The sequence below is a fragment of the Pecten maximus genome, chromosome 18, assembly GCF_902652985.1.
Source record: "Pecten maximus chromosome 18, xPecMax1.1, whole genome shotgun sequence".
NCBI lineage: Eukaryota > Metazoa > Mollusca > Bivalvia > Pectinida > Pectinidae > Pecten > Pecten maximus.
Window position 1 is genome coordinate 25,844,329 of NC_047032.1, and position 144,179 is coordinate 25,988,507.

At 38.3% G+C, this 144,179-nt stretch overlaps 3 protein-coding genes and 1 long non-coding RNA gene across 5 annotated transcripts; 2 read left to right on the top strand and 2 right to left on the bottom strand.

The window, feature by feature from the left end:
- Positions 1-11,294: 11,294 nt before the first annotated feature.
- Positions 11,295-17,036, bottom strand: LOC117316330 (proton channel OtopLc-like). The gene is made up of 5 exons (XM_033870871.1): positions 16,728-17,036; positions 16,281-16,444; positions 15,404-15,596; positions 14,734-14,874; positions 11,295-13,952 (listed from the first exon to the last, which is right to left on the bottom strand). The coding sequence occupies exons 1-5, from the start codon at positions 16,945-16,947 to the stop codon at positions 13,123-13,125; spliced, it is 1,548 nt and encodes a 515-aa protein (XP_033726762.1). The 5' UTR covers positions 16,948-17,036; the 3' UTR covers positions 11,295-13,122.
- Positions 17,037-36,481: 19,445 nt separating this feature from the next.
- Positions 36,482-91,982, top strand: LOC117316546 (solute carrier organic anion transporter family member 4A1-like). Of its 2 annotated transcripts, none has more exons than XM_033871185.1 (12): positions 36,482-36,608; positions 43,089-43,424; positions 77,351-77,813; positions 81,162-81,258; positions 81,674-81,795; positions 82,684-82,884; positions 85,433-85,522; positions 86,258-86,465; positions 88,411-88,570; positions 90,368-90,537; positions 90,891-90,955; positions 91,189-91,982. In XM_033871185.1, exons 2-12 carry the CDS (start codon positions 43,272-43,274, stop codon positions 91,647-91,649), a joined length of 2,190 nt encoding a protein of 729 aa, XP_033727076.1. In that variant the 5' UTR covers positions 36,482-36,608; positions 43,089-43,271; the 3' UTR covers positions 91,650-91,982. The 2 variants fall into 2 exon arrangements, with proteins under 2 accessions (XP_033727076.1, XP_033727075.1); XM_033871184.1 differs by lacking the exon at positions 36,482-36,608 and adding an exon at positions 36,744-36,823.
- Positions 91,983-92,505: 523 nt separating this feature from the next.
- On the bottom strand, positions 92,506-92,937 carry LOC117316547. The gene is made up of 2 exons (XR_004529873.1): positions 92,638-92,937; positions 92,506-92,600 (listed from the first exon to the last, which is right to left on the bottom strand). It is a non-coding gene; the product is annotated as an uncharacterized LOC117316547 (long non-coding RNA).
- A 42,303-nt stretch (positions 92,938-135,240) lies between these two features.
- Positions 135,241-136,266, top strand: LOC117316331. Its single transcript, XM_033870872.1, has one exon. It carries the CDS (start codon positions 135,241-135,243, stop codon positions 136,264-136,266), a length of 1,026 nt encoding a protein of 341 aa, XP_033726763.1.
- The last annotated feature ends 7,913 nt before the right edge of the window (positions 136,267-144,179 follow it).

Sequence of the window (144,179 nt, forward strand, 5' to 3'; positions counted from 1 at the left end):
TACTTTGAGTGATGTTCTACAATATACCCACCCCTTACTTTGAGTCATTGTTCTACAATATACCCTCCCCATACTTTGAGTCATTGTCCTACAATATACCCTCCCCATACTTTGAGTCATTGTCCTGCAATATACCCACCCCCTACTTTGAGTCATTGCCCTACAATATACCCACCCCATACTTTGAGTCATTGTTCTACAATATACCCTCCCCATACTTTGAGTCATTGTCCTACAATATAACCACCCCCTACTTTGAGTCATTGTCCTACAATATACCCACCACCATACTTTGAGTCATTGTTCTACAATATACCCTCCCCAGACTTTGAGCCATTGTCCTACAATATACCCACCCCATACTTTGAGCCATTGTTCTACAATATACCCACTCCATACTTTGAGTCATTGTCCTACAATATACCCACCACCATACTTTGAGTCATTGTCCTACAATATACCCCCCCCCCTACTTTGAGTCATTGTCCTACAATATACCCAACTCATACTTTGAGTCATTGTCCTACAATATACCAACCCCATACTTTGAGTCATTGTTCTACAATATACCCACCCCATACTTTGAGTCTTTGTTCTTCAATATACCCACCCTATACTTTGAGTGATGTTCTACAATATACCCACCCCTTACTTTGAGTCATTGTTCTACAATATACCCTCCCCATACTTTGAGTCATTGTCCTACAATATACCCTCCCCATACTTTGAGTCATTGTCCTGCAATATACCCACCCCCTACTTTGAGTCATTGTCCTACAATATACCCACCCCATACTTTGAGTCATTGTTCTACAATATACCCTCCCCATACTTTGAGTCATTGTCCTACAATATAACCACCCCCTACTTTGAGTCATTGTCCTACAATATACCCACCACCATACTTTGAGTCATTGTTCTACAATATACCCTCCCCAGACTTTGAGCCATTGTCCTACAATATACCCACCCCATACTTTGAGCCATTGTTCTACAATATACCCACTCCATACTTTGAGTCATTGTCCTACAATATACCCACCACCATACTTTGAGTCATTGTCCTACAATATACCCCCCCCCCCCCTACTTTGAGTCATTGCCCTACAATATATACCCACCCCATACTTTGAGTCATTGCCCTACAATATACCCACCACCATACTTTGAGTCATTGTCCTACAATATACCCACCACCATACTTTGAGTCATTGTTCTACAATATACCCGACCCTTAATTAAAACCAATCTGATTACATTGTTCATGTGATAGCATGGTCATGGTGTAGCTGCTCAAAATAACAAAAACTGCTTATTTTTTGGATGATAGGAACAGCCCAGGTGTGCGTGGCATGTAATTTGTGCATCAATAAGCTAAACATAGTATAGTTATGAACAATGACTTGATTGTGTTCACCTCGCTGAAACGTCTGAGAAGTGATACTTTTCCACCACCTAGACCTGTCTTAATTGATAGAAAGATACCTCTGTCAGATAAATGGGTATCAATGATATTCTGCTGAAATTGCATAAACCTGTTGATATTAAATTTCTGAAACATGTTTTCAAAATCACATGAGACCACTGTTGTTGATATGCAGCTTCTGTAAGGCATTTTATTTTCATTCTGATTGGCTGAAATTTTGATAGGAAAAGATGACATAGCCAATCAAATATCCTCTAATGAAATGAAGATTTTACTTCACGTTAACCCACAGGTGATAAGGATGTAGCGTAGCACATTCAACCATGGGTATCCGATGATGTTGATAGGGAGACATAACCAAGAGATCCAAGAGGGATCGTGCCACTTTTTAAATAACCAGGATCTAGCCAACCCATCTCTACACCGGTGTTGGCTCTATGAACCGCTTACTTTTTTAAATCACCTGTACATACGACTGCTGTTTTTTCCGGATATAGGAATATGTACTTACCTGATAGATGATATCAGTTGTCTTTACAAGTAGACAGGCGTAAATCTATCTAGGCCTCTGATTAACATTGCAGTTTTGTGTACATTCTGAAAAACAAAAGAGAATAATACATTCTGTGAATGCATTAAATTCATTAAATTCTTGCTTCAAAACACTATTGGGACAGCTTAAACACAAACTCTGACGTAACATTCTATAAATTGTAATAGGAAGGTGTAATGAAAAATATGCTGGGGCTTGAACTAGTGACCGCTCACTCTCTCATTTTACCACTAGTCTAAAGACCAATTCCCACTGAGATAACTGAGGTGGACCCACTCCCTACTACATTTACCACTCTAACCCAACTCAAAGTTATCAACATGACTATCAAAAAATTCAAACTGCTAGATGAATATACAGAGGATATTGAATGGTTGCCTGTTAAATATAACATATATTTCACGAGTATGACAGAATATTGATAGATTCACGAGTGTGTAGCACGAATGAAAAATATCGAAAAATTCTCTCATACGAGTGAAATATATGTTATATTAAGCGGGAAACCATTCAATTTCTTTTTATTGCATTTCATAAGCTTAAAAACAAAATCAAAAACATCGAAAAATTAAGTGTCAAAAGGTGCAGGAATCAGTTACATAATTCATGACGTCATCTCTTTATGACGTTACTTCATGTCAACTTGACAGCGCCATTTTGGAAGGACTGAGTAACGCAATTTAAGAGTTTTCTGCTGTTATCGGAGAATCTGTGCATGAATAGCTAACGTCAAGTGAGTATTTTGTCAAAAACTAGTCAGAATATTTCAGAAAAACAGCAAAATAACCAATTTATCTATCTTCGCTTTGATTAGAAAAATCAGCAAGCCTCAATGAGGTGAAGTTGGCTTTAATGACTGGTCAAAAACGAAAAAATCTTACATTTTCACTGCTCATCGCTGCAGTGAAAATATAAGTTTTATTAGTGTATTAAATTTCTTTATTTCATTTTTGCTAGTGAAATATAGAAATTTATCAAACTAATAACTGCAGCGATGAGCAGTGAAAATATAAGATTTTGCAATGAAAATATAAGATTTTGCAGTGAAAATATAAGTTTTGCAGTGAAAATATAAGTTTTCCGTTTTTGACCAATCAGAACGGACCTTTGTATTCACCTCGTTGAAACTTGCCAATTTTTCCAATCGAAGCGGAGATAGATAAATTGGTTATTTTGTTGTATTTCTGAAATTTTCAGACTAGTTTTTGACAAAATATTCACTTGACGTAAGCTATTCATGCACAGATTCTCCTATAATAGCAAAAAACGCTTAAATTGCGTTGATCAGGCCTTTCAAAATGGCGTCGTCAAGTTGACGTGGAGTAACGTCACAAAGAGATGACGTCATAACTGATTCCCGCACTTTTTGACACTATTAATATTCGATGTTTTTAATTTTATTTTTAAGTTTATGAAATGCAATAAAAAGAAAATTGAATGGTTTCCCGTTAAATATAACATATATTTCACTCGTATGACAGAATATTTCGATATTTTTCACTCGTGCTTCGCAATCGTGAAAATATTGATATTCTGTCATACTCGTGAAATATGTTATATTAAACGGGAAACCATTCAATATCCTCTATATATTTCACTGGCAAAAATGCAATAAATAATTGTTTTATTTATATCAATAGTGTTTCTATCCCTAAAGTACATTGAACAGTCAACACAAAAATATATTTACCATTTTGAAGTTGAGGATACAGTGATTACCAGGTAAACATACCGTATACACAAGTAGCTCAGGAGTAAATGACACAATCTATGTTTAACAGTGTTTAGTATACTGGTCAGTAAATCTCGAGAGATTTTTCTCTTGCATCAGCTGATTTACCATCCTTTTTCAGTGTAAACAGGGGCAATGACATCCTCAATACTCGAGAGCTTACTTTCATTCTCTCCACCACTGCTCCTGATTCTGATGTTAAGTGACCCATATATCTGGGCCGTTTTCATTTTTGCGGTCCAATCACTTTGAACAGTTGGACCGGTGCTGTTCGTTAATGAAATAAATACGGATCTGGTGATTTTATATTGTTTTCAGACAAGTCTTCACAAAGACTTCCAAGACTTGTATTAACATTTGCAGGTCTGTCAAGACATACGTCTGAAATATTACATTCAAAAACTGACGAACCGGTTTGTCCGCATAAACGAACAGGCCCCAGATATTTAAACGCTGATAAAACATCAAAAACCTTTGGATTAGGGGGCCACAGAATCCCAGTTAGATCTAATTGTGGCCACCTTCCTATACAATACACAAAAGCTTAAGTTTCGTGTAATAGAAATCAGAAAATTTAAAGAAAAATAAATTGTTGATGGTGGAACTTGAAATTTTAAACAATGTCTGGCTATCTAAAGGTCCTATCACATCATTCCAGCAGGCTACAAGGGCTTGGTGCAGCTTGTAGAGACTTTGAAACAAACTTCAGAAGTCGGGAAGAGATTTGGAGAATTTCTATTGCCTGTTGGACACATGATACGTGGAGATACTTGAATGTTATTTTCGTGTGCTCCATGTGACCTGCATGCCAGTGAACACGAGAGCTTTCAGACAGCTAGTCAATGCTAGCTCCGGACTACAAAGCCAGCGCACTGTGAACTACCTGCAAAAATTATAGTGCATGACACCCGCATGACAGAGGCTCTCGTAGAATGCCAGCAACTTGGCTGCGACCGGCCCTCAGATTACCAGCAGGAAGGCAGTAACTGCATGGCATGGCCCTCAATTTAGTGTCCTCATAATCGCTTTCCTCGTATACCTCAATCACTCCATGCTGACAGAAATAAGAGCTAAGCACATGCACGCATATTCAGAGTACTAACAGCATTACTATATGCTGTCAAATGCCAAATTAAAGCCCACTGGCTACATTTTGTACCCGACATGCTGGAACAATGTATGGCCATAACACACATGTCCATGGCCAACATACTCCCTTCAAGTGGGTTACCTGTTTGTGACTATAGGGCCTATTTGCGGCCATGGCTCTGGGCTGGTGTTTTGCTTGGATCTCTGCAGGCAAACTCACACAACTTACCCGGAATAAGTTTTGAGCATGTTTAAATCTTAGCTGTGGGCACCTCAGACTTCCGTGCACCCAAGCTGCGGTCAAGTCTCTCAGAAGATCCTTGCGAGATACTGCCAGGTCTGGCCATCTATGGGCTGATCTAGAGGTTAGGGAAAATTGCACATGCTATATTAGCATGTACACGGCCTGCCTGGAATAGTGTGACAGGGCTTTGGCATTCTCGAATTTTATAATTAAACATTGGGCATCTGGACAAGCTATCAATTACCCAAATACAACTGGTGCCTCCCAATGCAAGCTAATTACTATTAGTCTTGCATTTACTTTGTATACTGAGATTTACAATACAAACAAACTGGATTAGATTTAATACTTCCCATTCTGGAATAAACATAATGACAATTACTGCATTAGGAAGTTATCTTAATAGATGTCATCATAATTACACATGCTACATCATCATTTGTCACATAATCAGATTAATCACATTACAATATTTAGATTCTGAATAAAATTATAAAACTACTATTTTCAGAAACTTGAAGTTACCATTGTGATAGGTAGGCATGTATAGGTAGCCTATCAAGACTTCATTCCAAATTTTACATGGCATGAAATATGACGCTCTTCACCTGGCTTCTGTCCAAAACATGTGCACACAGCTTCCGGCCGCTTCGCCATTTGCAGTAGGCCTAGCTTTAAACTAGGACACAGATTCTACATCGTGGTGCTAAATCGAGTAAGAACTGTTTATAAACGTCATTGTAAAATGTCATTTGAATTGATATTTATTAGGGGAAACTGATAAAACTCAATCTAATTAAAGACTGTTTTAATAGACTTAATTAAAAAGTTGATTTTTACGTAGTAGGGGAGCTAACTCCTTTGATAAAATTAAGGCATGGGCCAGTGGTTATCAATAAAACGTCTTTAATATTCATAATTTAAACAAATCTAGTTCTAGACCAGACGAATGAACAGCTTGAACTATCTTTATATAGTTTATCTATGTATTTTTGTCAAAAGGGGTCAACATTTGAATAGACATCCGGGCTATGAAAACTTAATCAGACCTATAGATCTATACTGTATATTTAGCCCGACAGTTTCCACCCTACATGTACGTTACAGAATATATCTTTGTTAATATAAGTTGAATACAGCTAGATATCGATGTTTCTGTTTAGACGGACCACACCTTCCATCAAAACCTGTTTATAACGACCACACCTTCAGTCAGAATAAAACTTTTATAGAGAGACTACGATTTTGTCAGCTCGAAACCTGTGTAAATAGACCACACCTTCTATCGATATAAAACCTGTCTAGAAAGACCACAAATATAACTTTTAAGGATAGAAACTGTCTAGAGGGTCATGTATTCAGTCGATATAAAGTAGACAGTCCACAAAAAGTAAGTATAGCACCTGTCAAGAGAGACCACGACTTATGTCAGTATAGCTCGGCTGTCAAGAGAGACAACAAATTAAATTACAAAACCTGTCTAGAGAGACCCCACCTTCGGTCAGTATATAACCTGTCTAGAAAAACCACAAAAAGTATAAAACCTTTATAAAGAGATCATGAATGCTAGAACAAAACCCTCCTAGAGAGTCCACGAATGTGAGTTTTAAAAAAAAACTGTCTAGAAAGACCACAAATGTAAGGAAACATCCTGTCTAGAGAGACCACGCCTTCTGTCAGTATATATAACATGTCTAAAGACACCACAAATGTAAGTTAAAAACCTGTCTAAAACGACCACAAATGTATGGAAACATCCTGTCTGGAGATACCACAGACTTCTGTCAGTACAAAACCTGTCTAGAGAGACCACATGCTTTCTGTCAGTATATTACCTGTCCAGAGAGACCACACGCCTTCTGACAGTATATTACCTGTCGAGAGAGACCACACGCCTTCTGTCAGTATAAAACTGTCCAGAGAGACCACATGCATTCTGTCAGTATATACCATGTCTAGAGATAACACAACCTTCTGTCAGTATATGACCTGTCCATAGAGACCATACGCCTTCTGTTAGTATATTACCTGTCCAGAGAGACTACGCCTTCTGTCAGCATATAACCTGTCGAGAGAGACCACACGCCTTTGTCAGTATAAAACTTGTCTAGAGAGACCACACGCCTTCTGTCAGTATTTTAACTGTCTAAAGAGACCACACGACTTCTGTCAGTATAAAACTTGTCTAGAGAGACCACACGACTTCTGTCAGTATAAAACTTGTCTGGAGATACCACAACCTTCTGTCAGTATATAATATGTCTAGAGAGACCACATGCCTTCTGTCAGTATAAAACTTGTCTAGAGAGACCACATGCCTTCTGTCAGTTTATAACATGTCTGGAGATACCACAACCTTCTGTCAGTATAAAACTTGTCTAGAGAGACCACACGCCTTCTGTCAGTATATATGTCTAGAGAGACCACACGCCTTCTGTCAGTATAAAACCTGTCTAGAGAGACCACACACCTTCTGTCAGTGTATTACCTTGTTAGAGATACTACACGCCTTCTGTCAGTATAAAACTTGTCTAGAGAGACCACACGCCTTCTGTCAGTATAAAACCTGTCTAGAGAGACCACACGCCTTCTGTCAGTATAAAACCTGTCTAGAGAGACCACACGCCTTCTGTCAGTGTAACAATTGTTTATGCTAGGATATATTTCAATATTTTCATCTAATTATACAGTGACTAACCCAGATTTTATCATGGTCAATTCATTATATCCAACATATAACAAGACTTCAATGAACAATTTTCTGTACTAATAAATTGATCCAGTATCTATAAATCCTTTAAGTTCACGAATTTTGGACACAGTATCTTCCATGTCGAAATAAATCATTTGATTTATAGATTTAAGAATGGTGTCCAGAAATAATTTGGCACTGGCGGACGTTTTTTATAGTGCTGTCAGACTGAAATGTCACACCTGCAGACACGTGACATATCATACTCGGTTCAGCAGCCAAAAATTTCACTTGAACACAGACGATCCAAATTAAAATAAGGTCTTTCATTCTACTTCGTTTTGTATCTGTGCAGAAATGAAATGTGACATATCGGCGTAAAGCTTGGCTCACGATCAATGTTAAGTTTTAAAACATTCCAAATAAAACATTAAAACCATTAAACATTTTGCCTGGACTGGTCCTTACGATTAAAATACATGACAAATTGTTCACTTTATTTTTGAATTGTTTTTAGTATAAAACTATATAATTTTTCAATTATCAAGTTATTTACTGATTATATAACACTCAGTCTATTTATATTTTGCTGATACCTCACCTGAGTAAAAAACATGATTAACTTTGAAAAGACAGAATTATATTTTAAATGCATTTATAAGCTGAAACAAGTCGGACAGATTTTTGAATTTTGAAAAGTATACGTAGTTTCTTGATATATTAACCCCGCTAACTCGAACTGCTAGGGACCATGTTAATAGTTCGAGTAATACGTTTATTCGAGTTATCAGAGGTTAGTCCTAGATCATTATATAGGTATTAGAGGTTAGTCCTAGATCATTATAGGTATTGATCGTACATATGTAACATTATACTGAATGTCTACATAGTAACATCGCCGTGATTAATTACACGTTTTTAATTACTGTATTGCAAAAAGGAAGATACGGAAAAAAAAATTAAAACAAACATTTCATTATATAAGTATTGAACTGTTGTTGTATGATATTTATGATCTATTTGAATGCCAGAGCTTTGCAAGCAAACAAATCATAATGTGCGTTACAAACACAGTTCAACGCTTACATTTACATTCCTTTTACTTTTTTTTTTTTTACTTTTTTTTTTAAATGCTATAATTCATATTTAAAATTCATAATTCCCGCCTTACCGACAGTCAGCAGAATTTTTGTCCGTCGTTGGAACAGCCGGAACATGGTCGCGTGCTTTTTGGCAAACAAAATAGTACAAGGAAATTAAAAAAAGAAAAAAAAAACCTCAATTTTGTTAATCATTTATTATCAATGTAAACCGCAAATGGCATATTTTTTAAAACAAATAATGTAGACAAAATAATTAGTCGTTAAACTTAATTATCCTGGATATTGTAGTTCCGGTTTGTGATGTATTAATACGCTGATAAGTGTAGCGCGTGATGGATGGCATTTAAACGCACATCAATGCCAGAGCTCTCAAACAGACTATATAGTGACAATGACAGACAAATGTAAATATTTGAAAATAAAAATCATCAATCATGGCGTATAAACCAAAAAGAAGCCGCGAACCTTCGTAAAAAAGTGTCTAAACCGACACGTCTTTTACTTACATGGATAAGATCATCATTGTAGAGTTTGGGGTTTTAATTCTGTTAAAAATTACCATAAAGTATATTTCGATACTCATTGTGAGCCATTAATTCCAGAGCCTCCTATTCTACAGTAGACATCAGATAACATTTCCGACTATTGCTTAAAACACTAAATAGGAGTTATATTTTCACCGTTCATAGCTTATTTCAAATTTCGTTAGATGTCTCACCCGGATTTGATCAGCCAATATTAATTCAGTTACGCCCAGTTTTCATACGCAAGTTTTAGAACTAATTCATTTGAGAATGGCCTTTTGAAGTCAGAGAATATGTTTGTAAGACTTCTATACATGATATATATTGATAACAAATATCAGTCGAATCGTCAAAATGTCTTGTTACCTGAGACCCTATCAATTTAATAGTGTAGTCACCGAAGTCACGATCAAATCCTACACTGGTTGTGATATACCAAAGTATATTACGGATCATTTGTCTGGAAAAGGTGACAGTGTAGTCACCAAAACGTCATACTCTAATCAACTACTGGTCATTTGTCTGGTAAAGGGACAGTGTAGTCACGGAGACGTCATACTCAAATCCCACACTGGTTGTGATATAACCATACCAATGCCCAGTATCTTCTTATGTAAATTACTTTCTCATAATGATTAAGATTTGTTGTCCTTGCTAATTAAGGAAATGACCAAATAAGGGAATTACCAAATAAGGAAATGACCAAATAAGGAAATGACCTCTCCAGAATATTACAATGCATTCACATTGTTTCTTCACACCCTCTGTCGATGCACTCTATTATAATGACATGTATGATCAGGAAAGCCTCTTATTCTGGATTTCTGATGCTGCTTAGGTCCCACCACCGTTCTCGGGTGGAAGTTTCCAGATGTCGAGATTGTTGGATACGATCCTAATTCAATGCAATAGAGAAGACCATGATCTCCGACGTCTTACGCCTGCCACAGGGATGGGACACGTTACTATAACTGAATAAAGAAATAACCCCAGTGGTTGACCCTGGAATCATTTATTATCGATATCGATAAGTGATCAAAGGGTAGAATCATGGGGATATTTCTTCATTCAACGTGTCAAGCCCCCGTGCTTTCTCCGACAACAAAAGTACATTCAAGTTAGGGCATTGTCACGTGCTTCGGACATCAATATGAAACATCATGTAGGGTTTATAAAATTAATCGAGAAGGTGCTATAATTCGATGGAAATGCCATCAATCAATGCAGAACTCATGGTGAAAGAGGATAGGAATAAAAACAGTTTGAATCCGCTAACTGAGGCTAAGATCGTTAGAGACGACTAAATTTTGGATCTGATTTGTCTGCCATTTCTGAACAACTTTCCTCTTCCTAATGTCTCCCTTGACACTGCCCCACCTTTGGCCTTTAGCTGAGCGTGCTAAACATGGGGTATCCTCGGCTCTTTTCTGCATAATGTATCAATTTGTTCAGTTAACGTAATATTATATCAATGCCCTAAAATCTTGAAAATTAGACGGTTTCAGAAACACGCCTTAGGTATTTTTTTATTTTGTCTTGTGAATAAGACGATTTTGAAAATAGGCCGTGGAAATTTACCGAGTCGTAGGTCTCGTTTGTACAATACATACTACCAGGCTGTATGTTTAACGTATTTTTTTTCCATTTTACAATAACTCTGAAACAAATTATATCAAATTATATTCAATCACGTGATCATATGTGGGTCAAGTGAACCGTGTACCATGTTTGGTCTACAAAACGTTATCCGGGTATATGTCTACATTCACAAAATTATACTTTTTAATTTATTTTGATCAATGTACATACACATATACAACAACCACGAGTTTGTGTGACCTGTTTCTACCACAATAAAAAAGCTATTCTGAGAATGAAGTAACCTGTTTTGTGTCAACGTGTGATCTTTTCTCAAAATCAGGTGTTGACCTTATTTGAAATGCCGCTAATTAATATGCAAAACTGACAAATCCGGAATGTATGGAAATATTACAATTTATTACAAATCATAAAAAATAATAAGTAGGCTTATTCTTTCAAAACCATAAATTGATATAAATCTATATATATTTTCAAGAATATAACAAACAACTGGGAACTAGTTCTTATGCGTTATCATTTCCAGGACATCGTGAAGCGACCTTCATGCGTTAACCAATCAAATTACATTGAACCACGTGAGTAAAAATAGTCCCGGCCAAAGGTCACCGTGTCAACCATCAAAACATATAGAGTTTATTTCACATAAAATAATCACTTGACATTTACTTTTCAAGCACAGATTCTCCGATAACAGCAGAAAACGCTTAAATTGCATTGATCAGTCCTTTCAAAATGGCGTCGTTAAGTTGAGATGAATTGTGTTACTGATTCCTGCACTTTTTGACAGTATCAAGTTTTCGATGTTTTTGATTTTGTTTTTAAGTATATCAAATGCAATAAAAAGAAAATTGAATGGTTTCCCGTTTAAGTTAACCGATAATATTTCACTCGTATGACAGAATATTTCGATATTTATCGATATGCTGTCATACTTGTGAAATATGTGTTATATTAAACGGAAAACCATTCAAATCCTGGCAGTAAACATGAAAATAAAAATAAAAACGACCTTATTCGGGGCAGACGAGAAATAGGAATTTCGTTGTCTTTTATCTTTAGTAACACGTACAGGCTTTTTTAATCATAAACATGATGACACTGACGTTATTACGCCAGAGGCTATTATCATCGATCCATTTCGTGACGTCACAAGATAAACTGTACCTCAAAAGTTAGTGTGAAATGTCCCACTAGACGAGATGGAAGCAGTGACGACCATAATTTCATAACTTTCTTTTAAATTCTTTATCACTGAATTCATAGTCACTTATCAACTTCATATTTGATATTAGATATGGAGATAAATTGTGAAACTCGTCAAAAATTGTTAAGTTATTCAACTTATTTCACGAGGAATTTGTCCAGGTTGTATACGGACAATAAATCAGTAAGATGTAAAATTAAACTTACGACGTGTCCTGCCTAAAGGATTAAATCAATTCCTGTTTGTAACCAGTGAATCGCGCGACTGAAAAGCTGTTGAGAGCGTCCGAGTAAATCTGGTATATAGATCTTATAATGATTATTTGGATATTTCCTTAAATTCTTTAGCAAATATTATAATGAAGTAAATATTCACAGTTAAGTAGTAACAACGGTTCAGCATGAGATAATCATATATTAAAAGATGGACATGATCAAATTATCGGGTTAATCTGCCCTCCTTTTATCGTATCATGTATTTATTTACATTTTGATTTTTCTGACTTCTGTTCTAGATTTCTATACTTTTGACCCTTGTCATCAATGACGAGTCTTAAAAGGACGAAACAGCTGTATGATGTTCCTAACATCACTGACGAGTCTTAGAAGGACGAAACAGCTGTATGATGTTCCTTACATCACTGATGAATCTTAGAAGAACGAAACAGCTGTCTGATGTCCCAAGCATCAATGACGAATCCTAGAACGACGAAACAGCTGTATGTGGCAACTGTCTAATAGTAAAACCATTAAAGGTGCCATCTCCATGGGTGTCGTTTTATAAACTATAATAACTCTTATATTTTCTAAATAATATCATGGTTTGTATAAAGGCGCACGCTTAATTTCACTTTCATCGTTGACCACCATAGGATACATTTCTTATAAAACACAAGAGCGAATATCTCATTTGCTAATAAGTTAGTCAATATACAAACATTCCTATACATTGTGTCAGTCTTTCTCTGATTCTGTCTTTATTTTCCACGCACTTTTCCAAATACTTAATAGATAAACGAATGAATGAAAGCGGAAGAATATCGCAAGTGGCACCACTATGTGAGAGAAGAGCGTCCATGCTTCTATGCCATACAAATCGACTTGAATGTAATTATGTTCGGGTTCTCGTGATTGGAATGTTTCCAGTGTCCACATTGCAAAATTGCAAAGGATGAGAAATGTTACGAACTGTCGGCCATATTTTCCTTTTTCTTGTCCCTTGTTACAAGCTCGAAGCTTCCTCGTGGCGAGAAGGAGGACAGTTTGAATAGACGCTTGTAAAATCATGAGAATGTTTGTCATCACGTTCAGTACCCCAAGCGCTTTCTCTGTGTAATACACATCCGGTACAATGTTGAACACTCCGAAAAGAAGAAGTCCGGTGAATGATGCCAGGAGCAAGCTCTCTTCAAGTCCAAATCTGAGAGCAGAATAGTGCCGTAGTTTATGCATTCTTTCAGCTGCAAGGAAACTAGCAATACTTGTAAGAATATACATACTCATTTCGGATAGTAACATCAATACAACGGCGGACTCTTGGAATGCTTCTAGGTTTATCATGACGTAGAATGCCACGGTTGTAATGATAGCACAAACAGACACAAGAATACCAATAAACAGCCCCCGACTGGAGTTTGTACAGTCTATGCTAATTTTGTGAGATGTCCTGTTTGATGAAATGCTGTCGTCATCATTTTGATCGTTTGCATCATTTTCGGTTGCCGTTGTTTGACATTTCGTACTTTGATCTGTGCCAATGTTCATCCACATTACGTACAGGATACCTAAAAAAGGAAGGATAAGGTAACAAAAATACAAGAACGATTTCTCGATTAGGACACTTAATGTTCTCTATATCATTTCAAGTGCAAATAATACTGTATTTATGTTATTATAAATAAGACTGTATTTATATCAGTATGAATATTATTGTATTTATATCAGTATGAATATTACTGTATTTATGTTATTATAAATAAGACCGTATTTATATCAGTATGAATATTACTGTATTTATATCATTATGGATATTTTTGTACTGATATCAGTATGAACATTATTGTATTTATATCAGTATAGATATTATAATATTGATATCAGTATGAATATTATTGCATTTATTTAAGCATTGATGTCATTTTTTTTTAGTTGCATCGGGGTATGAAACAAATTTTGTTTGCAAACTGTATGAATCCGCGTAGCGGATTCTTACAGAAGTTTGCAAACAAAATTTGTTTCATACCCCGATGAAACTAAACAAAAATTGACATCAACGCTTATAATTAATTTTTGAAAATGATTTTCTAATTTAAAACATGTTTTATGTACAATTTTACTGGTTTTAAATGGGATTCTTTTTCTCAAATCAATACGCAACGTCAATTGTCGTATTGTGACGTCACATTTTTGCGCCATTCTCGGAATTTCTTTCATAGAAGAAGGAAAAGAATTTTTCGACCAATCACATTTGAGTATTTACCATGAAAACAAAGAAAAAATAATTATATCACTATGAAGAATATTATTGTATTTATATCACTATGCATATTGTAATTGTATCCTTACCAGTACATATAATGCTGTATTCAATAGTACATGAATACAGGTATGGTCCCGTGGACCGCACAACACGTGACATCATGTCGTCCCAATAACACGTCACTTCCGGAACTGAGCTGTGTTCAGTAAAGTTCGAACCGCTCAAGCCTGCAGAAAAAAAATCACAACTTAAAGGGACAATCATCTTATATGATATATCCTATTATATGTTGTGGTCTACATGCCGAGTTTTAATTCATTGCATGCACTTCACGGTGGTATTACACAGGTACCTGTACAGGCCGTAGCTGTTTTAACAGATAGGTACATTTTATTTTGAATAAATCCACATCAAGTACACAAAGAGAAAACGATATGTCCTTTATAGATCGGGATTACAATACCAGGTTAGGAAGTACTAACTAACATTAGAAAGTCTCGTGGCGATAAAACAAAATTATACTTTGATCGGGTAGTCGGGACGCGCAGTGATAACACTTAGACGATCGGGGTTCGATTTCCCGATCCGAAGTGAAAGGGTATGGATCACCTGCCCTGGGTTTCTCAGGGTGCTCTGGTTTCCACCCACAATAAGACCACTCACGCGCTTCCATCTGGGTCAAGAGGGTTTACCGCCAAATGATATTACCTGTTTGGTATGTTTACTATATAAAACGTCAGTAGTTTAAATACATACTTGTTGACTCGTAGTTGTCTGTCTGGTTTGAAGCTAGGTCTACTTCAGTTGGTATGACCTTGTTCTCTTGATTCCAGTTGTGTAAGACAGACATTGTTTCCACAACGAGGCTTTGGATCCAGACACAAATGTTAGTACAGCATAGGTGTATCATACCAAACCTAGTGACCGTCTTGGTGTTGTGGATACATAACTGCGAAACAGAATATATATACTAGTAGTCAGTTCAACAAAGTCATATAATTCCTGTGACGTTACAATAGGATACATATATACTAGTGATCAGTTCAACAATTCATGTGACGTTACAATAGGATACATATATACTAGTAGTCAGTTCAACAAAGCCATCTTATTCCTGTGACGTTACAATAGGGTACATATATACTAGTAGTCAGTTCAACAAAGTCATCTAATTCATGTGACGTTACAATAGGGTACATATATACTAGTAGTCAGTTCAACAAAGCCATCTAATTCCTGTGACGTTACAATAGGGTACATATATACGTTACAATAGGATACATATATACTAGTAGTCAGTTCAACGAAGTCATCTAATTCCTGTGACGTTACAATAGGGTACATATATACTAGTAGTCAGTTCAACAAAGCCATCTTATTCCTGTGACGTTACAATAGGATACATATATACGCCTCATTTCAACAGAGTCATTCAGCTCGAACGTGTTTACCCACGAACTAGTAACAACCAGGACAACAGTTGATTCTGTAAAATTAAACAACTAAACAGTATACCAGATAAAATATTGTTTTAAATCCTGTTGTACCTTGTATCACATGTATGGACGGGGCCTTCATTTAACAACATTGATATATTAGCTATTTGATAAGTATGTTAAGTAGTCTTTATTACTTTTGCGCTCAAGAAGACGAAATAGAGCTGGACAAACGTGAAGACGAGTTGTCCGAACGGCTTGGCAGCCTCAATAGGTTTGTTGCACATCGACTTGCCATCAAAGGCTTGGAAGTGCTGTCCAAAATGCAGACCGCTGTCGACCATGCTTCCAACTCCAAACACTGTCAAAAAGGAGGTATATACTCAAAAGTATATAAAACATTGTCAAATAGGATGTGTAAAGTCACTAATATATACAGTCTTATTAAAATTCATCTGGTCATGTATGTTCTTATTTGATAAAGCACATAGGTCAATTCATTGACACAATATAAATTTACACGTAGGTTCCGGGAAAATGTACAAGGACATGACCAGGTGCTCCGGAAGGTTAAGCCCAATCATTTCAAAGTCTCACGCGTGTATTAGTTATCTCGGTATGCACTTCAGATGTATTTTACTTACAGACCGCGCCAAGTCGTAGGTAGAAACTTCCTGTGAAGTTCGGGTGGCTAATTGACTGGTGCGTGATGAATCGTCTTTCCTTCGAATGATCTGAGACGGAAGTAGGGGGAGCTTTGGACGATGATAGCCTGCGCGATACTGCTTTTGCAATATCTCGCATGCCCATTTGCTTCTTCCGCATCATGAACGCGTATATGTAGACAATGAAGAGGACTCCCATCACATACAGATAGAGGTAGAACGCCTGCAAAATAGTTTCTAATCACGTCGAGAGAGATAGAACGCGAACACAAAGACCATGTCACAAAGATTGATATATCATGAGGATAAATAATATAGATTCTACCTGGTATTTAGTATAAATATGCCATGCGCAAGGGGATTTTGGAGTATAAAATGTCATGTTCAATGAGATTTTGAGTATGAAATGTCATGTTCAATGATATTTTGAGTATGAAATGTCATGTTCAATGATATTTTGAGTATGAAATGTCATGTTCAAGGACATTTATGTATTCCTACATACAACTTTTTTAGCTTCAGTCCCACTGAATTCAATATTTGAAGTATAACCTTCGATTTCCCTCGACATGTACCATTCTCTTGTCATGCCCAATCTCCTTACCAATCATAGGCCAATATTTCAGCAGTATCTCTTATTCACCTAAATATAAAATTTAGTTGAAATATAGCAGTATCTTAATTTTTGATAACAGGTCCCTATTTTCTCAGCATGATTTCATAGCAACAACGCATAAAAAGTGATGTTTTACATCCCTAACACCCCTGTTAACCAAATCTGGTCCGAATCAACAAATAATTAAAGTTGAAGCAATCAAAGCTACTTTGTGGTTCAGCTTAGTTGTAAAGTCTACAAACCCACACAGACACAGTGATGCCCAGCATCCCCTGATATCTCTGTATAAAACACCTGGTCGAAATCGGCCAATATCTACATTGTGACCGATCAGAGTTCAGGATTGCCATGGTAACAGTTTTGGAAACACCCATGTCAAATTATAGGCTTTGTTTAGTTGCAACATTTGACAAGGACAGAATAAAATTGGTCAAATGACTGATGAGTTATGGCCCTTTATCGGAAAACCTGTTTATAGTTACCAGCTACCATGGCAACCAATATGTCGAAGACAAAAAATAACATACACTGTATCTGCATACGGTCCTTTATATTTGTGTGAAGTTGCATTGAAGTCGGTTTACAAGTTTAGACGGCACTCAGTGTCTCTTTGTCTTTGTGAACAAATTTAAATATTCTTCTCGAATATTTTATATATATGATAAATAGTACAATAATGTGTTTGATGTAATTTGACTTCTTAAACTTGGCTGTTTGTTTCGTTTGTCCAAACGCCAATATCTCATGAAAACAATACTGCATGAAGAACGAACCAAGAAGAAGGGTTATTGTTTTATACTGTAGTTGTTTAGCGACTTCTGCGGTAGGTGGATATTCCCATATATATAATACATGTACTGTACAATTATAGCCTTTTGATAAGGTCGATACATGATTTTATCAACCTGTGAAAGCATTACCCGAGAGCAAAGTCCTAAGATAATATTTTTCAGGTTATACCATGTACTGACCAAAATCAAAAAGCTATAATAGGTTTATTTAAAAAAAATTAAAATTATTTGATATTGAGACTAAAATGTGAACCAGTGTTAAATAATTAACTACATTTTTTAAATATCACACAATTTAACAGTTGTATGCATGAAAATACAGTCAGTTCACTAATTCATGAATAATTCATGTGTAATCATTTCCATTTTTTGCGCTGTTGCTTGTCTATGCTGTAACTGCTTTGGAGGTATTAGACATTGTTAGATAATTCCAAGGGAAAGGTAATTCAGAATGCATTTTCAGAAATACCAACGCAACTTATTACTTTCGAAAATCAGTGTAAATCTTTTCTATGAATATAAACAAAATAGCCTCCTCTGACGTTAATATATTATAATTATTTTACAAACCTCGAACACGAACGGCAGTTTAGGATCAGCAAACGTTTCGGCCATCGGGATGACAATTCCTATAGCCACCAGAAATATGCCATATATGCCACTCATACAGACAGAAAGGTATTCCCTGCAAAACACCAATATCAATATCCATCAATCACATATATTCTTTAAATACTTGTGGGATGTATACCAGACGTTCTAAACGGATATAGAAAGTTCAATTATATGCTTTTAACTTGAACTACATAGTTGTTTAAAACGAATCTGCAGTCTGACATACTCTATAGTTGGTAATATTTGTGAGGAATGAAATATTTCGCCATTTCTCGCGGTCAGAAAACTGTAACACGAAAACCAATACTCTGCGACAATCTGTTACATGGAAAGATATCACATGCCTGGGTAAACTCACGCTAATGTATCTGTTCATTTTGGTGAAGCGATGATGCGCGAAATTTAATGCCAACAAACAAGTTCTGACCGTGATAGCCGCAAAGTATGAACCCCAGGAAAATAAGCAACCATACTTTACAGTACTAAATATAGAATAAGTTTACTTACTGAAGGCTTTCCTCGTACATCCGGGCATCTTCTTGCGCGTTTGATTGGCTGATAAAGACATCATCTGCTTCATCGCCCATCCCTATACTGTCTCCTTAAAACATGAAATATAAAGAGGTCACGTCATCATGAGTTATAAAACATTCAATATACATTCGTGGGGTGTTTTACGAGACATTTCATGCCAGGAAAATAGTGATAACATCATTTTATCGTGAAATTTGTCGTATCTGTACACAAAACGCCCCACTAGGGGGAATAACTCTACTTTACCAAGCATCACTAGGTGGCGCTATATCACCACCTATTCAATTATATTCTGCTATATAAATATAATGTAGTCTAAATGTCATCTAAACAAATGATTGTTTACATGAAGATACAAGACATGGCGAGTGTATGATTGCATTGAGATATCAGATTGAGAGTAGTATATATTAACGATATTGCTGGGATCAGTTAAAGAAACTATTTATATGCTACTTATATGAACCTTAACTAGATACAAAAAAACTAACTGTTTAATGTCGGCTCACCATTCTTTATTGAGAGATATACTCGTGATAGAACTAGATTTTTCTTGAAATGTGGTAAATCTTCTTTATTATATATTATACATTACGAGAGACCATCACGAAGGTTTTTGAAAGTTTCCATCACAACGCCATATCGAACAGTGTAGACCCCCCACAGAGTCGACAACAAGTAATAACACACATTAATAGGGTACGATGATGAAAGAAATAAAATGAAAACAGAAAAAAATTATTGCAGTAAATAAGAAACGAAAGTAGATGGAACAGGTTAAGGTAATCAACAATGTTGCAACATGACAATCAATGATATCTAAGACTTGCTATTACAGACACACATCGTGAAGGAATTTGTCGCTAGCTCGAATTTTCACTAATATACCGAGTATCTTAAGCTAAAATGTGAAATGTTGTTAAGGACTGTAGATATTTTTCTCAATATTTTTTATTTTCAAACAATACTACATGTAGTAAGAATGCACACACAAGTAGGTTTATTGTTTTGTATTGTGGTTGTCTAGCTATTTATCCGGCCATTTCTATTAGCCTTTTTGATCAGGTCGATATTGTATTACTTTCTCTAAAACAACGATCAATAAAACCCGTTAAAACAAAAATTACATAAATCGAATCAGAGCGAAGAGCGAAGCCTACCTGTGTTTCCAGGAACCACCTTGGAGAATGATGAGATTCCCCTTTTGCTGGTCTGGAAATAGCGTTCTCCAGAACTGTCACTTGAGTAGTTGTACGCGTTGTCCAACTCGTTAAGTACCTTCAATGACTCCCTCTGTTTACTAGCGTATTTTCCTCCCCAAGTTGTCCTTTTTGTTTTGTCAAATTCGTTGCCAAATTTCTTTTTATAGCTATGTCCTATTGTCAGCCATCCAGACAGTCGTCTCTCGTCGACAGGAGTTGTACCGCTGTCATGTTGTAGATGGATGTTTCGCTCTAAAGACGTTGTTTCAGAGAGAGCTTTAAATTGATTTCCAATCATGTAAGCTTCTTTGTTTATTCCATCCATTTCTGAATGTCTTCTTTGTAGTTTATGGATATTATTTTGTTTCGGAAGTGTGTCCATCTTAACTTGTTCGATTTTTGTTTGCAGATCGCCGTTCAATGATCCTTTGTCCATTTCATTGTCACTGGGACCATTTGAGCCATTTAAAGACCCGTTGGTCTTAATGTGGTATGGTCTGCCAAAGGATGGCGATTTGGGGACAATAGGTGACTTAGGATCCTCACAGTCGATGGATTTGATATCCCGAAACATATCTTCTGATGACACGCTTGCTGGTGTTGCAGGGGTCTCGTTTTCTTTTGTGTCCGATTTGGATATGATGTTCGGAATCGGAATATTTTTATCCTTTTCTTTACTCTTGGTACTCGACATCGTTTTCATTTTCGGAACACCTTTGTCATTTTTCTTTATCGGAGCACCTTTACCATTTACAATTTTAAACGCACCTGTTGCATTTTCCATCTTTAGGACACATTTGTCGCTTTGACTATCCGTACTAGTTTCAACTTTTAATTCCTCGGTATTAATACTACCCATATCAAAGTCGGAGTTAATGATTTTTTGTAGATAGGAGCTGGACTGAGCGTCTACAGTCGGTTCAGTCATCGATATTGGCAGTTGTAGAATTCAGTCTGTAACAAATAAAGAAGCAATGCTTGTATTGTATTTGAAACAAAAGTATTTGAACGCAATATCAACAGAACGAACGTCTTCGCATTACAAGTACTAACGATTTTAACATGCATACTGTCGATATTTTGTGGCTATCTCATTGAACTACGTACGAAATGCCACTCGTATGCATGCCATCCAGAGCCGTTACGGTAAGGAGTGCTGCAGGTTAACGAAGACAACGTAAAAGATAAACGATTTTCATTACGTGATATCGACACCATTAACATATATACAATGAAGCAAGAGACGCTTAACCTCCCGAAATACCTGGTCTTATACGTCTTGTACGTTTTAAGGGTCTTCAATTTATACTTTGTTAATACTTTAAAGAAGTATTTGTTTTGCGATATCGTAAAAAGCATTGTCTCATTTTTGACACTGGTTATACACTGTTTAAGGCAGGCCGGCGCCTCCAATGGTCGCTTGAAAATTAGCTATTACAGAATTAAAATAATCTCAGAACACGTGTCAACTCACTCAGAATATCTTGTGTGTTTTTTTCAAAAGGTCTATTGAAATCCCAATCAGACTTTGTCTTTATACAAATATTTATCATTAAGTATTTCCGAAGTAATTTTTAAACATGAATTGTGAAACGGGACTCGTCTGTGATGCTTTGTACAACATAAACAGCTGTTTATTTTTTCTAGGGCTTGTCAGTGATGTAAGGACCATCATACAAGTATTTAGACCTTCTAGAATGTAACAGTGATGTTAGGGAAATCATACAACTATTCCGTCCTTCTAGGATTCGACAGTGATGTTAGGGACGTCACAGAGCTGTTTCGTCCTTCTAGGACTCGACACTGATGTTAGGGACATCACAAAGTGTCGTCATTCTATGACTCGAAAGTGATGTTAGGGACGTCAAAGAGCTGACTCGTCCTTCTAGGACTCGACAGTGATGTAAGTAGACATCACAGAGGGTCGTCATTCTAGGACTCGACAGTGATGTTAGGGACATCATATAGCTGGTCCGTGCTTCTAAGTCTGGACAGTGATGTTAGGGACGTCACATATATATAATGTCGTCACAGTAAGACAGCCTGGTCATGGGCAATTTATTTGTTAAGCAAATAACTCCTGTATTATGATATGCATAAAAAAATGAAAAAATAACTGTACACTATAATTGGTATATTCAGTATGAATTAGTACATACAGGCTTCACATTTGTTAAAACAAAAATCAATAAATTGGTTCCGGATTTTAAATATCCGGATTTTCCGAACGTGTGTTTACACAGGAAATTTAGTTTTGCCTACAGCGCAAAATGGAAACCCACAGAAAAGGTAAGATAGCGGAAAAACTTAATTTACAACATATGTCCAAACAAGATTAATTCTGTCTTTGGGATAGAGATATTTAATTTTAAATAGGTTTCAGAAAAAAAAATGTGTAGAGAATTGTGCCATTTAGGGTCAAATATCATAATATTTTGCAATTTTTGAGAATTTTTTAAGCTGTTACCACGGTATTCACAGCTCTAAAAATCACAGAAAATATCAGTTTACTTATCCTTCAGAGCTCTATTAAAATTGCAAATGTTGTACAGATTTCAAATATATATACTTTATTAGAGGTTATATGTAAGGTTAACTGGCAATGTTTACATATCTAAAACATGTGCCATATTTTTCAGAATTTGGCATTTTTACTGTACACTGCTACCTATGACTCGACAGTGATATAAGGAACGTCACAGAGCTGTTTCGTCCTTCTAGGACTCGACACTGATGTTAGGGACATCACAAAGTGTCGTCATTCTATGACTCGAAAGTGATGTTAGGGACGTCAAAGAGCTGATTCGTCCTTCTAGGACTCGACAGTGATGTAAGTAGACATCACAGAGGGTCGTCATTCTAGGACTCGACAGTGATGTTAGGGACACCACAGAGCTGTTTCGTCCTTCTAAGTCTGGACAGTGATGTTAGGGACGTCACATATATAGTGTCGTCATTCTATGACTCGACAGTGATGTTAGGGACGTCACAGAGCTGTTTCGTCCTTTTAGGACTCGACAGTGATGTTAGGGACATCGCACAGTGTCGTCATTCTGGTACTCCCCAATGAAGCAACATTCTGAATCGCTCTTGCTATATTCAACCAAGCAAATCACATTAAACTCACAAAGAAATACAAATAAGTAAATAAGTAAATAAATAAAACAAATAGTATTACATTATATGTATTATTGTTATATCGGTACAATAAATAATTTGAAGTCTCCAAATCATGAAAGAAATTGAGCAGAAATATTTAAAGTTATCAAGTGCATATCGAGGCTATGATGTCGGTTTTGATACTAGATTTAAAACAACAACAGCAACAACAGAATACACAAGTAAATCAACATAATACAATTATCTGCCGACACCAGTTATAACGTAAATCTAAACAACGACATCAATAGAAATTATCTCTCGACACCAGTTATAACGTAAATCTAAAACAAAAACAACAACAGAATACAATTATCTATCGATACCAGTCATAATGTAAATTAAAATAACAACATCGACAAAATACTATTATCTGTCGACACCATTTATAACGTAAATCTAAAACAACAACAACAAAATATAATTATCTGTCAACACCATTTATAACGTAAATCTAAAACAACAACAACAAAATATAATTATCTGTCAACACCATTTATAACGTAAATCTAAAACAGCAACATAAACAAAATACAATTATCTGTCAACACCATTTATAACGTAAATCTAAAACATCTTCAACAGAATACTATTATCTGTCGACATCGGTATTACGTAAATCTAAAACAACAACATAAACAAAATACAATTATCTGTCGACACCAATTATAACGCAAATCTAAAACAACGTCAACAAAAGAATACAAATATCTGTCAACACCAGTTATAATGTAAATCTACAACAACATCATCAACAGAATACAATTATCTGCCGACACCATTTATAACGTAAATCTAAAATAACAATATCGCCAAAATACAATTATCTGTCGACACCAGTTTTAACGTAAATCTAAAACATCATCAACAGAATACAATTATCTGTCGACACCAATTATAACGTAAATCTAAAACAACAACATCAACAGAATACAATTATCTGTCGACACCAGTTATAACGTAAATCTAAAACAGCATCATCAACAGAATACAATTATCTGTCGACACCAGTTATAACGTAAATCTAAAACAAATCAACAGAATACCATTATATCTCGACACCAGTTATAATGTAAATCTAAAATAACAACATCAACAGAATACAATTATCTGTCGACACCAGTTATAACGTAAATCTCAAATAACATCAACAGAATACAATTATCTGTCGACACCAGTTATAACGTAAATCTCAAATAACATCAACAGAATACAATTATCTGTCGACACCAGTTATAACGTAAATCTAAACAACAATATCAATAGAAGACAATTATCTGTCGACACCAGTTATAACGTAAATCTAAACAACAATATCAATAGAAGACAACTATCTATCGATACCAGTCATAATGTAAATTTAAAATAACAACATCGACAAAATACAATTATCTGTCGACTCTAGTTATAACGTAAATCTAAAAGAACAACAACAACAACAACAACAACAACAACAACAACAACAGAATACAATTATCTGTCGACACCAGTTATAACGTAAATCTAAAAGAACAACAACAACAACAACAACAGAATATAATTATCTGTCGACACCAGTTATAATGTAAATCTAAAATAACAGCATCAACAGAATACAATTATCTGTCGATACCAGTTATAACGTAAATCTCAAATAACATCAGCAGAATACAATTATCTGTCGACACCAGTTATAACGTAAATCTAAAACAAATCAACAGAATACAATTATCTGTCGACACCAGTTATAATGTAAATCTAAAATAACAACATCATCCGAATGCAAGTATCTGTCGACACCAGTTATAACGTAAATCTAAACAACAATATCAATAGAAGACAATTATCTCTCGACACCAGTTATAACGTAAATCTAAAACAACAACATCAACATAAAGTGCATATCGAGGCTATGATGTCGGTTTTGCTACTAGATTTAAAACAACAATAGCAACAACAGAATACACCAGTTATAGCATAAATCTGAAACAACATCAACAGAATACAATTATCTATCGATACCAGTTATAACGTGAATCTAAACAACAATTTGCAATAGAAGACAATTATCTGTCGACACCAGTTATAATGTAAAATCAACAGAATACAACTATCTATCGATACCAGTCATAATGTAAATTTAAAATAACAATATCGCCAAAATACAATTATCTGTCGACTCTAGTTATAACGTAAATCTAAAACAACAACAACAGAATACAATTATCTTTCGACAACAGTTATAATGTAAATCTAAAACAACATCATCAACAGAATACAATTATTTGTCGAAAAAAGTTGTAATGTAAATCTAAAACAACAACATCAACAGAATACAATTATCTGTCGACACCAGTTATCACGAAAATCTAAAACAACAGCATCAATAGAAGACAATTATCTCTCGACACCAGTTATAATGTAAATCTAAAACAACAACATCATCCGAATGCAAGTATCTGTCGACACCAGTTATAACGTAAATCTAAACAACATCATCAATAGAAGACAATTATCTCTCGACACCAGTTATAATGTAAATCTAAAACAACAACATCAACATAAAGTACATATCGAGGCTATGATGTCGGTTTTACTACTAGATTTAAAACAACAACAGCAACAACAGAATACACCAGTTATAGCGTAAACCTGAAACAACATCTACAAAATACAATTGTCTGTCGACACCAGTTATAACGTAAATCTAAAACAACAACATCAACAGAATACAACTATCTATCGATACCAGTCATAATGTAAATTTAAAATAACATCGACAAAATACAATTATCTCTCGACTCTAGTTATAACGTAAATCTAAAACAACAACAACAACAACAACAACAACAACAACAACAACAACAACAACAACAACAACACCACCACAACAACAACAACAACAACAACAACAACACCACCACCACCAACAACAACAACAACAACAACAACAACAACAACAGAATACAATTATCTTTCGACAACAGTTATAATGTAAATCTAAAACAACAACATAGACAGAATACAATTATCTGTCGACACCAGTTATAACGTAAATCTAAAACAACAACATCAACAGAATACAATTATTTGTCGACACCAGTTATAATGTAAATCTCAAACATCATCAACAGAATACCATTATCTGTCGACACCAGTTATAACGTAAATCTAAAACAAATCAACAGAATACCATTATCTCTCGACACCAGTTATAATGTAAATCTAAAACAACAACATCAACAGAATACAATTATCTGTCGACACCAGTTATAACGTAAATCTCCATTAAATGCTAAGGATGGTGGCACAAAAGATACGATCACCTTTCAAAACAAACTGAGAGTTTGATTAATTAGAGCGAACTAATATTAAAAATACACCATGCTAAGTAATGTGTTGGTACATAAGAGACGACCTAAAATATCAAAGTAGGTATAAAGAAATGTCCAAACCTGGATGGAGAGAGTACAACATACCCATACTTTAATGAATTATATATTTTTTTCAATACACTGTATTTTATTATCACCTATAAAGAATAGTGGGAACGGATATTGGTTCATTAATACCACCAGGACACGGCAAACATGGGGGTCTACCTGCCGAGTCTACCACCAGGACACGGCAAACATGGGGGTCTACCTGCCGAGTCTACCACCAGGACACGGCAAACATTGGGGTCTACCTACCGAGTCTACCACCAGGACACGGCAAACATTGGGGTCTACCCGCAGAGCCTACCTCCAGGACACGGCAAACATTGGGGTCTACTTACCGAGTCTACCACCAGGACACGGCAAACATCGGGGTCTACCCGCAGAGCCTACCTCCAGGACACGGCAAACATTGGGGTCTACTTACCGAGTCTACCACCAGGACACGGCAAACATCGGGGTCTACCCGCAGAGCCTACCACCAGGACACGGCAAACATCGGGGTCTACCCGCAGAGCCTACCACCAGGACACGGCAAACATGGGGGTCTACCTGCCGAGTCTACCACCAGGACACGGCAAACATTGGGGTTTACCTGCAGAGCCTACCACCAGGACACGGCAAACATTGGGGTCTACCTGCCGAGTCTACCACCAGGACACGGCAAACATGGGGGTCTACCTGCCGAGTCTACCACCAGGACACGGCAAACATGGGGGTCTACCTGCCGAGTCTACCACCAGGACACGGCAAACATGGGGGTCTACCTGCCGAGTCTACCACCAGGACACGGCAAACATGGGGGTCTACCTGCCGAGTCTACCACCAGGACATGGCAAACATCGGGGTCTGCCTACCGAGTCTACCACCAGGACATGGCAAACATTGGGGTCTACCTGCAGAGCCTACCTCCAGGACACGGCAATCATTGGGGTTTACCTGCCGAGTCTACCACCAAGACACGGCAAACATTGGGGTCTACCCGCAGAGCCTAACACCAGGACACGGCAAACATTGGGGTTTACCTGCAGAGCCTACCACCAGGACATGGCAAACATTGGGGTTTACCTGCAGAGCCTGCCTCCAGGACACGGCAAACATTGGGGTCTACCTGCAGAGCTTACCACCAGGAAACGGGAGCCTACCACCAGGACACGGCAAACATCGGGGTCTACCTGCAGAGCCTACCACCAGGACACGGCAAACATTGGGGTTTACCTGCAGAGCCTACCTCCAGGACACGGCAATCATTGGGGTTTACCTGCCGAGTCTACCACCAAGACACGGCAAACATTGGGGTCTACCCGCAGAGCCTAACACCAGGACACGGCAAACATTGGGGTTTACCTGCAGAGCCTACCACCAGGACATGGCAAACATTGGGGTTTACCTGCAGAGCCTGCCTCCAGGACACGGCAAACATTGGGGTCTACCTGCAGAGCTTACCACCAGGAAACGGGAGCCTACCACCAGGACACGGCAAACATCGGGGTCTACCTGCAGAGCCTACCACCAGGACACGGCAAACATTGGGGTTTACCTGCAGAGCCTACCAGCAGGACACGACAAACATTGGGGTTTACCTGCAGAGCCTACCTCCAGGACACGGCAAACATTGGGGTTTACCTGCAGAGCCTACCACCAGGACACGGCAAACATTGGGGTCTACCTGCAGAGCTTACCACCAGGAAACGGGAGCCTACCACCAGGACACGGCAAACATCGGGGTCTACCTGCATAGCCTACCACCAGGACACGGCAAACATTGGGGTTTACCTGCAGAGCCTACCACCAGGACACGGCAAACATTGGGGTTTACCTGCAGAGCCTACCACCAGGACACGGCAAACATTGGGGTTTACCTGCAGAGCCTACCACCAGGACACGGCAAAACTTGGGGTTTACCTGCAGAGCCTACCAGCAGGACACGACAAACATTGGGGTTTACCTGCAGAGCCTACCACCAGGACACGGCAAAACTTGGGGTTTACCTGCAGAGCCTACCACCAGCCATCACAGGGGATAGTATGACACATAATCGAATTTCCTCGTTAGGTGTGCATTTTGTGGTAGATACAGTGAATGGCGGGTGGGTGGCCGGATGGCACAGTGGTAACACACTTGTCTTTCACATTAGCGGCCCGGGTTCGATTCACCGATCGGACGTGAAAGGGTATGGGGTCACCTGTCCGACGACGTGGGTTTTTCCCCCGGAACACCGATTTCCTCCCACAGTAACGTCCCTCGCGCGCTTCCACCAGGCCAACAAGCATGATTAATATAAGTTGATTTAACTTGTATCGCAATTGTTGTAAAATAAATAGTTTACAAATAGCGAATAATGAAAATAAAATTGCATCATCCTGCTGTTTCCTCTTTCTATGATTTGTCGGTGAAACTATGGAGTAAAGATCTCGAGGGAGGCTCGGAACATTCCAGTGATTAAAAACAATAGTTAAAATACAGAAATGTGTTATTGAACCTGACATGAGATGCATGTGGGGTTAATTCATAAAACGGATCATTTTAAAAGGACAAGAAATATGCGAAAAAGCGAGTAGGGCACATGTTCATAGAGTTAATTTCACTAAATGTAATATAATAAGTTATTGCTTCAATTGTAAATTTCAATAACTTACCTTTTTGAAGTTTTATACAGCAACAATTCCCATAACACTTGTTTGATATAATCCAGAAATATATGTTTATCCCTGTTTAAAATATGACTTTTAATTTACAACCCCTATCGGGAAATGATTTCAAACTCTCATGTTTGACTTTCTTCTGAAGGGCGTTTAGAGGACATTAAAGAGGAGCGGACACTATGGCTGGAGTCAAATTATCCGTCGTCATGGTTAGCTAGGTCCCTGATATATCCAGATAGTGTACCCGACTCATCCTATACTGACTGTGTGTGTATGGTGTAATGGGATCCCAGTATTTGTCGATATATGTCATCCTGTATTACTTAAACGTTAACCTATATATTTTTTTATGCTTTGGGAAATAACTCTTATATATAAAATGTGTTGTTTTAGAGATGCTTCATCTCCCACACAATGGGGCCGCGGTGGCCGAGTGGTTAATGTGTCCCGACACTTTAACACTAGCCCTCCACCTCTGGGTTGCGAGTTCGAAACCTACGTGGGGCAGTTGCCAGGTACTGACCGTAGGTCGGTGGTTTTTCTCCGGGTACTCCGGCTTTCCTCCACCTCCAAAACCTGGCACGTCCTTAAATGACCATGGCTGTTAATAGGACGTTAAACAAAAACAAACCAAACATCTCCCACAACTAGTAATAATGATCGACTGTAGACAAGAGTGGCTTGCTGCATGTTTTATACCAACAGCTACATATACACAGCCCTCCACAAGTTAGAGATTCTCTTTTTATCTGTCGAGTATAAAGTAAAATCAACAATCGCGACCCGAAGAAAGTCTGTCTGTCGTACTCTCCACGTGAAAGTATGTCTGTCGTACTCTCCACGTGAAAGTCTGTCTGTCGTACTCTCCACGTGAAGGTCTGTCTGTCGTACTCTCCACGTGAAAGTCTGTCTGTCGTACTCTCCACGTGAAAGTCTGTCTGTCGTACTCTCCACGTGAAAGTCTGTCTGTGTCTGTCTGTCGTACTCTCCACGTGAAAGTCTGTCTGTGTCTGTCTGTCGTACTCTCCACGTGAAAGTCTGTCTGTGTCTGTCTGTCGTACTCTCCACGTGAAAGTCTGTCTGTCGTACTCTCCACGTGAAAGTATGTCTGTCGTACTCTCCACGTGAAAGTATGTCTGTCGTACTCTCCACGTGAAAGTCTGTCTGTCGTACTCTCCACGTGAACGTCTGTCTGTCGTACTCTCCACGTTTATAGCAAGGGCGATGTTGTTATTTTTCATTCTATTGTGTTTTAATTACATATTTAGCACAATGAGTGTCATTTTATGCATCTTTGTAGATAAGCAGTGTACAGTAGTTACACTTGTAGCGGAACTGGACTTGACTGAATGCCGGTTGCCAGGTACCTGGTAACCTCTCCTTGACAATTGTAAATCAGTTCTGAATAACAATTTCTCTCGTGGTATTTATACTATATCGCCAAATCTTTCAAGTACATTCTCCAACCATCTCTTTTCTGGAATTCTCTGACACACATCTTGTAACCAACCACTTGTAAATAAAATATTATGATACATCTCTCTTCCAGAACAGTCTAGATAAGACTATTTCAGTCTGCCTTGGCCTGGCCTGTAACTGTCGAACAGCTTGACTTACCTTCCACTTCATAATATTTACTTTTGCATATGAAACTTGTTCATCTGCTCTTTCTTCGAACGTCGTCAGTTTGACGTTTTAATATTGAACTCTTCTAATCTGCAACTGATTTTGTTTGGAGCCTCTTCCATATAGTCCAATAATGCTGAAGTAGGAAAGTTCTCCATCATCTACAGAGATGCCGTGTTAATATGGACTCCACATCTTCAAAAGCTGACAGTGGGAACTCGTAAATCAGCAATGATCAAAATAATGTCGTGAATACCACCTATTGTTATTTCTATTGTTTACTTGTATCTACTGTTGTCACCCATTCCTCAGCTTCATGTTTTCTTACATTACCATGGTAGTATTCCAATGTCCTATCATACCACTCAGCCAAACATTTAACTGGTTTCTGGTAAGAGGCTGCCAATACTCTTCACCTTGAATCTTGTATTTACCTCGCTGGACCTTTATTTAAGTTGTTAGATATTTCCTTTATTAAGAAACAACACTTTGTTGTTTTCCTGGTTAAACTTCATTCTTGACCGGTGGACCATACTTTCAAGTAACCACTTCTCGTTTACTGTAGCTTCAGAAGGCCTGCGTTGGTTGCTGTCTCATACCTGATGTAATGTTTTTGTTTCAAAGAAATGACATTTTATAATATTCATTTTGGCAGAAACATTCCCGGATAATGAAAATTATGAAAAAACAAAAACATGTTACTCATAAAATAAGGGATCTTTTAATGTTTGTTAGCAAAGGATCTGGAATTGCTTGAACGACATATTTCTATTTGATTGAAAATAAACTTTGAGAAAGTAAGTTGGTCTGAATACCTTACCTCTATATTCTGCATGAGTTAAAACCTGAATCAGCCTTATTGGTTTAGATTTAACATACCCTATGGAAGTACATGTATATTCTGACCGTGAAAGGACGGCAAACAAAAGTCAAATAACGAAGAAACAAAATAAACCAATCAAAAATAAATAAATAAAAAACGGAAAGTGTTAGGCCGTATTACAAAGACATCGTTTTAATTCCACGAGTTGGCGTCGATGTCTTCATCACCGAAACCCGAGGTATGAATTCTGGATTATTTCGTTTCGGCAAGTTAAGTGTTTAATATTCATTTCATTGTGTGGCTAGTTTTTTTTCATATTTGCAATATAGATGCAGTGTCAGTGTTAGTTTTCTGTATTTTGTATGTATCATTGTATCTTTATTACATTGTCTGATATCTACAATGTATTTAGTTTTCTGTATTTTGTATGTATCATTGTATCTTTATTACATTGTCTGATATCTACAATGTATTTAATTTTCTGTATTTTGTATGTATCATTGTATGTATCATTGTATCTTTGTTACCCTGTCTGAAATCTACAATGTATTTAGTTTTCTGTATTTTGTATGTATCATTGTATCTTTATTACATTGTCTGACATCTACAATGTATTTAATTTTCTGTATTTTGTATGTATCATTATATGTATCATTGTATCTTTGTTACCCTGTCTGATATCTACAATGTATTTAGTTTTCTGTATTTTGTATGTCATTTTATCTTTATTACATTGTCCGATATCTACAATGTATTCAATTTCTGTATTTTGTATGTATCATAGTATCTTTATTAACCAGTCTGATATCTACAATGTATTTAGTTTTCTGTATTTTGTATGTATCATTGTATCTTTATTAACCAGTCTGATATCTACAATGTATTTAGTTTTCTGTATTTTGTATGAATCATTGTATCTTTGTTACCCTGTCTGATATCTACAATGTATTTAGTTTTCTGTATTTTGTATGAATCATTGTATCTTTATCTCCGATATCTGCTATGTATACTGTTTTCTAGTGACCTCATGTTCAAAAGTATCAAAGAATCGAGGTAAGCTCAATGCGCGGTCGATGGGTGCACCCACGGGGACTAACAAATCAACAATGGACTTTTCTTTTGCCGTGACAATACTTACTACATAAATACCTTATTGGTGTCCGTTGACGTCTACAATCGAGTATTGATACAGTTACCGTCGGTCACTGATGGTAATATGGCTGCATTCAAAGTTACAACATAACATAGGTGTTTAGCATGCACATTAGTCAAAGATCGATTATGACATAACATCTCAATATCATGATCGATCTTTGTTTCTATGGTTACATTTTTCTGGTGGGTGTGTCGCCATGGTAACAACGATTGTTGTTCGAGATGTTAAATGGCATCATACTCGTCCCGATGTTAAAGGCCTGAGCTGAATAGCTTGATGCCGTATTGAATGTATGTTTTCATGAACACGAGTGAAAGATTCTGATCTTTCTAGATCCGGAAAAATGTAGCGTGGCGTCACTATTAAGTCACAATATTTCCACGTTAATTTTACACACAGGCACCTGTATCTGGTCTGTATATTATACATATTTAATATTGCAAATACCTTGTAGATACTTTTGTAAAGGTAATCTATATACAGGCTTTATTTAATAATGCACCGGGAATGTTACATATTAAAGATATGTTCACCAGTAATTTATCAAATTACAAATGTATTAGAAATGTCTATTTGCTTGTCTGATTCTCGTCCGATATTTATTTGATGGTGACGTTAAACATAAGTTAAATAGAGGTTCCTCAAACTTGTTGGCTATTCCCAAAATTTGTTCTCTATTGTCCTCCTCTTCCTCTCGTGCTTCTCATGTAATTGCAATTTCTTTATTTTATTTCTGTTTTAAAAGTAACGCATCGCAAATCCAACAAGTTGTCGATTGAAGGGAGATAAATCTTATAGTTCAACTAAGCTACTTTATGTTTGTTGCTTGGTCTTATTTGGTTTTGGAGGGAGACTATCGATGTCTAAATCAATTTTCAGTTAAAAAAAAAAAAATACCCAACAACTTCTCATGGTTTTAGAAATAAAAATTGTTCACAACAAGGAGAAACTTAAAATATGTAGTTGATAAACATACGTTTGTTAAAAGGATATATAGATAAGGATAAAGGATATCTAGATAAGGATAAAGGATATCTAGATAAGGATAAAGGATATCTAGATAAGGATAAAGGATACACTAGAAGTGTATGTTTCTTATGTTTGAAAAATTGCAAACGTATAACCTACAATGTCGGCATCAGTTCCACACTATCGCATACGGAGACAAACACGAACTACCGCAGCCTCCCAAACCACACACACTCACACACTCACCCCCCCCCCCCCCCCCCCCACACACACACACATACTCTACACATATACATCTCCCACATAGGGGCCGTCCTCAAACGGTGCTAAACCTACTTAACTGTAATAAAACTAAAAAATGTCATCATCTATGTTACTATAAAGTGGATGAAAAATTACTTTGCCTTGACAATTAAGCGAGAAGTGTGATTTGTGTATGTTGGAAATCGTTCGCTAATTATTTTCGGTGCAATAGTAAAAAGTTTGCGGAAACTAATCGTGAATATCGATATCTCCTTAAATTAACTTATGACAGTGAAAACGAAACAACGTACGGAAATTTGTATCCGTTTATTCACATTAACAGTCGTTTCCCTGAAAACTGGACAAATATGTTTCCACGTGAATATCGTAGATACTATATCTATAATCAAAGATTTGACTAATGAAAGCAATTCCATTGCCATTATGTAAAACGACGTCTAATTCATTGCCACTTAAAGTCAAATTGAATGTCAAAGAATGAAGAACTGTATGCACCGTTTTTCATTTTGGCATACTGTGTTATAAAATATGACGTTGATTCTAGCCTTAGGTTTCTATACAAGCATCGTGATCATTGAGTAATCCATGATGTTGTCAATACCAGGCTGACCTGAAAAATTAGGCGAATTGGCGACACTGCAACACGGGAATCACATAGCATTCTTAATTTAGGCAAACTGTGCAAAATAACAAACAAAAATGCACCAAAATCTATTTATGAATATAAAATCGAAAGGGAAGTTTTCAATACAATCTGCGTCTCACAACTGGCCAATACCGTATGTTCCCACCAGGCCCAGAGCGGTCAGTATAATGTTCATTTATAATTTAATATTGATATTAATGAGATAATTCACAATACTGATGTCCATCATGTGTTTACCAGGCATTATTGTTATCCATTTGTTTGTCACTCTGTACTGTTAACGAAAATAAACATGATCATTTGTCTCTCTTTTCCCAGAAATGTCTCAAATGTAACATGATTATTTTAATCATATGATCTACCGAGAATTCACGTGAGAAAAAAAATCTTCAAATCTGTCAAAATTAACCACAACTCAGCTCTAATTAGTTTGAATATAAACAAATTAACGTTGTAAGCGCATTATATGTTAAACATCTAGAGCGACAGGACCCAGAAACAGTGACAATTAGCGAACAAAAAAAAGTTTCCATATTTCCGTATGCCCTCCAACAGGACAACAGAATAACATTTATCTTGAAGCGTGTTTAAAATTAGCACAGCATGTTTAAATTAGCACAGGAATTAATTAGTTGTCGACGTCGCTAATGAACATGCCTAGTTTCCTACTCAACACAATGCCATTTTACATGCGTTACCAAAAATGTTTAATTTGTATAGCAGGATGTTATATAAGACTTCACGGCATATTCATTGCAGTATTTTTATCTATTATTTTGAAACTACGGCACTCGTTTAACCATTCTAAACTTGAAAAATATTGCTGTAGGCAAGAACTGCAAACATTCTTATTTAAGGCGTTATGGCATGTAGGGAAAATGATGACGTCACGTACACGTGTCTCATCCTTTAGGCGTAATGGTCCATCCATCCATCCATCCATCCACCCATCCATCCGTCCGTCCATCCATCCATCCATCCATCCATCCATATCCATATCCATACCATCCACACCATACCATCCATCCATCCATCCATCCATCACATGCTTGTGCGTGTATACCGGTATATGTAGCTAGCGTAGTACGCGTGTGAAAGGCGATGTACATGTAGAGATTATTAATTAGATACATGCTGTATTGCATCCCATCCAGTGCCGATAAGTACCAATTCTTTCCGGGAAATCGCCCAATTAAGCATAAATACATCACTATAATACTGACTGATCTACCGACACCTGTTACACAAACTCCCACACAGTGGCATGGGGCTAGGGCTAACAACGTGGGCAAGCTAAATATAGCTACAGTATAGTGTGTTATGCGCAAACTAAAGCTCGACGACGGAGAAAAACCTCGGATCAGATTCACACGAAGTGGTAGTGCCGTTCTCAGCAAGGTATGGATTGAGATTGGGTGTGTTTGTGGGTGTATTTACATGTGTATGTGTTTTGCTGTTTACGATTTGGGCCCTGTGATTTGGGTAAGTCTATTGACGTTCACTTCCTGTGAGTCCGATATATATAAGGGCTTACATACTGTCGTCGGGTGTCGGCAAACCATTCGATTGATTTTGTGTAAATTCTAGACTGGACTAAACAGGATTGTTTACTGGTAAGTACACAAAAGTTAGTAAAGTCACACTTGTACACAACTGAATACACACAAGTCTACATGTATTTATAGATAATACACCTATTTGTCGTTATAATAGCGCTTTTAGTGTAAATCTATTGGGGACTCTAGTAGGCACACTGTGTTTATTTACATACATTCAGATGCGTACCACGTGCATGTGTTGAAGTAGCCCGAGTTTCCTCTGGCCCTGACACCATGGCTGGTGGAGCTGACTCCATTTCTGGCGTAGGCTACACCAGCCATGGTGTTAGGGCCAGAGGAAACTCGGGCTAGTGTTGATGGCATGTTTTTAGGCACAGGGACCGGACAATAGCTACAGCATTCAGTCCAGGTACATCTTTGGCACACGACCCATGTATATATCATGTAGGAACTAATTTTATAGCCATACAACCTGTTAGTAACCCACAGGGCTGAGAATTTTGTACGCTATACACAGATAAATAGAATATCTAAATGTATATTTTGGGCATCATCCTGCCCATGCTGGACCTCTCCTCTGGCTCCTGTGAATCTCACTAACCCCAACTTTGATAAGTCATCTTACACCCCACACTTCTACACACGATGTATCACAGATGTGTACAACACTACATTTTGTATATCAGATGTACATGTAAGGGACATTCACCCGGCCATTAATAACACTTATACACTGTACTCTAGATCTGAGTATACTGTGATACATACAATTCTGGATATAGGTCTATCGTAGTACAATTGTGAAAGGGGTCCCCTAGTGCTTGACCACATGGGTTTTGATCTGATGTGAAAATGTATAAAGGGGTCACCGGGGTTGTCTAATTAAGTGACCACATGGGTTTTGATCTAATGTGAAAAGGTATAAAGGGGTCGCCTAATTAAGTGACCACATGGGTTTTGATCTAATGTGAAAAGGTATAGGGGTCACCTTTAAGTGACCACATGAGTTTTGAGGTTTTGATCCAATGTGAAAAGGTTTAGGTGTCTCCTTTAAGTGACCACATGATTTTTGATCAGGGTGTGAAAAGGTTTATAGGGGTCGCCTGTGTGACACAATTGTTTTAAAATAGATAAAAGTCATATTTCAGTTATTTATTTATAACTTCACGATTTGGTTGCGCTGTGGAAAGCATTCATGTCTTTTATCAAGGTAGCTGGAGTTTGATTGCCCAAACTAAAAATAAATGATCTACATTTTCCTGATCACCTGGGTTTTTCTGGAGTAATTCCAGTTTCCACCTCCCACACCAAGATTGTGACTGACACGGTATATCTGTAACATCTCTAACATCTCCTTTGATTATTTGATGGGGCTGAATGTTTGTGTTCCGGTTATCATCACAGTCTAGGGCACCTTGTTACAACAGTGATTCATAAAAGTACTGATGTATGATGATGTAATTTAAAAATAAAAAATGTTTAACCTCTTAAAGTATTATTGATTTAGCTGTCTTGATTAAGAGATAAGCAATGTCTCCTAGATGGTAAAATGTTGATGAATTATTATGAAATACATGTAGTTGAATGGGAGTAGGTCTGAAAAAGTATATAAAAAAATGTTTCACATACATGTATTTGCATACCAGTTAGCTAGATAATGGCCTTTTCTTTCCCAGGAGTAAATCATTCAAAACCAGACACCTGAAATTAGTGCTTTTAATTATTACCATATTTAATTGCAAATAAGTCCATACCCACTGATTAAGACCTCTTCTTCATTTTTTAAGAATCAATGAAAATATGTTTTTTTTTTAAAATCTATTTTTTTATTCATTTTAATTATACTACAAGACATACATGAATACATGAAAACAACATACAAGTTGTAACATCATAAGATATATATATATATTACTACATCCTCATCATACTTAATTTCATTTTTCTAAAATGGTTATATATCATGATGGTAAATTATTTATAAATAATATTATTGTTGATAATTTGTTACACTACAGCTGGCAATTGTAAGAAAAGAAAACATGTATTTGAACCGTATAATCAGCTATGATAAGGTAAAATTGATAGCTGACGTAGACAAACAAACAAATAAACAAAAATGACACAATAAACAATAAAAACAAATGACCAGAACGTATAAATGCACATGGACTTTAAACAGGACAAATGTAGACTGGTCAGTTACCTATCAGTCAAAAGATTAAAAAAATGTTAAAAATCACTAACTCCACTGACTTCAGCGAAAAGTAACCCATAATGAAGAAATTTCAAGATTTATTTTGTTTTATTTCGTTTAACGTCCTATTAACAGCCAGGGTTATTTAAGGACGTGCCAGGTTTGGAGGTGGAGGAAAGCCAGAGTACCCGGAGAAAAACCACTGGCTTAAGGTCAGTACCTGGCAACTGCCCCTCGCAACCCAGAGGTGGAGGGCTGGTGATATAGTGTCAGGACACCTTAAACACTCGGCCACCGCCCCCCTTCCCCCCTTGAAATTTCAAGAAAAAGATTGGTACAATATTTATTGATATTTCAGAAAACATGTTTTCAGCTAGAAATTTAAAATATATAAGCTTAGAGTGGCTGAGACAAGGAAGCCCTACCCAAACTTTCATACACGTCATACTAAACAATTTTACACTAGGGGAGGGGGGCTTATTTGAGGATAAAAACGGTATTTGATTTTATATTGACCTTGACATGATCAGGTCCCTGGAAATCTCTATATAATGACCTTGACATGATCAAGTCCCTGGAAATCTCAGTATAATGACCTTGACATGATCAAATCCCTGGAAATCTCTATATAATGACCTTGACATGATCAAGTCCCTGGAAATCTCAGTATAATGACCTTGACATGATCAAATCCCTGGAAATCTCTATATAATGACCTTGACATGATCAGGTCCCTGGAAATCTCTATATAATGACCTTGACATGATCAAGTCCCTGGAAATCTCAGTATTATGACCTTGACATGATCAGGTCCCTGGAAATCTCAGTATAATGACCTTGACATGATCAAATCCCTGGAAATCTCTATATAATGACCTTGACATGATCAGGTCCCTGGAAATCTCTATATAATGACCTTGACATGATCAAATCCCTGGAAATCTCTATATAATGACCTTGACATGATGGGTCCCTCAAATACTTCAAAGAATGACACTGTATGACCTGATAAAATCCATTAACGGTTTTACAATGAATGACCTTGACCTGATCAAATACATGGAAGATTACATTGAATGATGTTGACCTGATCAGACACAGGGAAGACTACATGTATAGCACTAAGCATGGTGTTGACCTCGTCAGGTTATATAACTGAAGAATATCATGACTTAGACAGATCTTCACTTCACTAAAGCAGAACTTATTTCTGTAACAGCTTAATATTGAATTAGCTGATTGACCTTCAGTGTTATTTACAGGCATGGGATAACCTTAACACTACATGATCAGGCATTTAGAGGCCATATGGTGACGATGAGACAGCTTTGTATCCCAATGTACTAATTAAGTACATATTGGTTATTACGGGATCAATTAGTGTCGATGAGGTTCAGACACTTTCAACACCCCAGGGTAAGGTCTGGCCAATGGTCCTGTACCTATATTCACCTATCAATCCATTTCTTCACTCTACAGAATTAAACTGTACAGGGGTGTTTATAGGTCAAAGAATTGAATACAAGATAACTAAGAGATGTTTCCTAATCATATGATTCAGACTGACTTTGGTCCAATGCCAGTAGATATGTATTTGATGGGGGCAGGTCAAGGTTTTGTAGTTTGGATGCTTTTGGGGGTGGGTGAGGGCTGTGTGTGTACTTTTTCAGCCTAGAACAGAAACATGTCTTGGTCATATAGGTATCACTGCTCTTCTGTCCATCATTCTGCATCCATAAGCCATTGCCATTTTGACAATTTAAAGAACCCTGAAAAATGTAGCTATTAAACTATGTTTTTCAGCCTGAAACCGTTTGTTTTGCAACAATTATGCACATGCAGTGAATATAATGGCGAATGAAATGCCTGTATTTGAATATTAATAGAGTGATTTTATTGCAGCTCATGTGGTCTGATTGATTTTCTGTAGCTGTCATATGGAACATATAGCTGTGTGTTTACCATACTGTATTATTGTCAAAAGGTCAGAACATCAGTGAATATTTTTGTGAGCTATGAACATGCGTAGACTAATTAAGTGATATAATTATGTTTGTAACCTGAAATTACTTCCTGTTCCATTAAAAATAATAAATTCAGCATCATATCCTTCATTCTATTCCATTGCAACATCTCATCGGAATAATACATACAATAGGTCCTACAACCTGTTCAATCACACCTCATACAAGTAATGCATACAGTATCAAGGCCTACTTCCTGTTCCATGACACCTCATACAAGTAATGCATACAGTATCAGGGCATACTTCCTGTTCCATCACTCCTCATAGAAATAATGCATACAGCATCAGGGCCTACTTCCTGTTCCATCATAGAAATAATGCATACAGTATCAGGGCCTACTTCCTGTTCCATCATAGAAATAATGCATACAGCATCAGGGCCTACTTCCTGTTCCATCACAACTCATAGAAATAATGCATACAGTATCAGGGCCTACTTCCTGTTCCATCACACCTCATAGAAATAATGCATACAGTATCAGGGCCTACTTCCTGTTCCATCATAGAAATAATGCATACAGCATCAGGGCCTACTTCCTGTTCCATCATAGAAATAATGTATACAGTATCAGGGCCTACTTCCTGTTCCATCACAACTCATAGAAATAATACATACAGTATCAGGGCCTACTTCCTGTTCCATCACACCTCATAGAAATAATGCATACAGCATCAGGGCCTACTTCCTGTTCCATCATAGAAATAATGCATACAGCATCATGGCCTACTTCCTGTTCTATCACAACTCATAGAAATAATACATACAGTATCAGGGCCTACTTCCTGTTCCATCACACCTCATAGAAATAATGCATACAGTATCAGGGCCTACTTCCTGTTCCATCACAGATCATAGAAATAATGCATACAGTATCAGGGCCTACTTCCTGTTCCATCACACCTCATAGAAATAATGCATACAGCATCAGGGCCTACTTCCTGTTCCATCATAGAAATAATGCATACAGCATCAGGGCCTACTTCCTGTTCCATCACAGATCATAGAAATAATACATACAGTATCAGGGCCTACTTCCTGTTCCATCATAGAAATAATGCATACAGTATCAGGGCCTACTTCCTGTTCCATCATAGAAATAATGCATACAGCATCAGGGCCTACTTCCTGTTCCATCATAGAAATAATGCATACAGCATCAGGGCCTACTTCCTGTTCCATCACAACTCATAGAAACAATACATACAGTATCAGGGCCTACTTCCTGTTCCATCACACCTCATAGAAATAATGTATACAGTATCAGGGCCTACTTCCTGTTCCATCACAGATCATAGAAATAATGCATATAGTATCAGGGCCTACTTCCTGTTCCATCACACCTCATAGAAATAATGCATACTGCATACAGCATCAGGGCCTACTTTCTGTTCCATCACATCAATCACATGATTATTGATCAGAGAGTTTTGGTTTTGTCAACCTTATTGTGGATATGCACATATTTACTTTCAAGATTTTTTACTGCAATCTTAATAGTAGGTTTAAATTGTATCTATATTATAATCTGCCCTATGTAATATGAAGTCAGGTATATTTTTGCAGCTGAAACAAATCCTGGACAACAAAATCAAAATAAAACTTTTTTTTTTTTGGTTAATTCTACAATAATTTGGATGAAAACCTATGAAGCTTATATAAAGTATTCTTGATTTCCATGAAGGAAGCCTATTCATAGGGTTTACTTTTAGAAGAAACTGGAGTACTCAGTTTAGATCATGAAGCTAATCCACTTGGTGAACCTAAAACCCTTTCAACATGTATCCATTGAATGGCATTGTGATATCCAATATAAAACACCAATACCACAGTAACTAGTTGTCATGTTATGTGAGTTGTCTGTGAATAATGTATAACAAAGTATATGCTGCTAAACATTTACGCAAAGATAAATAATTAAAGAATTTTTTCATTATTGGAAGTATATAATGATTGGCAATTAGTCTGTTGATGGATGCCAGTGGAAATAGGGCGAGAGGTTGATGGACACAGATGTGATTTCTGAGATACAGAGAAACATTATCAGTCAGTTTTATAGCAGCTAACAATACTAACATTGATATATGTCTATCTTCAGATAAAACCTAAAACCGGAGAAAGGCTCGAGTGGAAAATGGATTTTTCTGAAGTGACTTGGTATCGACAGTGGCATCAATTTCATTCATGATTGCTGTTCACTGCTGCATCTGATTATTGGAATGGTTTGGACGCTGTGTCTATAGTCAGCCAAACGCTTTAAAAGTCAATACAGAGAAACAACATGGATGCTTCCATGAATGCCAAACATGGCGAGGATGTGGATTCGCTAAATCATGAAACCTGTGGCTGGGGTCCAGTTCGGCCAAAATTTTGTCAACGATTCCGTAGTCCTCGTTATTTACTTGTGTGCCTTTGTGGAGCGTCATTTATCCAGGTAAGATGTCATAGTGTGACAGATGTCAATCATACTGAGGTCATAGGTTAATCATACTGAGGTCATAGGTTAATCATACTGGTGCCATATGTCAATCATACTGATGTCAAATGTCAATCATACTGGTGCCATAGGTCAATCATACTGATGTCATATGTCAATCATACTGATGTCATATGTCGATCATACTGATGTCATATGTCGATCATACTGATGTCATATATCAATCATACTGAGTGTCATAGTGTCAATCATATATACTGGTGCCATATGTCAATCATACTGAGGTCATAGGTTAATCATACTGATGTCATATATCAAACATACTGATGTCAAATGCCAATCATACTGGTGCCATAGGTCAATCATACTGATGTCATATGTCGATCATACTGAGGTCATAGGTTAATCATACTGGTGCCATATGTCAATCATACTGATGTCAAATGTCAATCATACTGAGGTCATAGGTTAATCATACTGGTGCCATATGTCAATCATACTGATGTCATATGTCGATCATACTGGTGCCATATGTCAATCATACTGAGGTCATAGGTTAATCATACTGGTGCCATATGTCAATCATACTGATGTCATATGTCGATCATACTGGTGCCATATGTCAATCATACTGGTGCCATATGTCAATCATACTGATGTCATATGTCAATCATACTGATGTCATATGTCGATCATACTGATGTCATATGTCAATCATACTGATGTCATATGTCAATCATACTGATGTAAAATGTCAATCATACTGATGTCATATGTCGATCATACTGATGTCATATGTCGACCATACTGATGTCATATGTCAATCATACTGATGTCATATGTCGATCATAATTATGTCATATGTCGATCATACTGATGTCATATGTCGATCATACTGATGTGATATGTCAATCATACTGATGTGATATGTCAATCATACTGAGGTCATAGGTTAATCATACTGATGTCATATATCAATCATACTGGTGTCATGTGTCAATCATACTGGTGTCATGTGTCAATCATACTGATGTCATATGTCAATCATACTGGTGTCATGTGTCGATCATACTGAGGTCATAGGTTAATCATACTGTGCCATATGTCAACCATACTGATGTCAAATGTCAATCATACTGAGGTCATAGGTTAATCATACTGGTGCCATATGTCAATCATACTGAGGTCATATGTCGATCATACTGATGTCATATGTCGATCATACTGATGTCATATGTCAATCATACTGGTGTCATGTGTCAGTCATACTGATGTCGTATGTCGATCATACTGATGTCAATCATACTGATGTCATATGTCGATCATACTAGTGTCATGTTATGATCATACTGGTATGATCGATGGACACATGGTAGTTGAAATAAGTATGATTAAAAATTCCCTGTTATGTAAAATGAAAGTTTTGGTATCATTGCTGTTCTCCATCCTGTTTTCCTCTGTTGTGAGAGCTACTTCAATAGTCCATGAATCCCATTCTATCATTGCTGTTCTCCATCATGTTTTCCTCTGTCGTGAGATCTACTTCAATAGTCCATGTTTTCCTCTGTCGTGAGAGCTACTTCAATAGTCCATATTTTCCTCTGTTGTGAGAGCTACTTCAATAGTCCATGAATCCCATTCTATCATTGCTGTTCTCCATCATGTTTTCCTCTGTCGTGAGATCTACTTCAATAGTCCATGTTTTCCTCTGTCGTGAGATCTACTTCAATAGTCCATGTTTTCCTCTACTACTACTTCAATAGTCCATGTTTTCCTCTGTCGTGAGAGCTACTTCAATAGTCCATGTTTTCCTCTGTTGTGAGAGCTACTTCAATAGTCCATGTTTTCCTCTGTCGTGAGAGCTACTTCAATAGTCCATGTTTTCCTCTGTTGTGAGAGCTACTTCAATAGTCCATGTTTTCCTCTGTCGTGAGAGCTACTTCAATAGTCCATGTTTTCCTCTGTCGTGAGATCTACTTCAATAGTCCATGTTTTCCTCTGTCGTGAGATCTACTTCAATAGTCCATGTTTTCCTCTGTCGTGAGAGCTACTTCAATAGTCCATGTTTTCCTCTGTCGTGAGATCTACTTCAATAGTCCATGTTTTCCTCTGTTGTGAGAGCTACTTCAATAGTCCATGTTTTCCTCTGTTGTGAGAGCTACTTCAATAGTCCATGTTTTCCTCTGTCGTGAGAGCTACTTCAATAGTCCATGTTTTCCTCTGTCGTGAGATCTACTTCAATAGTCCATGTTTTCCTCTGTTGTGAGATCTACTTCAATAGTCCATGTTTTCCTCTGTCGTGAGAGCTACTTCAATAGTTCTCCATCATGTTTTCCTCTGTCGTGAGAGCTACTTCAATAGTCCATGTTTTCCTCTGTTGTGAGAGCTACTTCAATAGTCCATGTTTTCCTCTGTTGTGAGAGCTACTTCAATAGTCCATGTTTTCCTCTGTTGTGAGATCTACTTCAATAGTCCATGTTTTCCTCTGTTGTGAGATCTACTTCAATAGTCCATGTTTTTCTCTGTCATGAGAGCTACTTCAATAGTCCATGTTTTCCTCTGTCGTGAGAGCTACTTCAATAGTCCATGTTTTCCTCTGTTGTGAGAGCTACTTCAATAGTCCATGTTTTCCTCTGTCGTGAGAGCTACTTCAATAGTCCATGTTTTCCTCTGTCGTGAGATCTACTTCAATAGTCCATGTTTTCCTCTGCTGTGAGAGCTACTTCAATAGTCCATGAATCTCATTCTATCATTGTACTGAAAATATTTTAAATAAGTATATGTCACCACAAGAAACTATATAAGCTCCTTCAAAGATAGTTATAATAAGTTATGTACAAAGCCAAAATCACAAACTTTTACTTCATGGAAACAGTAGAAAAGGACGTCACTTTGCGAGTCCAAAAAATTGACTAAAGTGTACAAAGTTCCCATGATTGAGGCGACTGACTTTGATTTTATAGAATCCTGAGATTTAACTGGATTTGCATATATATGCTTCATATCACATATATAATTGTATGAGACCTGTGCCTGGCTTATACTAAAATCTACACAGAGCTAACTCCACAGTACAGAAAATATGGAAAGTAAGAAAAAGCCCTGTCAAATGTACAAATATTTTAACAATCAAGTTAAGAGAACTGACTGTAGGCAAAATGTATAATATATATCATTTGATAAGAGTAATAATTTACCAACATTCACTTCGACTGTATGTACAATGTATGATAATATATATATGTACATGTCAGCACTCTAACAATTTAGTCCTGTTACATAATGGGCACATTGGTGTCATTGAAGGACGAAAGGACTTATATAATTAATTCACTTCTATTGTAATGTCTGATACCAGCTTGATTCTACACCGAAACTTATCAGTAGGCCGTGATGATGAGCTATTCAAATTGTCCTGCATCCGTGGTCCGTCCATCCATCCATCCATCCATCCATCCATCCTTTGTCTGTCCATCACTAAATAATCAATTGTTAAATTATCACTATTTCTTTAGAAAGGCTGAAAGGATTCTTCTCAAACCTCATATGTAGGTTTCTCTTGGTTCCTAGTTATGCCCATTTGATTTTTAGTCTGATGCAGAGAAAAAATGGCCACCATGCAATTAAACAGCCATATTTTTATTTTGACAGTTGAAATTTTTCATCAGTAATTCATCAGAAGCATACAGGAAGCTTAAGGATCTTTATCAAACTTCTTATGTTGGTTTACCTTTAATTTGTTCTTAGTTTTTCCCGATTTATTTTGAGTTTAACCATAAAAACAAAATGACCACCAGGTGGCAGTGTTTGAAGTTTGTAATAACTATTTCCGTTCCTATAACTACTTCTAAGTACAGGAGGGATTTTTCTCAAACTTCAATACAGGTTCCTAAGTTGGTCCCTTAAATTTGTGCTCATTTGATTTTGAATCTGATCCAGAAAACAAATCAAAATAGCTAACAGTTGAAAGTTAGTATTACTATTTCTAATTAACAGTTCTTAGATTTCTCTTAGATTTCATTTTTACTGTGTGATCCCCATATGTTGGTTCCAATTCCCCAGGGTCCCAAGTTAGGCCCATTGGATTTTTGAGTCTGATCCAAAAAACTAAATGGTTGACAGTTGAAGTTAAGTATTACTATAACCGTTCTGTGTTTGTCTTTGAAAATTAATTTTTGCCTGTCTTTGGGTTCTGTGGTTGTCTGCCAGGTGGTCAATTTGTTCTAAAAACAATTTTTGTTTGCCAATTCATTTGTTTGTCAGACAGTCTGTCAGTCTATCTATCCATTTGTTAGGCTATAAATTTGTTTGTGCATCAGAGAATTTGTTCTTCCATCATTTTTTTTGTCTGCCCACCATTTGGTTTTTCTCTCGATCAATATGTCAGTCCATCAATTTGTTTCTTGTATCCATGAGTTTATGTTTGTGTGCCCTTCAGTTAATTTCTTGCCCATGAATTTTTTAGGTCCATTTATTTGTTTGTCTGTCTACGAATTTATTTTGTCTGTCCATCAATTTGTCAGTCAATCCATGTTTTTCTGTCGATCAGTTTGATTTTCTGTTACTGTTGATAAATTGTGACCTGTCCATTTGTTTGTCTCTCTACCTGTCACTCCATTTGTTTGTCTCCTTCTGTGACTCCATTTGTTTGTCTCCTTCTGTGACTCCATTTGTTTGTCTCCTTCTGTGACTCCATTTGTTTGTCTTTCCTTCTGTGACTCCATTTGTTTGTCTCCTTCTGTGACTCCATTTGTTTGTCTTTCCTTCTGTCTCTCCATTTGTTTGTCTCTCCTTCTTTCTCTCCATTTGTTTGTCTTTCCTTCTGTGACTCCATTTGTTTGTCGTTCCTTCTGTGACTCCATTTGTTTGTCTCTCCTTTTGTCTCTCCATTTGTTTGTCTTTCCTTCTGTGACTCCATTTGTTTGTCTCCTTCTGTGACTCCATTTGTTTGTCTTTCCTTCTGTGACTCCATTTGTTTGTCGTTCCTTCTGTGACTCCATTTGTTTGTCTCTCCTTCTGTCTCTCCATTTGTTTGTCTTTCCTTCTGTGACTCCATTTGTTTGTCTCCTTCTGTGACTCCATTTGTTTGTCTTTCCTTCTGTGACTCCATTTGTTTTTCTTTCCTTCTGTGACTCCATTTGTTTGTCTTTCCTTCTGTGACGCCATTTGTTTGTCGTTCCTTCTGTGACTCCATTTGTTTGACGTTCCTTCTGTGACTCCATTTGTTTGTCTCTCCTTCTGTGACTCCATTTGTTTGTCTTTCCTTCTGTGACTCCATTTGTTTGTCGTTCCTTCTGTCATTCCATTTGTTGTCTCTCCATCTGTCTATCCATTTGTTTGTCTCTCCTTCTGTCTATCCATTTGTTTGTCTCTCCTTCTGTCTATCCATTTGTTTGTCGTTCCTTTTGTCACTCCAGGATCCCTTTGTTTAACAATTGTTTAAAATTTGTGCTTATCTCCTGATCAAATGTCCCATCATGAAAAAGATAGTTTGTTTTGGCTGTAGTCAGCAATAAAAACATTTTTAATGGGCTGTCTTAATGTACAGAGGTTTGTTCGTTCCTGGCTTGGCCTGACAGTATTCCCAGACAAGAGATATGTCCAGCTCATGTTTCACTGGATCAAATCTGTTGGGAAAGCAAACATATGCTGATAACCTTCTAGAATAATTTCTGGTTTTTTGTTTACATGTATGAATGACAGACTATGCTGCAAATATGTATATAATACACATACATTTGCATGTCTACATGTTCATAATGAATACAGTATGAAACATACCAGGTGTATCCATGTTCTTTATGGATGTTTTGATATATGAAATTTTATGTTGTATCAGAAAAAGGATTGTAACAAACTTAATTAACACATGTTTTACTTTCATGTTCATTATATTCCGTCTGACCAGCCGGAATAATGTCAGTGTTCAACTGTAAGACAAGATCTATATACCATTTGTGTGCTCAAATTAGCCCCATCCTATATATAGTGTTAAGGTTTTGTACCATATTTATCCTCTAATCAGCCCCATCCTATAATGTAAAAGTTTTGTACCATATTTATCCTCAAATAAGCCCCATCCTATAGTGTTAAGGTTTTGTACCATATTTATCCTCAAATGAGCCCCATCCTATAGTGTTAAGTTTTGTACCATATTTATCCTCAAATAAGCCCGGCCATCCTATAGTGTAAAGGTTTTGTACCGTATTTATCCTCAAATAAGCCCCCTCCTTTAGTGTAAAAGTTTTGTACCGTATTTATCCTCAAATAAGCCCCATCCTATAGTGTTAAGGTTTTGTACCATATTTATCCTCAAATAAGCCCCCTCCTTTAGTGTAAAAGTTTTGTACCGTATTTATCCTCAAATAAGCCCCATCCTATAGTGTTAAGGTTTTGTACCGTATTATTGAATAAGTCTTCCAAGGAATTGCACAATACCGGCAGGTGTCCTTGTACAAGTACGTATTACATGTACGTCTTGTTGTAAAGTCACCACGAACAGGAGATGTCTTAGAAGCTATCCGTTGTAAAGTCACCACGAACAGGAGATGTCTTAGAAGCAGGATAGCTACCTTGCATGGCCTTACCAGGATGAAGACAATGGGGCAGATTCTTTGCTTGCAGACTATTATTATATTAAGCAGTTATAGGAATAATTCATCTGCTTTGATCTGCTATATTAAGGAACAATGCAAACACTATAGGAACAGTTGATCGGTTTTAGGAACAGTTGATCGCATATAGGAAGAATGATTCTACCATAGGAAGAATTCATCTACTATAGGAAGAATTCATCTACCATAGGAAGAATTCATCTACCATAGGAAGAATTCATCTGCTATAGGAAGAATTCATCTGCTATAGGAAGAATTCATCTACTATAGGAAGAATTCATCTGCAATAGGAAGAATTCATCTGCTATAGGAAGAATTCATCTGCTATAGGAAGAATTCATCTGCTATAGGAAGAATTCATCTGCAATAGGAATAATTCATCTACTATAGGAAGAATTCATCTACCATAGGAAGAATTCATCTGCAATAGGAAGAATTCATCTACCATAGGAAGAATTCATCTACCATAGGAAGAATTCATCTGCTATAGGAAGAATTCATCTGCTATAGGAAGAATTCATCTACTATAGGAAGAATTCATCTACCATAGGAAGAATTCATCTGCAATAGGAAGAATTCATCTACCATAGGAAGAATTCATCTACCATAGGAAGAATTCATCTACCATAGGAAGAATTCATCTGCTATAGGAAGAATTCATCTACCATAGGAAGAATTCATCTACCATAGGAAGAATTCATCTGCTATAGGAAGAATTCATCTGCAATAGGAAGAATTCATCTGCAAAAGGAAGAATTCATCTACATAAGGAAGAATTCATCCTATGGAAGAATTCATCTACAAATATCATGATAGAAGAATTATCCACAATATCTCTATAGGAAGAATTCATCGGCTATAGGAAAATTCATAAAGGAAGAATCATCTGAATAAATCTACATAGGGGGAAGAATTCATCTACTATAGGAAGAATTCATCTACCATAGGAAGAATGTAAGAATTCATCTGCTATAGGAAGAATTCATCCATACTGCCTTTCAAACAGCAAGAAAGGGTTACATTGTATGTAGTACTAATTCCTTAAGAATCTCTCATTGCTCTAATTCCCAGTTTGAAAAGGTTTGTTTGGCAGTTTATCAATTAAGAAAACAGGATACAAATCTGGGGATGTTGCTGTAAAGTCTGGACTGGCTGATACCTACACTTTGTCTGGTCTAAGTGATCTGATGCCCTAGACCTGGTTTGGACTGGGTGATCTGAGGCCCTAGACCTTGTTTGGACTGGGTGACCTGAGGCCCTAGACCTTGTTTGGACTGGGTGATCTGAGGCCCTAGACCTTGTTTGGACTGGGTTATGGGGACCTAGACCTTGTTTGGACTGGGTTATGGGGACCTAGACCTTGTTTGGACTGGGTGACCTGAGGCCCTAGACCTTGTTTGGACTGGGTGATCTGAGGCCCTAGACCTTGTTTGGACTGGGTTATGGGGACCTAGACCTTGTTTGGACTGGGTTATGGGGACCTAGACCTTGTTTGGACTGGGTGACCTGAGGCCCTAGACCTTGTTTGGACTGGGTGACCTGAGGCCTTAGACCTTGTTTGGACTGGGTGGTCTGAGGGCCTAGACCTTGTTAGGACTGGGTGATCTGAGGGCCTAGACCTTGTTTGGACTGGGTGACCTGAGGCCCTAGACCTTGTTTGGACTGGGTTATGGGGACCTATACCTTGTTTGGACTGGGTGATCTGAGGCCCTAGACCTTGTTTGGACTGGGTTATGGTGACCTAGACCTTGTTTGGACTGGGTGACCTGAGGACCTAGACCTTGTTAGGACTGGGTGGTCAGAGACCAGAGACCTTGTTTGGACTGGGTGATCTGAGGCCCTAGACCTTGTTTGGACTAGGTGGTCTGAGGCCCTAGACCTTGTTTGGACTAGGTGGTCTGAGGCCCTAGACCTTGTTTGGACTGGGTTGTCTGAGGGCCTAGACCTTGTTTGGACTGGGTGACCTGAGGCCCTAGACCTTGTTTGGACTGGGTTATGGGGACCTAGACCTTGTTTGGACTGGGTGGTCTGAGGCCCTAGACTTTGTTTGGACTGGGTGATCTGAGGCCCTAGACCTTGTTTGGACTGGTTGTCTGAGGGCCTAGACCTTGTTTGGACTGGGTGACCTGAGGCCCTAGACCTTGTTTGGACTGGGTGGTCTGAGGCCCTAGACCTTGTTTGGACTGGGTGGTCTGAGGCCCTAGACCTTGTTTGGACTGGGTGATCTGAGGCCCTAGACCTTGTTTGGACTGGGTGATCTGAGGCCCTAGACCTTGTTAGGACTGGGTGATCTGAGGCCCTAGACCTTGTTTGGACTGGGTGATCTGAGGCCCTAGACCTTGTTTGGACTGGGTTGTCTGAGGGCCTAGACCTTGTTTGGACTGGGTGACCTGAGGCCCTAGACCTTGTTTGGACTGGGTTATGGGGACCTAGACCTTGTTTGGACTGGGTGGTCTGAGGCCCTAGACCTTGTTTGAACTGGGTGACCTGAGGCCCTAGACCTTGTTTGGACTGGGTTATTGGGACCTAGACCTTGTTTGGACTAGGTGGTCTGAGGCCCTAGACCTTGTTTGGACTGAGTGGTCTGAGGACCTAGACCTTGTTTGGACTGGGTGACCTGAGGCCCTAGACTTTGTTTGGACTGAGTGTTCTGAGGACCTAGACCTTGTGTGGACTGGGTGATCTGAGGCCCTAGACCTTGTTTGGACTGGGTTATGGTGACCTAGACCTTGTTTGGACTGGGTGGTCTGAGGCCCTAGACCTTGTTTGGACTAGGTGGTCTGAGGCCCTAGACCTTGTTTGGACTGGGTTATGGTGACCTAGACCTTGTTTGGACTAGGTGGTCTGAGGCCCTAGACCTTGTTTGGACTGGGTGGTCTAAGGCCCTAGACCTTGTTTGGACTAGGTGGTCTGAGGCCCTAGACCTTGTTTGGACTGGGTTATGGTGACCTAGACCTTGTTTGGACTGGGTGGTCTGAGGCCCTAGACCTTGTTTGGACTAGGTGGTCTGAGGCCCTAGACCTTGTTTGGACTAGGTGGTCTGATGCCCTAGACCTTGTTTGGACTGGGTTATGGGGACCTAGACCTTGTTTGGACTGGGTGACCTGAGGACCTAGACCTTGTGTGGACTGGGTGGTCTGAGGCCCTAGACCTTGTTTGGACTGGGTGGTCTGAGGCCCTAGACCTTGTTTGGACTGGGTGATCTGAGGACCTTGTTTGGACTGGGTGGTCTGAGGCCCTTGACCTTGTTTGGACTGGGTTATGGTGACCTAGACCTTGTTTGGACTGGGTGATCTGAGGCCCTAGACCTTGTTTGGACTGGGTGACGAGCACTTTGAAAGGACTTTGAAAATAAAACATGGAGAGCACGACCAGGTAAATGGTGTTATACCACCACTGCAGGTGTTCAGGAAGGAAATGGTGCCTTCTAATTCATTGTCAACTTCAGCCATACAAATGTAGATAAATCTGTGGTGAATCAGAAAAGCGGATGTATATGAATTATATATGTATTTGGGGGATCGGACTGTGAGATAACAAAGTGAGAAACAGCGTAGTTTAAATAGACAGGGGAGATATTACAAGGGTGACAAAATATAAAGTAGAAAGGGGAAAAGGCAAAAATGGAATATGATAAGAAAAGATATGGAAGAAAAGAAAGAAGAAATAAATGGAATTGAGAAGATAGAAGAAAACATAACAAAGCAAATGAGCACAGGGGTTAGTCTGGTTCCTATCTAGAATATTGAAATTATAAAAATAAAAGTTATAATTTCCATCTATTAGAGATTTGTCTAATTCTAGGGATTGGTCATCAGTTTGATAAGGTGAAGATACAGTAAGTATTTGAATATGGCTGGTCATTTCAATACAAAGACTGGTACTGATAATTTTATGCAGTGATATACAGGAGAGGAGGTCCAGTTGGGTTTTTTCCAACACTTCAGCTAAATCAGTATGAATAAATGAAGAATGTAAATGTGAAATCAAATTTTTTTTATTAAGACATGTGTTACACAGTGTTGGGTTCTGAATACCTTGGAAGTTGTAAACAGGATGGAGAATATTTGTTTTGTTTATGATATGTGCCTTGTAGGAGTATTTAGTTACACCCAGGTTGTGATATGCGGGAGAAATATTAAAAGTCTAGTTAGCTTCTCATGATAAAGTAAAATTTTCGATATTTTTCAATTAATGATGATGTGATGTGAACCCTGCCAACTTGGCTAAGCTCATTCAGCAGAGTGTTCTAGCAAAGCAAATATTGAAATATAAAGTAAATAATTTATAGCAACCTTCAGTTTATGAAGATAAAAAAATACTCCAGTTGTAAAGGCCTTCCTTTAATGTATTTAGTTTTCCACTATTAATTTTAAACATTGTGGTTGTCCAAAAGGATACCAGACTGTACATTTAAGTATCTGAAGTATTAAGTGTACACTTGTATGATTCAGCACAAGGTACAGAACCCAGCCCTTCAATACGTTTAATTTTGCTATGAGAATTTTGAGAATTCTGTTGGGTAATGATTATACATAGACCCTGGGGTCAGATGTCAGTGAGTGGGTGTTCTCGGAGTTCAAGTTTATATCCTACCCCATGTTTTAAATGGATCGATTTATAAAACCAAAGTTGATATAGTTTTGATAATGAAAAGTGTTTACGATGTTGATATCTTGAAAAGTTGATCATAAGAAATTAGAGATAATTCAGGTGATATACATTAACCATTTGACAGACTTCATTGTTATTTAAATCGAAAATTGCTGATGATTTTGAAAGTCATTTATAAAAACTTACAAGATGTTTAAAAAACTATTTGACAAACTTCATTGTTCAGATGGAATGTCATTTATAAGAAATAGAGATAAATTAAAAGCATATATATATAAACAATTGACAGCACCTATATCAACTAGGTTGTCCATCTGTCTGTCTGCTTATCCAATTTATTCTTTTGCACAATATTGATGGAAGTAGATGTTTATCAAATTTTGCATAATGATTTTTCATGCATCCTCTTTGCTTTTTAAACTGGTGAACATTTTGTTATGACATTATCCAGCAAAATTGGTCACAATACAACATGAAATTAGCTGATCAAAGGTTAAGGTCATCAGATCAAAGGTCAAGGTCAAATTTTGTATCTTTTAACTGTAAAGTTGCTTGGAATCTAGCAAGGTGTCAAGTGGTCAAATCAGTAGTTCCTAAATTTGGTCTTTGATATAAAATATCAAAATGTTTACTCTGCAAATTGTATGTTGATGGGAACGTTGAACAAGAATGATGATAAAGTAGTATCATCATGATCAGTGGCCCAATTAATGTTAATTGATATTAAATAGACATATTATATTAGCAAAAGTTGTTCTGGAAAATTGAACATATAACAGTTTGATGTCAATGTAACACTCTACTTATTACATTTACCCTAAAGGGTCAGACACATAGCTGGCCCATTTACCCTAAAGGGTCAGACACATAGCTGGCCCATTTACCCTAAAGGGTCAGACACATAGCTGGCCCATTTACCCTAAAGGGTCAGACACATAGCTGGCCCATTCTGATATGTGTCAGTGATCTAGTCTTCAAAGTTTTTGTTTGTTTGTAGCTAAATATCTGCTGACTATTGCAGTCTAACATTGTTGTGTTGGTAAACTGAGCTGGCTTCCTTTTTTACTAAGAATGGTACACTGGAAATTGTCCAAGATCGAGAGTAGCCCACCAAAGTCATATCCAGCAACATATTGACTGGGTTCTGGATTTTGTGACTGACTTCACCGGTGTACCCTCCACCCACATGTATGGCAGGCCTACCATGCCAGGGTTCTGGATGTTGTGACTGCTCCCCCTCATCCATCACAGCCTTATAGCATGTTTCTGATTCATTCACAGGAGGAAAACAAGAAAATGTACACACCATAAACAAATACTTAATTTACCCTCACACAAGCTTCCTCCCCAGGTGTACGAGTACCATATTTATCATCAGATAAGCCCCTCCCCAGGTGTATGAGTACCATATTTATCCTCACATAAGCTTCCTCCCCAGGTGTATGCATGAGTACCATATTTATCCTCACATAAGGCTCCTCCCCAGGTGTACGAGTACCATATTTATCATCACCTAAGGCTCCTCCCCAGGTGTACGAGTACCATATTTATCCTCACATAAACCCCCTTCCTAAGGTGTACGAGTACCATATGTATCCTCAGATAAGCTTCCTTCCCAGGTGTATGAGTACCATATTTATCCTCAGATAAGCCCCCTCCCCTGGTGTAAAATTTTAGTACCATATTTATCATCAGATAAGCCTCCTCCCCAGGTGTACGAGTACCATATTTATCCTCACATAAGGCTCCTCCCCAGGTGTACAAGTACCATATTTATCCTCACATAAGCCCCCTCCCCAGGTGTACGAGTACCATATTTATCCTCACATAAGCCTCCTCCCCAGGTGTACGAGTACCATATTTATCCTCACATAAGCCCCCTCCCCAGGTGTACAAGTACCATATTTATCCATACATAAGCTTCCTCCCCAGGTGTACGAGTACCATATTTATCCTCGCATAAGCCCCCTCCCCAGGTGTACGAGTACCATATTTATCCTCACATAAGCCCCCTCCCCAGGTGTACGAGTACCATATTTATCCTCACATAAGCTTCCTCCCCAGGTGTACGAGTACCATATTTATCCTCACATAAGGCTCCTCCCCAGGTGTAAAATTTTAGTACCATATTTATCATCAGATAAGCCCCCTACCATATTTATCATCAGATAAGCCCCCTCCCTTGGTGTAAAAGTTCAGTCTCCATAGATAGAAGGGTGTTAGGGTGCTTTACCATGACCTTTATAGCTGTTTTCTCTTGGTGAGGAGGGGGTAAACTTTACTTTTGTTTATTTTGGGAAAGATCATTTTTGAGGATCATATGTTGAGATGCCATTGGAAATGATTAAAAGTTGGTGAGAACTATATATATGTATGAGATTGCAGTTGATGGTATGATTACATATTGGAACAGACTGATCCCCAGGGACTGAAGGGCGAGGCCAATACGGGTCAAATTGAATGAAATTAAAAATAAAAAATTATATGGGGAAATCACATTTTTTAGGATTATTTGGTAGATAATCGAACTTTGGTTAAAATGATCAATATGGAATGACAGTTGATGGTACATTGTATACACATATTCAATTCTGTGCTAAAATTGAACACAGCATGGTCATTGACCTAGTATATGGTTTGACGTCCTTTAGAAGATTTGACCTTTAGATGTAGGGACCTCAGACCTTCTGTGAAATGTACTGACCCTGTAGGGAAATATTGTTTTATTATCATTAATGTGTGTGACAGTTTGACAACTTTCTATAATCACAAACACATCAAAATGTCAGACCCCGATGGAACAGCTGGTAGCTGACAGCCAATTTTATCTAGCAATTTGCACGAATTATATGTTCAGACTAGAAATAATTTATTGAAATATGTATATTATCTTCAAATTGAAATGATTAGTAAATATGTTGACAAGAGAGAAACTTCAGAAATGTTATATTAAATATTTGAAATTTTCAAAATACATTTGTATTTTGTTGATTATACATTGTATGTGAAACTTTATACTGAGATTTAGGTGGTCGGGTGGTGCAATGCTGACACATATGCCTTTCACCTACAGTATTGCTAGGCGAGGGGAGGTATGGGGTGCCTTTCACCTACAGTATTGCTAGGCGATGGGAGGTATGGGGGGGTCACATGCCCAATTGTTAAGGATTTCACTGGTTACTCCAGTTTCCTCCCACAATAAGGCCTGTGTATGCTTCCATCTGGGCCAACAAGAGTGACTTATTAACGTCAGGATGCCTTTGGCACCTGCCGTTATAGTCGTGGTGGGTAAATGTTGTTAGTGACACTTTTGTTCCCGGCTAACAATTCCTCTTTTCTGTCATACAAATGATATACATCCGCAGCCTAATATATAGTTCCTATTTTGACAGCAATTATTGACACGATTTAACTGATGGTTCCTGTGTTTATCGCAATTATTTAAAATGAAATATGAACGTTTGGTGTTCTATACTATTTTAGAGTATAAATATAAACATTTTCCTCGTCAGTATATGCAATTTTGTTGGCATAGGATTACGTAGTTCTGTCTCAATCCTGCCTTGAAAATGAAAGTAAAAAAATCAGTTTGATCGTCGTGGAAATTTACATGCATTCACAGATAAACTATCCACATGTCTTAGACTCATATGTTGATCCTGAGTTCATATGCAGGAACATTTCATATAAGCCCAAAACCAACCCTATTTTACGTAGTCAAATGCAGCCAAACATTCCACAGGTTAACTTCAGCTGTCACATGACTAATCACGTGATCATCGCTAATCAGCCAAAATGGCGGTTATGTCTAATGTAACTAAACCAACGACCGTTCGCAGTTTCATATTTATTTGTATGTCGCTAGAATACGCAAGAAATACCACCAGGAATTGAAGGCAAGTTGTAACAAACTACATTGCCGTTTTTCATGAGGATTTTATTAAATAAGGTTGTTATTTGTTTATTTGAAAAGAATCTAACGATTATGATCCGTGACTGATGTACTGGCGTCTTGTCAAAACTAGATATGTCTCGTCGGACAACGCGACCGCAATTTTCTATCGGAGTTAAAATATGGTATTAGGGGTCATAAAATAGATGTTTGCTAGGCCTAATTAACATCTTATAGTATAAATAAAATTTAAAAAAAACTTAGGCAGTGTACATCTTGGATTTTATCTTTGGCTGTACAACATGTTCTGTTGATTTTTTTCAAAGTTTACAAGCAGCTTTACTGATTCAGGAGTATATCAATAATCTTCCACAAGCATTAAAGAAATAGGCAAAGAACTATACTCAGCTATTGGAAAGTTGTCAGCAGATCAATATGTTATACATGTTTTCTTGAATATACATGTATATAGAATAGGAATAACCAGATTAAGACATTTCATCTGATACAAATGTAACTCTCTGACTATAAAATCCAATTTTAAATTTCTTATTATATGACCTCAGACCCTGACGTTTCTCAGGGCCTTTGGCCCTTTGATATTTACATGTAAGCTGGTATAACTTATTTCTCAATTGTTGTAAATTTAGACCAATGTCCATGTCCAGTTCAATATTACAACCCTTTTGTTTAACAATTAATTGTTGGTTTTGAAATTTTATAGGAATATTTTATGTCCAAATTCCCCATACCACTTCAAAATACCATGCCACACCGGTATATCATCAAAAGAATGCTGGACTTAGATTTGTGGGCTTTGAAGCTTTGTCTAATGATGTCCCATTCTTGGCCTCTTTGTCTAATGATGTCCCATTCTTGGCCTCCATGTACACACAAGGCTGCAGTATTTTCATCTTTTATCAGTTTATACATGTATTGATAAGATTTAATAAAATAACACCTATTTTGTCGATTTTGAGACAAACAAGGTAATGTTCTGACCTTCTTATTAAAAGCACCAGACAAGGGTTTACACAAAAGACACTAAGATTTAACTCCTTACTAATTTATATTTAGATACATCAGAGAAAAAAATGAACCAAACTGCACCATACAGTTGTTTTGTCTTTTATAAGGACTTACAATATAACTTAGAGGCAAAGGAAGAAACTCAGATCATAGGAAATGTTGACACCTTGATGGAAAGGTGCACTGGCTCTATAATTCAGTGAATTATGCATCATTTTCAATGTAGGAGTTCAATAAGATTGAAGTACAATGACATGTAGATACTCTGAACAGTGCTCTAGTAACCTATTGTGGCATGGACTGCACTAATATGACTTTGTCAGAGGTGTTAAGATATCATCATTGTGTAAAGACAAAACCTAGGAACTTAATAAATATATATGCCAATTAATGAATATAAAACTGTGCCATACAGTTATTTTGTCACAGGTGTTAAGATATCATCATTGTGTAAAGACAATACCTAGAAACTAATAAATATTTATACCAAGTAACACATATACAACTATGCCATACAATTATTTTGTCCTTCTTTGTTAAGGACTCATCATGATCATTGATGCTATAGGGGCATTTTAGCTTCAGGACATCCAGAATGGAGGTTTGGATAAGCGAAATGGTCTACACACACGTACAAATGTCAAAATATACAAGGGGAGATAACTTTCATTACTGAATAATTATTTTTGAAATGTTCTGATCTTTGTTAATTTTATTCATGATATGAATACATTGAGTAATTACCACTATTCTGAGTATTTATAACACACATAAGTGAATGTGTCCTTTAAATAACAGTTTAATAACAGATACAGTAGAAATACAATATTTTGTAAATCTTCAATTTACTGCAGTAAAAATTGATAAAAAAATTAAAAAAAATTTTTTTTTCTAATTTTCACTGTTTTAAATTAGTTTCTGACATTTCTTACTGTTAAACATGAATTTCTAATAATTAATTGTTAAAAATGTAACAAATCAGTGTATTTCGCAGCCCCATATTTTCTCTTTAGCAGGAGTATAGATTTACAGCCTTGCTTTCCCCAGAACTTGTGTTTATACGCTAGATTAGATAATAACTGTGTGAACGACAGATTCTGATGGCAAATTCTGTGAATTATTGAATTTGGTGTCAATATGCTTATCAGCTACTATGGAAATTGGTTGCAGATATATGTCGGCCAACAGATGTTGGCACTCAGAGCTGGCCAGTGAAAACATCATATATTGATCATGCTACAGACATTATCTATATATGATCATTGTTTTTGGCATTTGCATTGTAGAAGTATATCTGTGCTGGCCACTTCAAAAGTAATGGACTCACCTAATATATATATTGGTAGAAAGGTTTATCCATTTTTTATGTGTATTGAAGCTACCAAAGGGTGTGCATATGATTTTGCCGAGTCATCAAATGATCCCATTAGTAAAATCAATTTTGGATCATGCAATGGTTATGTGCTGTAGTCTGACTGCGTAGTCAAACATGTTGACTTCTCTGTCACACATTTCATTAAGCCACAGTTTTTCTAACATGTAATTAATTGATAATACAAACTTGAAAAGTCCTGAGGCTTTAGATTTTTAGCCCACCATCATCAGATGGTGGGCTATTCAAATCGTCCTGCATCCGTGGTCCGTCATCCGTCCGTCCGGCCGTCCCTCCGACCGTTCGTCCGTCCCTCCGTCCGTAAACAATTCTTGTTATCGCTATTTCTCAGAAAGCACTGAAGGGATCTTTCTCAAATTTCATATGTAGGTTCCCCTTGGTGCCTAGTTATGCATATTGCGTTTTGAGACCAATCGGAAAACAACATGGCCGACAGGCAGCCATCTTGGATTTTGACAATTGAAGTTTGTTATCGCTATTTCTGAGAAAGTACTAAAGATATCTTTCTCAAATTTCATATGAAGGTTCCCCTTGGTGCCTAGTTATGCATATTGCTTTTTGAGACCAATCGGATAACAACATGGCCGACAGGCAGCCATCTTGGATTTTGACAATTGAAGTTTGTTATCGCTATTTCTGAGAAAGTACTGAAGGGATCTTTCTCAAATTTCATATGTAGGTTCCCCTTGGTGTCTAGTTATGCATATTGCGTTTTGAGACCAATCTGAAAACAACATGGCCGACAGGCAGCCATCTTGGATTTTGACAATTGAAGTTTGTTATCGCTATTTCTGAGAAAGTACTGAAGGGATCTTTCTCAAATTTCATATGTAGGTTCCCCTTGGTGCCTTGTTATGCATATTGCGTTTTGAGACCAATTCGAAAACAACATGGCCGACAGGCAGCCATCTTGGATTTTGACAATGGAAGTTTGTTATCACTATTTCTGAGAAAGTATTTAAGGGATCTTTCTCAAATTTCATATGTAAGTTTCACTTGGTGCCTAGTTATGCATATTGTGTTTTGAGACCAATCAGAAAACAACATGGCTGACAGGCAGCCATCTTGGATTTTGACAATTTAAGTTTGTTATCACTATTTCTTAGAAAGTACTGAATGGATCTTTCTGAAATTTCATATGTAAGTTTCCCTTGGTGCCTAGTTATGCATATTGCGTTTTGAGACCAATCAGAAAATAACATGGCCGACAGGCAGCCATCTTGGATTTTGACGATTTAAGTTTGTTAACACTATTTCTGAGAAAGTACTGAATGGATCTTTCTGAAATTTCATATGATAGTTTCCCTTGGTGCTTAGTTATGCATATTGCGTTTTGAGACCAATCTGAAAACAACATGGCCGACAGGCAGCCATCTTGGATTTTGACAATTGAAGTTTGTTATCACTATTTCTGAGAAAGTATTTAAGGGATCTTTCTCAAATTTCATATGTAAGTTTCCCTTGGTGCCTAGTTATGCATATTGCATTTTGGGACCGATCAGAAAACAATATGGCCGACAGGCAGCCATCTTGGATTTTGACAATTGACGTTTGTTATCGCTATTTCTGAGAAAGTATTGAAGGGATCTTTCTGAAATTGCCCTTGGTCCCTAGTTATGCATATTGCATTTTGGGACCGTTCGGAAAACAACATGACCGACAGGCAGGCAATCTTGGATTTTGACAATTGAAGTTTGTTATCGCTATTTCTCAGAAAGAACTGATGGGATCTTTCTTAAATTTGATATATAGGTTGCCCTTGGTACCTATAGTTATGCATATTTCAATTTTGGGACCAGTTGAATAACAACATGGCCAAGAGACAGCTATCTTGAAATTTGGCAACTAAAGTTTGTAATTGCTATTTTACAGAAGGTACTGAGGGATCTTTCTCAAATTTCATATGTAGGTTCCCCTTGGTCCGTCGTATTTCATTTTTCGACCAACCTGAAAACATTGTCGACAGACAGCCATTATCGCTAAATCTCAAATTTCATATATAAGTTCCCCTTGTTTGAAAAGTACTGGAGGGATGTTTCTCAATTTACACAGATTAGTAAGAGGCAGAAAAATAGAGAAAAGATCAATCTGACATGGAACCTATAAAGATCATTCAATGGTGGGCGCCAAGATCCCTCTGGGATCTCTTGTAAAATTTCAAATCCTAGCTTCAATTGCTGTGCAGGCGACACATCCACTTACGTAGAATTCTTTTATATATATGGTCGGTCCACCTTCCGCCGGCGCATAGTGAAATAGACACCAATATAAACATTTACCGCTCACGGTGCATGTACCGTAATTTGCCGTCGCTATACCGTGTACTGAACCGAAAGAAAAATATTGCTGTTCACTTACACAGCTTTAAACCGTTTCACCCCTACCTTCTGCAAGAGGAAAATACATGTCAAACAGGATATTATATTGAAAAAAAAACAACTGTAGAAGTTTTTTGCCAGTTTTGTTTGTTAATTTTGTAAGAATTAATGTTAAATTAATCGTCAATTTTGTTGAAATTAATTGTCAATTTCGTCAAAATGAATGGATAACATTGGTGCCAACAGAATTCATCTCATGATTAAATAGAGAATACTGACATGAAAAATGAAACTGTAAATCTGACTCCAAATTGATCAAACATACAGGGAAAGGAGACGGTATAAAGAGTTAGGGTAAGTGTTTACTGGTTCACTGATGTCAAAGCACTATACAAATTAAGGTCGTCACAAAAAGTCACATCAGACATGTACAAGTATCATTGGACTCTTGAAAGGAAATGTTTTCATTGCAAAAGATAGGCGCAGTATTCTGATGGTTCAACTTTTCTGAGATTTGTCAGGATTCCAACTTTTGTCGGGGACATGGCATGATACCAGGATTTTGCATGGCACGCGTGGACACCATCATGGCAGATACCTAATGTCACCAGACCTTTTGGAGTATGTCTGTCCACCTAATGTCACCAGACCTTTTGGAGTATGTCCGTCCCTGTAATGGCAGTCATGATGACTGGCACCTAATTGTCAATCATCTCTGCAACATATCCATCCAGGCATGCTGATATTGAGACGCTATTATACAGTTGTATGGATCATGGCCTTTAACAGCCTAAAATCAATTGCTATTATAAGAGACATATATCACTAATGACATTATTTGTGAGTCATTTATTTTAGTGGTCCTCTGTAGCTCTCTAAGTGATGACTAACATATTTTTAATCAATTGAACAATGACTGCATGAAGCTGTTCATTTTCTTATTCATTATATAAATGTACTCACGGTAAAAACTTTCTTTACACATGAGTATCCTGTTTTCATGTACATTCTGACAACTGAATATTCTCCAATCCTGTCTAATCTGACAGCTGAATATTCTCTAATCCTGCCTAATCTGACAACTGAGTATCCTGTTTTCATGTATATTCTGACAGCTGAATATTCTCTAATCCTGCCTAATCTGACAGCTGAATATTCTCTAATCCTGCCTAATCTGACAGCAGAATATTCTCTAATCCTGCCTAATCTGACAACTGAGTATCCTGTTTTCATGTATATTCTGACAGCTGAATATTCTCTAATCCTGTCTAATCTGACAGCTGAATATTCTCTAATCCTGCCTAATCTGACAACTGAGTATCCTGTTTTCATGTACATTCTGACAGCGCCATATTCTCTAATCCTGTCTAATCTGACAATTGAGTATCCTGTTGTCCTAGTATATTCTGACAGTAGAATATTCTCTAATCCTGTCTAATCTGACAACTGAGTATCCTGTTTTCCTGTATATTCTGACAGCAGAATATTCTCTAATCCTGCCTAATCTGACAACTGAGTATCCTGTTGTCCTGTATATTCTGACAGCTGAATATCCTGTTTTCATGTATATTCTGACAGCAGAATATTCTCTAATCCTGTCTAATCTGACACCTGAGTATCCTGTACCATATCTTTCTATACTCCTGTATAGCTAACACTCGAAATCTTTCCCATTTTCCTGAAAACGTGAAGTATGTTTTGTCCCAAAGGATGTTGGATTAGACAGGTATTGATAAAACAAGTTTTGTCCCAAAGGATGTCGGATTAGACAGGTATTGATAAAATAAGACTGAGAAAATATTGCTGTTTGTAAGGAATGAGAAAATATTGCTGTTTGTAAGGAATCCCAAGGGAATTTAACTGTTAGATGTCTATAGAAACCGAGATTTAAAAAAAAACTTCATGGTCAATGTATATGAGACAAATTAATTGTTTATTCACATAAATTGTTGACATGGAATTATAGATGATTAACATGTTTGCAACCAAATACTCTTTCCTTTTTATTAATCACTTCAACCAAAACTTAACTCTTCACAAAAGATAGTGTTTTGTCATTCTGACAAATATTTATGAATAATGAGAAAAAAGGAAAACCTTGTTTCATTATTGCTATCACTTAAAATTTTATTGTAAAGTCCTGTTATGCATCATAACGGATATTTCACTCCTTAAGTTAAAGGCGTCATGGGACTTTCTGCGTACATGTCAAGTACTGAAACATGTATATTAAGGCATTCGTGACAGCTGTTACCAACAGATTGCAGAAGGACAATCTCAAGTTGTCTTTATGCGTTTACAAACAGTACAAACTTAATACTGCCTTTAAATATTCTATACGTGGGAATGTTGAGGGATTTACCTACAGTAAAAGTTATCGGAAACATAACCGAAAAACTTGTTGATGAATGAAGTTCTTATCATACGCGCCGTGATGTGACACAAACTTACTCTATACAATTCACTTTTGATTCACTATATGTAAATTTATGTTTAAACCAATATCTTGATTGTCGTATGATCAAGTTGTCATAGTAACAAACTTTTAAATGCCGTTAAAGGTTAAATTGTTCTGTTTTTGCTGAATGTCTATCATCTTGAGGAATATTTACTATATTATTTTTACTGGTATCTTTATCGTGGTTTTATTGCCTTTACATTTCACAGGGAATTTTCCTAATTTGAATTCCTGGGATCTGCTTTTGAAATGAAATTTTTATATCACAAAGATAATTTTTCAAATTTTTATATTATAATCAATAATTTCATATTTGTTCTATTAAATGATTTGGTTTTCAAGACTTTGTATAATGTTATTTATAAATTAATATTGATTTTTTTTTTCTCAGATGATGCATACCAAATAGTTATTAAACTCCTACAGTTTTCGTACCAAATTTTCACATAAAATGTTGAATATAGTTTATATACAAAGATACAATGCAACGTGTCCCTTGTAATATTTGGTTTGTATAAGGTCTGTTTGTAGTAAATCTTGTTCATTTGAATTGTAAATTGATGTAACAAGTAGAGCGGCTATCTGTTTTATGACTGGTATATGTACCTTTATATTTTACTTCATGTGGCTGTATTTGATGTTAAATATAATGATGATGTACACTTTGACTGAGTCACCAAAGAGATACAATATTTATCTTCAAATAAACCCTTGCCACAAATAAGCCTTCTCCTAAATGTGGCTCACAGATAAGTCCTCCTCAAATTAATAACTAAAAGTTTGCACTTAAGGAGAACGATTCAAGGGCTTTTTGTGTGATGAGAATAGATATGTTTTTATTAACAAATCAGCCCTGCCCACAAATGATACTTCATTTTTGCAGTCGAGTTATCAATTTTGAAATAGTATACTAAAAGTGTTTCACAAAAGCTTTTCCTTAACTTTACCTTAAATTTAACACAGAAGAAGGGGCGTAATTCTGGATAAATACAGTATATGTTCTAATCTTTTACTACAATAGGGGAGAGGGCTAATATTTCAGGATCATTACGGTAGACAAGTATTTACTACACTAGGGAAGAGGGCTAATATTTCAGGATCATTACGGTAGACAAGTATTTACTACACTAGGGAAGAGGGCTAATATATCAGGATCATTACGGTAGACAAGTATTTACTACACTAGGGGTGAGGGCTAATATCAGGATCATTACGGTAGACAAGTATTTACTACACTAGGGGTGAGGGCTAATATATCAGGATCATTACGGTAGACAAGTATTTACTACACTAGGGGAGAGGGCTGATATATCAGGATCATTACGGTAGTATTTACTACACTAGGGGAGAGGGCTAATATATCAGGATCAGTATACAGTAGTATTTACTACACTATGGGAGAGGGCTAATATATCAGGATCATTACGGTAGACAAGTATTTACTACACTAGGGGTGAGGGCTAATATATCAGGATCATTACGGTAGACAAGTATTTACTACACTAGGGGTGAGGGCTAATATATCAGGATCATTACGGTAGACAAGTATTTACTACACTAGGGGAGAGGGCTGATATATCAGGATCATTACGGTAGTATTTACTACACTAGGGGTGAGGGCTAATATATCAGGATCATTACGGTAGACAAGTATTTACTACATTAGGGGTGAGGGCTAATATATCAGGATCATTACGGTAGTATTTACTACACTAGGGAAGAGGGCTAATATATCAGGATCATTACGGTAGACAAGTACATCAATACGATGTGGAGTGACACATAGGTCACTCCCTAAGGTTACAGTCATCAACATTCATTGCTGACTGCAGATTGTCAATATACGGCCACATCATTCATTGTCTGATTAATTTCACATCTAGGGATGTCTGTCATATTCATCTCACCATCAAACATTTTTCATTGACAGTCTGAAGGATTATCAGCAATGAGAGTGATGGTGGTGAGTGTGAGAATGATGATGGTGGTGAGTGTGAGAATGATGATGGTGGTGAGTGTGAGTGTGATGGTGGTCAGTTTGAGTGTGATGGTGGTCAGTGTGAGAGTGATGGTGGTCAGTGAGAGTGATGGTGGTGAGTGTGAGAGTGATGGTGGTCAGTGTGAGTGTGATGGTGGTCAGTGAGAGTGATGGTGGTCAGTGAGAGTGATGGTGATCAGTGTGAGAGGGATGCTGGTCAGTGAAAGTGATGGTGGTCAGTGTGAGAGTGATGGTGATCAGTGTGAGAGGGATGCTGGTCAGTGTGAGAGTGATGGTGGTCAGTGTTAGAGTGATGGTGGTCAGTGAGAGTGATGGTGGTCAGTGTGAGAGTGATGGTGGTCAGTGTGAGAGTGATGGTGGTCAGTGTGAGAGTGATGGTGGTCAGTGTGAGAGTGATGGTCAGTGTGAGAGTGATTGTGGTCAGTGAAAGTGATGGTGGTCAATGTGAGAGTGATGGTGGTCAGTGTGAGTGTGATGGTGATCAGTGTGAGAGGGATGCTGTTCAGTGTGAGTGATGGTGGTCAGTGTGAAAATGACAGTGGCCAGTGTGAGTGATGGTGGTCAATGTGAGAGTGATGGTGGTTAATGTGAGAGTGTTGGTGGTCAGTGTGAGAGTAAGGATTGTCAGTGTGAGAGTGATGGTGGTCAGTGTGAGAGTGATGGTGGTCAGTGTGAGAGTGATAGTGGTCAGTGTGAGAGTGATGGTGGTCAGTGTGAGAGTGATGGTGGTCAGTGTGAGAGTGATGGTGGTCAGTGTGAGAGTGATGGTGGTCAGTGTGAGAGTGATAGTGGTCAGTGTGAGAGTTATTGTGGTCAGTGAGAGTGATGGTGGTCAGTGAGAGTGATGGTGGTCAGTGTGAGAGTGATCGAGGTCAGTGTGAGAGTGATCGAGGTCAATGAGAGTGATGGTGGTCAGTGTGAGTGTGATGGTGGTCAGTGTGAGAGTGATGGTGGTCAGTGTGAGAGTGATGGTGGTGAGTGTGAGAGTGATGGTGGTGAGTGTGAGAGTGATGGTGGTGAGTGTGAGAGTGATGGTGGTCAGTGTGAGAGTGATGATGATCAGTGAGTGTGATGGTGGTCAGTGTGAGAGTGATGGTGGTCATTAAGAGTGATGGTGGTCAGTGTGAGAGTGATGGTGGTCATTAAGAGTGATGGTGGTCAGTGTGAGAGTGATGGTGATCAGTGTGAGTGTGATGGTGGTCAGTGAGAGTGATGGTGGTCAGTGTGAGAGTGATGGTGGTCAGTGTGAGAGTGATGGTGGTCAGTGAGAGTGATGGTGGTCAGTGTGAGAGTGATGGTGATCAGTGTGAGTGTGATGGTGGTCAGTGTGAGAGTGATGGTGGTCAGTGTGAGAGTGATGGTGGTCAGTGTGAGAGTGATGGTGGTCATTAAGAGTGATGGTGGTCAGTGTGAGAGTGATGGTTGTCAGTGTGAGAGTGATGGTGGTCATTAAGAGTGATGGTGGTCAGTGTGAGAGTGATGGTGATCAGTGTGAGTGTGATGGTGGTCAGTGTGAGAGTGATGGTGGTCAGTGTGAGAGTGATGGTGGTCAGTGAGAGTGATGGTGGTCAGTGTGAGAGTGATGGTGGTCAGTGTGAGAGTGATGGTGGTCAGTGAGAGTGATGGTGGTCAGTGAGAGTGATGGTGGTCAGTGTGAGTGATGGTGGTCAGTGTGAGAGATGGTGGTCAGTGTGAGAGTGGTGGTGGTCAGTGAGAGAGTAATGATTGTCAGTGTGAGAGTGATGGTGGCCAGTGAGAGTGATGGTGGTCAGTGAGAGTGATGGTGGTCAGTGAGAGTGATGGTGGTCAGTATGAGCGTGAAGGTGGTCAGTGAGAGTGATTTTGGTCAGTGTGAGAGTGATCGTGGTCAGTGTGAGAGTGATGGTGGTCAGTTTGAGAGTGATGGTTGTCAGTGTGAGAATGATGATGGTCAGTGAGAGTGATGGTGGTCAATGTGAGTGATTGTGGTCAGTGTGAGAGTGATGGTGGTCAGTGTGAGAGTGATGGTGGTCAGTGTGAGAGTGATGGTGGTCAGTGTGAGTGATGGTGGTCAGTGTCAGAATGACAGTGGTCAGTGTGAGTGATGGTGGTCGGTGTGAGAATGATGGTGGTCAGTTTGAATGTGATTGGGGTCAGTGTGAGAGTGATGGTGGCCAGTGAGAGTGATGGTGGTCAGTGAGAGTGTTGGTGGTCAGTGTGAGAGTGATGGTGGTCAGTGTGAGAGTGATGGTTGTCAGTGTGAGAATGATGATGGTCAGTGAGAGTGATGGTGGTCAGTGAGAGTGATGGTGGTCAGTGAGAGTGATGGTGGTCAGTGTGAGTGATGGTGGTCAGTGTGAGAGATGGTGGTCAGTGTGAGAGTGGTGGTGGTCAGTGAGAGAGTAATGATTGTCTGTGAGAGTGATGGTGGCCAGTGAGAGTGATGGTGGTCAGTGAGAGTGATGGTGGTCAGTGAGAGTGATGGTGGTCAGTATGAGCGTGAAGGTGGTCAGTGAGAGTGATTTTGGTCAGTGTGAGAGTGATGGTGGTCAGTGTGAGAGTGATGGTGGTCAGTTTGAGAGTGATGGTTGTCAGTGTGAGAATGATGATGGTCAGTGAGAGTGATGGTGGTCAGTGTGAGTGATTGTGGTCAGTGTGAGAGTGATGGTGGTCAGTGTGAGTGATGGTGGTCAGTGTCAGAATGACAGTGGTCAGTGTGAGTGATGGTGGTCGGTGTGAGAATGATGGTGGTCAGTTTGAATGTGATTGTGGTCAGTGTGAGAGTGATGGTGGCCAGTGTGAGTGATGGTGGTCAGTGTCAGAATGACAGTGGTCAATGGTGATGGTGGTCAGTGTGAGCGTGAAGGTGGTCAGTGAGAGTGATCTTGGTCAGTGTGAGAGTGATGGTGGTCAGTGTGAGTGATGGTGGTCAGTGAAAGTGATGGTGGTCAATGGTGATGGTGGTCAGTGTGAGCGTGAAGGTGGTCAGTGAGAGTGATCTTGGTCAGTGAGAGTGATGGTGGTCAATGGTGATGGTGGTCAGTGTGAGCGTGAAGGTGGTCAGTGAGAGTGATCTTGGTCAGTGTGAGTGTGATGGTTGTCAGTGTGAGAGTGATGGTGGTCAGTGAGAGTGATGGTGGTCAGTGTGAGAGTGATGGTTGTCAGTGTGAGAGTGATAGTGGTCAGTGTGAGAGTGATGGTGGTCAGTGTGAGAGATGTTGGTCAGTGTGAGAGATGGTGGTCAGTGAGAGTGATGGTGGTCAGTGTGAGAGTGATGGTGGTCAGTGTGAGAGTGATGGTTGTCAGTGTGAGAATGATGATGGTCAGTGAGAGTGATGGTGGTCAGTGAGAGTGATGGTGGTCAGTGAGAGTGATGGTGGTCAGTGTGAGTGATGGTGGTCAGTGTGAGAGTGATTGATGGTCAGTGTAAGAGTGATTGTGGTCAGTGTGAGAGTGATGGTGGTCAGTGTGAGAATGATGGTGGTCAGTGAGTGATGGTGGTCAGTGTGAGAGTGATTGTGGTCAGTGAGAGTGATGGTGGTCAGTGTGAGAGTGATGGTGGTCAGTGTGAGAGTGATTGTGGTCAGTGAGAGTGATGGTGTTGAGTGTGAGAGTGATGATGGTCAGTGTGAGAGTGATTGTGGTCAGTGTGAGAGTGATTGTGGTCAGAGTGAGAGTGATGGTGGTCAGTGTGAGAGTGTTGGTGGTCAGTGTGAGAGTGATGGTGGTCAGTGAGTGATGGTGGTCAGTGTGAGAGTGATTGTGGTCAGTTAGAGTGATTGTGGTCAGTTAGAGTGATGGTGGTCAGTGTGAGAGTGATTGTGGTCAGTGAGAGTGATGGTGGTGAGTGTGAGAGTGATTGTGGTCAGTGTGAGAGTGATGGTGGTCAGTGAGAGAGTTATGACTTTCATTAAAAGAAGACCAGAAGTCTTGTTGATTATTTAATATCACCAATGAATTGTTTTGTGTGGCTTCTGTTGACCCAGTTTAATGGCAAATGAACATGTGTAAGGTGAACCAGGGTACAATGGTAACATTCGCCCATCCGAGAGTTGTCACAATGCAAACACAACATTGCTCTGGTACGGGGTACAATGGAAACACTCGCCCATCCGAGAGTTGTCACAATGCAAACACAGCATTGCTTCAGTACATAGACACAACACTCAACTGCACGGTCACAAATCGTAGCTTTTGAACTACAGTGGAACTTCGTTAACTCGAACTCGGATAACTCGAATACCCCGCTTAACTCGAAGTGTCTCGCCGGTCCCGGCCGAATTCTCTCTTTATCTTAGTAAAAAAAACTCGGATAATTCGAATTCGGATAACTCGAAAAACTCGGATAATACGAAGTAAAAATTTGGTCCGAACAATAAAAATCCTACTTGAAATGTTCGAATAACTCGAAGTATAATTTCCGTCGATTGGTGGCAAACGCCGACATTTTTTAAGAGCTAAATTCCGTTTGTAATACTGAACATATCGGCACTACTAACCTACATGCTATTATAAGTGTTTCATAAATTCATAAAAGAAATTGTCGGTTGAATCTTATAACAACAAGTCTTGGTGATAAAAAGTACTGCTTTACTTACATCAGGTAATTTCCAAAGGCGGTCGCCGATATCAGTACACACGATAGTCAACAACTCATCTACCCGTTCGCTCAAGCGGAACTAATCTCTGACACACCGGTAGATCTACCCGGCTGATGTTTTTATAGGTGTAGAAATGACACAGTCACCGGCGCCTATTAAATCTTTAAACTGCTGAAACAATAGCGTAATTACTGCCGAGGTGTTCAGAGTACAACTGTAACGGTCAGTGCTGTCTATTAAATCGGATAAAACGCCAACTCAGTTACAGTAACATTTTATACGCACATGCGCAGCCCAACTTCCGGTGCTAATACACATGGAAATGGCGTGGTTATCAATAAAAAGTAAGTAGGCCGATCAAACAGTATTTTATATATGTCCAATAAAAGGTAATGGTTCTGTTACGTTTTGTATGCAATCTGTGTTAAACTTAAACGGTTATTTGTTTTGACATAACTTGTTATTTTGTCGAATTCTGTTTTATCGTTTACCTTTTGCAAACATGACTTGCACATCAGATCGTTATTGAAGTGACTAAGTGAAAGAAACTTTATCGTGACTGTATATCGGCAAAACTACACCAAATTACAAGTGACATAACGAAACATTACATATATATTTACATGTATTGACCAGTCTTCACACTAAACTGATGAGCGACAGAGCGAAGTTATAATGATTATATAATGTTGACAAATATTGACCAAACTTTTCACCAAAAACGATAACTCGCTTAATTCGAACACTCGGATAACTCGAAGTTTTTTCGTGGTCCCGTCGACTTCGAGTTAACGAAGTTCCACTGTATGTTGCTGAAATGCCTGTATTAATAAATCATCTCAAATTTTCACCAATAAATTGTTTTGTGTGGCCTGAGAATCTTGGTGATAGAAGTGTGATTATAATGTATAATATCATATTACCAATAAATTGTTTTGGGTGGCCTGGAGAGTCTTGGTGATAGAAGTGTGACAAAAATGTATACCGTCACCAATAAATTGTTTTGTGTGGCCTGAGAATCTTGATGATAGAAGTGTGATTATAATGTATAATATCATATTACCAATAAATTGTTTTGGGTGGCCTGGAGAGTCTTGGTGATAGAAGTGTGACAAAAATGTATAATGTCGCCAATAAATTGTTTTGTGTCGCCTGAGAGTCTTGGTGATAGAAGTGTGATATCATATTACCAATAAATTGTTTTGGGTGGCCTGGAGAGTCTTGGTGATAGAAGTGTGACAAAAATGTATAATATCATCGATAAATTGTTTTGGATGGCCTGAGAAGTCTTGGTGATAGAAGTGTGAGTAATATATATACTTGGTGATGCTTAATGACAATACAGTGTACCCTCGACCTATCGCCACCCGAATCTACCGCCATCCGTCATGTTTGTTAAAGTACAAATGTACAGAATCGCTTCATATTTCCCTCGACAATATCGCCATTTTGTTCTGTTTTTGGTGATCAAAGGACTCTTTAGTGTTCTATTTATAGACATTGGACATTTCCTGTTTTCATTTGCAAACTGTACATGTGACATAGCTTTACACTTGGATGATTTTCTATCGCTATCCACGGACACATTTGGTTTTGTTCGGAATAAAAGCAGGACTGATTTCTACTCGTTTTGTGTTCCTATTGTGTATGGTATGAACCAGTCTAGGTAGAAAAGCCACTGTCGAATACTTAAAAGTTCGACAGTTCAGCAAAAGTAGATCAATGACTATTTCCAGAAATTTGTGACTTACATAAAAATATATAGCCTATAGAATAATTGACCAATGAATCTACATTATGTACATTTATACTGTAAATCGTGTAATGTTGTTACGGTGAGATTATCTGGACAAAGTTGGTAATGTGATCTCTAATACCATTTCATGTTTGTAATTTCCATAATTCGATACTATCGCCACCCTCGTTATACCGCTGTAACTGGCGTGGACGTGTCGATATAACCAGGGTAGAGTGTATATGTAATTAATTAAGCATCTCCATGTCTGTCAATCTCCAGAGACAGATGATTAAGATTGACAGGCAAATCACAACCTGTAATACTAATGTCTAATTAAAACCAGTGGCCCAGTAAAACAGCATACACAAAAAGGTCTGATTGGCCTGCTTTGCTCTCCTGTTTCACAGCTTATAAATTAAGTGATAATGTTGTTGTTTTAGATTGAATTCATGTGAAGGTTGATTTAGGTAATGGATGTGGGACTCAAATTCATGCCCTTGGTCTCTTTCAAACCTGGAATTGGTAATCAAGAACTAGTGATTGCTGACTTTACAACATTTTTTTCATTTCAACAAATTTAATTGCTATAAAACAAATGGATTGGACAACAGGCAAGCCTAATATAAGTCCTCTCTTTACAACATTTGACCCCTATGACCTTGAAATTCTAAGGTTAAGGTCATTTATTTGAAGAAACTTTGCAGCCCTTCACCTCAGCATGCAACTAAGCTCAATTTCATGACCCTGTGGGGTTTTAGTTATTGAGAAGAAGTTGTTTATATGGAAAGGTTGACCCCTGATGGATGACAGTTCACCAGTGGTTTAAGAAAAGTTTAGCTAAAAGATACAACATTTCAATATTGAAGAATATCCTTCATTCTTTCCATATCTGTAGATTTGCTATAGTATCATCATTAGTGTTCAAGCTAAGAGTGTAAATGATGTGCGATATGTGCGATACGAATCGTGCAGGAAAATGTGCGCACGATGGGCGATTGGAACGGTACAGGTGCGATAGGTATCGTGGTAGATATAAAATGAGGAAGGCATCATCTAATTATTTAAACGTGTGGAACGATTGTAAAAGATATACAACGATTAACATTTTACGAGGCAGCTAATTACCATATTTTTGTTGAAATATATGCAATAATTATTAGGAATGAAACTAAATACCGATGTATAATTAAATAAGTTATCTAAATTATTTTAAAGAACTTTATATAATTTGCTCGGACGTCGTCGAGGACACCTCTAGGCCTAGGAAAGTCGAAGAAATGTGTACCTATTCGCCGAGATTATATACAGGCTATTTAATACATGTAAAACTAAACAACAGATAAAACGACTTATTTTGAATAGAAACATTTCTTTTTCATTTAAAAATACATGAATATGTAATTTATGTATTAAGTAAGATAAATAATCGTAGTGGAGTCTACCATTCTGGTACATGTACATGTAGATGTATCACCAGGCCGTCGAAAACATCATGAAAACGTGCGAGACAAAATGACGGTACTTAAATGGCAAAAATTAACAGGTCATACATGTTCCATGAATGAAAACAATTGTTATGCAGCACGTATACATAATAGTGACCATCTTATATCAAATTTTTTTTTTTTTTTCGTATATGTTTTCGTATAACTAGTTATTTCGTAATATTTATAAACCTATCGTTAGCTGTGCGGTTTACATCGCACAGTTGTGCAGTTTGTATCGCACATCGCAGATTTGTGCGCACGATGTCTGCACGATGTTTTTGGAACGTTGTGCGATCACACAACTGTAACATTGTAACAATATCATCACCGGAGAAGCAAGTTCAACATTATGTTTTCAATAGTATTTTGCACTGTATTTTGTGATAAATTGAACGGTTAAAGTTACTATTTAACAGTGTCAATCAAAGTTAAAATCCAAATAAGAAAAAACAAATTTAAACCTTCTCTACTCATACATATGTACTGTACATGTTATTATTTTGTCGTCTTGATGTTTGTGCTATTTATAGTAATATTGTGATTGGAGAGCGAGTGAGGGAATTCCTCTCGGCTTTTAGCTTTGAAGTAAGTCTTCAATTATAACTCAAGAAAGACCCTACACTCGAGTGACATTCGTAACCCTGAGTGTAACCATTACACCCGACACATACTGTATACATGTGATCACACTATTTAGCCACTTTTGAGCCACTTTTGGCCTTCTAAATGAAAAGGAAAATGTTGTTAGGTCACCTGAGGCGAAGTCTCAGGTGACCTTTTTTAATCGCCTTTTGTCCGTCGTCGTGCGTCGTCCATTTGTAAACAATTTACATTTTCGACTTCTCAATAATCAAAAGGCCTAGAGACCTGATATTAGGTATATAGCATGCTGGGGTGAAGGGCTATCAAGATTGTTCAAATGAATGACCTTATCCTTCATTCATGGTCACAGGGGTTAAATATGCTAAAATGTATCAAAATCCATGTGACCGTGTATCATAAACTCATAAATTACATCTTATTAGTGAAATATAAGATATTGATATAAACATATATTATCACTGCTTATCATCACAGAGGGGGAATTTATAACTTTGTGTTTTGACTACCATAGTTTTAAGAATGGCACTTTCTATTTATGGATCAAATTCCGCCAATTTTTTGCTTCAAATTCAAATGAAGTGACTGTAGAATAATAGATTGATTAAAAAATATATGTATTTTTAAAAATACATACAAATATGCAAACTATATCTTGTGTATTTATTTCATTTTCGGGATCTTTTGAAGTGGCCTTCAAGTGTTAGCTCAAATATAGTCCCATTCAAAGGTCACTGTGCCAACCAATCAAAATGCATTAAGAGCTTATTCTATGTGTGGTATATATAAATTGAATGTTATTCAACAGTTTTACTGATTTTTTCATGCCTTAGGAGTAAACACCCACCTATAGTATTAGAAATAGCAATACACCCTCCACACCTATTGGGAGTAATCAATCATTATCTTGTCAGTAACTTTCATTGAAAATAAAACAACAAATTGTTGTTGGCATTTGCTGACATGATATTGCTATACTCTTTACATTGATTGTAACAAATTACCAAATGTTAGTTTTACAGGGTACATCATCAGAATCCAAGGGTTCTACTGATAATGTTTCCTCACTCAAAACATTCAAACAATAAAATCCAATCTCAGCTGTTTATTTTGTACCATTACAGGGAATGGTTGTGAAAACAGATACCTATTTCACACAAAATATTTATTCTATGCATTTTATTATTTTGTGTTATTACAGGGAATGGTTGTAAATGGCCTCATCAGTGTGGTGATTTCCTCATTGGAGAAGCGGTACAGCCTCAGCAGCTCGGAGTCTGGCCTCATCGCGAGTTGCTACGACATCATGTCCGCGATCAGCCTCATTCCGATCAGTTATTTTGGCGGTATCGGTGTGAAGTCACGTTACATAAGCCTTGGTCTTCTGTCCATTGCCGCGGGCTCATTTATATTTTCATTACCACACTTCACGTCTGACGTATATAACTTCGGACGCGTTGATGACAACCAGCTCTGTCTGATGAATGGATCATCATGGTGTTCGACGAATTCTGCCTCAACCAGTAATTTATCCGTCTCGGACTACAAATTTGTGTTCTATCTTGCTATGCTGTTAATGGGAGTGGGAAGTGTGCCTTTGTTCACCTTAGCTCAGCCTTTTCTGGACGAGAGTGTTCCAGTCCGCTCCGCATCCTTATATCTTGGTAAGTCCTCAAGGGACCAGAAGTCGTATCAGAACCATTAAATATTTCAGTCCTTGGCTGCACATCATAGGAAGTTTTCTAGGAAGTCCAGAGTATTGAATATTGGACATAGGGACATCAGTTGATAACAAAAACACTTACAATCCATTATTGATACACACTGACAATCCATTATTGATACACACTGAAAAAAAACAAAGGTAATGAAAGTGATACATAAATCGCCCAATTTGTATAAGGTAATTAGAACGTGTTAAATACCGGATTAAAAGAGCTCTGGTTATTGGTATACATCCCACTACATACTTCTTGATGAACGGGTAAATGAACCATGCTTACTTAAATCTATACTGACAGAAGAACTTAAATGTTCCTGATAACTGTTTGTTCAATTTTATAAAACAGCATTAGATTTATCGCCTCATTATATGAAAATGTCTGTCATGTCTGCCGTTGCCATGACATTCAGGACAGACGTATCAGCGGTATATGACTGTATCATTAGATGGACTGTGATTATCTTAGCACTCTGAGTCCAGTTCTCTATTTTAAATCACTATAACGATTATATCCTCTAGATCTTTAGACCAGTATTACCAAATTGTATTTTGATATTAAGATTTTCACTTTTTTACTCCTGAAAAATGTTGACATCATCTAACTCATAATGCTAACATCACATTTGATTTTTTACTGGCGCTAGTTGGTATGTTTTCATCCTGGTTCTTCTAATCTTATAGAGTAATATTATCCCTCACATTTCTGCATTAAGGTTATACATGTAATATATGTGATGGCTACTGGGTCCTTAGGCACATGTCTCTTCAGTTTTTTTTAATCTAGATGAATCTCTCCTGTAGGTATAGGGCGTAAGAATGTTGCCCTGATTGCACAATTCGTAATCAGATACAGCTTCCGAAAACACATACTTGACTTCACTGCTCACAGGGGAGGGTATCCTAAAATGGTCATGACCCTGGCGTTTGATAGGTTATTAAATAATACTAAACAAAACTAAACTAATTGTAATCAAGACACTAAATTTGGGATCTTACCTTATTTTCTTCCAAATGTCTCCCCTTACATGGTCTCTAACTGCCTTTAGTTGAGTGTTAATTTGCCGTCGTTAAGAGGATTATCATCCAAGGGTTCCAGGAATTAGAGATAACACAATATCTGATATTTGTTTTGCACTCTGCATCAATATTAACACGTTTATATATATATAATGTTACTATTAAGTGCAGACTGTTTTTGGAAAAAATAACTGTAATTTTAGTGAATTTAGGAGCTTACATGTAAAACTTATTCTACTAAAAAAGCGGGACAGCAACATAGATTATGTAATATTTAAATTATAATGATATACAGCCTGAAGGTAACACAGGAAATTACAGTATTTTTTGCTCTGTACTTAATTGACATGCAGCTTTAGAACTCGGCTATAGGGACTGGTTAGCCTGTAAGTTTGACTAGGTGGCCTAAGACGGTCAAGCTACCAATTGTCCAGGTATGGCTTCTCTGTGTGATTTATCATGCTGATTTTGAGATCTTTTGAGACATGTGGCCAAAATTTATTACATTTCAAATAAATCAACTACAAAAGTGATTTACATTTTGTATACCCATGTATACATATATGTATATATATATATAAGGATCTTAATCAGTGAGATTTTATGAAACAAGTCTTGCAAGGTTTTCTTATTGTGAGCCTGACATGTTTCATAACATCTCATATGAAATGAAAACAAATGAAAATGGAGGCAGCCATTTTTTTTGTTACATGTACCAATCATTACGTAAAGTCATTGTCCATATTATGAAGTACAGTCATAATTGATTTCTGACTGGCACATCCAATGGAAAAAAAATGCTACAGGGTTTATAATACACTAGGAGTGATCAAGGCAAAAATATTACAAAGGCAAATTCACTGGAAAACAGGGTGATCATGTGATGATAATCTTTAAAATTGCAGGAGGTGTGTTAGATAATCATTACAGTGTAGAAAGCTTATGTAAAACAGTGGAACATTAATGTTTTTGGTAATCAAGTGTTATGATATACCCTAACATCTCGATAATAAGCTTGAATCGAAAATAGGATGCGGCTTAATTATTATCGAGATTTTAGGGTATTACCTGTGACAGAGTGAGAGGTAGGGAATGCTTGGATCTTCTGTCTGTCCGTCCAGATGTCCATATGTCCATCCATCTGCCTGTGGTCGAAAGTTTGTCCTGTCGAGGAGTGTTTTATGCCCTCATATTTTGTTGAGAGGCATGTATACGTAGTGTTTCCTTATCATGTCTGTCCCATCATGTCAGCTATCAGCCTCTGTACCTAACAGCTATTATCAATACATACACACAACTAATGTACATGTATATACAATGATAACAAGATTTTACATAATTTGCACAACTATCTTCTTCATACAACCAATATATACTTATATACATACATTGTATATAGATAAATGTCAAGTAGTAATAACGACAGTACAGACAAGTAAATTGTCGAATTTTCGAGGCAATCTGCCCCTTTATCAAGACACAGGTAAATTACATACAATCACATATAGACATAGAACATGGAACAGTGACACAAATATAGTAGGTATAAACAACAATAAATATCGTAATGTTGTAAAAACGATCCCCCTCGGCTGATAATTGTATATAGATAAAACACACATGTAAAAAATTGTATATAGATAAACACACATTGCATGTAAACAACTCAGTTATGCTTGACCGCACCACCTAAGAACGCTTTTGACCAGTCTCCATCAGGTAAATTATACAGGTCAAAAACAACATGTGTTAAAAACTTTTTTTTTCTGTGCTTTTAATCATGGAGCAGCCTATCAAAATACACAATACTCTCCATTTTACATGTCAATGTGCGATACCATCATGATTCAAAGTTTCTCTCTGTACCTTTCATTATATCCATATTAATGAATTAAACTTGCCTGGAGTGACGTTGCTTACTTCATTACCAATTCTTACGCCAAGTTACATAGATTATGCATGATCGATTCCTAAAGTAGTTACAATTGTGGGCTGGCAATAGTATTTTCCTTTTAAAGGTATATATCATTGTTATTCATGATGTGTACTTTCATTTTACAAGTATTTACTATATATTATTCTGTTAATTCATATACAAATGTACTTTCATTCTTAAGGTATAGGTATTTACCAATATAATCGTTTTGTTAATTTGTATACCGTATATGCTTTCATTTTGCAGATATATATCATTGTTGATATGTGTACTTTCTTTTTACAAGTATTAACCATTCTTATTATGTTAATTTATTTGTATACTTTCATTTTACAGGTATATATCATTGTTGTAATGTACTGGGTCCTGCTGCAGGCTACATCATTGGTGCTGTATCCCTATCTTACTATGTTGACATAGATAGAATACAAACGTAAGTACTGTACATGTTGTATTTTAATCCAGGAGCGGATCAAGCCCAGTAGTATTATATATAACAGAAAAGTTTAAACATTTCTATAAATCAATGATTCTTTATCTTATTTTAATGGTATCTTTATTTAGTAAAGTCAATATTTGCACATTTATCTAATATAAATTGTCCAGGTACCTCAAATGTCAAAAAACAGTAAAAAAGTCAAAATCCTAAAGTTTGACCTACATCAGGTTTAATTGTCCAAACACATACTTCTATACTCATTAAAACCCAATTATGTTATCCATGCTCAGAAGAATTATGAAATAGGAAATGAGTTAATGGTCTAAAATTTTGATAGATAATTCAATGGCACTTTAATGATGTTAACAAGCAGTATAGTGTTTACCAACATTTCTCTCCTCATTTGCAGTGTGACGGTGAACTCGGAGAGTTCCCGTTTTGTCGGTGCTTGGTGGGTGGGGTTCCTGTTTGGTGCTTTACTAGCTGCTATTATGGCTATTCCCTTGATGGGCTTCCCCGGAATCTTACCAAGTAAGTATGTCTCTCTTCCTACTCATCAGACTTCCACCTGTAACCTCAGGTGAAGATCCAAGATGTACTGTTCCACACTCAATACCTGTGGTTGTTTGTGTTTCTTGGGAAGACACCTTCAATAAGCTCACACTTTGCTTTGTCCTACACCTTCAAATAACACAACTTGCTTTGTTCTACACCTTCAAATAGGCCCACAACTTGCTTTGTCCTTCACTTCCAATAGGCCCACACCTTGCTTTGTCCTACACCTTCAAATAAGCTCACACTTTGTCCTTCACTTCCAATAGGCCCACAACTTGCTTTGTCCTACACCTTCAAATAAGCTCACACTTTGTCCTTCACTTCCAATAGGCCCACAACTTGCTTTGTCCTACACCTTCAAATAAGCTCACACTTTGTCCTTCACTTCCAATAGGCCCACAACTTGCTTTGTCCTACACTTCAACTATGGCCCACACCTTGCTTTGTCCTACACCTTCAAATAAGCTCACAGTTTGCTTTGTCCTTCACTTCCAATAAGCCCACAACTTGCTTTGTTCTACACCTTCAAATAGGCCCAAACCTTGCTTTGTCCTACACCTTCAATAGGCCCACACTTTGCTTTGTCCTTCACTTCCAATAGGCCCAAACCTTACTTTGTCCTTTACTTTTGATATGCCTACACCTCACAATTTCTACATTTATAATATCATGTTCTACAACTGATTCAAGTCAAGTAGCGAAGGTTATAGGGTTAAAAGTCAACTGTGATCCTTTTTTGTGTACAAGGCTAACCTTTGATGATGGAAGTGAGGTATACTTATCTTTGCCTCAGTACATATTTTATCTTTGCCTCAGTACATATTTTATCTTTGCCTCAGTACATATTTTATGATAAATTTTCAGAGACAACAGATTACAAAGAAGGAAGAGAGAAGGAGACATATAAGACTGGGGGCCAGCTGGACAAGTCCCTAGGGGACGGAGACCAGGAAGGGGAAGGGGCAGGGCAGAAAAAGACTAGTGTCTTTGATGTGTATAAATCTTTCAGGATTCTCTTCATGAACCCCACGTTTGTGTTCCTGACCTTAGCTGAAACAACTGAGGGTAAGTATAGTAGGGATTTAATAAGGTATAGACCCTTGCTGAACTGGGAGAGTCAGGAGTTTATTTGGTACTTGGAGGTAAGGTTTAAGTCCTGGAGCAAGCATTAATCTCATATCGTTGTAATTGTATGATATCCTTGAAGAGAATGCTTTATTCTGTTGTGTTCCAGTCAACTCAGATGTAAATGAGTACAATGTACTTGGTAGGTTAGTGCAAGAAATATCATGTGTAGGCTGTTAGTGCTGAATGGCAGCTGTGTCTGTAGGCTGTTAGTGCTGAATGGCAGCTGTGTCTGTAGGCTGTTAGTGCTGAATGGCAGCTGTGTCTGTAGGCTGTTAGTGCTGAATGGCAGCTCTGTCTGTAGGCTGTTAGTGCTGAATGGCAGCTCTGTCTGTAGGCTGTTAGTGCTGAATGGCAGCTCTGTCTGTAGGCTGTTAGTGCTGAATGGCAGCTCTGTATGTAGGCTGTTAGTGCTTAATGGCAGCTCTGCCTGTAGGCTGTTAGTGCTGAATGGCAGCTCTGTCTGTAGGCTGTTAGTGCTGAATGGCAGCTGTGTCTGTAGGCTGTTAGTGCTGAATGGCAGCTCTGTCTGTAGGCTGTTAGTGCTGAATGACAGCTCTGTCTGTAGGCTGTTAGTGCTGAATGGCAGCTCTGTCTGTAGGCTGTTAGTGCTGAATGGCAGCTCTGTATGTAGGCTGTTAGTGCTTAATGGCAGCTCTGTCTGTAGGCTGTTAGTGCTGAATGACAACTCTGTCTGTAGGCTGTTAGTGCTGAATGGCAGCTCTGTCTGTAGGCTGTTAGTGCTGAATGGCAGCTCTGTCTGTAGGCTGTTAATGCTGAATGGCAGCTCTGTCTGTAGGCTGTTAGTGCTGAATGGCAGCTCTGTCTGTAGGCTGTTAGTGCTGAATGGCAGCTCTGCCTGTAGCTGTTAGTGCTGAATGGCAGCTCTGTCTGTAGGCTGTTAGTGCTGAATGGCAGCTCTGTCTGTAGGCTGTTAGTGCTGAATGGCAGCTCTGCCTGTAGGTTGTTAGTGCTGAATGGCAGCTCTGTCTGTAGGTTGTTAGTGCTGAATGGCAGCTCTGCCTGTAGGCTGTTAGTGCTGAATGGCAGCTCTGTCTGTAGGCTGTTAGTGCTGAATAGAAGCTCTGTCTGTAGGTTGTTAGTGCTGAATGGCAGCTCTGTCTGTAGGCTGTTAGTGCTGAATGGCAGCTCTGTCTGTAGGCTGTTAGTGCTGAATGGCAGCTCTGTCTGTAGGCTGTTAGTGCTGAATGGCAGCTCTGTCTGTAGGCTGTTAGTGCTGAATGGCAGCTCTGCCTGTAGGCTGTTAGTGCTGAATGGCAGCTCCACCTGTAGACTGTTAGTGTTGAATGGCAGCTCAGGCTGTTAGTGCTGAATGGCAGCTCTGTCTGTAGGCTGTTAGTGCTGAATGGCAGCTCCACCTGTAGGCTGTTAGTGCTGAATGGCAGCTCTGTCTGTAGGCTGTTAGTGCTGAATGGCAGCTCTGTCTGTAGGCTGTTAGTGCTGAATGGCAGCTCTGTCTGTAGGCTGTTAGTGCTGAATGGCAGCTCTGCCTGTAGGCTGTTAGTGCTGAATGGCAGCTCCACCTGTAGACTGTTAGTGTTGAATGGCAGCTCAGGCTGTTAGTGCTGAATGGCAGCTCTGTCTGTAGGCTGTTAGTGCTGAATGGCAGCTCTGCCTGTAGGCTGTTAGTGCTGAATGGCAGCTCCACCTGTAGGCTGTTAGTGCTGAATGGCAGCTCCACCTGTAGGCTGTTAGTGCTGAATGGCAGCTCTGTCTGTAGGCTGTTAGTGCTGAATGGCAACTCTGTCTGTAGGTTGTTAGTGCTGAATGGCAGCTCTGTCTGTAGACTGTTAGTGCTGAATGGCAGCTCTGTCTGTAGGCTGTTAGTGCTGAATGGCAGCTCTGTCTGTAGGCTGTTAGTGCTGAATGGCAGCTCTGTCTGTAGGCTGTTAATGCTGAATGGCAGCTCTGTCTGTAGGCTGTTAGTGCTGAATGGAAGCTCTGCCTGTAGGCTGTTAATGCTGAATGGCAGCTCTGTCTGTAGGCTGTTAGTGCTGAATGGCAGCTCTGTCTGTAGGCTGTTAGTGCTGAATGGAAGTTCTGCCTGTATGGTCGCCAGGGAGTTGAGAAAGATTTTGGCTGGTTGATAAAGGCCTGATTATTACCACGGATAATAATTTGCAAACCGCTTTGAGATAGATATATTACTGTGATATAGTAGTATAAAAGAACTTCAAAATTATTATTATTGTTATGATCTGCATTTGAAATCTGATTACATATCTGTCTGTTTGTAAAAAGTCCAGTGATGTGTGCCAGGTTCTAAAATGTCACAGAAATAGCCCTCATTCCTGGCATACATCCATATACAATGAGTGAAATTTTGGTAGCTCTTATTTCAGAGTCAAGGTGAGATAGTAATGATATCATTGACAGTTAACTTTGATGGTGGTTACATTGATACAATAATGTGTGATTTGTTACAGACTCTGTGATTGGTGTATTTATCAGAATCTCTGTATTGCAGGCTTTGTGCTGGCAGGATCATCCACATTCCTGCCAAAATTTGCAGAGGTGCAGTTCAGTCTTCCTGCAGCCACGGCTGCCCTATATGTCGGTGAGATACTGTTCTTATATCTTCGTAATTGTTTGTATGGTCACTATTGTGTGTTCTATGTAACATGTAGTAATGCTCTGTTCTCATAGTAACAGTATGCTACTATGTTTTTGTCAGATCTAACACAGAGTAACATTCTGTTCTTGTAGTAATGGTTAGCAATCATCAGATGATGGGCTATTCAACCTCCGTAAACAATTCTTGGCATCACCGTTTCTCAAAAAGAACTCAAATTTCATATGTAGGTCCGCCTTGGTCATTAGTTGTGCATATTACATCTCTGGGATCTCTTGTTTTCAGATGCCTGATGTAACATAAAAAATATTATGTAGTAACACTGTTTCTATGGTTACAATAATTACAACTTCATACCTCAGATCTAGCACATAGTTACACTTTGTTACTATTATAAACATATAAGTTGCTTAAGAACATAATAATATTTAGATCCAATATTTAGTTTTTGGTTTGACAGTCTTTTCTGAGAAAGTTACCAGAATATATTTGAGCTCTACAGACAAATATTTTTGATTAGAGACCAAGGGAGGTAACTGTAATAGTCTAAAAACACTAATTCACGAGATAGTAAATGGTAACATCTGTTGAGATGTTGAGACATTGAGCATTCAACAATATCTTATTTACTTTTGACAAACCAAAAACAGTGATTAAACATTTGAAAAAAAAAACTTTGTATACCATCATTATAATGTTTTTCACTTTTTACAAATTTAGGGGCAGCCATCATCCCTGCTGGTGGATTGAGCACATTCATGGGTGGGTTCATCGTGAAGCGGTTTAACTTGTCTGTACGAGGGATTCTCAAGCTATGTGTAGGTCTCATGATGACAGCCACTGTTCTGGGGCTCTTCCTTCTGATCCATTGCCCGAGTGTACCGTTTGCAGGAGTAAACATTGAGTACGGAGAAGCTAGCTCTTCAGGGTAGGTACTCGCTCTGGTCATACAGCTTCTGATCTGGCTTATTGCTACAAATTGATTTAGAATAAGTTAAAAAAGGTTTTAACAAGCAGCGACATGAAAAGCAGAAACTTGAGATTAACAGCTTTGCTAGTATGTTGTGATTACAGATCTCTTCATGTGGCCTTCAAAGTGAATGAAAGTTTTTTTTAAAGGGTACCATTACCTTACAATCAATTATACTGTAATTTATATTTAATGATACTCTATGCTATATATAAAGATCTATATCACCTACAACAAAAATATATAAGATGCCACCCTGCAGTATAATTTTTTTTATTAACATCAAGAAATTAATGAAACCGTAACAGCATCCTAATAATAATAAAAAGTTACATACAAAATATAGAGTGGAGCATGGTAGAATTTCTTCAGGACGCGATTAATTATTCATCCAATTAAAGATTTATAAGATAATAATTAGACCTAAAACCCTTCGAAGGTGGATATAGCATCAAGAATATAACTTCATAAACAATGTAACTTTTGGTTGGTGAGTTCTTGTTTAATTGATTATAATTTCAAGCTTAAAAAAATATTTTTTAAATGTTTTATTCTGATCAAATTGAATGAAAAATCAGATTATTCCAATATTTTGATTTGAGTAAATCCTATAACAAATGTCATTTGAGATGGTTTTATTAATATCACAACAACTAGAAAATTCCATCTTTTCCATGATTATTGATAACCTTTTTCTGAAAAACAATTTTGAATACAGGTACATCTATAGCAGAGTAATTGAACATTTTCAAGCCTTATTCAAGAATGCAAAAAATAAATAAATAAAGATAGAAATAAAAACGTACTAATAGATATAGAAAGTAGATTCTTTTTAGCTCACCGGTTATGAGTAACCGAGAGCTAATGCTGTCACTCCTGGCGTCGGCGTCCCACCCCAAAACTTTAAAGTTTTTGGGGTCAGTTTTTGGAAAGCTTGTAAGTCCAAAAGTATACACCTCATGCCCTTCTAAATTGGTTTATTCATTCATTAGAGGTCTAGGAGTGATGTTATGGCAAAATCATACAGAAAAAAATTGTGATTTTTTTTTGCATTTTACCATTTTGTGGACTTAACTTTTTTGGCACCAAAACTCACTTTAAAGTTTTGGGGGTTAGTTTTGGAAAGCTAAGTGCACACCCTTCTTATTTGGTTTATAAATCCATTAGAGGTCTAGGAGCGATATTATGTGACATACAATTTCAAAATGACGTGCTTATACATACATAAAAATGAATGCATAGTGTGATTGCTGCCGCCGGTGAGCTTTCGCAATCATTGATTGCACTTGTTTAGGTGCTGTGAAACAGCAACTTTAAGCGGTCATCACCAAATTTCGCTAGAACAAATTCCTTCAGAACTCTCGAGGGAATCAAAATGTCGCTTATTTCAATGATAAATCCCAATGCATTCAGGAAATTGGTTTTCCCAAAAAAACCATGAACAACACACTAGACAATCTTGTCTCCTTCCACGAAGTATTTGTTTGTGATTAAGTAATATGATATTGAAAATCACCTCAAGCTCTTGGGTTAAAAAAAATGGCCATTGGCCGTCGAATACTGTACTGATTTTAATCTTAATCTTTAATCGATAAGTGTAATCTCTTCCTATATAGTACATCAGTACACAGAGATGTACTGTATAAGTCCTGTATTTTGAATTGTTCCACTGTTCTGAGGACAGCAGACCTAGTATGCCGAAACATGTAAACCATTAAACCAGTTGAAGATCTTCCTGCGGATGTTGTCTGGTCATCTTTACTTATTGCATACACCCTTTTTATGTAGAGGACTCGTGTATTCCATGAGGAATCTATGGACGTATAGAACTACCTACACCGGACGTTGGATCTCATTTTCTCTGTAAATTAATATAATGTAGGCCACATTGATTACTTTTTAGGACCAAGTTTCTGGGAAGTTTCCGTTCTGATAGCTGCTACAAGAACTGTAGCTGTACACAAGCAGATAACTACAACCCTGTATGTGGGGTGGATGGAATCACTTTCTACTCGCCGTGCTATGCTGGCTGTTACAACATTGACAAGACAACCTCCCCCTGGGTCAGTAGACTTTTATAACTATCTCCCCTTGGTCAGTAATCCTTATAATTACCTTCCCTTTGATCAGTAATCCTTATAATTACCCCCCCTTGATCAGTTATCCTTATAATTACCTCCCCTTGGTCAGTAATCCTTATAATTACCTCCCCTTGGTCAGTAATTCTTATAACTACCTCCCCTTGGTCAGTAATCCTTGTAATTACCTCCCCTTGGTCAGTGATTCTTACAACTATCTCCCCTTGGTCAGTAATCCTTATAATTACCTCCCCTTGGTCAGTAATCCTTATAATTACCTCCCCTTGGTCAGTAATTCTTATAACTACCTCCCCTTGGTCAGTAATCCTTATAATTACCTCCCCTTGGTCAGTAATCCTTATAATTACCTCCCCTTGGTCAGTAATCCTTATAATTACCTCCCCTTGATCAGTAATTCTTATAACTACCTCCCCTTGGTCAGTAATCCTTATAATTACCTCCCCTTGGTCAGTAATCCTTATAATTACCTCCCCTTGGTCAGTGATTCTTATAACTATCTCCCCTTGGTCAGTAATCCTTATAATAACCTCCCCTTGGTCAGTAATCCTTATAATTACCTCCCCTTGGTCAGTAATCCTTGTAATTACCTCCCCTTGGTCAGTAATCCTTATAATTACCTCCCCTGGGTCAGTGATCCTTATAACTACCTCCCCTTGGTCAGTGACCCTTATAATTACCTCCCCTTGGTCAGTAATCCTTATAATTACCTCCCCTTGGTCAGTAATCCTTATAACTACCTCCCCTTGGTCAGTAATCCTTATAATTACCTCCCCTTGGTCAGTAATCCTTATAATCACCTCCTCCTGGGTTAGAATGTCTTTATAGTTACCTACCCCTGGGTCAGAATATCTTGATAATTATCACCCGCGGGTCAGTTGGTCTTTATATTATATTCACCTGGGTCAGTAGATCTTATCAATTATCTCTCTGTAGGGTCAGTATATCTTTATAATTTACCCCATCCCTTTATTACTCCGCCTTGTTTAAAAGATCATTAAAATTACCCCTTCCCTTGGTGAATCAATTTACTTAATTACCTCTCCCTTGTTCAACATACCTCTATATAGACTATTTACATACCGTGTGTATTGCATTTGCCTTTATGATGTTAGTAAACCAAATTGTTGTTATGAGACTGTATACAGTAACTTACTGTAGTTACCTCCCCTGTGTCAGTAGTTCACTGAAGTCACCTCCCCCTTGACCAGTAATTAGCTGTAGTTACCTCCCCTGTGTCAGTAGTTCACTGAAGTCACCTCCCCCTTGACCAGTAATTAGCTGTAGTTACCTCCCCTCTGTCTGTAGTTCACTGAAGTCACCCCCCCCCCCCCCCCCCGACAAGTAATTCGCTGTAGTTACCTCCCCTCTGTCTGTAGTTCACTGAAGTCACCTCCCCCTTGACAAGTAATTAGCTGTAGTTACCTCCCCTCTGTCTGTAGTTCACTGAATTCACCTCCCCCTTGACAAGTAATTAGCTGTAGTTACCTCCCCTCTGTCTGTAGTTCACTGAAGTCACCTCCCCCTTGACCAGTAATTAGCTGTAGTTACCTCCCCTGTGTCAGTAGTTCACTGAAGTTACCCCTCTTAGCTGTAGTAACCTCTCCCTGGCTCAGAAACTAACTCAATGATTATCTCTCACTTGGTCAGGAGTTCCCTGTTATTACCTCCCTTTGGTAAGTAGTGTTTATACTTTGAAGTGTACATTGTATCCCTTTTGAAGGATAAGAACTTTCTGTAACTTTTCTATATCTGCATTTGCAGTCATACCATAACTGTTCATGTGTGGATGCAGTTGGATCGGCAGAATTTGAGGCGCAGCAGGGAACATGTGAGAGTACCTGTACTCTTCTGTCTCCCTTCCTCATACTCAGCACCATCTTTGTACTCACAAAGTTCATGGTCGCCATACCTGCTCTGACTGCTACACTGAGGTAAATTCATCCAGTTTGAATTAGTTTTTGACTGTTCAATTATTGATGTATTAATTAATGAGTAATTAGATTAAATGAGATATCCAATTTAAGTTCCTGCATTATCTGTTGCCTGTCACTTATGAGTCATGCTATTTCGAAAATTAAAAAACTACTACTCTAGAAGAAGTCAACATATTTTCTTAAATTTTGTATATACATTCCAGGGTCAGCAATTTTTTCAGTCAGTTTTTAAAAGTACTGTTGCAAATATATGTCTAAACACAACATTCATGTGTGTGTCCTCAAATAGTTAGACAGAGTTATGCCCCCTGAGTTACAGTACAGATGGTACAGTGTTTATTTTTTTGTAGATGTGTGCCCCACAAGCAGAGGGCATTTTCTCTTGGTATTCAGTGGACTGTATCCAGATGTCTTGGTATGTTTGTTGTATTATGTTGTATTTATAAATACCGACATGAGTAACAGAGACTTCCTAAAATGAAACGTTTGAAGATTTAACATTTACATTTCAAGTGATACAATTTAGAAAGAATTGTTTATCCAATTATCAGTTTTGTTTTCAAATGTTGAAGAAAGCATTTCTTCCATGATACTCTGAAAGTAGTCAATTTATAAGTTAATCAAATTTGATCTGTAATCATTTTCCAGGATTTATCCCGGGGCCAATCGTGTTTGGAAAACTGATTGATATGGCATGCCTGTTGTGGCAGACCGACTGTGAGAATGAGGGATCATGTTTTTTCTACAACAATGAGAAGATGAGTTATTTAGCAATGGCCATCATGTTGTGTGGGAACGTCATAACAGCGACATTTATATTTCTTTCCTTACGCCTTTACCGCACTACTTCAGCAAAGATTGCGACGGATGAAAGTAAGCCTGCAGACCACAGTTTCAGAGAAGATGATGCGTTTACGCTGTCGGAATGTAAACGAAATTCATTTTTGTCAGGAGAAAATGTGATAGCTGAAGTGAACAGTGAGAATAATTTTTCAGACAACTGTAATAAACTGTCAATGAGCTGTGTCAAAAAATCTGACCTTGACAGTCCAGAGTCGAGGGCAGATAGTCTTGACACCTCAAACAACACACTTACAACATCATTATAGTATTGGTAGATATTAAGTAAGGTGCCTATATATCCTCATATCACTTTCTGTCCAAGACTAGGGATTGTATGAATGATATTGTAAATTAGTGTTAATTTGTCTCTTCAAGATTTGAAAATTATTTGAAATTGATATGAGTTGTAATGTCATACAATGGAAGTAGACCCGGGAGTTTGCTACGACTCTGCCGTGTTTAATGTATGATCATTAATACAGTAAAGCCCCACTTACTCGACCCCACGACCCTGACATGTTTATGTATGATCATTAATACAGTAAAGCCCCACTAACTCGACCTCACGACCCTGACATGTTTATGTATGATCATTAATACAGTAAAGCCCCACTTACTCGACCTCACGACCCTGACATGTTTATGTATGATCATTAATACAGTAAAGCCCCACTAACTCGACCTCACGACCCTAACATGTTACTGTATGATCATTAATACAGTAAAGCCCACTAACTCGACCTCACGACTGACATGTTCATGTATGATCATTAATACAGTAAAGCCCCACTAACTCGACCTCACGACCCTGACATGTTTATGTATGATCATTAATACAGTAAAGCCCCACTTACCCGACCTCACGACCCTGACATGTTAATGTATGATCATTAATACAGTAAAGCCCCACTAACTCGACCTCATGACTCTGACATGTTTATGTATGATCATTAATACAGTAAAGCCCCACTAACTCGACCTCACGACCCTGACATGTTAATGTATGATCATTAATACAGTAAAGCCCCACTTACTCGACCTCACGACTCTGGCATGTTTATGTATGATCATTAATACAGTAAAGCCCCACTAACTCGACCTGACGACCCTGACATGTTTATGTATGATCATTAATACAGTAAAGCCCCTCTAACTCGACCTCACGACTGACATGTTTATGTATGATCATTAATACAGTAAAGCCCCACTAACTCGACCTCACGACCCTGACATGTTTATGTATGCTAACTCGACCTCACGACCCTGACATGTTTATGTATGATCATTAATACAGTAAAGCCCCACTAACTCGACCTCACGACTCTGACATGTTTATGTATGATCATTAATACAGTAAAGCCCCACTAACTCGACCTCACGACCCTAACATGTTTATGTATGATCATTAATACAGTAAAGCCCCACTAACTCGACCTCACGACCCTGACATGTTTATGTATGATCATTAATACAGTAAAGCCCCACTAACTCGACCTCACGACCCTGACATGTTTATGTATGATCATTAATACAGTAAAGACCCACTAACTCGAACACACGACCCTGACATGATCATGTATGATCATTAATACAGTAAAGCCTCTCTTACTCAACCTCACGACTCTGACATGTTTATGTATGATCATTAATACAGTAAAGCCCCACTAACTCGACCTCACGACCCTGACATGTTTATGTATGATCATTAATACAGTAAAGCCCCCTTAATCGACCTCACAACCCTGACATGTTTATGTATGATCATTAATACAGTAAAGCCCCACTAACTCGACCTCATGACTCTGACATGTTAATGTATGATCATTAATACAGTAAAGCCCCACTTACCCGACCTCCAAGGGACCATGGTGAAGGAATACGAGGTTTTCAAGTAATCAGATGTTGGTCCTAGATAGAAGCTAGGCATATACTGATAAGACTCATCTTTACCACAAATATAATATTAACGTAATATATAACACTGTATTGTGAACCTAGGGTTCTAGTTATTAGAGGTTAATTTACAAAGTTATTAGAATGCGGTCAGAACCAAGCAAATAGTTTGACAAAAAGTTGGTATTTAAGTAATGCAGGTTTGATCGAGTCAGTGGGGTTTTACTGTACTATGCTGTGCCTTTAAAAAGAGGCGTTTATTCGAGCAATCTCAGAACTGCCATTGTATAATTGATGATAAGTGGTAGATTCAGTTTGTACATGTTTTAGAAGAATGTCCTTGTGTTCACATCCAATCTAGTCATCAGAAACTACTGATAAATTTTAGGTCAAAACTTTTACACTTACGGATTAAAAATCCAGGCTCAGTTTCATCATTATTCTATAAATATAGAAATTCTTTACATTATTTTTTTCCATAGGAAAGGATTATAGAATTTAATAAGCTCTAAGCAACCAAAATATTACAGTAACTCTATATGTTAGTTTTAAACATAAATTAACTCTATTAAATTAATATGTTTTTGATTTTAAATCAAGCTTTAATATTATCAAATTTTGAAGGGACCATCTATGCTGTAACATGTATATATATATATTTATATGTTTTAACATCAGAGATTAACCAATCTATTTTATGGTATAGGAGTTATATAATTTTTTGAGATAAAGATTTGTGAATATTTGTATGAAATCATATGTGATGTAAAAAGCTGTTTGTAGGATTGAGCTGTGTCCTTTGTGCATGACAAGTTAAATGTTGCTGCTGAGGTGAGCAAAATACTGAACTACTGAGCTGAAGCCAAATGCTAAACACAATGGCTGAGCATAAATGTTTCAGCACAATGGCTGAACACAAATGCTGAGCACAAATGCTGAACACAATAGCTGAACACAAATGCTGAACACAATAGACTAGTTTAACACAAATGCTGAACACAATAGCTGAGAACGAATGTTGGAAACAATAGCTGAGCACAAATACTAGACACAGTAGCAGATCATCAATACTGAGAACAATAGCTTAGAATGAATGTTAAAAAACAATAGCTGAACACACTAGCCAATCACCAGATTGAATATTGAACACATGTTCTCATACAGAAATAATGATAGATACAGTATTTTAGTATACAATACATTGTTCATACACTTTATCAAATTAAAAAAACAAGCATTATAAACATACCTTATGAATCTTGAAAGATTTATTTCAATATATTAAAACATAATGTTGCATAATTCATTTTTCATATAGAAAATGTTAACATGGATTCGGCATAGAAGACATTATATTCATAGTAAAACTGAATACTAAGATTAGTAAAATATTGTAGTTGAATTTGGACGAGGCTAATACCAGAATTTATCAACTCTGATTAACACTGAGGCTGACAGCCGAAGTAATTATAAAATTTCAAGGGTCAATACACCCCGATGTAAAATTCAAAGTAAACAACTATTTTATTAAATGACTAATTAAGAAAGAACATTGAATATACGTTATGTGGTTTTGTCTTGATTTTTTCACTGTGTGATACAGGAGTTTTAAGAATTACAGGTGTTTTTTTTACCTTTTTCTGTTTTAGCTAATGAAGCAACTGAATTAAAAAGGAATATGTCATGCGTTTTGCACAGTGAACATTGCATTATTTGTATAGTAGATCTGGACCGATCAGATCACAACAAACAATCACATTCACATAACCAAATAAATTGTTTGGAAAATAACAAAATTAATAAAACATACATTCTTAAAAGATAATCATATGTTAAATGTATAGGCACATGTTACTAACAGTAATAACATTTTCATTTTGTAATCTGCATACATGGAACACATTTGTGCATAAGAATCTTACTGTATTTAGTCCAATATTAATAGATTCAGAGATTGAGCTAGCATTGTTACTTTACTTTAATTGACGTTTGGTTGGTTCCCGATTCCCTTGCTTGGATACCACCTGCCTATTACCTTACATTAGAGATAACAGTACAGATATGGCAGGATTTTAAGTCCTAAAGATTTCTGTCAATTTATCATCCTCAAGAAGTTTGAGAAAAAATGGTAGATGGTTCTAAATAAAAGAAATTAAACTTTGAAAATCTCAAGTTTGATTTACTTCTCTTAGTTTGTATAGTACATGTACTTGAGTTACTCTGCATGATAACTATAATCTTACAGAACACTCATATATATTGTATTTTATTCAGTAATTATACAACATTTTATGCATACAGTTTTAGCCTATGTATACTATACATTGATTTTGTTCTGGAAGATTACCACAACAGATTGCCTTACCGGTAGTGAAATACATTATTGATACAAATAATCCAGGCAATATGCTTCATAGAAAACATTTTACATCTTTTTATGTACAGTAAAGTACTAATTTGTGCCACATAAAAATGCAGTCGTCAAAAATAAAAAAGAAAAAAACAGCTTGTGTGTGAGATTTGCTGGAATATTTAATGAGCATGAAAGGTACATTGAATAAATATTTCAATAAAGCTAGAGGGTTAGACATCATTGTAACCCTGAATTAAATATTCTACCAAACCACACTTATGTTTATATATATGTTATTATGTGTTATTGTAATCAAATGTATCTTTCATGTCCATGTCAGTGCCTATTACGTGACTTAGAATAATTAATTTGGTCTGTTCTTTGTCGATGTTAACTACAGTTATATAAAAGGTGCCTTTAAATCTTTTCACCTATACGGGCCCTGATGTCATAATAATTACTGAGTAGAACCTATAGCCCTGATGTCATAATAATTACTGAGTAGAACCTATAGCCCTGATGTCATAATAATTACTGAGTAGAACCTATGGCCCTGATGTCATAATAATTACTGAGTAGAACCTATAGCCCTGATGTCATAATAATTACTGAGTAGAACCTATAGCCCTGATGTCATAATAATTACTGAGTAGAACCTATGGCCCTGATGTCATAATAATTACTGAGTAGAACCTATAGCCCTGATGTCATAATAATTACTGAGTAGAACCTATAGCCCTGATGTCATAATAATTACTGAGTAGAACCTATAGCCCTGATGTCATAATAATTACTGAGTAGAACCTATAGCCCTGATGTCATAATAATTACTGAGTAGAACCTATAGCCCTGATGTCATAATAATTACTGAGTAGAACCTATAGCCCTGATGTCATAATAATTACTGAGTAGAACCTATAGCCCTGATGTCATAATAATTACTGAGTAGAACCTATAGCCCTGATGTCATAATAATTACTGAGTAGAACCTATAGCCCTGATGTCATAATAATTACTGAGTAGAACCTATGGCCCTGATGTCATAATAATTACTGAGTAGAACCTATAGCCCTGATGTCATAATAATTACTGAGTAGAACCTATGGCCCTGATGTCATAATAATTACTGAGTAGAACCTATGGCCCTGATGTCATAATAATTACTGAGTAGAACCTATAGCCCTGATGTCATAATAATTACTGAGTAGAACCTATAGCCCTGATGTCATAATAATTACTGAGTAGAACCGTATGGCCCTGATGTCATAATAATTACTGAGTAGAACCTATAGCCCTGATGTCATAATAATTACTGAGTAGAACCTATGGCCCTGATGTCATAATAATTACTGAGTAGAACCTATGGCCCTGATGTCATAATAATTACTTAGTAGAACCTATGGCCCTGATGTCATAATAATTTTTTAGTAGAACCTATGGTTTGGTTTGTTTGGTTTGTTTTTGTTTAACGTCCTTTTAACAGCCAGGGTCATTTAAGGACGTGCCAGGATTGGAGGTGGAGGAAAGCCGGAGTACCCGGAGAAAAACCACCGGCCTATGGTCAGTACCTGGCAACTGCCCCACGTAGGTTTCGAACTCGCAACCCAGAGGTGGAAGGCTATAGCGTTAAAGTCTCGGGACACCTTAACCACTCGGCCACTGCGGCCCCCCTATGGCCCTGGCCTAATGTCATAATAATTATTGAGTAGAACCGATGGCCCTAATGTCATAATAATTATTGAGTAGAACCTATATGGCCCTGATGTCATAATAATTTTTGGAGTAGTTAAAATTCCATCTGCATTCTTTATTTGTATGATGCTGAACCATAAATATAATATATAATACACTGTTTTGCATATGTAATTATAATACATTGTATCTGTATACTCTAGTTATTATAATACATTGTGTCTGTATATGGTAGTGTAATTAAAATATATTGTATCTGTATACTGTACAGTAATTATAATACATTGTATCTATATTCTACAGTAATTATAATACATTGTGTCTGTATATGGTAGTGTAATTATAATACATTGTATCTGTAAACTGTACAGTAATTATAATACATTGTATCTGTATATGGTACAGTAATTATAATACATTGTATCGATGTATATTGTACAGTAATTATAATATAGTGTATCTATATTCTACAGTAATTATAATATATTGTATCTGTATATGGTACAGTAATTATAATACATTGTTTCTGTATAGGGTACAGTAATAATAATACATTGTATCTGTAAACTGTACAGTAATTATAATACATTGTATCGATGTATATTGTACAGTAATTATAATATATTGTATCTATATTCTACAGTAATTATAATATATTGTATCTGTAAACTGTACAGTAATTATAATACATTGTATCTGTAAACTGTACAGTAATTATAATACATTGTATCGATGTATATTGTACAGTAATTATAATATATTGTATCTATATTCTACAGTAATTATAATATATTGTATCTGTATATGGTACAGTAATTATAATACATTGTTTCTGTATAGGGTACAGTAATAATAATACATTGTATCTGTAAACTGTACAGTAATTATAATACATTGTATCAATGTATATTGTACAGTAATTATAATATATTGTATCTATATTCTACAGTAATTATAATATATTGTATCTATATTCTACAGTAATTATAATACATTGTATCTGTATACTGTACAGTCATTATAATACATTGTATCTGTAAACTGAACAGTAATTATAATACATTGTATCTGTATATTATACAATAAAACATTGTATACATAATGTATACTGTATTGTATTATGATACATTGTGGATACATATAACATAAACTGTTGAAACATACTTAATTATCACAGAATACACCTAATCCGTTAAACATATGGAATGGTTTTAGCTGGTGTTACTTATTATACATTGTTGATATTGAATCTCAGGAAAACTATTGCAGAATCATGTCTCTTTCTTGCAATTATGTTTTCTCTTATTATGACTTATTCTTCAATTTCATTCATATCTCATATTTTATTTTTTGAACAAAGTGATCGATATTGATTTATATGTAAATGATCTATTCAAATAATGTCTTGTAAGTAAAATGATCAAATATGTCCTGTTTGTGAAAGAAGCAAGTAAACGATATATGTGTATATGTACATGTATATAAATAAAATATTTATGGTGATATTGTATAAATATATTCAAGAATGATATGTTATGTTTCAAAATGTGTTTAGTATAAATATATCTTGGTAAAGAGGATCCTGTATAAATGTCTTGTTAAGGATGTATTTAGCAATGTGTCATAATTAAGGAAATATTAGTGTATGTTTAAAAAATGTTCAATATGAAATACTACGATAAAGGTATTGTCAGTATATATGTTATATATCTGATTTTTTTGTATATTCACTTAAATGTGTTGAGATATTTTCAGTATAAAATGTCATGTTTTCAGATTTTCAGTAAAAAATGTCATGTTTAAGAAAATATTTAGTAAAAGAGATTTTTATGTTTAAATACCATATATGTCATGAGATAATAATATTTCAATATGAAATGTTTTGTTTGAGAACGTATTGACTATAAAATGCCATGTTTAAATGGACATTAGTACATGTATCAAATGCCATGTTTAAAGGGATATTCATTATGTCATATCTAAATACATTTCTGTATAAAAATGTCATGTTTAAGGAAATATTTAGTATAAGCATGCCATGCATAAGGAGATTTTGGAGTATAAAATGTCATGTTCAAGGAGATTTTGAGTATACAATGTCATGTTCAAGGAGATTTTGATTATAAAATGTCATATTCAAGGAGATTTTGATTATAAAATGTCATGTTCAAGGAGATTTTGAGTATACAATGTCATGTTCAAGGAGATTTTGATTATAAAATGTCATATTCAAGGAGATTTTGATTATAAAATGTCATGTTCAAGGCAATTTTGAGTATGAATGTCATGTATAGGATTTTCAAATGGATATTAAATGTCATATTCCAGGAAATTTTCAGTTTTAAATGCTATGTTCAAGGAGTTAGTATCAAATGTCATATTTCAGTATTATTTAATTGAAAATGTTAATTGAGGTTTTCAGCATAAAATGTCATATTTTAATACATTAAGAGTATAAACATGTTATGATTAGGGTATTGTTTTAGAACTAAATAGGCAATATACTTTCTACCATGTATCACATATAAACAGATTAGGAGGTTCCTTGTATAAAACAAATTGTTAGTGGAATCATCCAAAACATTATTTTTATGAGTTATCTTCCTGTATAAAATGATTATTTGTGGAGGTCGCCTGTTCAAACCATGTTTGTTTGTTTGTTTTTGTTTAATGTCCTATTAACAGCCAGGGTCATTTAAGGACGTGCCAGGTTTTGGAGGTGGAGGAAAGCCGGAGTACCCGGAGAAAAACCACCGGCCTACGGTCAGTACCTGGCAACTGCCCCACGTAGGTTTCAAACTCGCAACCCAGAGGTGGAGGGCTAGTGTTAAAGTGTCGGGACACCTTAACCACTCGGCCACCGCGGCCCCTGAACCATGTACAACCTACCTGTATATATACTGATCTGTATAAACTGTATTGTTTTCTTGCAAAAATAATGTCAAAAGGTACCATCAAATATACCCTGTTAATATTGGTTTTTAGTAAAAAAAAAAAAAAGCCTTCTGTATTTTAGTCTGAGCTGTATCAAGGATTCTCAGCTGACAAGAATGCCTAGCAAGAAAAATTTCTGTGCCCCCCACTGTGTAGATGGAGGTCATTTTCTATTTAAAATGACAGGTAGGAAAAACCGTTTATAAGTTTAATAACTTGTTGGACTACATTATATTTCTAGCAGCGTTTTCTGTTGATAAAAAGTGTTGAGGAGAAATTCTTAAATTGTTTAAACAAATGCTAAGAAGGAGAAATTCTCTGTTTATACAAATGCTAAAAGGGAGAAAAAACTTCTGTTCATACATATGTTGAGGAGAAATTCTCTGTTGATTAAAAAATTCTCTGTTGATTAAAATGTTGAGAAGGAGAAATTATGTATATATATACAAATGTTGAGAAGAGATTTTTTGTTTATACAGATACAAATGTTGAGGTGAAATCCTTTGTTGATTTTAGTTGAGAAGGAGAAATTTTGTTTATAGAAGGAGAAATTCTCTTTTGATACAAATGTTGAGGAGAAATTCTCTGTTTATACAAATGTAGAAGAGAAATTCTTTGTTGATTAAATGTAAATGTTGAGAAATTCTGTTTATACAAATGTTGAGAAGAGATTTTTTGTTGATACAAATATAGAATGAGTAATTCTCTGTTGATAGGAAGGAGAAATTCTCTGTTGATTTAAATCTTAATAAGGAGTTATTCGCTGTTTATACAAATGTTGCAAAGGAGAGCTTCTCTGTTGATTCAACTGTTGAGGAGAAATTCTCTGTTGGTACACACTTTTCTGTTGAGACAAAATGTTGATAAATTCTCTGTTGATACAAATGAAGAGTAGGAGAGATTCTTGGTTTAATAAATGTTGAGTCGGATAGTTTCTTGTTAATGTAAAATATTTAGTATTGTTAATACAATGGTTGAGGAGAATTTTACTGTTAACATAAATTTTGAGAAGGAGAGAATATCTTACTACAAATGATAAGAAATAGAGATTCTCTGTTTATACAAATTTTAAGTAGGAAATATTTTATTCTGTATGTATTATGTTGAAAAGGAGGGATTTGCAGAACAGTTTCCATAATTTCGACAATCATCAAATGTATTCTGTTGTTTTGGATTCAGTATTAATTGCAAACTAAAACAGTTGTATATCTGGCATTATTTATTAGAGACATCAAATTATGTTTATACATGTTTGTTTGTTGCTATGGAGATGCCCCTCGTTGTACTTGAGATTTGGTTTACTGTAGAGTTATATCCCTTCAGCTTTGTCTGGCATGTCTAACTGTAGACAGTTATCTTGTGGGTTTAATTGTAGACATGTCTTACTTCAGTAATGTTCCCTGGGCACAATTAACCGTTGTTTTATATTCATGTGGATTTGTTTGAACTGTAGATTATATCATGTACATTTAAGTGTCTGTTTTTGGATCAGTAAGAACCTTAAGTATGCTGATTCAAAATACTGGTTATTGACTATAGTCACGAAGAGAAATGTTCTATTGTTCAGGGATTGTTGAATTACTAGATGTACAAAGAAAGATACTGTTTCTATTGTCAAAGTGTTTTGTTACTATGGTTACAGAAAGAGCTGTCGTTTCTATAGTCCAATTTTGTTACTATAGTTACAAGAAGAACTACCATTTGTATTGTAAAGGCTTTGTTACTTATAGTTACAAATATGGAGAGATGTTATTTCGTTTTCCAGGATTTGTTTGGATTGGTTTGGTTTCGTATTGTTGAAGGTTCTATCAACAGGTAATGTCATAAGCATTTGTTACCATAGTTACAAATTAAAGAGATGTCATCGGATTGTCAAGGAGGCTTCAATACCTGATTTACAAAGAGGCATGTCCTTTTTATTATCAATATTTTATCATGATAGATGATGTTACAAAGAGAGATATATACTTAATTATCCAGCCTACGATACCTGCTTATCCAGATTTTATTATGATAGATGACAGACATATATATCTTGTTACTGTGAGAGGAGTCGTTTCTACTGGCTGTTAAATTTCCTTACTGATTTTAGTTTCATGTACAATCGAGATTTGGTGCCATTTTGTGTAATGTCCGGGTTTTGTAAAAGTGATTAGAAGTGCCAAACTTTGAACTTTTGTCTGTGATGTTATAAAGGACAGTACTTAATCATAATGTATGGCAACATCTTAAGATTGGTGAGGTTTATTGTTTACATGTTAATTTGTAGATACACGTTTCATTTTCATGTTTTAAATGTAAATTGTAAGTATAAGTTCTTAAATAATTCATGATAGGTTATCAATGTTAAACAATATCTTATTTGATAAAGATATTTGAGAACGTAACGTATGTATATAGTTAAAATTTATTATGACCACAGTGTACTTATCACTTTAGTATCTTATATGTATTCCCCTTCATATACTTAATCATATATAACCAAACTCTCATAATAAAAAAAAATCTTTTCTACTCAGATTGATTTAAGCCAACAAAACCTTCCAAATCGTCAGTTTGAGATACGTCATTTGAAGATTAAAAAAGCCCTAAATACATCTAAAGCTGTTTTTTACACCCATGCCACCACACTATTACCTTGGTCTTATCAAAAACGTTACATATGTAAAAGCTTGTGCGACAGTTGGCCAAAAGCATTGGTTTCGGAGATGTGTTGGTGAACGAGTTCGTCCGGGGACTCGTATCTGCATGGTCCAAGTCTAAAAGAAACATACTAGATATATGATATTGCACTGATGTTTTAATGCTCATCAGACAATACTCGGGACGTGAAAACATCCATACAAAGATAATAATACTGATTACTGGTGATCCCTAACCATATTTGCACAAAGCAAACTATTTATGATCTCTAATAGAAATTGGTGGAAATCTATGCTGTATGATTTTTTCGCCTGTTTTTCTGTGCCTACTTTTGAGGATTTGACAGCATATTGATGCTAGGTACAACATACAGTGCTGAAAACTCATAACACTTTCTTCTCTGTCTGTGAATGGTTAATTTCTGTCTCCTCTGATGGGTTGATTTGTCTCCTTTGTGTTTGGTTTATGTGTGTTTCCTCTGTCTGTGAATGGTTAATTTGTGTCTCCTCTGATAGGTTGAATTGCGTCTCCTCTGTCTGTGATTGGTTAATTTGTGTCTCCTCTGATAGGTTGAATTGCGTCTCCTCTGTCTGTGATTGGTTAATTTGTGTCTCCTCTGTCTGTGATTGGTTAATTTGTGTCTCCTCTGATAGGTTGAATTGCGTCTCCTCTGTCTGTGATTGGTTTATTTGTGTCTCCTCTGTCTGTGATTGGTTAATTTGTGTCTCCTCTGATAGGTTGAATTGCGTCTCCTCTGTCTGTGATTGGTTAATTTGTGTCTCTTTATTCTATGATCGAATGATTAGTGTCTCCTTTGATTGTGGATGGTAGGTGTGTGTTAGATTATGCTGCATTTGGAGAGAAATTTAAAAACATGTACTTGATATTTTTGACTATATATGTTGGGTATCGTCATTCTGTTATAACGTAAATTGATATTTGCAAATATGGCCGTTTATTCCTAAAATTATATACACAAGAGCATTTTATTTGCATAGAAAGATTTTAGTATTTTTCCAATATAAGTATATGTCGCTTGTTATATCACTAGCCCGATATAGGCATTATAGGACATACTTATCCTCTTGGCTATTCAATAATTATGACAAGTTTGAAAATGTAAATTACTTAGCCTTTTGTAATACTAAAGCAATGCTGCATGTGACTTTGCTTGATCAACTTGGAGCAATGATATGGTTTATATTGTTGCTGTGACATACTTCAGGGTAAATGAAATCATTCTTTTAAGTTATCTACATATTTTAACATATATAAAATCAGAATATATAATCTGCTTTGTCTCGACTCCCAATGAATTAACAATTTATACAGAAAACTATTCCGATAATTTGAGAAAAAGCTGGAACAATTTATACGGAAAACTATTATGATAATTTGAGAAAAAGCTGGAACAATTTATACGGAAAACTATTCTGATAATTTGAGAAAAAGGTGGAAGGGGTATAGTGGAATCAGGTTACTGTCTGTATACATAATATCATTAGCTTATTTTTCAAGACAACACAACCTCTTAATTTACATACGACCTTTTGTGTGAAGATCAACACAATCATAATCAAAACCAAATATAATCATCCCATTCTGAAGTTGCGTACCTGCTACGTGTTATGAATCACCAGGTATTGGTGACTAGTATGGGTTGTCCCACTCGTGAAATCTTTTAAAACAGATTTATTTGATATCTATATTAATTCCGATCGTCTTCGTTTCAGCAATATTTTGTACAGGGATAGTAGTATATGGAGATTATGTTATCATTGTTTTACAGACGTCTCTATAATATTGTATAAACCTCTTAAAACCATTTCGTTATGATTGGTGCGTTGATATCAACAATGTCCACAGTCAGTTGTATGCGTTTTCAATTTCCAAAATTAAAAACGTAAACTAAACGACAGCTGGAAAAGATGTTAATATTTGTACAATTCAGTTAGGAACTCTGCGAATGTGGCTTGGGCCCGCAAGGTCACAAGGTGTTGTCCTCGGGTAATGTTCTGATACCACATACTTCGACAATACCCGATCAGTTCAGGATGAAAGTGTTTCGAGTGGTGTTTTAGGCAAACTTGTATATCATTTCCTTAATTCCTAAATTGTTAGGTTTGACGTTTGACAAATGTTTTATACAACCCAGGGTACTATCTACTTTTATGGGGATTAATGTGTCTACCGGGTCAAACACCTTCATAGATATTTTCATTTCAAATGTACTCTGTGCCTTATAGAGTGTGATTAGGGGACATATCTTGTCTATGACTATGGTTCACTAACCAATGGTTCTTTATAGTGGAAAATTGTAGACCGAAGGTGAAGTTTAAGTTGTCACAGTTTTGTTATAGCATTATATTGAAAGTATTCAGCTAATGAGCAACCTAATTATGTTTTATTTGTTAATATTGTGTCATATTGGTAGTTAGCATCTTATATAATATCACTTATGTTCAGTATTGTCATACGTTTTTAGTATTATGTGATATAGTGTTCAGTTAATGTCATTTCACCATATTTTTTTAATAATCTTACCACAAAACCTTTAATAAATTTACAATAATCTACATTTGTTTTCAGCATCATGGGATCAGATTTTTCTTCCTAGGTTTTATCAAACTGTGAATTTGTAATCTAGGAACAACATTATATACATATTTTGTATTTTTGTAAATATCTTCAAAAAAGTCTCATTATACAATGTCAATTGAAGTCTTACGAGGAAAAAAAACGTTTAGGTAAATCATTTACTGCGACAATCAAATTAATTATCCGTTTCTGTATCTCCGTTTCTCGGAATGGGGCTGTCGTATGACAATTCTGTCATTTGGAAATTATTCAATCACAAAAAAACATTACTAAAAGGTTTGTCAAATACTCCATCATCATCTCATGCTGATTCATGACTATGAACTTTTCCTAAGGATTTTAATATTCATCAGTTAGTGCATTTTGTGTTAACAAATCTGTATCCACAAGTGTATTATATAGTGTTTACTTACATATTTTTTATTTTTTGAACACTTACATTGTATATGTTTACATTAAAGATTCTTCATCTCTGACAAATAGTTATGATTGATTGAAAACAACAACATGCCGTTGTATATTTTATACCAAATATCACAGGTTATATTACCACCCTCTTTGTGATTCATCTTTTATTCAATATATGGTGAAAAAACTAATTGCATCATTAAGAAATTTTATCGACCTCTGTAATTTTTTTTAGCCAAGTTTCGATCTTGTTAGCGATTATTTATAGGACACCGTTAATGTTTTTGTCTTCAATTGGTGTTGAATATATCATTTCATGCATTTTAGGACATACTTAACTCTAGCAGAATGTGAGTAATGGTTTTACAGAGATAACTCAGTTGTCAGTAGTACTTAAACAATGTTTTTAGATAAGTGGTCCAACTTATTAGTACGTATTACTGTTGTAAACCGTAGTTTTTAATTTGTTTGTGAATTATTGGTCTGTTATAACGATGGTATATATATATATTTAAATTCACATTTCCACTCTAAGTGCCTATAACCCACAGGCATCAGCTTATAAAACACTTGTTTCGGTATGAAAATATTTTCTTCTTGAGGTAAGTATTTATATGATTATACTTATACTCCTATATTTCAACCAGTATTTGATATCGGATCCGATATTGTTTGTTATATACGAAATTATATCCACATACACTTGTTTTTGAGATTATGATAAAACAGGTGTCCTTTGTATTTCTGTAGATATTACAAGGTTGAAAATAACCGTACATACTGTACTGTAAGACAGGGTACCATTTCCTTTGCTTTTTAAGTAGCAAACCAGTCAGTTATTCATTCATCACCGCGATTCTTAAGCTTTTAAGTTTTTTCTCTCTAAAAGACAACTGGGCATCGGCTAAATGATTACTAAATCAATGCTTTCATATCTATACCCTCGTAATGAGATTTGGAGTTCTAGTTTCGTGACGGAACTGTCAAATAAACACCAGAAAAGTCTAGTGGGTTTCATTGCTGTAACTCACTAGTATGGATACCAGCATATACTCCCGTTTAATTCATATACATGCATGAGGATGCAGTGTTGTCTTAATTCAATTGTTATTTGTCATTGAGTGGTATATAGTTCTGTCTGATGTAATGATAACATTTCTGTTTTTGTAACCGTCGCTATATTGTTTCATTTCCCCCACTAGAGGTCATTCCCTTGATCTCGTATTTACCGATTTGACGTTCTACTGCTTGAGCAAAAGAAAATGCTCTTTCTTGCCGAGTCGGTAGATATTCATGTAATATTTCTATCGGTTCCAATAATGTTTCTGTCCATAATGTTGAAATATTTCTGACTGTTGTAAATGATTGAATATCTATGTTATTTTGATGTTGGCATAATTCTGTTGGTTTTATGATGAAATGGTCTGTAGACTAATACTTTGTTTTGTTGTTGCAAACAATAAACAATAGCAATTACAATATTTCGTCATTATTATTTTTTTCACGTTCTACAGATGGTGGAAGGCGGTTATGAATTTAAATTTCACAATATTCTCCATTTCTCGCCTTCTAAATACCAAACGTCACCTTCAGTCTTCTTGATATCATTACTATCACTTCCGACGTCACTAAGGTGGCATTGATCCTATTTTATTTTCCTGTTACGCGCATCTAAATGAAACATGTCATAACACAACATTCATCTTTGCATGATGCATTAATCTGAAAAAAAGTTATTAACCGAGAAGGGAAGTCTTATGTTGATATTAGACATTTCTAACATAGCCTCAGACGCGAACTCAGAGACCGACACCGACTATTTGAGGGGTCATCTCAAAATGCTAAAATACCGAATACTATAGGATTATGTCATATTTCGTTCGATCGTGAAAAAATAAATAATAACTAAATCGATAGATACATTTCAACACATAAAGATATTTTTGTGTATTGTATTCACTTTATTTACTTTCACCATACGTGTTATTGTCAATAGAATTTTGAAGACGGCCCGAGGGGTACATGTCCTTGACTCACCTGAGATTCTATGGTGAGCAAGAGGTGCAATACATTATCACTCAACTTTTTATATATTACTGAAAATCATAATAAGATTTGTATGATAACTCATATGGTTCTGATGACCGTTGGCCTTAATGTCCCTATCTTAAATAAATGCACCGTTCCACAGCGTGCCGATTACACGGTAATTTCATTTAATTTCTCGGATGGCATGCTCCACTCTGACTCTGTAACTATTCAAAATGTTGTTAAATTTTCGGCATTTTCGACGCTGCCTATGTTGGGTGAAGTTAATGGATAAACATCACACAAGTATCACACAAGTATCCGGAACATCCATCTCCATGTTTGGACCTACGTTTAGTAAAAAAAATTTAGAATTTGCGTTACATGTGAGAAAATAAAATTAGCATTTATCTCCTGTAATGCGTACCTTACCGTCGGATTATCATGCTCTTGAAGTTAAACGTGTACATTGAAGGTGGTATTAGACAAAGGATGTAAACCATATTCATACGTGCTGTATGGAATCAACTGTATCAGCTCCAACACAACCGAAAACCAACACATAGGTCAAACTTCTGACATTGATCCAACGTTGTATGGCAAGCCGTTTGGGTTTTTACCTATTGAAATGAATATATCTCTATTTAATTAAAGATATCTCTATTTAAAATGAAGATATCTCTATTTAATTAGAGATATCTGTAATTTAAATAAAGATATCTCTATTTAAATAAAGAAATATCTAATTTAAAAACAGATATCTCTATTTCTACTGAAAATAGAGATATCTCCTTTTAAATTACAGATATCTCTATTTCAAATTCAGATATCTCTATTTGAATTACAGATAACTTCAATTGTAATGAGATATCTTTATCTAAAATAGAGATATCTCTATTTGAATTAAATGTATCCCTATTTTAAATAGAGATATCTTTAATTTTGTTTAAATAGAGATGACTTCATTTTAAATACAGATATATCTAATTCAAATACAGATATCACTAATTCAATTAAAGATATCTCTATTCTAAATAGAGATATCTTTAATTGAATTAGAGATATCTGCAATTACTTTGCAATACAGATATCTCTATTTCAAATACAGATATCTCTATTTGAATTTTACACGTGCTTGCTCAGTGCGAAGATTAATATTGAAACACAAAGAAAATAATGATTTCTCCCTAATCCTGATCAGTTTTAACGAAACGCTTGTAATTAAATTTGACTATCCGGATCCCATATGCATGCATGAGAGATGTAGGTCTAAACTGATAAACTTGCTACTTGGAGGGGATTTCTAAAGAACAAAACATGGCAACTGTTCTACGGGAAATAGAGCGATCTGTTGCGGCTATACGCAGTACCATTGAAAGCAGCATACGGTATGCATTTCCCGCCATTTTGCGTCACTACTGCTTTACTTCCGTCATGCGCAAAAGGGAGAATCAAGGGAGCAGTCGTTTTTCCTATTTGATGGTTGCATACAGATATCTCTATTTCATGTCAAACAAAGATAGCTTTAATTCAAATAGAGATATCTGTATTTAAAATAAAGATATCTGTATTTCTACAACAATTAGAGATATCTGTATTTGAAATAGGGATATCTTTAATTGAATTAGAGATATCTGTATTTGAATTAAAGACATCTTTATTTTAAAAACATATATCTTTATTTACGATGAAATGCATATATATCTAATTGAAATAAAGATATCTTTAATTGAATTAGAGATATCTTTAATTGAATTAGATATATCTGTATTTGAATTAGAGATATCTCTATTTGAATTAGAGATATCTCTATTTAAAATACAGATATCTCTAATTAAACACGAAATACAGATATCTCTAATTCAAATACAGATATCTCTAATTCAATTAAAGATATCTCTAATTCAATTAAAGATATCTCTATTTAATTTAAAGATATCTCTATTTGAATTAAAGATATCTTTTATTTTTATATTAATAATAATGTCTTTATTTTGAATACAGATATCTGTATTTAATAGGTAAAAACCCAAACGGCTTGCCATAACGTTGGTCCAGTGTAAGTTTCCCGATATTGCCAACGTATAGCCAACATAAATTATTTAAATCTGATGTTGGCCCAACGATGGGCCAACATGGATTTGTTCATTTTGACGTTGGACCAACGTCGGGCCAGCACGTTGGACCAACGTTGCGCCGATGAGCAACATTACGTTGGCCCAACGTGATTTACCGATGTTGGCCCAACGTAAGCTTGCTGTCTGGGTATCACCATGCAGGCCGTCGAAAACATCACGAATGGCAAAAAATAACAGGTCATATGTGTTCCATGAAATAAAACAATTGTTATGCAGCACGTATATATATAAGCGACCATCTTATTATGTGACGGTAGGCTAATACATTGCTAAAATTAAAAAAACATATTCGCTGTTTGAGCATTTTGAGATGACCCCCCAAACAGTCGGAGTCGGTCTCGGAGTTCGCGTCACAGGCTATGTTAGAAATGTCTATTAGAAAAAGCCGAAAAGAAGATACTAGGAATTTTTTTTTGGGGAAATCAATAGTCAACTTACCTCGTTACCGCCAACGATTATTTTTCGAAGCACACGTCATTAAGAAGTGCGAAAACAATTTTTTAGTGCCAGAGAACTTTCTTTTTTGTTTCGCCAGTTACATGCATAATATTGCGAAGAAAATTCGTAGATGTGAAATCATTTAAATACGTATTTCAACAACATTAACTATGCTTAGCTCAACCAACTTCTGCCATACCATACCATACCATGGAGTCCGTCCGTCCGACAACAGACTTTTTCATAACCGTTGGTTGAAATTTAAAAAAATGACTGGAAACATCTCTTAGGTGGTTGACAATCAAAACTGTACAGATGGACATATTTGACTGGAACGATGGAACTGATCCCCGAAGGGCCTGAGGAGCTTGGCCAAAAGGGAGCATTTTGCATTTTTGCAAATATTTATGTTTTTTTCACCTGCGCCAAATTCTCTTGGATTATACCATGCATTTCGTTGAATTAACTTTTGAAAACTCGTAAATGTGCCATTCCAAGAAATTACTGGATATCTGGTGTTGGAGGTTTGGTAGTCATTCAACTCAAAAGTACTTCTGTAGGGTAAAGGAAGGGAAGTTCGGACACTTCACATTTCTTACGATACACTGTTCACCTCGCTATGTACAGACAACACAAATCGTGTATTTCATAGCCAATAAAATTCCTCAACTGATGATATACATGTCATCTGTGTACTCGGTCTGTAAGGCCAGTTCTGATTGGTCAAAAGTTTACTATTTTGTATACGTCACAAATTTCTGCGAGAACTTTAAATCGAGGTTTTAGAAGCTCTTCGATAGTACGTTACCAAATTCACTTCATCTTCTCCTTTTCAATGGACTTGTCAGCCGACGGAAAGTATCCTTTCTAAAACATGTCGTCTTTAGATCATTATTACATTGTTTAAAAAAAAAAAAATAACACAATATTAAATAAATCGACAAAATAAAGTGTCCGAATATTCCTACCCCCCCCCCCCCCCCCCCCCCCCCTCATAAAACACAAGGCAGGGAAGTTCGGACACCCAGAAACACTATCAAAGTCACCTTGTAGCAATCATCAGCAATGCTGTGTGCGTTGTGTGAGAATTTGCATACCCCACTTAACATAAATTAAACGTACATACATGTACATTCCCGAAATCAGAGCACAATAGGCCTAATGAAATATTCATCGCTGTGTTGTTGATTGTTCAGTTCCGATTTACCTGCAAATTCCTTTGAAGGCACATCATACTAAAGGCACATATGTTGCAAAAAATCCTCAAAATACTGGATATTTTTCCGAAAGTTTTTTTTCTGTTTTATTCTTCGTATCATACATACAGATCTATATCTCGTCTGCGTCGAACGCGTTTTATCAATATCACCTAGGTGTGAATAAACCATGCATGAAGCTGACAGGGGTTCGTTACAAATGATATGATGCATGGGTCGCACATATATATATGCGACCCATATCTCATATAATTTGTAACGAACCCCTGTGCATGAAATCTAACAATGTTGCACATTTTACGGTACTGCTTGTTATGCAACGACTTTCATCGTTCAAATCAGAAAGTTTTATTGGTTCCTTTACAAATGGTAGCTATGTCACTTACACACGAGATTTTTGACAGAAGCAGGGGTAAAAGAAAGATCCACAGAATTAATGAAATTGTACCGACACAAGAACTTCAGAGTATGTTTCAGACCGAATGGTTGTATGACCACCCAAGTGTCTACCGTCTACTTAACAAGATGCTAGAAATTGCAGCCTGGTGCCCATGGGCTGCTGAAGAAATTTGCCGAATAATGACGGGCGACGATTTTAGTATAGGAGATGTACACGCAACCAGAAGCATTGTAGTTTTGGCACATATTCTGACATTGAAAAGCAAATGTTTCTGCAAAATGAATGAAGTAAAAGAGCTTGTAGAGGAAATACAAATGTTCAGCTGTTGAAAAAAAAGTTTTATTGTTAGAAGTATTGTGTGTAAGCCTAGTAAAAACGTTCATCCTGGATTTATTTTAAAGTGTCTTCTTGTAGTAGCTGCCAGGACTTCCCTCCGCAAACAATCAAAGAATTTTGAGAGAGAGAGAGTTCTTTTCTTAAGTCCTTTCTCTCTGTCTCCCTTCCAGTCTCTTTTCTGTCTATCTTTTTGTCTCTTTTTTTCTGTCTATCTATCTCAATGTCATTGCTCTGTCAGTTTTTTTTCTTCTATTTTCTCAACACAATATCTTTTTTCTCTCTCCTATTTTCTCTCTTCTTTCTTCTCTCTATCCCCCTTTCACTCTTTTATCTCTGTCTATCTTTCGCCTCTCACTCTTTTTTCTGTCTGTCTCTTCCCCCTCTCTATCTCATTGTCTGTCTCCCATTTTCTCCACTTCTGGCGCTGTCAGAAGTCAGATGATGCTGTTAAGGGAGGTAGCTATCAGCTACTACAAGTGTTTCTTAACTAGCTTTTTTGTGATCCTTAACACCATACAGTTATGCCGAAAACAGGTCAAAACATTTACAGGAAATACGATCCGTCCGATATGACCAAGGCTATCGATGCTATAAACAACAACAATATGTCGGTACGAAAAGCAGCCAGCCAATTCGGGGTTCATAAATCTTCACTTAGTGACTATGTCACCGGACGAAGCAAGGTTGGTTTGGTTTGGTTTGTTTTGTTTAACGTCCAATTAACAGCTAAGGTCATTTAAGGACGGCCCCCCGTGTGTGCGACATGCATGCGTGTGGTGAGTGCGTATGTGTGTTTTGGGAGGCTGCGGTATGTTCGTGTTAAGTCTCCTTGTGATAGGCCGGAACTTTTGCCGATTTAAAGTGCTACCTCACTGAAGCATACTGCCGAAGACACCCAGCAGCACACCCCACCCGGTCACATTATACTGACAACGGGCTAACCAGTCGTCCCACTCCTTGTATGCTGAGCGCTAAGCAGGAGCAGCAACTACCATTTTTTAAGACTCTGGTATGTCTCGGCTAGGGGACAGAACCCAAAACCTTCCTCACAGCGGCGAACGCTCAACTGAAGGCCAAAAGTGAGGCATTGTCAAGGGAGACATTAGGAAGAAGAAAGTTGTTAAGAAAGAAGAGAAAAGATAAGATCCCAAGTTTAGTCGCCTCTTACGATCATGCAATGGGGGCAGCAGGTACAATTCTTACGCCCTACCTGCAGGGCAGAAAAATTGGAGTGAACTTTGGCAGACCACCAGTAATTCCAGCCGAAGTGGAAACAAAAATGGCAGATATGGCAATGGACTTAGCAGCCAAGGGTTTTGGTATCGGTCGACGCCTGATGATCGCCAGGGCATCAACAGTGTGTAAAGACTTGGATATCAAGACCCCATTCACCAACAACATCCCTGGTAAGTTTTGGTGGATGGGGTTTCGTCGTCGAAATCCACAGGTAGTCTTCGCAAGCCAGAAAAGTTGTCTACAGTCAGATCTAGGATGCTTAACAGAACTACTGTCAGAAATTATATGTTGGATCTGTACCTGTGACGTGTAAGGGGTTCGTTACCAAGTCACGTCTTGGGATTCGAGATATTTATTACATATTACCCTAAGTACAATATATACATATATGTGTTCTGTTATAAGAACGTAACGCCGCCCGGGCGTAAAAAACAATGAGTATGATTGTATCCAGTGGTTGTCTGACCACTACGTAATTATCTATACTACTAACAGGGATTCTGAATGCCGCTACCGCGTTACTAGTAAAACCGCTGCAATACACACTCCGCTAGAGTCTGTGTATATGTTATACCACGCATACAGCACCAGTCTGTCCGACCGCCGTTCTCACTGCTGTCTGCAGCGAGCTCCTGTATGCGCACATATATACACAACAACCCGACCGCTAGCTATACGTCGGTCAGCCTCCCAGAGTTACCTGTACACTGACCTGCCAACAGTGCACTGCCAACAGTCAACTGTCAGGCTAGTACAGTACCGTAACCCTGTCAATCCGCTAACCCCACAGTGTGTTAGTATTCCAGCCTTATTCAGGCCCACACTGTTTCCTATGCATATGGTAATGCTATGCAATTCTATAGTATAACGTTACTAGATCTAGTGTTCCCTGATCTTCACTCGTCGAAATCAGAATCAGAATGGAACCCGAGCAGCTCAGCTCACCTGTATTTATACTAACGAAAGTACCACGTGATAACAGATATCTATGTCTTTTACATGTTTTACTGGGACGTAACGTTGAAGCTTCTGTCGTACGAGGTCTACTTTCGTTTGCCATTTCCCGCCAAAAGACCTACTTTCGCTATCCGTTACATACCCGCTGGCTACTTCCTTACCTCCAACATCGATATGGAATATGGACGAGACTGGCATATGCCTCGAGCACCAGCCATCCAGGGTAATTGCAAGGCAGGGGAATAAAAGTGTTCCGGGAAGGGTGAGGAATTCTAGAGAGAACATTACGTTCCTTCCGTGCGTAAGTGCTGCTGGGGAGCGAATGCCCCCTTTTATAGTTGGTAAGGGGAAAACGCCAAGATCCCTCAGATCCTTTAATGTCCATGAAGGCCCGGAGGGTGCTGTTTGGAAATACCAGGCGAAGGCATGGATGGACGATATACTTGGATTTGGTTTGGTTTATTTTGTTTAACGTCCTATTAACAGCTAAGGTCATTTAAGGACGGCCTCCCGTGCGTGCGACATGCATGCATGTGGCGAGTGCGTATGTGTATTTTGGAAGGCTGCGGTATGTTCGTGTTAAGTCTCCTTGTGATAGGCCGGAACTTTTGCCGATTTATAGTGCTACCTCACTGAAGCATACTGCCGAAGACACCAAGCAGCACACCCCACCCGGTCACATTATACTGACAACGGGCGAACCAGTCGTCCCACTCCTAATATTCTGAGCGCTAAGCAGGAGCAGCAACTACCATTTTTAAAGACTCTGGTATGTCTCGGCTAGGGGACAGCACCCAAAGCCTTCCTCACAGCGGCGAACGCTCAACTAAAGGCCAAAAGTGAGGCATTGTCAAGGGAGACATTAGGAAGAAGAAAGTTTTTAAGAAAGAAGAGAAAAGATAAGATCCCAAATTTAGTCGCCTCTTACGATCATGCAATGTTTGGTTTGGTTTATTTTGTTTAACGTCCTATTAACATCAAAGGTCATTTAAAGACGGCCTCCCGTGCGTGCGACATGCATGCATGTGGTGAGTGCCTATGTGTGTTTTTGGAGGCTGCGGTATGTTCGTGTTAAGTCTCCTTGTGATAGGCCGGAACTTTTGCCGATTTATAGTGCTACCTCACTGAAGCATACTGCCGAAGACACCCAGCAGCACACCCCACCCGGTCACATTATACTGACAACGGGCCAACCAGTCGTCCCACTCAAAATATGCTAAGATCTAAGCCGGAGTAGCAACTACCATTTTTAAAGACTCTGGTATGTCTCGGCTAGGGGACAGAACCCAAAACCTTCCTCACAGCGGCGAACGTTCAACTAAAGGCCAAAAGTGAGGCATTGACAAGGGAGACAATAGGAAGAAGAAAGCTGTTAAGAAAGAAGAGAAAAGATAAGATCCCAAATTTAGTCGCCTCTTACGATCATGCAATGTTTGGTTTGGTTTATTTTGTTTAACGTCCTATTAACATCTAAGGTCATTTAAAGACGGCCTCCCGTGCGTGCGACATGCATGCATGTGGTGAGTGCCTATGTGTGTTTTTGGAGGCTGCGGTATGTTCGTGTTAAGTCTCCTTGTGATAGGCCGGAACTTTTGCCGATTTAAAGTGCTATCTCACTGAAGCATACTGCCGAAGACACCCAGCAGCACACCCCACCCGGTCACATTATACTGACAACGGGCCAACCAGTCGTCCCACTCAAAATATGCTAAGATCTAAGCAGGAGCAGCAACTACCATTTTTAAAGACTCTGGTATGTCTCGGCTAGGGGACAGAACCCAAAACCTTCCTCACAGCGGCGAACGTTCAACTAAAGGCCAAAAGTGAGGCATTGACAAGGGAGACAATAGGAAGAAGAAAGCTGTTAAGAAAGAAGAGAAAAGATAAGATCCCAAATTTAGTCATCTCTTACGATCATGCAATGGGGGCAGCAGGTACAATTCTTACGCCCTACCTACAGGGCAAGATCAACTTGGAGTCCAGTGGTTTGAGGAGGTATTTCTCAGGAATTGCGGAGGAAACCGACCTCAACTCCTCATTCTGGACTCTCACCATTCCCACGAGACACTAGGGTTACTGGAATCTGCCATGAGGAACAACATTCACGTAATGGGCATGCCTCCCCATACCATGCACTACCTTTGCCCCCTGGATTGGGCCTTTCATGAGGGAGTATAACCGGATCTGCACAGAGTACATGAGTGCGAGCCCAAACAATATTGTCAATAAGGAATCTGCTCCAGGTCTCATTAGAGCAGCGTACGAGAAATCCTTTTCTTGAACCAACATTGTTTCAGGCTTTGAATCTACAGGAATCTACCAATGGAATCCAATGGCAATTCCAAAGGATGCCTTTTCACCATCAGCTCCTTTTGATTGTAGACCTGAGGAAGCCCAAAAATCTGATATACATCCGCTGCAATGGGTTCAAAGACGTATTCAGAAAGCCAACAGTGCCAGAGACCCATCCATATCGTCATTGCCATCCACGCGTGCCTCATCGACCACACCTGCCTCCTCAACCACCTGTCTCGTTGATCTCGCCTGTCTTGTCAACCATGCCTGCCTTGCCTTCTATGTCCGACTTGTCAACTACGCCTGCCTTACCATCCATGCCTTCCTCGTCATCCACGCCAGTCTCATCGACCTCCCCTGTCTTGTCAACTACGCCTGCCTCATCATCCACACCAGTCTCGTCGACCTCCCTTGCCTTGTCAACAACGCCTGCCTTCCCATCCATACCTGCCTCATCATCCACGCCAGTCTCGTCATCCATGCCTGCCTCACTACACACACCAGCCTCGTCAACCATACCAGCCTTGCCATCCATGCCAGACTTGTCAACCACGCCTGCCTTCCCATCCATGCCTGCATCCTTCTCGTCTGTATCGATGCCAACTTCCTAGCCATTAGTGCCCTTTCTAATGCCAACTTCATCTCTTGTAGTTCCACTTGGCTCAACATCTACAGAGTGATTTTGTATTGTCGGAAGATTTTGTACCACAAAAATCCTACACAACTCGGATCTTTGAGTCATCCCCTTCTACTGTCACATGTACAGAAGAATCAGAACACGATAAAATGCAGACCAGTGCTGACCCCATGTTATCTGAAAGTATGCTGCTACCATTCTGGCTGGTTTAGTTGATGGCGGGATAGAGTTGCACTCCTCTGTTCCATCAGCAAATGTTTGTGAAATGCCATCCGAAATCACGTGGTCGAAACAATGGAACGAGGAATTAGACAACTTATTTCAAATACCAAGTCCTCTTCCAAAATCTACAACAAAAATAGGAAAGCGATTAACATCGCATAGACTGCTTACCAATCCTGAGATCATCAACATCAAAAGAAAGCAAAAAGAAGTTTGGTTTGGTTTATTTTGTTTAACGTCCTATTAACAGCTAAGGTCATTTAAGGACGGCCTCCCGTGCGTGCGACATGCATGCGTGTGGTGAGTGCGTATGCGTATTTTTGGAGGCTGCGGTATGTTCGTGTTAAGTCTCCTTGTGATAGGCCGGAACTTTTGCCGATTTATAGTGTTACCTCACTGAAGCATACTGCCGAAGACACCCAGCAGCACACCCACCCGGTCACATTATACTGACAACAGGCGAACCAGTCGTCCCACTCCTAATATGCTGAGCGCTAAGTAGGAGTAGCAACTACCATTTTTAAAGACTCTGGTATGTCTCGGCCAGGGGACGGAATCCAAAGCCTTCCTCACAGGGGCGAACGCTCAACTGAAGACCAAAAGTGAGGCTCTGTCAAGGGAGACATGAGGAAGAAGAAAGTTGTTCAGAAAGAAGAGAAAACATAAGATCCCAAATTTAGTCGCCTCTTACGATCATGCAATGGGGGCATTTTGAAGAGTTCATTTTATTAAATATCGTCCTAATAAAAAACGAAGTATATATTCAAATGGGAATTGTTATTTTTGCGGTCATCAATGCGTTATATTTCAATCAGATTAAAGGAGATCGACATCGTAAATTGATTGCACTGAAAGCAGTAAATAAACTGTAGGTCTACATAATTATTATGTATTACTCAGAAATTGACTTGTTCGAGTTCCGAATTGACATTTGAATGAAAACAGGAACCAACACAGTCAGTAGTTTTTTGGACTTAACATTAACTTTTCTTCTGTATACTGATTGCAGTCAAAATATTGTAGAAAGCCTAGTATATGTTTTTTTTATGATTTATATGTACGTTCTGGATTGAGAAATCATCCGATTGATTTCAGTCAACATTAATAGCATCGTCACCAGCGAGTCAGCAGAGCAGTTAATATCCAATAGGGAGAGATCGTGGTAGAAAAGGAAGAGGGCGAGCAGGAAGATGTAGAGGAAGGAGAGGAGGTACTCGTGCTGACAGTGCTGTGGATGCCCTTCAAGGAATCGGTCGTTAAGGGTTTGTATTGGTTTTCCATTACGAGTAAGTCAGTAAGTATAAACAGTACGGTAATATTACATGTATAACCTCTGGCCATCCTGCAGTGAAAGTTACAATTTGGTTTCTGATATAGTGTTTATAAAACTTTGAGTTTAAAGTATATGATGTGTGAATCTAAAAAAAGCCAATATTTACTTACTTAATATGTAGACAAGAGCAAATGAAATGGACGAGGCAGATGCCAGGTTACTCCTTCTGCGAGTAGTTGAAAGGCATCCATCTATGGTGTTTGACCTGGTGTAAGATGTAGGAGCTGGAAGTGGAGGATATCGCCCACCTGCCGGGATGAATTCGTCTCCTTGGTGCTCCTGTGGGAACTGCTGGGAAATGCCGACAGTAAGATATAAATTGTCCTGTCAATACAAATTTCCAGGTATCAAGTTACTTATTTGTTTGTTTTAATGCAATATAAGGTCCTTGACTAGATCATGAATACTTTGGTTTGGTTTGGTTCATTTAATTTAACGTCCTATTAACAGCTAAGGTCATTATGAATACATGTACATGTACATACAAATCAGTGTTATTAAAAATGGAATCTAGTGAAAAATATCTTTTTGTTATTTTACATCGGATCTTGATGTGTTAAAAGAAGCTGTGTTGATATTGGCACGGTTGTGTTCGACCTGTGATATAATTGAAGTATTTTTTTCCCCGATTTTGGTGCTACCTCACTGAAGCTCGCTGCCGAAGACACCCAGTAGCAAACTCCACCCGGTCACATTATACTGACAACGGGCCAAGCAGCCGTCCCACTCCAAATATGCTGAGCGCTAAGCAGGAGCAGCAACTACCATTTTTAAAGACTCTGGTATGTCTCGGCCAGGGGACAGAACCCAAAGCCTTCCTCACAGGGGCGAACGCTCAACTGAAGACCAAAAGTGAGGCATTGTCAAGGGAGACATTAGGAAGATGAAAGCCGTTAAGAAAGAAGAGAAAAGATAAGACCCCAAATTTAGTCGCCTCTTACGATCATGCAATGGGGGCAGCAGGTACAATTCTTACGCCCTACCTGCAGGACAGTTCACATTAAAGACACAAGACAACAAGCTACACATAAACCTCACACAAGTACTTGTTTCTGAACAAACTCCTGACAATTATCACCTACCCAATATAGAGAAGTTACTATATAAGCGAACAAAAAAAAGTTTCCCTACTACCGATCTTCAAAGTCGAAAATACTACACAAGTAATGAAGAATAGAAAGCAATCTGTTCCCATTGACCGGAAGGTTTCAGACACCGTAATTGTAACCGCTGGCGTCCTACAAGGTAATGTTCTTTGTCCCATCTTATTTCTGATCTATATCAATGACCTTGTTGAATTTATGAAATATAGTACACTGCGTCTGTTCGCTGATGATAGCATAATATATAGAAATATTAAAACGACTGATGATGTTTCAAAACTCAAATCTGATCTTGGTGCTGCTGCAGTCTGGGACCAGGACTGGCTCATGTCATTTCATCCCGACAAGTGTTATATCCTCCAAGTCTCTAACCATACGTCAGCACTTCATGGTCACACTTTAGAAATGACATTTTCTGTCAAATACCTCGGTATCACTATCCAGTCTTATTTTAAGTGGGATAAACACGTAAATTCAACAACCTCTAAAGCGATTTAGTCACTTGGCTTCTTGCGCTGCAATCTTAAAAAGTCTACTCTCAAGATATCAAAAACCATACCTACAAGACTTTTCTTCGACCGAAATCAAGTGTTTGTGACGAGGATTCTCACATTTTTTCACAGTAATTATCAATTAAATAATGAATAAACGTCGAGCGGCCAGATGTGTGTGTGTAGTAACTAGAACTGTAAGCCGATGGCTGACTAATACCTCCGCTCCCCCTCCCTGTTATTAGCAAAGTACAATTTTATAGTATTTAAATTTTTTACAAATTTAAAATTCATTTTGGATGAATATTAAATCGGCAAAACGACTCGGGGGTTACAGTTCTTTATCGGAAAACCTATTTATGAAGACCTGTTACCATAGCAACTATATTTCTGAGAATAAAAATTGTATGCACATATACACATAGCCCTTTATATTTGTGTTAAGTTTCGAATTACCAGTTAAGAAATTGTCGGACAAGGAACACCTGTTAATGAAAATATGAATTCCCTATATAAACTATAGCAAAGTTTACCATCTCCCTAGGGGCAAACGTGAGACCCCAGGGTCATGAAATTCACAATTTAAGTAAAACACCATGAAACACTTCCTTCTATGAAAAGTATTTGATTCTATTTTATATATATAGGTATTGAGAATAAGATTTTTAAAATTTCAGTCGATTTGACCCTTTTTAGCCCCGCCCATCAGCCCCTGGGGGTCAGTCAGGGCCAACATATGCATACCATCAAACTGTTATCCCATGCTGATAATGTTGACCAGGTTAGAATGAGTTCCAATACAAATCCAACAAATAATAGTCAAAAATGTTATTTCCCTATATAAACTATAGTAAAGTTTACCCTCTCCCCAGGGGCAAACGTGAGACCCCAAGGGTCATGAAATTCAAAATTTAAGTAAAACACCATGAAACCCTTCCTTCTATGAAAAGTATTTGATTCTATCTTATATAGGTATTGAGAAGATTTTTGAAATTTCAGTCAATTTGACCCTTTTTAGCCCCGCCCATCAGCCCCTGGGGGTCAGTCAGGGCCAATATATGCAAACCATCAAACTGTTCTCCCATGCTGTTAATGTTGACCAGATAAGAATGAGTTCCAATACAAATCCAACAAATAATACTCAAAAAATGTGATTTCCCTATATAAACTATTGTAAAGTTTACCCCCTCCCCAGGGGCAAACATGAGACCCCAGGGTCATGAAATTCACAATTTTGGTAAAGCACCATAAGACCCTTCCATCTATGAAGAATGTTTGACTCCACCATATCTGAGAGTAGAGAAGAAGATTTTTGAAGTTTTAGTCAATTTGACCCATTTTGGCCCCACCCCTCAGGCCCCTGGGGGGTGGGGACCATATAATTCACAATTTTGGTTGACCTTCAGCCATAGTAACTTTCTGCCAAATTTCATTGAATTTGGTTAAACGGTTTTGGAGAAGAAGTCGAAAATGTAAAAAGTTTACGGACGCACGACGCACGACGACGGACAAAAGGGGATTAGAATAGGTCACTTGAGACTTCGTCTCAGGTGACCTAAAAAGGTAATAGATGAAGAGGGGGAGGGGGCGAAACCAGAAAAGCCACGGAAAACGCGAGTGTTTAACAAGAACTGGCTATCTCTGTTCTCATGGTCAGTGCACGACGACAAAAGTAATTTCATGTATTGATGTGTACAGAAAACGGAAAAACAAACGGCATGACAAAGGATGCTCAATGTACAAATTTTCAGAAATCAACACTGGATCGTCATGTCACACACCCTGATCATAAATTACTTCTCCATGCTCCTGTCAGCCGTGACAATATGAGATTATTTCAAGAAAAGCAATCATCAAAACGCGACAAAGCCGCCCTGGCTATTATCAAAACTGTGCATTGGCTTGCAATAGAAAACATCCCTCTAATCAAATTCAGATGCCTTGTGCACTTTGTTCAAGATCTCCATGTTGAAGATACTGAACTTTTAACATCAGGATAACTCAATTATGATTCCCCCACCACCGCCAACGATATTTTAGAATCTATGTCAATACATTTAGAGCAAGAGTTGAAAGAAACAAGAGGCCCAGGGGCCTTAACGGTCATCTGACTCTAAATTAAAGACTCTTATACTATTGTAGTATGCATTCTCTGTAGCAGGTTTAGTGGCACTGTTGGCCATGGTGCCCATCTTAGATTTCTGACTGACCCAATGGCCAGAACCATCTCAGGATCATTTCTGGAAAGTTAGAGCTGAATCCCACTGGCGGAATTTGATAAGAAGTTTTAAATAGGTGTTGTTAAGGAAGAACCTTGATTGTGCAATCATGTTACAAAATGGCCGCTGTGGCTGCCATGTCAAAGTTTTTACGAGGCTGAAAAATAACAACACTTTGTTGACTCTCTTTCCTTAACATCCTCACCAATTTCCAGCTCAATGGCACCAGTACAAAGTGGAACTGGAGAAGAAGTTGAAAATGTGTTTTTCAAGATGGCTGCCATCTTGGATTTCTGACTGACCCGATAAATAACAACACTTGGTCAGGATCATCTCAGAATCATTTCTGGTAAGTTAGAACTGAATCCCACTGGTGGAGTTTGAAAAGAAGTTTGAAATAGGTGTTGTTCAGGAAAACCATGATTGCGCAATCATGTTACAAAATGACCGCCATGACTGCCATGTCAACGTTTTTACGAAGCCAAAAAATAACAACACTTTGTTGGCTCTCCTTCCTTAACATCCGCACCAATTTCCAGCTCACTCAACCAGTGGAACTGGAGAAGAAGTTTAAAATGTGTTTTTCAAGATGGTTGCCATGGCGGCCATCTTGGATTTCTGACCTACTTGAAAAATAACAACACTTGGTGAGGACCATCTCAGGATCATTTCTGGTAAGTAAGAGCTCAATCCCACAGGTGGAATTTGAGAAGAAGTTTTAAATAGGTGTTGTTTAGAAGAACCATGATTGCGCAATCATTTTCCAAAATGGCTGCCGTGGCTGCCACGTCAAAGTTTTACGAGGCCGAAAAATAACAACACTTTATTGGCTCTCCTTCCTTAACATCCTCACCAATTTCCAGCTCAATCGCACCAGTGGAACTGGAGAAGAAGTTTAAAATGTGTTTTTCAAGATGGTTGCCATGGTGGCCATCTTGGATTTCTGACCTACTTGAAAAATAACAACACTTGGTCAGAACCATCTCAGGATCATTTCTGGTAAGTTAGAGCTGAATCCCACTGATAGAATTTGAGAAGTTTGAAATAGGTTTTGTTCAGAAGAACCATGATTGCGCAATCATGTTACAAAATGGCTGCCGTGGCTGCCATGTCAAAGTTGTTACGAAGCCGAAAAATAACAACACTTTATTGGCTCTCCTTCCTTAACAACCTCACCAATTTCCAGCTCAATTGCACCAGTGGAACTGGAGAAGAAGTTTAAAATATGTTTTTCAAGATGGTTGCCATGGCGGCCATCTTGGATTTCTGACCTACTTGAAAAATAACAACACTTGGTCAGAACCATCTCAGGATCATTTCTGGTAAGTTAGAGCTGAATCCCACTGATAGAATTTGAGAAGTTTGAAATAGGTTTTGTTCAGAAGAACCATGATTGCGCAATCATGTTACAAAATGGCTGCCGTGGCTGCCATGTCAAAGTTGTTACGAAGCCGAAAAATAACAACACTTTATTGGCTCTCCTTCCTTAACAACCTCACCAATTTCCAGCTCAATTGCACCAGTGGAACTGGAGAAGAAGTTTAAAATATGTTTTTCAAGATGGTTGCCATGGCGGCCATCTTGGATTTCTGACCGACCCGAAAAATAACAACACTTGGTCAGGACCATCCCAAGATCATTTCAGGCAAGTTTCAGCTCAATCTCACCGGTGGAACTTGAGAGGAAGTTTTAAATGTGTTTTCAAAATGGCGGCTGTGGTGGCCATCTTGGATTTCAGACTGACCCGAAAAATAACAACACTTGGTCAGGACCATCCCAGCATCATTTCAGGCAAGTTTCAGCTCAATCCCACTGTTGGAACTAGAGAAGTTTGAAATGTGAAAAGTTTACGCACGGCGCACGACGACGGACGAAACATGATGACTATGCGTCATCCTGACCCTTCGGGTCAGATTACCTAAAAATGAACAGGTCTCCTTTCGTAACAGTACTTGCTGACGAAAGCACCGACATCTCAAATCATAAAAGACTCGTAGTATATTGCCAAATCATAGACTCCGACATGAAACCGTCAACATGTTTTGTGTCAAATGTGGAATGCAATGACACCACAGGAGTAGGTATTGCCACAGCAATCATATCGGAATTTGGAAAGAGGGGCGTGGAACCATCCAAGATCATGAGCATGGGTTCCGATGGCGCTTCGGTCATGACAGGAAAGACAAATGGTAAGCATTAGCGATGACATTAATTCCAATAAATTAAAATCACAAAGATCTATTAAAAAACATGTTCATAAAGTAACATGAAATTTGAAGTACATTTGTACTTAATTTTTAAATAATTAACAAACACTTTTTAAATAATTAACAAACACGTCAAAGTTATGCTTTTATTAGCTGGAACAATAATTCTAAAATTTACATGATAGATTATCATTATTAATATTTGTAAAATATGCACAATTATGTATTTTGATTATATATATATAATATTGTCAACGCAAATTTACTTTCTGGTACTTTTAGGCGCTGTTGCAATTATCAAACGTGGGAATCCACACTGTGTGAATGTCCATTGCGTTGCCCATAAATTGGCACTTAACACCTCCCAGGCTGCTGCAAAAAATCCTGTGCTGAAGGCCCATCAACAAATCTTGACAGATTTGTATTACTACTTTAAAGGGGTAGTAAAAGAGAAGCCCGTCTCCATGATATACAGAAAGTTTTGGATGAACCCGTGATAACTGTGAAGGAGCTCCACTCTGTCCGATGGTTGTCATATTTCGAGGCACTGACCAACGTGTACCGCTCCCTTGACATCCTTTTGTCATACCTTTCTGATATTGTCCCATCTGCTGACCCCAAAGCAGCAGGGTTAAGAACGAAGGTAAATTAATTATTATTAGTCACTTAAAAAAATATCTATTATGAAAAGTGTATTGAATTAGAAAAATCACATCAACTTGAATTTCTTTGTTATTCAGTACTTGTTAAAAATAAAGCAAATCAAAGTTATTAAAAAATAGATAAATAAATAAAATAAGGACATAATTATCATAAACAAGATATATAGACAATAGTTTTTGGAATAAACAAAAGATTGCAATTTAAACTCATTTCAGATTGGATGCGAGAAGTTCATATCAATTTGCTATATGATGATGGATGCAATGGCACCTGTAACTGTTCTCTCCCAGTTCTTTCAGACAGAGAATGTTGATGTGGCTTTACAGTATGTATTTTTGTAATGGCAATGGCATTTTCTTTGAAAAAAATTTAGTTATCAATGAAAACGAAGACTTTGTTGATGATAACCCGTAAAAAGGGTTTCTAAAGTTACCCATATTTCTTGGTGAATAGGCAACGTGATCTTGTAGAGTAGAATGGAGTAAGGAAGAAGATAATAAGGTATTTGATGATTATGCATTTTATGAAAGACATGCAGCTTAATTCACCAATTAATATCATTATCAATAATAGTTTTCTTAGTGTCCTGGGAAGAACGACTCATGACCAATTCAATATTTCTTTAATTTAACAGAGCATAAATGGTATTTTCAGGTGAAGTTGAACCTTTGTTTAACAGACCTTGCCAAGGTTAAGTCATTAGACACACTCCATCTAAAGCTACTAAACAAGAGCTCCAGCCTTGATTATACAAGGAGCACCACATACACAAGAGTGCCCCATTCAACCTTCAAAAGCTGACCGATGAGTTTATCAATGCTTTAGAGGCCAATATTAAGGCCAGGTAATAAACAATTTTAAGTTAAACTTAATGATTAAAATACAAATTGAAAACAAACATTGCTAATTTTAAATAACTGTTTGTAATTCCTTTCTCAGGTTCCCTGATGACTTCATAACAGCATTTTGAATCCTGTGTATGAGGCCCATAAGTTTCCTTTCCACAAAAGCTGGGGAGGAGTACGGCAATAAGGAGGTGGAGAAACTCTGACAATAAAAACAACACCTCCGTTAATAAATGAGGCAGATACTAAGTCTGAATGGACGTTGCTGAAAAGGGTAGTCCTTGCCGAGCAGTACCCTCGTGACTCGATGCAAATTCTCTGGGGGCTTATCAACAAGTTCCACGGAAAAGAATTCCCCATGTTATTGTTTTGGCGCAGTTGGCCCTCACTCTTGCCATTCACACAGCTGGTTGCGAGAGGGGGTTCTCCGTACAAAACCAGACGCTGACTCCCTCTCGCAATCGACTTAATATAGATAAGCAAGACATGCTGATGCGAGTAAGACTCGGGCCATCAAGACAAGATTACAACTTTGAGGCAACATTGCAGCATTGGAAAGCGGGCAAAGAGAGGCGGTTATACAAGCTGAAGGCCTTAAAGTAGACTAGTGAAATGCCAAGTACATCATACCATTCATGTACTTGTTACTGAATATTAAGAAAATAAATAATACTTGTTGTTATTTTAGTTTGTACTGTCTTTTATAATGAGTGTATGGTGTAACCAGGATGTTTTAGGCTGGGTAGGGATGAGGTGTAGAAGCCATACAGTATTAATTTTTGTGATGATATAATTAAATAAGAGGCCCAGAGGGCCTGTATCGCTCACCTGGATTTCATGAGATATGAAACAAGAATGATGATTAAGTATATTTGTCACTGGTATTGCTATGTTAATACATCATAGGCATTTTATATGGGTATGTGAGTTTTTTATGCCAAAAATGCATTAATCCATGAAATGAAATTGACTTTTGGCGCAACCCCAGATGCTGCCACAAACCCCAAAATTTGTACAATTTTGAATCCCCACCCCATGACCATGCTACCATACAAATGTAAGAGATATCCATTGCTTAGTTTCAGAGAAGAAGTTGTTTATATCAATTCTGCCAAAATGACCCCTTTTGGCCCCGCCTCTTAGCTCCCCGGGGGTCAGCTCTGTCATTTATACAGTTTTGAATCCCTACCCCGGGGGTTGTACCAGGCAAATATGAGATATCCATAGCTTAGTTTCAGAGAAGAAGTTGTTAAATCAATTTAGCCAAATTGACCCTTTTGGCCCCGCCCCTCAGGCCCCAGGTCGGTCGGCCCCACCATTTGTACAATTTTGAATCCTGGCCCCAAAGGGATGCTCAGTCAAATATGAGCAATATCTATTGTTTGGTTTCAGAGGAGAAATTGTTCATATCAATTTAGCCAAATTGACCCCTTATGGCCCCGCCCCTCAGCACCCAGGGAGGTCGGCCCCACCATTTGTACAATTTTGAATTCTGACCCCAAAGGGATGCTCACAGTCAAATACGAGCAATATCTATTGCTGGATTTCGGAGGAGAACTTGTTCATATCAATTTAGCCAAATTGACCCCTCTTGGCCCCGCCACTCAGGCCCTCGTGGGGTCAGCCTCACCATTTGTACAATTTTGAATCCCCACCCCATAGTGATGCTTCCAGGCAAATATGAGCAATATCCATTGCTCGGTTTCAGAGGAGAAGTCATTTATATCAATATAGCCCAATTGACTACATTAGACCCCGCCCCTCAGGCTCCTGGGGGGTCAGCCCAGTCATTTGTACAATTTTGAATCCCCACTCAATAGTGATGGTACCAGGCAAATATGAGCAATATACATTGCTCAGTTTCAGAGAAGTCGTTTATATCAATATAGCCCAATTGACCACATTTGGCCCCGCCCCTCAAGCTCCCAGGGGGTCAGCCCCATCATTTGTACAATTTTGAATTCCCACCCCATAGTGATGCTACCAGGCAAATATGAGTGATATCCATTGCTTGGTTTCAGAGAAGAAGTCGTTGATATAAATGTAGGTATATTGACCCATTTTTGCCCTGCCCTCAGGCCCCCAGGGGGTCAGCCCCACCATTTGTACAATTGTGAATCCTCACCCCATAGTGATGCTACCAGGCAAATAGGAGCAATATCCTTTGCTTGGTTTCGGAGAAGTCGTTTATATTAATATAGCCAAATTGACCCCTTTTGGCCCCGCCCCTAAGACCCTTGGAGGGTCAGCCCCACCATTTGTACAATTTTTAGTCCACACCCCATAGGGATGCTTCTGACAAAATTTCATAAAACTCTGATCAGTGGTTATGAAGAAGAAGTCAATTGTTGACGGACGGACGGACGACGGACGCAACGGTATGGCATAAGCTCACCTTGGTCCTTCGGACCAGGTGAGCTAAAAAAGAAAATTTCTGACAATGTCAAAAGTATGAATTGTTACTTGAAATATGCTCAGAATGCAGGATTTTGCATCTACATTCTCATTTTTTTCTGGGGGAGACCCCCAGGCCCCCCTACCAGCACCCTACATTCAAAACTTGTGGGTCCCATGGACCCACAACCATAAATCCTAGATTTATCACTGGCCCATAATGCTCCAAACCGAATTTCATCAAAATCGTCAGGCGTTCAGGACTTTGGTTTGGTTTTATTGGTTTAACGTCCTATTAACAGCTAAGGTCATATTAAGGACGGCCTCTCGTGCGTGCGGTGAGTGCGTATGTGTTTTGGGAGGCTGCACACGGGAGGCCAAGTGTATACAAGTACACTTCATACGTTTATATATATGAAACAGTATAAGTACGACATGAAATCAACAACGCTTATTCTATATATAAAAAAGGCATGAAAATGGAAGAAAATTTATTACTTGCGCTCTGTCTGCCTCAAACTCACAGTCTACGGTTCCAAATCGCATACACAAATTCGATCTGGCTACCGGTGATTGGGAGCTCGAGGCCCGGACGGGGCAGAGTAACACAAATAACCTAACCTGGACACGGCAAGGCTTTCTACTGTGTGAAGATAAATATAACAATTAAACACATGCTAGACTGTATTTATTAGGGCTTTTCACCAAATGATGAAAAGACCTATTGTTTTTGTTCTGTTTCTTCTTATTATTATTCTACACTTTATTTTGTCCACACAACTGCGCCAAAACGATAAGAGTTAGGATAATGGCATTTCTCTTACATTAGATACAGTAGCATATGTCAAAGGGGTGTAGTCATCTATTATTAAGTAGGTCAAAAATCCAATATGGCCGCCATGACGTCATACCTAAAATGTTTAAAATAGCCATAACTTGAGAACTGTTGAATCTATATGATTCATGCAATTATATTATTTGTAGAATATTTTACGGGCTAACTTTTTGCCATGCCATGTTAATACAAAATATGCCTAATTAAAAAGCTAAGGGGTCACGTTCATCTATTTTTAGAACTTTTTCATTTTTGAAGATTTTTGAAAAATTCTTTCTTACAATGATGCAGTAAATCATTCTGATGATTTTGATGTCTTTAGGTTTTTGGTAATGTTTGCCGTTAAGGCGGTACGCCATTTTTTGAATATTTCTATTGTTCTTTTTTGTATCAAGACCATTCCCATTTTAAGTTTCTTCTCAAATTCCACCAGTGCGATTCAGCACAAACTTTGACAAAAAGACAATGAGATGGTACTGACCAAGTTTTGATTTCATGGAGTCGGTCCGAAATCCAATATGGCCGCCATGTATTAACAAGGTTAAAATGCCCATAATTCAAAAAGTATTCATTTTACAGGGGTCATGTAATGATGTTATTTGTAGATAATGCCTGGCTCTAACTTTTACTCACCGTAAGTTTTATATAAGTCAGAGGTCAAATAAAAGAGTTCGCTATGGGGTCAAAGGTCACCAAATTTTCAACTTTTTCATTTTATGATTTTGGTACCTTCGGTTTTTCATTAGCACTTCCGGTTCCGGAAGTACGCCATTTTGAAAATTTGCATGATTGCGCAATCATTAATAAATCTTTAAACATCTTCTCAAAAACCAAGAGACCCAGGGACTTTATATTTGGTCTGTATAATGCTTGGGTGAAGGGCAACCAAGTTTGTTCTAATGAATGACCTTGACCTTCATTCAAGGTCACATGGCGTCAAATAGCCGAAAATCTTTGAACGATTTCTTCTCAATAACCAAGAGTCCCAAAGAGTTGTTATTAGGTCTGTAGCATGCTTGGTTGAAGTACTACCAAGCTTGTTTCAATGAATAATGAGGTAGCACTATAAATCGGCAAAAGTTCCGGCCTATCACAAGGAGACTTAACACGAACATACCGCAGCCTCCCAAAACACACATACATTCTTGTACGCACTCACCACACGCATGCATGTCGCACGTACGGGAGGTCGTCCTTAAATGACCATAGCTGTTAATAGGACGTTAAACAAAATAAACCAAACTAAACCTAATTAAATGCTGAATACTTAGCATTTGCTTGTTGCAAATCTATGTCACATGACCTTTAAATGTATCCTGAGTTGGTGTGCCATAATGTCTCAACAGTCTATCAATTTCCTGGAAGTGAATTTTATAATAAATGCAATTTGTGGATTTTTGATCTTGAGATTCATTAATCTATCAGAATGAGATGTATCTTACTATCATCTGAAACTTTGATACTTGTACAATTTAAAAGTCAAGTTTATTTCAATAATAGCTCACCACCATATAGATAATAGCGTATCGCCTCCGGCAGCCCATAATTTGCATAACAAAAATGAAAATAAATATCCCGTAAGAGGACCCTAAATGCCCGATACGAACGCACCGCGCATGACCCAAAACCTCACTTCCGCTTATGGAAGCCATCATCCCAGAAGGATTTTGACGACAACTCGTTTTCCCAGGGTTTTTTGTTGCATTTCATTAGTTTTTCTTTTGCTTTGCATTCGTAATTTGTTATTCTCATCTTTGTTGACAAGTTTTTCATTTTCGTTTGAACTGTCAGTCCGTTTGTGTGTCGTATTTCGTCTTTTGTGTCGAGTGGTTACCTCACACGTGGACTGTCTCGCTACGGTACCGCGGTCTAGTAGACCACTTCGGTGTCTATTTTTCTCGCTTTATTTGCTACCGTTTGCTTTTGTCAACTCAGTTGTTTTATTTCTTTTTCATTTTGTACTTTTGTGTACTTATTTCCAGTTTACGGGACGTTTTTCCGTTATTTTATCGGTGGATTTTTCTTCCGTTTTTTGGCTGGATTTTCTCGTTTGCTGGAAGCTGCCCGCCTAGCAGAATGCGAGGTAAGAAACTTACTTCGGGTCCAAAACTCGGTCAGGAGACTGCGGTCATGTCATCCTCGATGGGGATGACCATGACACCTGTTCTACCTGCCGAGGCTGCTCCCGGGACAACATGTGTTCCGTCTGTTTGACATGGTCAAACACTTTGTGGGACAGGGTGTTGTCTCATCAGTCTGTCACCCGTAATAGGGGTGCTAAGTCTGGGGCAGACAGTAAACGTCAACCTAAAGCCCAGTGTGGTGCTGTTGTCAGCCTCCCACCTGGCAGTGAGGCAATTTTACCCCCTGAAGGGGAAGTAATTTTGTCTCACAGTGGTAGGCACTCTTTGGCTACAGAGGAGCCTATTCACACACATACATCTGAGGCGGTAGGGCATTTAGGTTCTTCTATCGGTCATCAGAAGGGCACTCACCCGGGAATCTCCTTGGAGGTCGAAGGGAGCGAGTGTCCTGGTACCATCTCCGTTAGCGGAATGGCTACCGAACAGGCCAGTCATGCGACCCGGGCCCCATTGAGGGGTGCCGGCGTACCCACTGACAGTCGGCCGGCTGGTACTGCCAGTTTTTACGGTGTTTCTGGAGAGGCTGCACTAGGAGCTGGGAGTGTCTCTGTTTCACTCCCAGGCGTTGGTTTACCTGGTCCTGCGGGTGCCGGAATGTTGCCTTCTCCCCAGTATTCTGGCTTCGGCCAACACTGGGGCCCCTCCCAGTCTATGGGATTTCCATACCCTGGGTATGGTCAAACCTTTCCAGGTTACACTGGTCAACCTTGGGTTTCCTCAGCTGTCTATAATCAGTAAGGTGTTGAGTTGGGTTCCCCCCTTCTCGCTCACCCCATGTTAAGTCTAAAAGGGTTCACCGTCCCTCGAAGACATTGGCTGAGACTCCCAGGTCATCGCTTCCCAGCAGGGTTAAGCGTAAAGTTAACTTCTCTCATCTTAGTGCTGGCCTTTCTTCTGCTTCTAAGTGTAGGAGAATGGAGGCTCCAGACCAGACTGTGTCTCGGTCAACCTCCAGTTTTGGCCAGTCTCCTCAATCTGATCTTCTTGAGACTGAGGATATGAATTTTGAGGAGTCCGAGACTGAGGATGTTGGTCAGCTGACTTTGCCTGATGATGAGGATACTCTGTCCTTGGATGCTGGGTCCGATGTGGATGCGGAGACTCGCTCATGGCTCCCATCAGTACCTACCGAGGGGTCAGATCATGAGTCTTGTCATTCTGAGGCTGATAACCCCGACTCAGATTTAGGTCTCGCTGCATCTAAGGCAGAGAGGAATCTTGATTCCTTTCGTAGCCTTCGTTTGGAGGTTGCTTCCCTTTTGGGAGTTGAGTTTTGTCCCCCTCCCTCTGCTTCTAGCCTCCCAGAAAGGACTTCTACTTTAAGTGCCTTTCTTCCCTCGGAGCCAGTAGCTAAGGCATCAGGCAGGTCTCTGGCTGAAGGGACTATGGTCTCTTCAGCATTGGCCCAAATTGAAAAGGTTCTGCAGGCCAAAGGTTCTTCTAATAGGAAGCAGGATCTTTCTGGTTTGCTTCTCGGGGTTAGCGATATCGAGGGGTTTAGTCCTTCTCGATATTCTGTGCACAATTCCTCAGTTGAACCTACTCCAGCCAAGGTGGATCTTATCTTAGACCATCGCTGGCCTGGGAGATCAAATGATATTGTTCATTTATCTCCTAAGGAGCATAGTCGCATGGAAAGACTGCTTCGTCTTGCCATTCATGTGCTGGCTTATGCAGATTCTTTTTCCTCTGCTTTGTTTGTAGCGTCTTCTCATTCTGAGGAGAGCCTACCTAACAAGACTAAGCTTCTGGGTGAACTCAGCAAAGCCATGAACCGGGCCCACATGGATGGAACCGCGCTCATTTTGGCAGTTCTTAAGCCCAGACTGGCTGTAGGTGAGCCATTCATTTCCGATCTCATGACTGCTCCCTTGTCTGGCTCAGAAATGTTTGGAGGTATTCTCAACTCTGTCATGGACCGAGTCAACAACGACAAGGCGGCTTCAGCTAGGCTTGAAAAGCTTAGGGCTAAGCCTAAGCCTGGCCGGGTGCAGCGTCCAGGTAAGCCTAAGAGGGGTGCTCAGACAACTCAGTCTCGGACTCAGACTCAGCCTCCTGTAGCTTCGGCTGTTCGAGGTGGGCACTCTTCTCGGGGTCGGGGCAGTCAGAGTCACAGAGGGGGAACGGGTGGAAAGAGGAATCCCAGCAAGAAGGGACAGAGTTCCTGACTCTTTCAGTCCCGCGGTTCCTCATTGTCACTTGTCCTCCCCATTAGACGATCCATGGTCAGGTCTCCAGCTTCCAAAGCCAGATCTTCCCGTCGGGGGTCGTCTATCCTCCTTCCTACCAGAATGGAAGGAGCTCACCAAGGACAAGTGGGCAATTTCGGTGGTTTCCGAGGGTCTAGGTATTCCTCTCTTGAAGGATCCTCCTCTGTCTGTGGACCCTATCTTCTTTCCTCCACCAGGCGATGTAGAGTAGGCTCAGGCCCTCTTAGACGAGGTCAATTCCTTGATAGCCAAGGGTGCTGTGGAGGAGCTTCCAAGGTCACTCTGGGCTCCAGGCTTTTACTCCCGGATGTTTCTTGTCAAGAAGAAATCCGGGGCCTGGCGTCCGATTATAGACCTCAGTGCATTCAACAAGCATGTAGTCTCGCCACACTTCAAAATGGAGACACCTCGAAGTATTTTGACTTCGGTAGCTCCAGGTATGTGGGCGACCTCAATCGACCTCAAGGACGCTTATTTCCATATACCGATAAAGAAATCGGTCAGGAAATTCCTGAGATTCACTTCTCAGGGCAGAGTGTTCCAGTTCAAGGCCATGCCCTTTGGTCTGACCACCGCCCCTTTGGTGTTCACCAAGCTACTTCAGGTGGTTGTGGGCTATTTACACAGTCGCGGAGTAGATATCCATATTTATTTCGACGACTCCCTGATGCTGCATATAGACCCAGTCTCTCTGCGTTGCAGCACCAGGTCGGTCTTGACAACTCTTCTACGCCTAGGTTTTATCCCTTCATGGGAGAAATCATAGGTTCTTCCCTCCCAGGACTTCATTTTCCTGGGAAACCGTTTCCTTACGGATCGGGGCCTCGTTCTTCCTCCTCAGTCCAAGTTCCAGAAAGCCAAGGAGTTGGTTATTCTGCTCAACAGTCTGGACTATATTCAGGTCAGGTGGTTTCTGAGGCTTCTCGGATTCCTCAATTCCCTTTCGGATGTCGTACCCCTTGGTCGGCTCCATATTCGCCCTCTTCAGATGTTTCTTCTTTCCAAATGGAAACCTGCATCCCTCGAGTGGGATGCTCGGATTCCATTGGAAGCTTCCTTCAAGGCCTCGGCCATGTGGTGGGCTTTGGAGGCCAATGTTTTGAAGGGCGTCTCTCTTCAGAGAGCGTCCCCTACAGTAACTCTGTATACGGACGCATCTATGACGGGTTGGGGTGCCTACCTCAACAGTCAGTGTCGTTCAGGGGTCTGGCAGGGGGCTCAACTCCAGGAACACATCAATGTGCTGAAGAAGAGAGCAGTTCTGCTAGCCATTCAGTCCCTACAGCCTCTGCTGCAGGATCAGTCCATTTGTCTGGCTACAGACAATGCTACAGTAGCAGCTTATTTGGAGAATCAGGGGGGTACAAAGTCTCACAAGCTATGTGCTCTCACTATCAGGATTCTTCTTCTTTGTCAGGATATAGGTCTGTCCCTCTCAGTGAGGCATCTTCCAGGGCACCTGAATGTTTTAGCAGACACGCTATCCAGATCACGGAGTCCAGTTATCACAGAATGGACCCTGAGCAGGTCTATATTCAGGGCCATCTGCATAGTTTGGGAGACTCCTCTTGTAGATCTGTTTGCCACAGCTCTGAATTTCCAGATTCAGACGTTCGTGTCTCCAGTTCCGGATCCTTTGGCTTGGGAAGTAGATGCTCTATCCCTGAGCTGGGAGGGTCTTCTGGCATATGCCTTCCCTCCATTCAACCTCCTGGACAGGGTACTTCACAAGGTCAGGAATCACGATTGCTCGGTTCTCCTGATAGCACCTCTGTGGCCCAGACAGCCTTGGTTTCCGGCTCTTCTGGATTTGCTGGTAGATCTCCCCTTGGCCATTCCGGCCAGGTGGAATCTCCTCAGCCAGCCCAAATCCAGACAGTTTCACCCCAATCCAGGGACACCTACACCTTCACGCGTGGAGGCTATCTCGGTCTGTCTCTTGCAGGCAGGCTTTTCTGCAGAAGTTACCGATGGCATCACAAGATCTATTCGATCTTCCTCATCTGCCATCTAAGATTCCAGATGGTCAGTCTTCTGCAGTTGGTGTATCAGCAGGAAGATTGATCCACTCGGTGCCTCTATTCAGTTAATAGCGGAGTTTTTCCTCTACCTTTTTAAGGTTAGGGAACTAGCGCCTAGCACCATTCGAGGCTATCGTTCAAGCCTTAGCCAATGTATTTTCCTTTCGGGGTCGTTCAGATGTTGGAACATGTTCCACTCTCTCTAATCTCCTCAGGTCTTTTTCGTTGGAGAAGCCTAAGGTAAGAATCTTGACACCCCAGTGGGGCTTTAGTTTTGGACTCTCTTACAAGGTCTCCTTATGAGCCTTTGGCTTCTGCTTCTGTAAAGTTCCTTTCTTGGAAGACTGTTTTCCTGATTGCACTTGCCTCAGGTAGGCGGAGAAGTGAAATACATGCTCTTTCTTCTTCTCCGTCATGTCTCAGGTGGTCACGGAACTATTCCCTAGTGACCCTTCTCACTTACCCCTCCTTCTTGGCGAAAAACCAGGTTCCTAATTTTTCACCAGATCCTATTAAGATTCCTGCCTTAAAGGCTGTCTCTGGTCCCAGTGATCAGGATCTGCTACTAAAGGGAGGGGGGGGGGGGGGGGGGGGGGGGGGGGGGGGGGGGGCGGCGGCAGGGTCCTAGACCTCGTCTGTTCTTGTCCATCAAGGCAAAGCAGTCTGATATATCTTCTCAGACTATTTCCAGATGGATCTGTGAAACTATTCAGAAAGCCTATGAGGGGTCTACTGCAGAGACTCGTGACAGTGTTCGGGTTAGGGCACATGAAGTTAGGGCTCTATCTGCCTCTTGGGCTTTTCTCAATGGAACCTCATATGATGAGGTCATGGCATCTGCCTTTTGGCGAGGCCGCAACACCTTTGCAGACTTCTATCTGCGGTCGCTGTCCTCCCATGCAGATGGTTTATATTCTCTGTCACTGCTCAGTCAGTCACTTGTCCCCCAGTCAATCCTTAGGGAGGTTCCATTGCGGTTTCTGTTTTTAAAGAGTTTTATTGGAAATATCCCAGACCCTTAAGGGGTTTTTAACTGATGTCTTTGTTGCTGTCTTTTCAAGAGGTCATTGTCCTCGCAGACTCCTCTACGGTAAGACAAATTCGCTATTATCTATATGGTGGTGAGCTATTATTGAAATAAACTTGAGGTTTTTGTAGTAAAACCAATGTTTATGATATAATACTCACCACCATATACTAGAGTTCCCACCCTCCTCCCCTTGTCTCCTCATCCAATTTATTTGGTTGCGGAAGTGAGGTTTTGGGTCATGCGCGGTGCGTTCGTATCGGGCATTAAGGGTCCTCTCACGGGATATTTATTTTCATTTTTGTTATGCAAATTATGGGCTGCCGGAGTCGATACGCTATTATCTATATGGTGGTAAGGTATTATATCATAAACATTGGTTTTACTACAAAAACCTCAAGTCTGTTTTAATCCAGTTGTTTTCAATTCACCTACTGACAATTATAAAACATTCAATTTAAATATCATTATTAAATTTCGGATTAACAAACATGTTCTTTGATGAACCCTGAATATATTATAGATCAGCTTTAGAAATGTATAAAATCATTATTATCATACGTACAGCACCATGATCGGCTAATTCCACAACTGTTTGCGGTAAGTCCCATGGGTCAATGGCTCTGAAGGCTGTCAGTACAGGTGAACAGGTAAATGCGTCAGTGATTTCCCCAATAAGACTATTAATGAAAGGCACCCCAACCGTCTCAAGAAAGTTCATAGGGTCTAGCTGATATCCTGGGCCACCCCGCAATCGCCTTTGTAGGTTGGTCCTGTCATCTATCTCCATGAACATTTCAGTTATTCGAGAGTTTGGTTTGGTTTATTTTGTTTAACGTCCTATCACAGCTAAGGTCATTTAAGGACGGCCTCCCGTGCGTGCGACATGCAAGCGTGTGGTGAGAGCGTATGTGTGTTTTGGGAGGCTGCGGTATGTCCCGTGTTGAGTCTCCTTGTGATAGGCCGGAACTTTTGCCGATTTAGTGCTACCTCACTGAAGCATACTACCGAAGACACCCAGCAGGACATCCCACTCGGTCACATTTTACTGACAACGGGCGAACCAGTCGTCCCACTCATAATATGCTTAGCGCTAAGCTGGCGTAGCAACTACCATTTTTAAAGACTCTAGCATGTCTCGGCCAGGGAACAGAACCCAAAACATTCATCACAGGGGCGAATGCTCAACTGAAGACCTAAAGTGAGGCATGGTCAAGGGAGACATTAGGAAGAAGAAAGTTGTTCAGAAAGAAGTTTGGTTTGGTTTATTTTGTTTAACGTCCTATTAACAGCTAAGGTCATTTAAGGACGGCCTCCCGTGCGTGCAACATGCATGCGTGTTGTGAATATGGCGCCATTTGGTTTGGTTTGGTTTATTTTGTTTAACGTCCTATTAACAGCTAAGGTCATTTAAGGACGGCCTCCCGTGCGTGCGACATTTCTAATGTTATGATGACGTTGTAATATTTATGACGTCATACGATTGTAGACGGGCTCAGAGTTTAAAATAAAATCGAAGAAGAGTAGACGTGCTATTCTAAGTTGTGTTCTACCACTTATCGACACGTGTAGTGAGTGCGTATGTGTGTTTTGGGAGGCTGTGGTATGTTCGTGTTAAGTCTCCTTGTGATAGGCCGGAACTTTTGCCGATTTATAGTGCTACCTCACTGAAGCATACTGCCGAAGACACCCAGCAGCACACCCCACCCGGTCACATTATACTGACAACGGGCGAACCAGTCGTCCAACTCCTAATATGCTGAGCGCTAAGCAGGAGCAGCAACTACCATTTTTAAAGACTCTGGTATGTCTCGGCCAGGGGACAGAACCCAAAGCCTTCCTCACAGGGGCGAACGCTCAACTAAAGGCCAAAAGTGAGGTATTGTCAAGGGAGACATTAGGAAGAAGAAAGTTGTTCAGAAAGAAGAGAAAAGATAAGATCTCAAATTTAATAGCCCCCTTCGATCATGCAATGGGGGCAGCAGGTAAAGTTCTTACGCCCTACCTTCAGTCTCGGCTAGGGGACAGAACCAAAAGCCTTCCTCACAGGAGCGAACGCCCAACTAAAGGCCAAAAGTGAGACATTGTCAAGGGAGTTATTAGCAAGAAGAAAGCTATAAGAAAGAAGGGATAAGACCTCAAATTTAGTCGCCTCTATCGATTATGCCATTGGCATACAGTTTAGCATCCTCAACTGCAAACAAATAGATCTACCCAATTGTACACAGTAAACAGCCAGTTTTATGGAAAACAACTCATCTGATTGACATTGATGCAGAAAATATTGAATGCATTGTAACCCAAGTAGGTACAATGTGATGTATCATCAAATTGAAAAGGTTGGTTTGGTTTGGTTTGGTTTATTTTGTTTAACGTCCTATTAACAGCTAAGGTCATTTAAGGACGGCCTCCCGTGCGTGCGACATGCATGCGTGTGGTGAGTGCGTATGTGTGTTTTGGGAGGCTGCGGTATGTTCGTGTTAAGTCTCCTTGTGATAGGCCGGAACTTTTGCCGATTTATAGTGCTACCTCACTAACGCATACTGCCGAAGACACCCAGCAGCACACCCCACCCGGTCACATTATACTGACAACGGGCGAACCAGTCGTCGTTCCACTCCAAATGTGCTGAGCACTAAGCAGGAGTAGCAACTACCATTTTTAAAGACTCTGGTATGTCTCGGCCAGGGGACAGAACCCAAAGCCGTCCACACAGGGGCGAACGCTCAACTAAAGGCCAATTATACTGATTTCAAACATTGAACAATCATAACAGTAGTTTGCATTCAACTAAAATTATATAGTGTATATATGAGTAGGCTTCTGAGAAAATATATTCATTATTGTATATCAAAAACATTGTATATATGTGTATATTATTGTCAAAAAAAACGAAAAGTAAATTGTGTTAACAAGCCAATTTGGCTCTTGAACATTTTAGACAAAAGTTGTACATGCTTCCCCCATTGCATGATCGTAAGAGGCGACTAAATTTGGGATATTATCATTCTTACAGATTCTTTCTCAACAACTTTCTTCTTCCTTACATCTTTCTTAACAATGCCTCACATTTGGCCATTAGTTGACCGTTCGTCTCTGTGAGGAAGACTGGGTTATGTTCCCTGGCCGAGACATACCACAGTCTTTACCAATGGTAATTGCTACTGCTGCTTAGCGCTCAGCGTCTTAGGAGTGGGACGACTGGTTCACCCGTCGTCAGTATAATGTCACCGGGCGAGGTGTTCTGCTGGATGTCTTTGGCAGTTGCTTCGGTGAGGTAGCACTGTAAATCGGCAAAAGTTCCAGCAGCATCCCAAAACACAAACGCACGCACTCGCCACCCGCATGCACAGGCGGGAGGGGAGGCCGATCAGACAAGGAATGACCCTGAATGACCTTTGTAAATAAAATAACCTTTTACAACAAGAGGCCCAGAGGGCCTGTATCGCTCACCTGGTTTCATGAGATATGAAACAAGAATGATGCTGAAGTATATTTGTCGCTGGTATTGGTATGTCAATATATATCATAAGCATTTTATATGGGTACATGTACATTGGTTTTATTTTAATACTGAAAATTCCAAAAAGTGCATTAATCCGCGACCTCAGAGGGATGCTACCACACAAATGTGAGTGATATCCATTGCTTAGTTTCAGAGAAGAACTTGCTTAGACCAATTGACCCCTTTTGACCCTGACCTCTGCCCCTTGGGGGTCAGCTCGTTCCTTTATGCAATTTTGAATCCCTACCCCAATAGGATGCTACCAGTCAAACCATTGTTCGTTTCAGAGAATAAGTTTTTTAAATCAATTTAGCCAAATTGACCCAGCCCCACCATTTGTACAATTTTGAATCCCCATCCCATAGGGATGCTACCCGGGAAATATGAGCGAAATCCATTGCTTAGTTTCAGAGCAGAAGTCGTTTATTTCAATTTTGCAAATTTGACCCCTTTTGGCCCCGCCCCTCAGCCCCCAGGGGGGTCGGCCCCGTCATTTGTACAATTTCAAATTCTTACCCCAAGGTGATGCTACCAGGCAAATATAAGATATCCATTGCTTGGTTCCAGAGAAGAAGTCAATTATATGAATATAGCCCGATTGACCACATTTGGCCCCACCCCTCAGGCCCCTGGGGGGGTCAGCCCCATCATTTGTACAATTTTGAATCCGCAGTATGCTTCAGTGAGGTAGCACTATAAATCGGCAAAAGTTCCGGCCTATCACAAGGAGACTTAACACGAACATACCGCAGCCTCCCAAAACACACATACGCATTCATCACACTCATACATTTCGCACGCACGGGAGGCCGTCCTTAAATGACCTTAGCTGTTAATAGGACGTTAAACAAAATAAACCAAACCAAACACCACCCCATAATGATGCTACCAGGCAAATAGAAGCGATATGCATTGCTCGGTTTCAGAGAAGTCGTTTATATCAATATAGCCAAATTGACCACATTTGGCCCCGCCCCTCAGCCCCCTGGGGGGTCAGCCCCTTCATTTGTACAATTTTGAATCCCCACCCCATAGTGATGCTACCTGGCAAATATGAGCGATAGCCATTGTTTGGTTTCAGAGAAGAAGTCGTTTATATCAATACCTCCAAATTGACCCCTTTTGGCCCCATCCCAGAGGCCCCCAGGGGGTCAGCTCCATTATTTGTACAATTTTGAGTCCCCTACCCATAGGGATGCTTCTGACCAAATTTGTTCAAATTCTGATCAGCGGTTATGAAGAAGAAGTCAATTGTTGACGGACGGACGACGGACGCCACGGTATGGCATAAGCTCACCTTGGTCCTTCGGACCAGGTGAGCTAATAAGGACTGTGTTCATAATACTAATAGTATACACAGCATTTCAACATATATGTACTTAAGAATTGCTGCCCTGCAGGTAGGGCGTAAGAATTGTACCTGCTGCCCCTGTTGCATGATCGTAAGAGGCGACTAAATTTGGGATAATATCTTTTCTCTTTTCTTAACAACTTTCTTCTTCCTAACGTCTTCCTTGACACTGCCTCACTATTGGCCTTTAGTTGAGCGTTCGCCCCTGCGAGGAAGGCTTTGAGTTCTGTCCCCTGGCCGAGACATACCAGTGTCTTTAAAAATGGTAGTTGCTGCTCCTGCTTAGCGCTTAGCATACACGGAGTGGGACGACTGGTTCGCCCGTTGTCAGTATAATGTGACCTGGTGGGGTGACCGCAGCCTCCCCAAACCCACATACGCACTTGCCACACGCATGCATGTCGCACGCACGGGAGGCCGTCCTTAAATGACCGTAACTGATAATAGGACGTTAAACGAAATAAACCAAACTGAAGAATTGTTGACCTGCTGCTCCTATTTTATTATGGTAAGAGGCGACTAAATTTTGGAATATTCTCTTTTCTCTTCTTTCTTAGCAACTTTCTTCTTCCTAATGTCTCCCTTGACAATGCCTCACTTTTGGCCTTTAGTTGGGCGTTCGCCCCTGTGAGGAAGGCCTTTGGTTCTTCCCCCTGGCCGAGACCTACCAAAGTCTTTAAAAATGGGGTCGCTCCGCCAGTATAGCGAAATGAGTAGTCACAGACTACCTGGAATGTCACATACATATGTCCGGAATCCACCTGGAGGGATCAGTCTTCTGGTTGATATCTTCCTCAGTCAGGGTAATGTCTTAATCATCACTTTTGCATTATAAATGAACAACAAAGGTTTAAATGTTATTGAGAAAGAATAGATGTTCACTTACAGTACATGTTCGTAAACATACAGATTAAAAATCCCAAGAATCGTTACTACTAGGATTATGGAGTAATATTCTTCAAATTATTCAGTGACTGAACCTCAATCCATCCATAAGTAGTTTATAAAGTAATAATAACATTAAAATGAGAGTATTTGATAAATAGTTAATAAATAGTTGATAAATTAACAAGGCAATAATTTAACAAAGTTCGGATGTTTGATTTCCAATAGATTAATTGTTAGATTAGGAAATAAACCACAAGTATTGGTTATGAATAAAGAGAATAAATAGTGAACTCTTTGGATAATGTATCCGAAGTGATACCAATTATTAACAGCTGATAGTTGTGTGTCTATGTATTCACTAGTAATCCCATAATGATGTTATACTAATGGCTATATAGAAGGAATAGTACTGGATCAAGACAGTGATAACACTGGCTTATATATAGAAGTCTAGTCTTAGAATATAATGCAACACGAATCGTGGTGCAAATCCTATAGAATGAACATAATACGGTAAGGCTACTGTACTTTAAAGTACTGGTGATAACACCAAGTAATAACCCTCTCTCAAATAAGAACGTACATCTGAATAGTCGTTGACATTATACAGGGGGAAACCCGATGCCGGTCGAATTGCTATTGACTGTCTAGCGCAAGGAACGCGGTATTTATACCAAAGTGCTGTCAGTGACAGCTCAGCGACAGCCCAGTGACAGTCGGAACTGTCATTTGGCAACCGCTGGCAACCGGAAGCTGTCAGTGTAACCAAGTTACGCCAAGAAACTTCCGACCCCGACTTCAATTCTATATACATGTAGTTCCACTCAAAATACAAAATCATTAACATAAATGGATTTCACGATAACTGTAATAAGTTCTGAACTAATTATGTGATCCGGAATGCATATAAACTATAATACATCCGGATACGACTCTAAATTTACTACTCTGACTCAAACGCCGGTCGACCTTCACCGCCATTGTTGACGATGGCAACATATTTGACTAAGATGAAATCGGCTTCATAACTGTCCAAATAAATTGTAAGTACATGCATTACTGTTGCCCTTATGCTTATAACATAATACTTAGGAGTTAGCTGCCCTAGTACCGCAGTCTCCCAAAACACACATAC

Bases quoted from the DNA above. Each gene is read 5' to 3' on its own strand.
- LOC117316330 (XM_033870871.1), bottom strand. From the start codon at position 16,947: ATGGGAGTCCTCTTCATTGTCTACATATACGCGTTCATGATGCGGAAG. The intron at 15,597-16,280 runs GTAATAAAGACT...TCTGTTTCGCAG, and splicing joins TCGTCTTCTTGAGCGCAAAA to TTATGTATCCACAACACCAA. The intron at 13,953-14,733 runs GTAAGGATACAA...TTCCTTTTTTAG, and splicing joins ATACAGCATTATATGTACTG to GTATCCTGTACGTAATGTGG.
- LOC117316546 (XM_033871185.1), top strand. From the start codon at position 43,272: ATGGATGCTTCCATGAATGCCAAACATGGCGAGGATGTGGATTCGCTA. The intron at 43,425-77,350 runs GTAAGATGTCAT...GTGTTATTACAG, and splicing joins GTGGAGCGTCATTTATCCAG to GGAATGGTTGTAAATGGCCT. The intron at 90,956-91,188 runs GTATGTTTGTTG...ATCATTTTCCAG, and splicing joins GACTGTATCCAGATGTCTTG to GATTTATCCCGGGGCCAATC.
- LOC117316331 (XM_033870872.1), top strand. From the start codon at position 135,241: ATGTTTCTTCTTTCCAAATGGAAACCTGCATCCCTCGAGTGGGATGCT.